At 32.6% G+C, this 144,179-nt stretch overlaps 5 protein-coding genes and 1 long non-coding RNA gene across 17 annotated transcripts in view; 1 reads left to right on the forward strand and 5 right to left on the reverse strand.

The window, feature by feature from the left end:
* The window catches only part of LOC133678521 (histone deacetylase 15), a 10,780-nt gene extending 6,008 nt beyond the window's left edge, over positions 1-4,772 (reverse strand). The window contains exons 1-6 of one of the 9 annotated variants that reach the window (XM_062100839.1): positions 4,690-4,772; positions 3,793-4,049; positions 3,494-3,670; positions 3,255-3,369; positions 1,805-1,881; positions 205-283 (exon numbers count right to left, since the gene is read on the reverse strand). In XM_062100839.1, the coding sequence (XP_061956823.1) occupies positions 205-283; positions 1,805-1,881; positions 3,255-3,369; positions 3,494-3,670; positions 3,793-4,020 (676 nt within the window). In that variant the 5' untranslated portion in view covers positions 4,021-4,049; positions 4,690-4,772. The other 8 variants (XM_062100838.1, XM_062100841.1, XM_062100844.1 and 5 more) reach the window with 8 other exon arrangements.
* Positions 4,773-31,886: 27,114 nt separating this feature from the next.
* LOC133678390 (uncharacterized) lies at positions 31,887-37,062 on the reverse strand. 3 transcript variants are annotated; one of them, XM_062100679.1, is made up of 9 exons: positions 36,813-37,062; positions 36,444-36,617; positions 35,665-36,058; positions 35,272-35,555; positions 35,121-35,189; positions 34,983-35,039; positions 33,564-33,616; positions 33,400-33,475; positions 31,887-33,213 (listed from the first exon to the last, which is right to left on the reverse strand). In XM_062100679.1, exons 1-9 carry the CDS (start codon positions 36,854-36,856, stop codon positions 32,277-32,279), a joined length of 2,088 nt encoding a protein of 695 aa, XP_061956663.1. In that variant the 5' UTR covers positions 36,857-37,062; the 3' UTR covers positions 31,887-32,276. The 3 variants fall into 3 exon arrangements, with proteins under 3 accessions (XP_061956663.1, XP_061956662.1, XP_061956664.1); XM_062100678.1 differs by having other exon boundaries at positions 31,887-33,216; XM_062100680.1 differs by having other exon boundaries at positions 31,887-33,216; positions 36,444-36,622.
* Positions 37,063-41,836: 4,774 nt separating this feature from the next.
* LOC133678840 (GDSL esterase/lipase At1g29660-like) lies at positions 41,837-44,221 on the reverse strand. Its single transcript, XM_062101355.1, has 5 exons — positions 43,722-44,221; positions 43,361-43,485; positions 43,046-43,288; positions 42,685-42,931; positions 41,837-41,913 (listed from the first exon to the last, which is right to left on the reverse strand). The coding sequence occupies exons 1-5, from the start codon at positions 43,969-43,971 to the stop codon at positions 41,837-41,839; spliced, it is 942 nt and encodes a 313-aa protein (XP_061957339.1). The 5' UTR covers positions 43,972-44,221.
* A 13,480-nt stretch (positions 44,222-57,701) lies between these two features.
* Positions 57,702-58,460, reverse strand: LOC133677957 (uncharacterized). Its single transcript, XR_009835869.1, has 2 exons — positions 58,242-58,460; positions 57,702-57,872 (listed from the first exon to the last, which is right to left on the reverse strand). It is a non-coding gene; the product is annotated as an uncharacterized LOC133677957 (long non-coding RNA).
* Positions 58,461-61,394: 2,934 nt separating this feature from the next.
* LOC133678585 (DENN domain and WD repeat-containing protein SCD1-like) lies at positions 61,395-80,873 on the forward strand. Its single transcript, XM_062100953.1, has 31 exons — positions 61,395-61,732; positions 61,823-61,916; positions 62,214-62,415; positions 62,686-62,827; positions 62,955-63,055; positions 64,017-64,080; positions 64,297-64,410; positions 65,961-66,181; positions 67,073-67,127; positions 67,229-67,312; positions 67,447-67,642; positions 67,757-67,883; positions 67,995-68,046; positions 68,135-68,179; positions 68,963-69,038; positions 69,178-69,251; positions 69,332-69,382; positions 69,672-69,829; positions 70,106-70,153; positions 70,677-70,734; positions 70,827-70,910; positions 72,439-72,694; positions 72,805-73,001; positions 73,361-73,425; positions 73,532-73,655; positions 75,988-76,169; positions 76,270-76,341; positions 76,427-76,587; positions 76,784-76,825; positions 77,798-78,006; positions 80,405-80,873. The coding sequence occupies exons 1-31, from the start codon at positions 61,559-61,561 to the stop codon at positions 80,498-80,500; spliced, it is 3,624 nt and encodes a 1,207-aa protein (XP_061956937.1). The 5' UTR covers positions 61,395-61,558; the 3' UTR covers positions 80,501-80,873.
* Positions 80,874-91,868: 10,995 nt separating this feature from the next.
* Positions 91,869-94,087, reverse strand: LOC133678155 (uncharacterized). Of its 2 annotated transcripts, XM_062100378.1 has the most exons (5): positions 93,294-94,087; positions 92,901-93,248; positions 92,647-92,718; positions 92,349-92,561; positions 91,869-92,144 (listed from the first exon to the last, which is right to left on the reverse strand). In XM_062100378.1, the coding sequence occupies exons 1-5, from the start codon at positions 93,886-93,888 to the stop codon at positions 92,059-92,061; spliced, it is 1,314 nt and encodes a 437-aa protein (XP_061956362.1). In that variant the 5' UTR covers positions 93,889-94,087; the 3' UTR covers positions 91,869-92,058. The 2 variants fall into 2 exon arrangements, with proteins under 2 accessions (XP_061956362.1, XP_061956361.1); XM_062100377.1 differs by having other exon boundaries at positions 92,901-94,087.
* Positions 94,088-144,179: the final 50,092 nt, after the last annotated feature.

Below are 144,179 nucleotides of genomic sequence, written 5' to 3' on the forward strand. Positions count from 1 at the left end.
GATTATACAATAAAAGTATAGTGATTATATGGAACAAAGGAAGACAAACAGGAACTAATATTTCATTACTTAAGACTTTTATTGTGTATGATTATTTAGAATTATTTAGGAATACTAGTACTCATTATCTAGCAGTTAAAATAGGAATTTAGCTATTTTAGTTTTATTATCAAGACTATTTATAAGAGGGAAAAACATATGTACCAGCAGTTGCAAGGCTAGCAGCAATAGCTCGAAGGCGATCAGATCGTTCTGGGTGGGGATGTGACTTCATTTGGACCTGCTTTGGACATAGCGATCACCAAGAATAATTAACTAAATTAAGTGATCAGGAAGAAAAGAAATTGCCATCAACTTCCCTTGCAATATCACAGACAGGTAAATGACATATGACCATCCATGAAAAATTACAATGCATCAAAGTCATATTCAAAATCTATGTTTTAAACTGTGAAATTAGATACTATTGCCACTACATAAATTATTTTTGATGTTATATGGCTGGTTCACAATGTCACAACCTTTGGCAAGGGCAGCAATCCAACCAGAAATCACTAGATTTCCATCACTCCCTCAGTGAGAAACAATTTCCATGTCTCTACCATTTACATCTTGCTGAATTGTCCTGTTAGCCAATATATGTTTGAAAGTAATCCACAAATCCATGCCTTAAATTACGCCTAAATGCTTGCAATTGCAGACAAGGATGGCAATTCTTTTTCCCAAGTTTACTCTTGCCAATGGAATCAAATTGAAAATGCAATTTTAATCATCACCAGTAATAAGAGCATTGAGGTCAAGCATTGAGTATTGGTGGAAAGGAGCAGAAGCAAGTATATATGGTATTTCATCCCAAAAACTGTGTATGCGTATAATTTTGTGTTTGCATAGGTTTAAATGCATACAAACTCCTTTACTTTACGATGCCATCAATGAGAGAATTTTAAAGATCTAGTTATCGAACCGTTTTTGAATATTTTGATATTTTCTGTAAAACTATTTGTCTTATTTAGAAATCTAAGCTTATTTAGGAGCTCTATTATTAAGCTTATTTAGGAACTAAAAATTATTAATCAGGTGCTTTCTATTAGCTTTGGTTTCCTTTCCTTATTTGCTTTTATATTTCCTTCTTAGTTTAGGACTATTAGTGATGTTGGTGCCTATAAAAGGAGCACCGTATTCTATGTAACCATAGGACTTCAAATGATGGAGCTATGAGCGCTTTTGTTTAGTTTACAGCTGCAGCCTTGGGTCCGATTTTCCCCTCCTCTTTCCTAAAAGCACTCTTTTCTTCTTCCTTTCTTCCATTTCTTTCTTCCTACAGTAGGGTTACTATTCAAAGGAATAGTAACCATAACAAATCCTCCTAAAAATACACATCCTTAACCAATCCCAATTCCACATGCAAAAACTCCTAACCCTAATTCCCACCTAAAATCCCTAATTCTCCAAACCTAGCTCACCACAAAAGGAATTAATCCAAAGTTTTCTTACATCACTTCGGAAAAGCATACCTTTGCTCCAGTCCTTTCAACTACTCAAATGGCACCATTTTTTAAAGTTCCCATGTAATTATACCTTCGAGAGCCAGAACAAACGAACCATTTTGGGACGCACTATAATCAAGAGAGGGAAAAACATGGAGTGGAATAACTAAATCAATTACAGAAGTGATAATATGGCAAACACAATGGAGTTGACAATAAAAAATAGTGGCAAGGGTATCACTTGGAAACTACCCCCTAACAACCCCCTTTTCCCATACAACTAGGAAGTGAAGAGGGAAAGAATAAAGGCACCATACCTCTGAGTGTAGCAACATCCTCTCATCAAAACCAATTGCTGTCAAACTGTTGGAGGCTGAAAGTTGTGAGTGCATCTCTGCATTGATAAGGGTAAACATTATGGTAGTAGTCACAGATTAACACCAGACAATAAACCCCTCACATAAAAGTTGATATATTAAGCTATTAAATGGAGAACCTTTAAAGGTGAGGATGAAGTCACCAAATTGAAACTTAATGAACCACTTGATGTTTTCATCATTAAGGACATCATTCAAAAGTTAACAGATATTTTATGTTCCTTTAGATCCCCTGAAACTATAGAGGAGTCTGTCCAATATGTATAGTTAATTAGCTGCTACACATTAGGAGATGTGGACCAATCTGTGCAGTTAATAAGCATAAATACTAACAAGGACCACTAACCAGGAAAATAAATAAGAACTATGATAAATCAAATGAATAAATGATTAAAAAAACAAAACAAAGGAACAGCAGACAACAACTTGTCGATTATGACCAACGGTTTACTCCAAGCCTTAACAGATGTTCAGAATCATTCATTCATTCATACTCCAGAAACTAGAGAGAAGTCTATCTAACATTTATAGTTACCTAATAATATAAAACCTGTTTGGAGACCTGGACCAGCTTATAGAATTCCTAATCTTATTCCCATATACTAACAAGTTCCACTAACAGGTAGTGTGTATATATATATATATATAGCAAGTATGATCAATCGAATGCACAAAAAAGTGGAGGAACAATACAATATGATCAATTATTGAAACATGTATCAACAGGCTTAATGGTTCATGGAACTGAATTTGGAGGGAAAAAAAATTCCAGTTTTTAAAGACAACTGTAAGATAGAATTTCCAACTCTGCACCCAAGCTATTCAAGTTTCACGTTATGACCACTTCTATACAAATGAACGAGTAGTATGCATGGTTTTGCATATTAAATAAAGCCCTCCATCAAATTATGATTACAAGTACTTTGATCTACAGGCTGAAAATTCAAACACATTATACCCATGTGGTAACTTTAGTTATCTACCAAGAAAATAGTTTGATAACAGAAGGCAATGAGGTCAATGCTTTACAATCAGTGTTGGTTCAGGTGAACATACTAATTAATAACTACCAGGTGCTGGCTTGCAGTGTACACATGATCAACTTATATGACAACATTTTGAGCAGGAGTAAGTGCCATAATCTCACACAAATTGGTTTATATGGAATATTATAACACATATAAATTCAACAAATTATCTTCTTCCTAAAAACTTTAATCATTTGTCAAGTTTCTACTACTTACCACTATATTCAGTGTGGCTACCAAATGAAATTTAATCATCGTTCATGATTGAAAGAAGAAAATGATGGGGGGAAGAGAAGAGGGGGCGATAAGAAAATATTGGTAGTAGTAGCTGTTAGCTATGAAAAACAGATACATGTAATCACCTTTGTTTTTTCCTTTCATTTCTGACTCAACCTCACTGCAACCTGCGTCTTGTGATGAAGGAGATGCAAAGCACCCCAGCCTCAAAATACCAGAATCTTTATGTTCACCACATAACTGCATAGAATAGATTGTGCAAGTCATCCACACACATACCATATCACATAAATATGTTGATGCGGATATTGATTCTAGTGTCAGCAATGCATAATGCACCACCAAAAGATGACATGAAACATACATCACAGATGACACCATCGCCAAGATTAACCATGGTGCAGTTGACGCAAAACCACTTTATAAGCTCTACATGCTTTTGCACAGGCTCCCAGTCACTGTCGTCTTCATCGTCTTCATCAAAGAAATCTGTGTTGTCATGAATGTCCTGAAATGTCAAGTCTCCCTGTCTAGCCTTTTTCTTCAAAAGAAAAAACAAATCACATTACTACTTTTCAAGTTGACATGTTATTAAAGCTAAAATAACCATCTCATGCACTAATAAATCCCCAATATGTTAAGTCATTAATGGGTTCAGCTTACACATACAAAAACAGGTTCTATGTCACCGTCTAAGTTGCCATCTACATCTCCCGTATTCATCATTAAATCATAATCTTCACCACTTGAACTAGTTCCAGCTCGATTAGAACCCAAGTTTTCATGTTTGCCATTCATACCATTACTGGAAAGACCACGCCTTTCTTTGTGAACACTCTTCTGAGCCTCCCCATTTGCTAAACGACCTGTTTTAATTGTTTCAGAACCCATATTGCCTCCAAGATTCGAATAAATATTTTCTGCATTTTCATCAAAATCAAATTCACAAAGCTAATAGCAAAAACACGACGACTAAGCATCAAAATGTAAAGTGGTTAACTGCAACATGAAAAGGCAACAAGGATTAATTTATATAAATATTTCAGCAACATTACGAAATAAAATAACAATAACTGGTCTTATTTCTTTCCAAATAATTCTAAAATTAAAGAGTAAGATAACCACACACACACACAAAAAATCACCATCATCATCATCTTCAAGCTATAAAAGGCCACCATTCCAACTATAATATGATATGGTTACAGAGGAATGGAAAAAGAAAATTCAAAAACTAAACTTTTATTTATTACTGGGTGTACAAGCTCTAAAATCACGAAAAATACAAATCTAAACTTCGAACCCTAGAATCTCACAGTGGCAGCTTGCCAGATTCTCACCGGTTAAGAATGCGAAAATCGAGAGAGAGAGAGAGAGTTAAATCAATAATGGAGGGGAAAGAAAACCCTAAAAGAATGCAATACTTCTTTAGGGCTAACAATTTAAAGTAGTAGAAGAAGAAGAAGAAGAAGAAGGTATTGATTTAATTAGTCGATTTACCTGAAACTGCAAAAACAACAAAATGAAGAAAGCGAAATCGATTTTGACTTTCACTATTACCTTACTAGTGCTGTTGTTTTTGCTTTGGGAATCACGATCTATTCTTTTTCGTTTCAATTTCAAGTTTCATCTTTGCAAGCGGGTCACCCCATTCGGGTCGGGTCAACTCAATTCGGGCTTTTACTTAATTTTTCTCGTGGCCCATTAGGCTTGATAATATTTTAATTTGACTGTAATTTAATCCTTTAATTTATCACCACAGATTAATTAATCCTTAAAATCAATTAATTTTTTAACTAGTATTGACAATCCTTTTTTTTAATTATATTTCATTCCAAACAATGCTTTCTTTTGTCTTCAATCTTTTCTATTAACAAAAGGTAAGCATTTTGTTTTTGTTATGGAAATGATAAATTGTAGTTTTGGAATATTTCATCTGGGATTTATAATGTGCATATAGAATTGTAAAGATAAATTAATTTAAAATTATAAAATGCAAATATAATATTAAACATTTAAATATAATTTCAAAATTTAATCTATGTATTTTACTCCATTTTTAATTAGAAAATCAAGGTAGTTAGAAAAAAAAATAAACTACTCGCACATAAATATAACTTGATAGTTGTGCTTGCTTATAATCAATTAGATAAATGGTTAGTTATGAATTTAATTGAAGTTTTTGTTCCTTTAGATTTGGTTGTTGATCTTTAATTTTTTTTATTTTGATTTTCAAAGGTTATGATGTTTTTATTATATAATTTTCTTCGGATTGCATGCTATCACATATCAAAAGGTATTGGTGATTATTTCAAGGTTAAATGACAATTCAATTTTATATTATATAATTTTTAATTATGTTAATAAAATTAACATAATAGAGACCAAGAATAAAATTAATAGCCTTTTCCCATGTATATTATTCAAGAAACGTGCAAATTTATACTTTAATTTTTTAATTTTAATCTTTTTATATTTGTTCCCTTATATTTTTTTTGTTTATGTACTAAACTTTATTTTTTATGTTTCAGTCTTTAAATCTTAAAAGAGAAGAGAGAAAGTCATTGAAATTTTTTAAATGAGAGAAAGTTCTTGGGTGCTTATATTTTAGTCTTCAACAATATTAATTTTAGTGTTTATTGATTTGAATTTGAGAGAGAAATTCAGTGAAAGTAGTTTTCAACTTCAATAATATTGGAAAAAAATAAATTAAAACTCAAGAAATATTTTTATTTGATTTTATTTTTGAGATTTTAAGCCAATTAGAATGTGTTTTCTTGTCATTATCAGGGTTATAACGCTTCATTAGATATTATAGGTGAAAAGTGATTGAAATCTGAGTTTTCGGGTTACTTGAACCTTGATGTTTTGGTAACCGAAGATATTTTTGGAGCCCAAAAAACATGGTAGACAAACGAACGATAGTCTGTTCAAATGATCAACTCATCATCCATCAATTTTATAAAAACAATAGTACATACGACTTGTCATTCACCTTTAAAAAAAAAATAAAAAATCAAGCATGGTTAGGTTTTATTGTGGCATAGGAGCACGAGCCCATTCATCCAAGCATGTTTGACTCTTTAATTTTTTTATTTCATTATATTTTTTTCCTTTTACATTTTATACTAAAACAAATCTAATTATATATGAAACTAATATAAGAAATTCTCTAAATATGGATGAAATATCCACTTTTTCTATATTTTAAAATTTAATTTTTTATATTTTTTTAATGCATTCACATCAAAATTATCAATTTATTATTTTTTTAATCAAAACTTACTTTTGAGATTGTGATAAGTTTTTTATCTAAAAAATATTTTTAATAAAAAAATTCAGGAAAAAAAGAATGCATTAATAGGGGGAAAAAGTTTTGATTAAAAGAGAAACTTTTATGCTTTTTTCATATCGTTAAATATTTTTTGATATTGATTTCATATAATTAAATAAAAAAAATTCAAAGAGTGTCTTACATCAAGAGATTAAATATTTTCATATGCATTTATCTCTTAATTTCATGCTTTAGTTTTTAGTTAGTATTAATAAAAAATTTTATGATTTATTAATTAATGCGACTTTTAATTTATTTTTATTAAATATAAGCATCAACTTTTCAATTTTCATTTAAAATTTGTTATCATACCAAAAAATACATTCATAATGCCTGCACATTCTTTTTTTGTATTTGAAATTAACTGAGTATTATATTTGCAACATAGCGTAGGTAGTTAGCTAGTTTAAAACTATGTTAGATAGCCACCAACTCCACATGCATAATGTTGTTTTGTGTTTCGTTTTTGGTCATTAAATAATGATATTTAATTGTATAGTTATTTATTGGAAAAGTAAATATTTAATTTTTTAGTTGCATTAGTCTTTATTTTTTAAGCCAATACTACTTCTAGTTTTTATTTTTTTTCAAATGTCATATAAGTTTCATGACCTTCAGTATTGATAGTTATAAAAAAAAGAGTTAAAAACCCATCTCCAAAATTTTGACACTAAAAAGAGGGTTTGCGAAATTTTTTTTTCATTTTCATGTGTTTGTTTTACATAAAATATTTTAAAAAACCAAGTAAATCTAAAATATTTTACAATTAACCTATAAACTCATTTCATATAAAAAAACATTTTCAATCCATAAAATTCTAGACAATAATTAACCCATTATATCATACAACTATTTTGATAATTAATATCACCATTACTATCATCGCTATAACATACTACTAACCACCCAACATATTTCCACCACCACCACTATCATTTTGTCGTAACCACTACCCCACCACCACCTTATGAGTTCACCACCACCATAAACATCACAACTACAATAATCACTGTCACCACTTCATCACCCTAACACATTATCATTATTTTGCTATTATCACAGTTTCATATCATTATTCATCAAATATCATAAAATTTATTTTATTTGAAATGGTTTGCAAAAAACATTATATGTAAAATAATTTATATTCATAAAATATCTAACAAAACATAAACACTCTCTTAAATTAAAAATCTCATACTCATAAAGTAAATGTAATAAAAAAAGCTAAAATTATCATAATAACTCCATGCTTAAGTATTAGCCATGTGTGTGATCTTGTCAATCACATATGAATTGTAACTTTCTATTATTTAAAAAAGATATAATTTCACCAAGGTAATCACAAAACAATTTTTTCTTTAGCATCAAATATATTTTGCTTGGTGTAACTAATGAAGTTTATGTTAATCTCAAATACTCCGAAGTATAATCTCAATGTTTAAACCACAATTGTTATTCAATCCAACTATATTATTTTTCATAAGTAAAAGTTCATTTTTAGATGCATAAAACTAAGTAGTCATTAATTTATATTAAAAAGAAGTACAAAACTCTTTTTTCTTTTTATTTGTTTACTTTTAAATTTTAAATTTAATAAATTTGCTTATGATGGCTTGACAAATTGCACCATGTGTTAAACCTATGCATTCAAAACCTAAGTTACAATGAATAAAACTTGCAAAAAATCAAACATATTAAAATGGAAGGAAATAAAGATTAAGTGAAAAACAAATGACATTTTCTCTACTATGTTGATTATCAATTATTATAATAATTATTTCTTCTATTAAGGCACTTAATTCCTCTTATATTGTTTTATTTGTACCTCTTTTTCTCTAAACATGCTTTTATTATTATTATTAAAAAAAGGCTCATATGCATATCTGAAATTATTTCTACATGATTACCACTTTAACCATAGATAAAATAAAGGAGCATCGCTTAACCTAGAAGCATGATTACCTCTTATTTTATAATAGAAGAAATGTCATTAGCACTTAACAAGATACCAAAAAAAAGTGAACTTGACTCATCATAAACAAATTGAATTTATGAAATACTAGATATGGTGCAGTTGGGAGAAAATGTTAGGCGACTTTTTTGCACTTTCATCCTTCTTGTTTACTTTGTGTGGTCCCTAATCAACTTTGTTTTGGTGTTCTATGATGTTTTATACTTGCCAATTTGTTAGAAAAATTAAGGGTGTTAAAAAAACTATTTCGTTCCAATATTTGCATTATCTAACTTGATTTAACCCGTCGAAGTTAGATAATGTGAATATTACAAATGATAGTGGGTCAAAAACCCTAAGAAATAGATATTACAGGTCGAGATTTTTAAAACTTGATCAATTCAACTCAACCTATATACCCTATAATAACAAACTTAATTTTTTGTTATATGTTTTTTTTCAATTAATTCTTCTATTTTAGTCAATTGATTCAGTTTATGTATTAAGTCTAATTATTTGTTATAGCTTATAACATGTTTTAGACTAATTTATTGATCACAACTCTTAGTTCTAATTCAACTCAACCCATGAGAACTAATAATATAAACCTAACCCATAGATATCTTTAATATTTATAAAAACTTAGCTCAACTCAATATGTCCAATCTCAATAGAGTTTACAATTTGTAAAATATCAAAAGTTGGGATGAATACAATTATTGATCCAAACTCAATCCAACTATATCCATAAACACCCTTAAAAAACCATCATATACATTAAATTCATGATTAACTAGCACTTATTTATTGGGAAGGATTGTAATTGGTGGACATGATATCTTTTTGGTTTATTGGATAGGTTTGCATGGCTTATGGTTTCTCTTTTTTTTTTAATGGCTATTACTAGGAAAGAGTCTTCATACAACGAAATGATTGATGGAATTCTGTATGGCTTAGTTTAGTTTCTTTTGGTTAATTTTTTTGGTCACTTTTGTTTGATTCCTATGATTTCATTTTGTTTTCATTTGCCACATCTTGTTTTTAACTTAATGGGTTTTGTCCTCTTTTGTTTATATTTTTCTTTGGTTTTATTAGGATTTGTTGGTGTTGTGTTTCTCATTGTTTTATGATATTTTTTTTTGCGTTGAGCCATCCATGCTTTTTTTCATTGACATGTTCTTGCACATCATTTTTTTTTCTTGTTGTTTTTGCTTTAATGATGTTTATTAGTTATGTTTGGTTGTTTATTAGTGTTGTTATAATTGTTGGTTGCTTTTTTTCCCTGCAAGTGCTTTTCTTGATTCTTTTTTACTCTATTTATTTTTGTGGTCCTTTAATATATGACTTTCCTATTCTTATTTGCTTTTATCTTATTGTATTATTATTTTATCTTAGTGCTTAAATGAGACATGCCTTCATTTATATGTTGTGTCTTTCACATCAAATCTTAGGTGGTGTATGTTATTTGTTTCCATTGGTTTTGTTTCTATTTAAGTTAATCATTGTTTGCCATCCATTGTTCATATTTTTTGGTGTTATTGTGGCATTGCGTGGTCATCATTTAAAACACTAGTTTCTTTGGCTTGCATAAGTTAACTTGAGAAGCACTGCTTATAAGGTTTGTGATATGGCCTCTTTTTTAGTTTACTCAAAATGACTTAGTTTCATAAGTTGTTTTTTGTTATCTTGTTATTATCTGGGATGCTAACATTTCTTTTTGATAAGTCATTGAGGCTCTTTTTTTTTTGTAAGATTACTAAATTATTTTCCCTCTTCAATCATGTACGATAAGTTCCAAATATTATAGGTAATGTGCTAAAAGGTATGTGTACATGTGTAATTGCCTTTTACATCCTAGTCTTTTTATTGTGATATATGAATCACTTTCTTCCCTCATTTATTTTATAGATATTATAATTGATGTTGTTGGTTGGTTGATTTTTTTTTATAAAGTAAAATGGTACCTTGTAACTCTATTTTTGTAGTTGACAAGACCTTAGAGCAGAATGGATTGGAATATGCATTTTAGTTGTTATTGTAGAAACCTTCTCTTGCTTTAAGGGCATGCTTAAAGGGTAATGACATGTAAATTACATATTCAAATGCTCAAATATCTTTGTTTTTTTTTTTTTATCTTGGTGTTTTTAGTTGTAATGTGTATTGTGTTAGGTTGTGTTTTTTGTTTCTTAATTAAGGTTTGAACTTAAGTTTAGTTGTGTTTTCATCTTAAAAAAGTTTAAAATTTAAAAGAGGGATTGTTGCTACAAATAGTTAAATTAGGTAAGAGGTGGTTAGGTTAGTTCCTTTAAAGACGTTACCAAGTTTGTCCATTATCCTTTTATGTGAAAATAGGGAATTATATAATAGTTTATCATGCAACTAAATCACCTTGATTTGTCTATCAAAGAAAATCCATATTTATTTATGGTTTTGACCGGTTGCTATTCTATATTTTTTCTTTTCTTGTTGCATCTTTGCGTAATGACTCATTTTATACTATTTTATTATAATTATTTTATTGATTTGTTCAATTGCTCATTCTTTTCTATTTGCATTTGCACTATTGTTTATCTTTTATAATGTTTTTTCCTTAAAAGAAGGATCATCGATCATTCACTGATATATTAAGTTTGTGTCTATAATTTTATGCATAGATACTCGACGTTGTAGACTAACATGTGTCATACCCTTACGGTTTACTATATGTTCATGTTAATGCCTTTGCATTTAAATGAGTTTTGGTATGTTTGAGTCAACCTTAGAAAAAAAAAAAGGTCCAAAGTTAGAGAATAATTTCAACATACACTTTTTCATTTATGTCACCACATCATTTTCATCTTCTCATAATCATTTTTATCTTTATATACTTTAAGGAGTACCTTAAATCAAACTTAATGAACTTATCTTTATATACAATTCTTTCTTAAAAGTTATCAAGGTTATTAAAGTTTATAAGACAAAACATGATCACTTTCCTTCTCAACCAACATGTGAGTTATCATTTCATTTCAAATCATCATTATATGACTACACACATCAATTTCATTACAATTTACAACATTTATTTATATTACAACATATTTACATCTTTTTTTTTTCTTTTTTGGCCAACCACTAATACCTTTAAGCACCGAATTTTTTCATTTAAATTTCAAAAAATTTCTTTACTTTCTAAAGCCATTACATCAATTGACAACCAATTTCCATTTTCCTTAAATTTTATCCAAGAATCCTAAATCCAAATTCGTAAGAATTCAATCAAATTAATGTATTAATCTATAAGAACTTTATGCAAATGTGTTAGAACACCTTACCAAGCAATAATTTAGAGCTCTGACACTCCCTAAATCAAAATCTCCAACCTTTTTGCTTCTTCTTCTCTTTCTAGCCTTTTATTTTCTCTTTTGATCTTTTCTTAAATAAGGGTTTGATGTGTTTTTCTCTCTTACAATACTCTTTTTTTACTCTTAACTTCACTCTTTAGCCTTTAGAGGTGTAAGAATAGAAGAAAAATAAAAAATAGTCATTTTCTCCCTATATAGCCCCCACCAATTTTATAAAGACTGCAGTCAAAATGGTCTGACCATTTTGAGAAATGGTTATATCGGTTCATCAAATCAGTCTAGCCTTTTAATTAATTAATGTACCCTATAAAAAAAAAATTAAAGATACACCATATGAATTGTGGAAATATAGAAGATGTTTCTGTAAATACCTTAAAGTGTGGAGGTGTCTTATAAAGGTGACAGTACCTGATCTTAAAAAAAGTCAAGATATGACCTAAAACTGTAGATTATGTTTATATCAAATATGTTTAATGGTAGTTCATATTAATTTCTTATACACAGGTTAAGTATTAAATATATTCATCATAATACTATATGGAATCAAGGAATGCTACTTTATTTGAAGATGTGTTTTCATTAAAATAAACATAAGAAAATCATTCATTTAAGAAAACAGTTGAAAGCTAGCTTAAGTAATCATTATCAATTGAAAAATGATCAAGTTAAGCCTAACAAAAATAACTAAGATATTCGATCCTGGTTTTTAACATACTTGTTAGAAATGAACCTTAAACCCACTCCAAGGTAATGTTTTATCCCAAAGCTTTTCATTAGAAGGAAACGATCAATAGAGAAATATAACCTATTATAAATAATCATATATGGTAACTAATAGATCTTCCACCTAAAAGCAAATCATTAGGCTATAAATAGATCTTCAAAACAAAAATGAAAGTTGTTGAAACTATTAACAAATACAAAGCAGGAGTTGTTGTTAAAGGATTTAAATAATAAGAATGTATGAACTATTTTAACACATGTTTGCCTATATCAAGAATAACTTTCATGCAACTATTAATAGCCACCACAAATATTAATAAGCTTAAAATAGATTAAATGGATGTAAAATAGCTTTTTTTTAATGGTGATTTACTAGTAATCCAATTATGGATCATTGAAAAATAATAATATACATCTTGGATTATAGATTACTAGTAATCCAAGTAGTAATAAATGGTGATTTACTAGTAATCTAAGTATGGATCAATGAAAAACAATAATAGGATACTCAAATATTTGAGGTATATATTAGATATTTGATATCTAATTACATTATACTGGTTACCTGGTGGTACTAGAAGTGTATAGTGATGTCAATTGAATATTTGATACTAAGATTGAAAATCCACTAGTTGATATGTCTTTATACTTGATGGAGTAGTTGTGTCATGAAAATCCTCTAAACAAATGTGTATCGTAATATTCATGATGAAATCAAAGTTTATTATTGTTAATAAAGCTTGAGAAGAAGGGAATTTCTTAGAGGAAATTCTTTACTGGCCAAAACTAGTGCTAGCAATATATCCATTACGATAGTTAGTCTGTAATTGTAAGGGCACAATATAGTAAATATAATACTAAGTCTACACATATATGTTATAAATATAATACCATTAAACTCATTCTCTTAACTAGTATTATTTTCATTGACTATATAATGTCAAAGAAAAATATTGTGGATTCATTAACTAAAGATTTATTAAGAGAGCTTGTATAATTCATCAAGAGAAATGACTTAAAGCCTTTAAAGATAAAATAATAGAATGATGATAATTATATTTAGCTGACTGAAGATCTCAAAATCTTGTTTCAAATGAGAAACTAAGTCATACAATATTTTTAATAGCACTTGGTATTTCTTGCATATTCCTATGAAAAAAATAAAAAAGGTACTAGTTATAACATGATAAAAGGTGAGCTATGTTCTAATTATTTTCATATCTTGGTATAATAAGTGGAATATAATAGAGTATTTTTAATGAAAGATCACCTATATAAGTGAGAAATATGATTGTTTATTTAAGAATTAAAAAAAAATGAATTCTCTAAAATATTTATAAATTTCATGGTCATAATAAATACAACAGTGAAAACCAAAGGAAATCATTAGCCAGAGAACAATATGAGTATTATTGTCTTAGTAAACATAAAATACATAATAGTTCAAGATATCCGATAGTATTTCACCAAGAACGGTTCAAAACTATAAGCTACCTATCTTGATGTAGTGACCCACTAAATTAGTATCTTGATGTAGTGACCCCCTAAATTAGTATCTTTCTACGAATCTTTGAGTCTTCTATACTATTAAGATAATTTCTATTCATGTGGGGAATTGATGGACGATTTATTTTAAAGACATGGTTATTGAAAGTGAGGTCAACTCACTTTTAGGGTTAAAATTTTATTAGAATTTATTCTCCAACATAAGTTTTTTAGCATGACACATTAACATAATTAAAATAATTTATGGGTAAAGGAGAAATTGATTTAAAAAAATCTTAGTTGACATGTTTTTAAGAAATCCAAAAACCATCTAAAACTCTCCCACATAAAAAAAAAGTACTAGGTGGAAAAGTGGAGAGTTAAAATTAGATCAAAAGAGTTCAGTTCTTATAGAGGAGAGGACCTAAGTAAATTAGGATTTAAGCCTCAACCCAAAAAAGCGCTCGCGTAGCCTGTCCCAGCTCTACTCATACTCAGGCTTAGAGCCCGTTTGGCTAAGTGTTTACGGCTGCGTTTATTATATAACAGTGGCAACACATCGTTTGGTTATAAAATCAGTCGTGATTTTTATGCGTGGGCCCTACCATTATCTGCGTTGAAAACACTATTTTGTTAAAGCTGAAATTGCGTGCTGCTCATTGCATTCCTACCTCTCTCTTTATCTGTTTAATGCGTGGGCCCTACAATTATATCTTCTGACTGACATTCCACATATTTTTGCAGAGCTATATTATTTGTTTTCTTTCCTTTTTATTTATTAATCCTTGCAAATCTTAAATCTCGAACCATTTATATGCTCTAGCTTGCCTTCCCATCTCATTTCTGGATTTTGTTTTCGTCTCCTGTTCAAGGTATTTGATCTCCATCTTTGTTCCCTTCCAGCTCTACTATAATTATATATTATTTTTTGTTTCATGATTTTGGTTTTTAAGTCTTTGGATTTTTATGGCCGAACCAAAAAAGCTAAATGCATTGAATCAGATCTGACCTAGTAAAAAACAAAATTCAATTTTTATTTTTATTTTTAATTGTGTTTTATTCGAAAAACTAGTATTTTCACATAAACAGTAGAGACACTCTCCACTTTTCCGGTCGGATCGGGTCCAGTCCAAAGCTAAATGTATTGAACCGGTCCGACCTAGTAAAAAAAATTCAATTTTTATTTTTTTAATTGTATTTTATTCAAAAAATTAGAAGGAGATCGCTTGATGACGTATAATTTGCAGAATTTGATCGTAATTCCAATTTTGTTCCTGATGATATTTTACCTGATGTTGTTGCGCGCTTAAGAAACCAAGAAAACTATAGTCCTTGTCGGATCAATTTCGCACGTGATGAAATTGTAGATAGTTTAATGGAACAATAAAAAAGAATTTGATATAAGTAATATTTATTTCATGATGTAATAGCAGTACTTAAATCTATAATATTTAAATTAAAAACCAGCAATATTAATATATACATATATTTTAATTATTTTATAACCTTAATTTGAAAAACAATTTTTTAACCAAACACATTAAACTACTTTTTGTTCAACCTCAATTTCAACCACATTTTTAACTAAACATATATAAATACCAAACTAACTTCAACTAAAAATACTTTTTATAAAATAACTTTTTTCAAACCACAATTACAAAAACTATTTTAGCCTTGGACCGAGGCTTAAGTTCATGTCTGAGTTTACTGTAAAATAATTTTTCGATTGCAAAAGATTGTTTTTGCTAACCTCTTCTAGGCTTGGGTTTGGATTTCTAATACTTTGGTCCATAAATAATTTTATCTACCAACCTTTTGGATTTCTAATAATTCTTTTGGGTAACCTAAACAATTTCTAGACAGTTTTTTAAATAAAAAATCATATTTAAAGCCAAAACTATCAGATTCGTTTCTATTTTATGATAAGTAATCAAGGATGATAATAAAGGAAGTTTGTATTATTAATTACCAAAATAAATTCTCTATAAGTTTCGGTTCAAAGATTAAGTATACAAAAAAGGGATGAAGATTTTTCTGTACTATTTTTCAAGATTTTACAACTCTTTCTCATCTTAGTTTTTAGTGTTTTCTCCTCTATTTTTATGCTCCAATTTCTTTTTTATTTTTCCTTCCAGTCTAGAGTTCAGTTTAGTGTTTGTAGAGAGACACTTGTGTCAAAATTCTTTGGTTTATTGATCTTATTTAAAAGTGTATTTAAATAAGGTGATGTTTTTGGAATCTTAGGAGGCTTATTGCATACATTCTATTTGCACCAAGTGAAGAGTAATAATACTTTAAGGACAAAGAAATAATTCTTGACAACAACAAAGGTTGAATATATCTTAATTACTTCAACAAGTACTCTATATTATTTTAGTTTAAATTTAATATACTATACGTATTAGTATGTATGATAGAATTGTGTTTCTATTTTGTAGGCAACTTCATATATATACTTAGTATACATGCTAGAATCTTACATGATATATAGTTTTTATTGCAAGTTTTTCATGATATATATAAAATCACATGTTTAGAAACTAAACTTGTATGAATATCATTCTAATTTTTGAACAACTAATTTATTTAATATACAGTTATAATTGATAAACTAAGCAATTCATGTTAATTAACTTAATTAATCTAATATAACTTTTTGACAACAAATAATTATCTTTGCAAATTTTGTTCTGGATATATCAACTAAGTAAAACTCCTTTTACAACAAACACTTGCAGAAGGTACTTCCCTTCTCTGTTTTTTTATCCAACTAGCACACTTAACACTTTAATAAGGTATTTTCATGTTGCTTACCTCCTAATTCTTTATCCATTACAACCCCATCCAAAAATATTTTTAATCCTTGAAACATAATGATGCTAATTGTATTAATTATATATCTAGCTAGCATATATGTATATTCAAGCCATTTCTTTTTTCGTTTTATTTGCCATAAATTACTGATAAACAACTGAAAGCTAGCTCAAATGTTGCTTATTTTTAATTGATAAACATAGTTTAATTAATTAATTTTGGAATTAATGATGTATCTTTAAAAATAACAAATATGAAATGTCTATTTTAATCAAGTTTTGCACAAAAACTAAAATAGTCATAAATTATAATCGCTAGCACACTACAAAAAGATGTAAGCTAACAAGAGAACTACGTGTCCATAACCAACCACTCGACACTTCACTGTTTTTGTGTGCAGATAATGCAAAACGAGCTTAAAAGATATGAAAGAACCCTATACTCACTCACTCTCTCTTTGCCATTTCTTTAATTTCCCCCTTGAAACTAAAGAGAATATCCATGGTAGTTAATAAGCTAATCATGGTGATGGATAGTACAACTACTATGGAATCCTATTGGAACACCATTCTTGAAGACTATCTTGAAAAGATTATTAGGTTTAACACGTTCCCTCTCTCTTTCTCTCAGTTCTCTTTATTTATTTATAGCTCTTCTACATATAGTTGTTTGTTCTTTATATGTCAAGCTTTTTTGGAGCCTATTAGTGTCATTATTCTTTTGTGATTTGTATGTAATACTTTTTATAAATGATGGTGGGATGAAGTATCTTTTAAAGGACCTACAAAATATTTATAATTTTTTAAAAAAACTAAGAGTGCCAGATTTATTTCATTTTATAACCACACATAAACCGACCATTCAATTTAATATAAATTGTTTTGCATTGGTTTTCTCATTGTTGGCTATTTCTAAAGTTGTTTTTGGAATTTTTAAAGTCTTTTAGTTCAAAATATCAAACGATATGCATTGAATAAGCTTAGTTGTATGTTAGTACACATGGATATTGTCCTAAAATGTTTCTTAATTATATGAAATGTGATGTATAGTGTTTATTTGTTACATGCAATGCTTAGAATAAATAAACTTCGCTTACAAATGCAAAAACAAAAAGGAAATTAAAATGAAATACAAAAGAATGAGGGAAAGAATTTCATATTCAAAGATTTATATCAATACAATTGAAAGCATAGTGTGGTTCTAATTAAATATCTAGTTTTAATAAATTTAGTTAAATTTTTTCTCATAAACATTTAACTCATACATTAAAATTTAACAATTGAATGATAAAATTAAGTGTAAAATGTATATGATAGCTAATGTCATCAACTTGCATATATTATAATTTAAAAGTAATTTTTTTTATCATACTTTTATCGAAAATGTCTATTTTAAAATGGAAACAAACACTACATTATTTTTATCTATAATTGTGTATAGATATCATGAAAACACACCCACTCATGTTATATGTAAAAAAAAAAAACTATTGCTTTGTTCGTCTTTAAATTTTTTTGTATAAATAACTAATTTTTATAATAGAGTTTTATTTCATAATTCAAAAAAAAGTTTTATTATAATTCAAAAAAATAATGAACCTCTAATGACTTTAAAAATCTGAATTTTCTTTATTATTAGCTCACAGACACATACTTTAATCAAACACTTACTTTTATATAAAGTTTATGTAAGACATTTAGTATTGTCTATTACTAATCTCCAAAAATATAAAGGTTATTCTTGATTAAGTTATTACGGTTAACTCTTCACTAACATCATGATACTTGATTTTTTATAATGATACTTGATTTTTTATAAAAACAAGTTTAATATTTAATATTCTCTTCACTTAAACTCTTTTGTTGAACATCATAACTTTAACCTTCTTCTACAAGTAACGAAAGACCTTTATTTTCAATGGACCAGCTCTACTTATATTTCTTTCACATGATCTCTTATGAAATGGAAACAAGTATCAATTTGCTTTGAATGTTCATGATGAACTAGATTTTTAACTAATGCAATTGTTAACTTGTTATCAACATAAATTTTTGCTACTTCCTTCTGCTTTGAATGTTCATGATGAACTAGATTTTTAACTAATGCAATTGCTAACTTGTTATCAACATAAATTTTTGTTGCTTCCTTCTGCTCTTGTTGTAATTCTTAGTTACTTCCTTTTGCTCTTGCTGTAATTCTTTTAGTAATTTCCTTAACCATATTGTATGATATACACAAGATGCAACATCAATATATTATACTTCACAAGTTGATAATGCAATAATAGGTTGCTTCTTAGAAGAACAAGTAAAAATCAATTCTCTCAAATAAAGCACAAAACCAATAGTGCTCTTCTTGTCTTCCAGTCAAGTCATTGTCACAATAACTAGTAAACTTGAAGTTTTGTGAGGATGAATAGAATAAACCATAACTTAAAGATCTTTTGACAAAATACATAATCTTTTTTGTTGCCTTCAAATGTGATTCCTTATATGTTCCATTTACCTACTGACAAAACCAAATCCAAACAAAACATCAGGTCTAATACATGTTAAATATCATAAACACCCTATGATGCTCTTATAACAAGTTGGACTCATCAGTGCTCCATCTCCTTTTTTTGTTAGCTTGATTACACACTCAATTATTGTATCTACATGCTAACATTTTTCTATATCAAATTTCTTTAAGATCTATATAGCACACTTAGCTTGTAAAATAAAAATTTCATTGCTATATTATTTCACTTCAATTCATAAGAAATAGGTTATAAGAGTCTGTCATTTCAAATTTCTTTACCATCGACTACTTGAATGCTTTTATTTATGATGAAACCTCATTTTTAAAAATTAAGTCATCCATTTATAAACAAATAAACATAAAATTGTTTTGAGAATTTCTCTTCACATACAGAGCATGCTCATAAGGGCATATAACAAATTTTGTGTCAAATAATCATCAATTTTGGAATTACAAGCTCTCGGTGCTTGTTTAAGCCCATAAAAAGCTCTTTTTTTTTTTTTTTTATAACCCGCACATTTTTTTTTCTTCTCATTCACTAACAAGTATAGAATTTCATTTTCAAGATTTCATTGAGAAAGGCAAACTTTACATTCATTTAGTACAATCTTTGGTTTTTCTCCGCTACCAAAGATTTCAACAATCTCATGATTTCCACTCTTAAAACTGGAGAAAAACATTTTTATAATCAACTTCATACTATTGCCTTTTACAACCACTTTGGCTTTGTACTTCTCAACTTCTCCTTTTTCATTTCTTTTGGTTTTGAAAATCCATCTGACTTTTATTGCCTTGTGTCCTTCAGGAAATTATGCTAACTGATCATCAATTGTAAATAAACAAAACATGTTAGCATTATCAAGGTTAATTCTTTTGTGCGGCATCATGTATCTCTTGTATGTTTTTTTGTCTTTCTTGGAGCTAAGCTTAAGGATCCAACTGGACAATCAACCTAAGAAGGTGAAGATGGTGCAACCTGGAATTCTTATTCATTCTTTTTTTCTTAGTTTTTTTTCGAATTCAATTGTTATGGTTGATTTTCAATATTCCAGTTTTGTACTTGTTCTTCATTAAACTACATTAAACTACACATCTCTTGACATTACCACCTTCTTAGTGATTAAATTATATATTTATAACCATATGAATTATCATCATACCCCAATAGAAAGCACTTCTGACTTTGGCATTCCAGTAACCATTTTGTTCTCTGGCAGCATTAAACTTACATGATTTAAGTGCCCATATTGAAGATTTCCAAAGAGTTGAAACATTGTTGGCTTTTGCCTTAAACGCTTTGATTGATAAATGTTCAAATTTAGTGGGAAAATTCTATATTTTGATATTTTCACATAAGCAATCATCATTCTTGATTCATCAAATATGCTGAGAATTTTGTTCTTCATTTGTACTGAAAATCCCTTCTCAAAAAATTATCATAAATTCAAACTATTATTGTTTATATATGGTACATAATAGACTTCTGAAATAAACTTTTGCTCACTATTTTTTAGTTCAATAAAAACTTTGCCTTTACCTTTAACAGGTCTATAAGAGAGATAATCAAAAGTGATGTTGCTAGTGTGTTCTTTATCAAGTTTGAAGAACACATTTTTCATTCCACACATGTGATTAGATGCTCTTGTGTCAAGATATCAAGTGTTGGGACCGTTGGAATCAAGTTTTTAGAAGAACAACAATAAGGCTGGTTCTTTAGAATCAGGATCCTTTTTAGAAAAATTAACTCTTTTGTCTTCAGACTTGTTTTGAGAGTAGTCTGCATAGTGACCATACTCCTTACATTTTTAGCTTGGAATGTCTATAGTATTAATCCTCTAGTTTGAATGTCCACTATAATTTCTTCCTCTGCTTCTGCTTGAAAGATTTTGACTCCTTGCTTGATAAATTTCATGACTCCTAAATGATCTTCCTTCTCATCCTATTCTATAGAAAGAAATGCCTCTTTGAAATGATCCCCTGCAAGATTCAGCATTGTTTCTCATATTCAACTTTGTTTGTAAAGCTTGTTCTAGTGAGTGATATCTCTTCTGCTTTTTTTTTTTCTTTAATGTTTTGTTCATGGACTTGAAGAGATCTAATAAGTTTTTTTACTGTCAGTACCTCCGGTTCTTTTGATTCTTCAATTGCTATCATAACATGATTAAATTTTGAATCCAAAAACCTCAAAATCTTCTCCATTACTCGAACATTATCGATGTTTTCTCTATTTATTCTCATATGATGTACTAAAGAAATTACCCTTGTAAACTAATTTGAAATTGTCTCACTGTTTTGTTTTTCAAAAAATCATCTCTTAGGGCTTGTTTTCATACCTTTTATGATCTCTCAACACCACTATATATCTTGTTCAAAATTACCTATGCCTCCTTTGAAGTTTTTGCTGGAGCTATCATTTCATGTGCTGTTTCATAAAAAACAGAGAAGCTGAAAAACAATGAACCTCTTGCACATACACCTCTTTGTTTATTTTAAGAAATCTTATTTTGTGGACATCACTTCGATGAAAAAAAAAAAGAAAGTAAAAAGAAATTGAATTGTTGCTAAAAATTATATTTCATTCAAACGTTTAGATGAAATTAATCTAAGAAGAGTTTTATGTTAATTCACTAATAAGCATGTCCCATTATATTATGAAGGACTAGCTTGTTTTGAAATATTGTTCAATACAACCCCGGATTATTATTATTTTTTATTTTTTATAGATTGAGTAAAACATTAGGCATTATCTTTATATAGAACTCTCAACACAACCCGCAAGTTCGACAAGGGATATGACTACTTTTCTTCAATGGCTGTCGGATCTTAAATTTGATGGCAGTGATCCTGAAACCTCTGGCATTTCAAAAGGCCTCGCTTATGCATTGATGGTACGTATGTCCCTTTGCTATAGTAATGCTTTAATAGAAGGCAAGTACTGTAACAATCAGCTATCCATTCTATTCGTCATCAGATGTTCCAAACGCATCCCAGTGAAGTCCAAGAGCAAAGGCATTGCATTCTTGTGGCTAGCAGTAATCCGTTTAATTTTGTGGATATGCCGTTAACTGGAAATCCAAGACTTGAGATTTCAGTTTTAGGAACAAGAGCAAAGACAACAGATGTTGTGTCAATTGCTAAGTTATATATCCAGGTAATGATAATTAAAAGAGTTGCTTGTTCAATACTAGTGTTGATAGGCCTTCAAATAGTCTCTCTGTTGCTGACATTTTTTTTTCATGCAGTTAATGGTATCTTTATCAGTAATTTCTCCAAGGCAGCTTCCAATACTCAGAAGGATATAAAATGCGGTAAAACTGATAGTTTTCATTCCTCTGAGATAACTTGGATTTTTCTTTTCCTAACCAGAACATAAAATCTTCTTGTTTCGACGCATGTTGTTGCTTGTTGGAGATCAAACTTGTATATTTCACTTAAAATACTGTATAGAAATGGATATGTAAATGTTTCATTTTTCATATTTAACTTTGAAAGAGTTTGCTAATAATCTGACATGTCAGTGATACTTCTCTCTCGGTATCACTACTGATAATGCAAAACCAAGCAAGCTGCTCTTATTGGATCTTAATTAAAACAGATGCTTCTATTCATGGTGCTGACAGTGTACAATATGACTAACAAACTTACAAATAGATATCAATCCATTTGTCTACTTCGATATAAATTTGTTTCTCACAGCTAAATATGGCTATCTATTGACTTCATTAATTTCTTCTCTTTTTTGTCGTGTGAAGGCAAATCTCAATTCCAATGCTATGGATCCCTTCTTCAATAACGTCAAGAATTCAGATTTTCTTGTGCTATTATCAGACAAGTTTTTTCAAGCCTATGTTGCTCTTTGTGGGAATGAAATAACAGATCAAGGCCTGGACCTTTCAGGTTTATTTCACATTATATTTAATTTCATCTGTTTCGCCCTTCTCTCTTTTTTTTTACGTAAGGTTCCCAGCATGTTTAAAGCCAATTTTATCTTCGATTTTTATTTAGCAGATATCTTAAAGTTTAGTTTGTGTAATAAAACTTGATATCAATGCTAATACTTTCCTTTTTGTTTCTCCTTTGACGAATCAGCATTTCCATTTTTAGTTGGCCATGCGCAGATTCTCCTCCTAATTGCATGTCAATTTCTTACTTAATACTATTGATTATCAAGCAACCGTTTCTTTTATTTTAGAAGAAGATATTCTGCTGCTTGAACAAGTGCTATATCGACCTTCGACAAACCAGATCGGTATTTCTGAATTAGGAAGTATCTCTGACGAGGTGATATATACAAGGGATAATACTCAATGAACTAGGTATAATTTTCTCAAGAAATAATATTTAGAAACACTAATGCACCAAGGGCTGTTTTGTCACAAGAAGCACGTCCTTTGATTCCTACGATGGTAAATCCAAGCATCATTGTTAGCCATAAACCTCAAACATTCAATGAAGCGACTTCTGTGGTCAATACTGGAGAGATTTTGCGAGAGGATCCGACAATATTTAGCAAGTATCAAAGAAATCATGAGGCAACTCGACTACCTCTAGTTGATTTAGAACCAAACATGGGAACCCCAACTTACAATTTACAAGATCAAATCAGTGACCTGTTGTTTTTCACTATAAATCCAAATATTGCTAGAACCTTGATGGGTATGGAACCTATTGGAGTTCGTACGGCAGGTAAAAGAAATCAGGGTGCTCTTCAGTGCTTGGTGCCACCAATAGTTTCATTTAACGCCTTTATAGTCCCTTCAATGAGGGTGAAAAACATGTTTGAGAATTCGATTACTTCTACAGCATACAACCCAAATGGGAGCCTTAAGATTCCAATGGGAGTTGATTTCCAAACAATGCATACTGTGAAACAAAGCCCTCGAGGTACTATGTCATTGGCAAGAGATAAACTAAAGGCATTCCAAGGGTCTCCACACCTTGCAAAAAACATAAATACTGGTTTGAGAGCTACAGGATGCAGTGTGTCTGGAAACTTAAATGGGAAGCAGGACTATTCAACATTTCAAAGTCCAACAGGCCTTGATTATCTACTACCTCAAGGAGGGCAAGGATATCTTCCATGGACGAGCACATATGCAACAAGAAGGGGACAAATATAAATGGGATACAAGGAGTAGGTGTGCTCAATCAAGTCCGTCATCTTTAATTAGCTGAAATGCATCCACAGGAAGATGAGGAAATGGAGTCTTACCATAAGTGTTGATGCACTAGATAACAATTTGCATGGACATGACAAATATGTTAAAGCTTGGGAGGTTCGTGTAATCGTTTTAGATGTCACCATTTCCATCATCTTCAATATTTGCACACCATAGTATAGGCAATTTTCAGCTGGTTTCCTCTCCCATGTTAGGCTATTTTAACTTGTGGGTTTGCCTATGCAAGGGAATGGAAACTTGTATATGTTTTTTGGAGTTATCATTCATCACATTATTTACTGTCTTAATCAGATTTGTCATGCGTTCAGGAGCCTATATCTGCATTGATGGGTGGCCACCTCATGACCATCACGAGAGCAATAGTATGCCTAATTTCTTGTCCAATGATGGCATTTAACTTTTTCTTTTGCAGGACGATTATATTGTCCGTTATATATAATTAACTCAAAATAAGAAGAATGTCTATCATCACATAACAAGTTTTTTATTATTTATGTGGTTAGAGCATAAAATTATCTGGGCTGATTAATTATTGCTTTTACCTGAACTTTTATACCTTGTAACAGGCCCTATAGATCAACACCAACATCATATCAGTAAGTCTATGAGATATTTATTCTGAATTACCTTCTTCTATCTTGCAATTTCCAGGTCTTGACCTCTTTTTTTTCCCTTTCTCTTTGATTTATGCTAGACATTTATTGGAATGGATAGTGTAATGAGAAACTTCCAGAGAATCAATGGGAAGCATCAAAGAATTTAGGGAAATTACTAACAAAATAAAATGTTAGAAAAAGAATCTCCTCCTTTTCTTCCTCCTCTCTATGCTCCAAAAACTTTTGGCATTTTAGAACATATCTTCTTATATCGATGCATTGCTCGTAATTGTAAGGATGCCAACCTGAGTTGTCAATTTCCATTCATTCTTCATGTATAAGTAACTTTTGGTATCCCCTTTCTTATTTCATCAGTCCAAAGCTAGATCCAAAGTACTACCTGATATTCGAAGCTGTTAATAATCACTTAATTCTTGAACATTTGAGAACAAGAAAGCTTGTAAGTAGTTGAACATATTTGTTTTGATAGTTTAGTTAGCTCCCACTTCATCGCCATGCCGTTACTTCATGCTTATCGAATTCGTTGCTGATATGAAACTTGGAAATCTCAGTGCTCCAACGTCAGGCTGCATGCCTTCTCATCAAACAATGATTTTTGCTCCTACTAAAAAGGAGTGCTATTTCATTGCTACAGTTTTCCCTGGAGTAAGACTTTTATGTTACATTATACTGTAGTGTTGCATACATAAATACGTGTTTTAGCTTATACTAATGATGTTTAGCTGTGGTGCCAGGATCATCCCATCTACAGGTCCAAAGTACCTAATCTACCGCAGGGTCACCTACCAATAAAAAAAAAAAAAGACAACAGGGGAGGGGGGGGGGGGAATTAAGCAATGAAACTCAGGTGGAAGACTTGAATCACATTCTCAGGTCCTAGAAATTAATTTCAAGAATAACTTCAACATGAGTGAGTGCTCCCGTTTATTTTTCGTTTAATTCTAAAACAAGTGTTTTATGGAGACATCATGCGTCTTTTTTTAATGAGTTGTGTGCACGTCCCATGTCTACTTATGGAGTTACTTTGTTGAAACAAAACTTCTTTTTTTTTTTTTTTTGGTTATTGACGCTGGCTCAGTTATCCTCTCCCTTTCTTTCTCACAGTTGTTGTTTTCAATGTAAAATTCACAATCTTCTAGTATCCGTTTGGAAATGAGGTTTGAATCGCAGTTTTTAAAAACTTTATTTTAATTTTTTATATAAAAAATTAAATTTTTTTATATGTTTTGGATCGTTTTGACATGCTGATCTAAAAAATAATTTTTAAAAAATAAAAAAAACATCATTTTAATACATTTTAACATGAAAAGTTATTTGAAAAGCAAAAGCAACCACACTCTCAAATACACCGACACTAATTTTCTAATGTTCACTCTGTGTCAAGATTGCTTCAAACGTTTTAGTAAAAGCATCAAGTTTGGGGCTTTCAAAACTATATGACTTCAAATATCTTTCTTTATATTTTTGATATCATTACAATTACTTACTATTCTGTAAAATGTACGTAACCTATTATAAAAACTATGCGTTTTCTCTTAATAATCTATTGATATCATGAAATTAAATTATTCACTTGGTCTCATAGTTTATGATGGATTTCTCACTCCACATGAAATGGGACCTTTGAAATTAAAAATAAAAAGAGAAAGAGAATTGGTATCTAGTTTTTGAATGACATTAAAAATTCTAAAATATACATTGATTTCAAAGATTTGAATAATAATTAAGTTAAAGAAAAGATAAAAATCATCCTTATCGCATTCTTTCAAAAGAAATGTTATATTTACTATGTATTTTTCTTCTAAATTTATTTTAAACATGTCATTACTATCCAAATTATTTTTTGAGCTTATACTTTAGTTATTTATCATTAGTAGACGTTTCTCGAATTAGCATCGGACCTTGAATTAGAAGTCTCGCAACTTAGTGATTTTTTTAGTTATTTGTTTATTTATAAATATTTCTTGATCTTTTATTATTATTATTATTATTATTATTATTATTATTATTATTATGATGATGATGATGATGATGATGATGATGAGGAGGAGGAGGAGGAGGAGGAGGAGGAGGAGGAGGAGGAAGAAGAAAAGAATATTATGCTCATCAGAAATTGATCCCTACTAAGAGAACACTTATGGACTTGTTATTAACCTTTTTTTTTATTTAAAACATCACGCAAGATCTACGCTAGTCTCTAAAATTAGGAGATACTTCAACCTAACCGATAAAATCCAAATCAAAACATGATGCTAATTTGACAAAAATGTATTACTCATTATTGAACATGTTTTAAGATTAAAAATATCTTTCTTGATCTACTTTAATCTTTAAAAACTAGGAAACACTTTAACCTAGCTGTTAAAACCTAAGCTTAAATAAAACATGATAATAACTTTGTGAAAACACGTTGATGTTATTTTTTATTTTTTTATTTAAAATAAATATTTATACACACATGCAAACCTGCAAAGAAAAATACAGTTTTACAGAATAAGAATAATATTAATATAAGCAAATAAAAATAAAATAAAAATACAATAATGAATAATGATCATGCATGAATAGCAACATGTTCATTATTTATATTTTTGAATAGAAATCATGCAAAAACCTATTGTAAAAAGAAGAAAAAAGAAGGAAGTACCTTGCTTACCTTAGGGCTGGTTCTAGATTAGAAAGGAGCTATTGTGGCTGTAAAGATGGTGTTGTATTGGCGATGGTATGGTTTTCATGTGGTTTTTTCTCTCTACTTCGAGTTTTTTTCTCTCTTTGGATTTTTACCTTTTTTCTCTTTTAATACTTTTTTCTTTCTTTCTCTCTTCTTCTTCTTCTTCTTTACCTGATGTTACTTCCTAGCTCATAACACTTCCATTTTCAACCAAAAACCTTTTTTTCTTTTTCTTTTTTGGTTTTTAGATTTTATTTTCTCTCTATTTCTCTCATTTTATTTCCTCTCATATTTCTTCTGCCTACTCACTTTTCCTAGATCAAACTCTCTCTCTCTCTCTCTCTCTCTCTCTCTCTCTCTCTCTCTCTCTCTCTCTCTCTCTCTCTCTCTCTATATATATATATATATATATATATATATATATATATATATATATATATATATTCTAAATTGACTCCTTTTGCTTCTTGCTTTGCCCATCAATTTATAGGTAAAGATGACGCTCTTAGAACTTTTCTTAGTGGATTGATCTTGGCCATCGATTCCCTTAGGAAATTATCAACCCTTTATCATGGTTGTACACTTTAATCAAACATGTTTGTGTTGATCTTTTTGCATTATTTTTGCAGTGGCTTTAATGGAGTCGCAATTCAATTTTATTAAATGATGAAAACTAAAAAAAAACTATATTAGTTCGAAGAGATTGACTAAATCAACAACTTGCATTAAAAAAAAGATCTAAAACACCTTAAAATTACAGGATTTATTTTTATTAAGTCCATTTAGTCTATCTTGGCCCAATCCTGTATATGGATTGAATGTGTTTAAGATAAGCCTAATCACCTAAGACACGTGGATTTTGAATTGAGTGATAATATTTTTTTTCTAACATTGATTGGGATAATCCGGGTGGTATTCAATTTAGGCTTTCAACCTTTTTTATTTATTTTGACATAATCAACATTTTTTTTAGCCTTATTATGTCATTAAAAGAACCCCAACCTAAAAAATGATTTAACCCTTATACATTTATGCTATGCATATGGATCTTTAACCCAATGATAAATGATTTCCACTAACCTGCAAAACAAGGTTAGAAATAGTTAGGTTCAATCTCTGAAAAGAGTCCTAAGACCTTCTGTCTAAGGATAATCATCTAGTTCCTCAATTTAATAAAAAATAATGATATAACCATATTACAAAATAATAAATCTATCAATCCATTAGAACCTTATAATATAGTACAATCTAGAAGTTCAAATAAAAAACCATTTCACCTCTAAACATAACTCATACCTAAAGGACTAGCATACTTATCCTAAAAGAATACACACACACACTAATATATTAATAAATTCAATTTTGTTTCCCATGAAATGCAATATTTATACTTAATTTATTTAACCAATAACCATAACATGATTTAACTTTGAAGGACTTAATGGAGAATGTGGAAAGATTTGATTTTTAAGGGAATTACATTAATATGAAGATTGTTAAACATATGACATGAATTTGACAAATCCTTTAGAGTTTATGATTGGTTTTTTTCTTGCAAAACAAAACTTGTGAGTTCATATGCTAATCTATTATTCCTTATGATCATGACATATTTTCCATAAATTAATGCCTTCTTTTTTTTTTCAAAAGAATAATTTATTATACATTGTGATTATTAAGTGTACTTAATATTTGGGTTTAGAGTTCTCTACACTAGTATTGTTCTTATTATTATTTTTTTTATTTGCTTGTTATTGTAGATATAGCTGAATTATATAAAGATTTTATGTTGTGAAATTGTTTCTTTGATATATATATATATATATATATATATATATATATATATATATATATATATATATATATATATATATATAATCAACTTTGCCTGGGTATAACTACATTATTCGACCTAGTATAACACACAAATTTTTCCATGTATAAAAAACATCCTTCACCCCAAATACAAGATAAAACTTTGCTCAAGTACAAAGATATTATTCACCCAGGATATAAGGCATAACTTTATAGGGGTATAAAGACATTCTACAATCCAATTACAAGAAACAACTTTGTTCAGGCATAAATACATTCTCTAAATGACAAGACTCCAAGCAACCAAACAAAAAAAGTACAAGAGCAAGCACGAGCTTAGCTATAGAAAATCATGAATATAAATAGTGGTTGGTCAAGTCTTTTCATTGTTTTATCATAATGGATCTAGGATTTATACCCACAACTTAGGTCTAAAAGCATAAGATATGAGACATAAATCATGCTCAAAGACATATGACATGAGGTATAACTTGAGCTTAAAATTTGATGGGCTAGAGTGCATATCTAGGGTCCCTAAACCTAGATGCAATGCATCTCTTAGTTCTCTCTTGTTACGTTATATAGTTCAATAGAATATTATACCTAGGAAGAATGACATGACTTCCTATAAATTTCAATGAATATGGCATAACTCTCAACTAACCCAACTAGCCTAAAATCCCTAGCAACTATATATTGGGCTTATGGTTTTTTTTTTAGCATACGAGGCCATAAACTTGGGCATATATACCCCAATTTCAAGTGCTTTCATTTACTTTTTGTGCACCTACATGATTATATCATAACTAGGCTCATTTAAGCAACATTGAACTCATTTTAAACTTAAGTACATAACAAAATCTTTCTCCTTGAACAAGACACCACCATTTAGAGCGTGTTTGACATTATGATAATAATTGTTTTTTATAGTGATTTTCTTTGGAAATACATAAAAACAATATATTTTTTAATTCATTTCTAACATTAACACATCAAAACGATTCACAAACATCAAAAAATTTCAAAATAAATTTTTGGCGAACAGCGTTTTGTCCACAATGCCAAACACACTATTAGAAGCTATAAATCCAAATAATTGTTATATACCTATATGTTATTATCCTTTTCCTATTTTTCCCTTATCACCATGAAAGTTGATGTGGTTCATGAATATACATATGAGGGAATGAATAATAAGGTCGGTGTGAACATTACCACTAGACATCCTTGTCTACACATCTTTATTTTCATCATAAACTTTGAACGTAAAATACATCTCAAAAGATTATATCTTTTTATATCTCATTTTATTGATTTAAACATTGAAGAGTCCTAAACAACTCAAGAGACTTGTTTCACATGTATTCGTGAGCTTTTAATCTTATCCTTCTTCTTCAACCATATAACCTAGTTATTTGTCATTGAAAAGTGTGAATCTAGTTTTCAATTGATTTTTTTGAATCCAGCTCCAATAACAAGGTATAATTTTGTCTTTATTGTGTCTAGTCCTTAGTTTCTTAATAGTTTTAATTTGATACCCCAACTTTCAATTAACAAATTTTTAGGGGCTAAATCATTTTAATTGAATTTTTAGGGGTTAAATCATTTTAATTGAGTTTTTGAAGTCATCTTCTCTTAGTTTTAACGTGGTTTCTCCATATACAAGTATGCTTTTAACATACACACACACTATTTTTTATTTAACCCATGATGTAAAGTGTAATTTTTTAAAGTAGAATGACAAAGTGAAAACATAATTAAACTATATGAGGTTTTTTTTGTAATTATTCCAAATAAATAAAAGCATAAATTCTCTTTTTTGAATAATAATTATTGCAACCGGTATTCTTATGATCAGTCTAATAGGAATTTTTTAATAGCTTTTATTTTGAATTGGGTTTATCTATGTAGCAATAAAATGAACCGAATTATAGATATGAAAGCGTAAGAACTCAACTTTATTTTCTTTAAATTAGATTTTTAAAAAAAATATGTACACAAGTATACATCACAATATGTACACAAGTATGAAAAAGTTTTAGGAAGTGTTGGCATATAATATTCATAATATAAAAGATGTGAGTTGAATTTTATAGTATCTTTAAATTGATGCAATTTTTCAAGATCAAGATAATGTCAATTTTTTTTTAATCGGAATAATTGTACCAGGTAAATTAATTGACCTACTAAAAATCCTATAATAAGTATACTGCCAGTATCTTTTTTATCAATATAACTAAAAATCTTGCAATAAATTTATGTGCACTAGAGAAACTTTAATTCAAATAACATAAGAATAAAAATTAACACATTATCATAATTTATTATCAGACAGATTAAAACATGGTTTTTCGCCAACATAAAACAACGCAGCTGTCCACTGCATGGATCGGATCATCCAATGATGGAACATAAGAAGAAAAAAATCTTCAAAACCTATATTATGGAGTTTTAAGGTTACAAACAACATCACTAAAGCATCTGTAAAGCAGCACCACGCTTCTCCTCCGACAAAACTAGCTGGGAAAGTGGTGGACGCATTTATATATATACTGCAGCTCTACCACTAATTACATTGAATTGAAGGATGTCTATTCAAGTAAATCATGTACAACAACAACCTGCTTCTTTAGATACGCACCTCATGCTGCGAAAAAAGGCAGGCAAAGCGCAATATTCACTGTCTATTAAAATTTTGTTTGTCCTTTTCTCTTCAACCGTAAAGATTTCTCATTTCGTAGCTGCTTCTGAGCTGGTTCAACAAGCAGCAAACGTGACATCACATAGGCTAACAGCTCTTCATGGTGGGAGAAGGTGAAATCCAAGTGGGCATATTCAAATTCAGTATATGATACTTCCACACCGGCTTCCTTCATCAACTTGTAATGCTTTCTTACCATTGAAGGCCGAATCACGTTGTCCTTTTTTCCAGCAACCAAATCAACTGGAATATCAATGAACCCATAATTTTCACCCAAGTCCAATGGTTCTGGAAATCCATACGCATCCATGTTGGCAGATGCACTTCCATAATCATACATTCTAAATCTCCTTGCACGTTTCATTTGTGCAAGGTGGTGAGCCACATAAAAGGAAACTCCTGGCATGTCATTCATGTTATAGTGTGGTAACCCTATTACGCCCACCCAATTTGAGCTGTCTCCACCAACAACATAACTCATAAGGGTTTGAACCAGCCCTCCAACTGCTGGGTAGTTATGGAAGTCCCGAGCCAATTTGTTTAGCAACATGCGGAAGAATCTTGTTGGTATGTAAAAGGCAGGAACGAAACATGCTAGAATAGGAGCCAAAGGAAGGAACATATACTCAAAAGCTGTAAAGACTAAGGAGGAATCATGATGGAAGCCAGCAGGTGACATCAAAATCAATCGAGATAGTCTATGGGACTTTTCTTCAATCCGGCTTGTTATAACATACATCAACATGGCAGCTCCTCCCAAGCTATGGGAGATTGCACAAAGTTTATAATGTTGATCATCATTTGTTTCTTCCTCAAGATCAGGCTGGCTAATTTTCAATTCAGCACTTTTAACCTGGTGAATCTTCTCAATCATTGCTGGAATGTCCTCTGTCCCATGCTCATTGATGGAATACCGCCAATACCTGCTTCAAGTTTTTCCATTTTCATTACTACACAGTATAAGCAGGAAAGTGGGAATTGTTGCCTACCTTTTCTTTTAATTTTCATTGATACAGTTTTCTAAATCTTGCAGATTTATTTATCCAAATTAGAAATGAAAAGAAGACATTATTTTGTGATGAAAGTAATAAATGATCAAGTCAACATACTTCTGTGAGGAAATTTCCTTTTCAATATGCTCTCTAGAAACCAAACCACGTAAGTTCCCAAGGAAAACATCATATCCTGTAAAATAAAAAATAACCACTTCTTCAATCATAATGTATCACAGCGACTTCAGACAGTTTCAGGTCAAAAGTTACAACATACATACCTTGATCATATGCTGCGAAAGCTGGACTTCCAACAACCCCATTGGACACCCAACTGCACAACAGAATAAGAAAGTGAACGAACAAAAAAAAAAAATCCAGGGATAATAAAGATGGGAGAGAGAGGGAGAGGGAGAGGGATAGTTCAACCAAGAAAAAATCAGCAATTTGATTAAATGAACGAAGTTCACAAGTTTTGTATACAAGGAAGGTGAAGATAAGTAAAGCATCCACCAATGTATTAGCAAAAGTTGTATATATGAATGACTACCAACTCTCTTCATCTGATTAACCAACTTTGTTAGGCATGTAGCAAAATGTCTCTACTATGCATAACTAAGCAGAATATCAAATTGGACAGACAAAAAGAAAATAATCAATTCCTATTTGGACATCCCTGCTGAGACAAATAGATTTAAATTTGAAGTGGAACATAACACATGCTTGCACCATGCCATACACATCAGGACATCAGAATGGAAATGAATTACAATATGACAATTGCTAGGTGCTAGCTAATTTTTGGGTTCCAGAAGGATGGAACAGGAGAGTATTTAGGGAAAAGAATCTTCCTTCACCTGTTTGAAGCATGTTATGGCTCAGGGGGCAGATTATTGGCACAAGGAAATTTACACTAGATTTGTTAAGCTAATTTAATGTTTTGTTATACAATTTTACATGCTGTTGACTGTAGAAAATTATACTTTTTGTTGAAAGCATCAGAGGATATGTTACTGGTACAAGAGGGAGTCTATTACTAAACAGATGGATTTCTTAAGCTTTGGTTATTTGTTTTACATGTAGCTTGGATATGGGGTACTTGTTTGTGTTGAGACCGTCTTCATTCTGTAAATGCATGGTACTCATTTGGATCCTACACACAGAATTATCTCAATTTATATGTCAAATAAACGTCCAGTGGTATACTAAACCAGAAGAGGCAAGCTGGCAGTCAATTTATATGGCATGCGAATCTTAAGGTGATACAACCTGTACAAAGAAGAATAATGGCAGAACAGCAACATGTACTCAAAATCATAAAGTACCATAAGATCTCTATTTCTTTAGATGCTCAACACATAATTTATCCAGTTCAAGCATAAGTTACACAAAGCAATGAAATATGAACATAATCAAGGGTAAAAATTCTTTCATGATTATTAATCATAGCAACTTGTAAATAGTGTTCTGAAATATTTTTTAAAGAAGCAATTTGGTTTTTTTTTTACTAATAGTTTCTACTTCCACTTCCACCGTGGTATGTATTATTAGTAAACTAATCAAGGTGGTGATTTAGGCATGACCTCCAATTTTTCCAAGCAAATATAGAATAGAAAAGTAATTTGACAACACCCCTCCAAAAAAAAATTCTACAAACCAGACCACTCTTTCCTTGTGTGAATTAAGATTGAATAACTCACCCCATAGATGAATCCAATATCCCATGTTGGAGGTAAACAGCTTTCCGAGAATCACGTCTGCAATGTAAAACTGTAGATCAGGCAGCACGCATTTAAAATACAAAGTAACAGAACAATGTGGAAAAGAAATAACCATACCTAGGAATTCTTTCCAGAAGTAGAACATATCCATCTGAAGTGATCACATGAATAGCTTCATAAGGGTATCTATTAACAGAAAGAAGATAATAAATTTGAAGAAGATGAAAAGCATAGCAATAGGAACACAAGCAACTAAAGTATGCAATACCCAAACTCAGTTATAACATCCTGGCAGGTTCGAGCATCTGTATTCAAAGAGTTGTGCAAAGTAGTTTTCGTCTCTGTAGGAGCTGGATCATCCTCTCCAAGTGTAGCAGCAGGTATAGATGCATCTGAAACACCACCATGGATATCTTCGTTGCCACTTGTCCAAGACAGAAACCATCTACAGATTGCTTTAAGAACTTCTGATGGCGAAAGAAGAAAATGTGCTGCTTTATGAAAAAAATCAAATATAACTTCTATGAAAACCTCGATTGCAAGATGAAGGTCCTGTTAACACATCACAGGGAAAAATGAAGATCATGCACGTTAATGGATACAAAAGGCAGAGAAAACGAAAGAATAAAGGTTAACTGACATGTTAAGTCCACGCAAATACCTCAATGACTCCCCGTCTCCTGTCAGTGGTGCGGTGAATGACATGGTCCCTTAACGAATGAATTTTCTTAACAGTGTGTAATGGTGAATTCTGGTGGCTTCCTCTAGGAGAGGCTGCTGACCTCCTAATGTAAAATAAACGACAGAAACGAATAGGAATTCCCAGCAGAAACCTTAAGGGAAACAGAATCCATGAAAATAAGAAGATGGTCCACCCGGTAGAATGCCCACGATTCCTGCTGAAAGTACTTGCACGCGACATGCGTGAGCATTGAGATGATGGCGTTGGAGGATACATTCCATCACCATCTTCCTCTGTTGATGAATAATCCATGCTTGAAGTATCAGAATCCATGGGTAGCTCATGAATGAATTTGTTGAAAGAGGACACGCCACTACCGTCATCAGAAAGGGGGGAAAAAAGAAAAGAAAAACAGAGTAAGAGGAAGAGGAAGAGATCAACTAAGAATGCAAATGGATATAATTAACAGTGGAGGAGTTGGTTTTATTAAAAGCACGGACTAACTAGGAGGTTCAGCTAAGATGGTAAAAAGGGAACTCCCTCAATCAGTAAACATCAAAGCTAGGACGGGCCTCAAATAAAAGAGGTTATCAGTGTGGATTAACAAGACAGACAGAGTATTGAAACTCGAGACATCTGGGTTGGACAACAGGTTTTATGCACATATGATGTTTAAAAACATCAACAACAACAAGTCATTCACTCAAATGATCAAGAAATATGATAATTAATTCTGCAGAAACAGAGTGAATGCTTACTTCTCCATCCAGCGGGGTAATCGAGGCCCACGAAAAGTAGGCCTGAGCTCCCATCCTTGAAGACCTTCAAGAACATTAGCCTTTGCAGGCAAAATAGTCAACAAAATCGCAGACACTCCATTTATCAACCTCGCAATATTGTTCAACGACTCATACGTCACCGTCTTCACCGACCTGCTCTAAACACCAAATAACTCATCAAAACATAATTAAATTACATGCCCGCTCGCTCACCCACCCAAATTAAAATTGATCGCAGCTGCTCCAATCACAATATGATCAAAACCCACAGAGCTTTCATCTTTCTTCTTAAAAGAAATATATTTTGAGAAATGAAGAAGATTTGAGAGAGAGAGAGAGAAGACTCACTCTTTGGTAACAGCTAGGACGGCGTCAACAAATCTCTGAATCATAACTGCGAAGATTTTGGGAAATTAAATTTTTATTACTGTGTTTGATAGGACTCCAAATCCACCGCGGAAATAACTGCGAATTTCCAATATCTATAGCAAATGCTGCTTTTGTTGGGAACCAATTCTCTCTCTATCTATCGCCTCGCCGATTTATGAGGAAACCCAAACAAAGGAACAACGGCGGTTCTTGCCGTCCTGAGGAAGGCTTTTTATTGGTTAAAAATCAAGGAAAATAAATAGTTTAGATTCTCTTTTTGATTTTTAATTTTTACACGTGGGGAGATGTGAGTGGACAGTCATTTTAGTTGTCGCTTTCCTATGGGACACTTGTGTATATTTTGCTACACGTAAGGGTGAGTCATGATGCTTGGAGTCTTAAACGTGGATATAATTAGGTGCACGTGGTTTGTGGATTAGAATTTATGTGGATCGTTGATGGCATGTCATGTGGGGTTGTATTACAGATGTCCGGCTGCTGATGGAGTTGGGTCAGGGAGCGGTTAGGTATTTAGAAAATCTGAAACATATTTATTGCGTGTAATTTCAGGGCACTCAGAAGTTTGTGTTCCCAAATTCATTGTCACGACATGGTAATACAATAAACTAGTATTTTGAAACCCAATCTGTGTAGTGGATGGTTTGACTCATGTTACTTGAATTTAGATAATTATTATATATATTCTTAGATTTGATAATTATGTCCGATCTAAGTTATTTGAGTTTGGTAAACATGTTATACCCGTATAAAAACACGTATATTTAGCAACAATGCCAGATCCATGTACTCCGCCTAGCAACTAAGTCAGACCTAAGGCAACTAGGTCTAGCGACCATACCAGATTCGTGCTTGAACCTAGCAAACGTATTAGACCTAGGCACCCTAGATCTGGCAAGGCAATAGAAAATCTTAAATGCACATTCAAAGTTTGCTCATCGTGATCAATAAAACTAATTGACTATTACATGTATTAATAAATAAATAAGAAATTATTAATAATAAATAAAGACAAAAAAATTACATAATGGGTAATGTTATTTAGCATATTTATTTAATCACGTGCTAATATTATTTTTGAAAAAAAAAAATACAGTTTGAAGCAAAAAAACTAACTTATTAACATAGTTCATGTGCTTTTTATTTATCCGGCTTTGCATCGTATTGTAGTCTCTTGCATGGTCTAGGTTTTAACTCCAATTATGTTGGAGTTGGCTCAGCGTGGCTCATTTTACCAGGTTAATCCACATACGACTTAGTCATCTTGTTAAAAACTCAATCAGGTTCTACAAATTTTTTTAAGTTTGCCATTGTTCTAACATTTGCCTAACTTAATCAAGTGAAATTGTAAAATAGTTAATCGCCAAAGGATAAAATAAAACAAAAACATAGGGATTGAAACAAAAAGATAATGCCATATTGGATCGATCCTGGTCAACTCGGATTAACCTATTAAATTCACAACTCGGGTCATGACATGAGCACAATGAGCTAACCTGGTATGGTAATTTGTCCCATTCATTTCTCTTCCCATCTTTTCTCCCTAGTTGGGCCTCAATTAGGTTCGAGTTGTATGAAATTTGGGACTAAATTGAAGAATCATCCAAGAATTAGGGACGATAATTAAGAAATTAAGAGTTGTCAAAGAATTAGGCTCCAAATAAACTTTTTTACAACTATATTGATAGTTTTAATGTTACAACTATAATTTGTAGCATAGCTCAATGATAAGATTGATATAAAAATAATTTGGATATAAAATTATTAGTGGTATATATAATATTTATCCTAAAAAACTCAATATCTATATTGTGGAGCAAGAATAAAGGAAAAAAACATGTCCCGAAACTTCCTTCACTCCATTCTTTGCCCTAGGCAAGAAATTTACCCTTTTTTAGTTCAAAAGTAAAAGAAGAAAAGGCAAGGGGTTTACTTAGAATCGTTTGGGTGGGGTTGCAAGATGAATCGGTTGCCTAAAATAAACCTCAAAGAATGGGACTGGCAAGCATGTCAGACTTAAGCGATATGGGCCTGGCGACAACGTAAACCCAAGACATCTGAGTCTTTCAATCACGCCTGACTCGAGCGCTTGGGTCTGGCAACCATGGCAAACCCATGTGTTGGGCTTGACAACTAAGTCAGGCCCATGCGCATGGTTAAGTGCCTGCGCCTAGGGGTGTTCACGGTTCGGTTCGGTTCGGTTTTTATCAAAAAAAGTAACCAAACCGAAATTTTTTTTTTTAAAAAAAAAAACCGAAACCGAACCGAAATCGGTTCAAACCGACCGGTTTCGGTTCGGTTCGGTTCGGTTTTTTAGAGCAAAAACCGGTTCAAACCGGTTTGGCTCGGTTTTTTCGGTTTGGCTCGGTTTTGGCTCGGTTTGGCTCGGTTTTGGCTCGGTTTGGCTCGGTTTTTTCGGTTTGGCTCGGTTTTGGCTCGGTTTTTTCGGTTTGGCTCGGTTTGGCTCGGTTTTTTCCCGGTTTTTTTCGGTTTCGGTTCGGTTCGGTTCGGTTTTTCCGGTTCCAGACTTAAAAAACCGAAACCGAACCGAATCGGTCGGTTTTTTCAAAATTTTAATCGGTTTAATCGGTTTTTTTTCACGGTTCGGTTTTTTCGGTTATTTTTTTTCCGGTTTTCTCGGTTTAATCGGTTTTTCGGTTTTTTTGAACACCCCTACCTGCGCCTGGCAACCATACTAGACCCAGGCGCCTGAGTTTGGTCAGACCTACATGCCTGGGTCTAATAACATATGAAAACGACAAAAACACCCCTACATATAGCCTTGTTTTTGTTGAAACCCAAGGGTAAGCAGTCATGCTAGACCCAAGCGCTTGGGTCTGGCAACCATATGGAAACGACAAAAACACCCTTATATGCAACCTTGTTTTTGTTGAAACCCAAGGGTAATTTTGTATTTGAACTGTTTCAATAAAAGAAAAGGAAGTGATGCCCTTAGAAAAAAGCAATAAAGGATGAAAAGTGGAGAATTACTATAGATGAGAAGATTGCATCAATTGAGAAGAATGACGCATGGAAATTAGTTCTTAAACCAAAAGGAAAAAAGTCAATAGATGTCAAATGGATCTACAAAGAAAAAAAGAATTATAAAGGAGAAGTTGAGAGGTACAGGGCAAGATTAGCGGCACAAGGTTATAGTCAAAAGCAAAGGATTGGATATGATGAAGTTTTTGCTCCAGTTGCTAGATAGGAAACCATTCGATTGAAAGTTGCAACAGCTGCCTAACATAAATGGAAAATCTTCCAAATAGATGTCAAGTTAGCCTTTCTAAATGGCTTTCTTGAAGGAGAGGTCTACATTCAACAACCTATGGGTTATGAAATGAAGGGACATAAAGACAAGGTATTAAAGTTGAACAAAGCCTTGTATGAATTGAAGCAAGCCTCAATAACTTGGTATAGTCATATTAATAGTTACTTCTTGAATAATGGATTTGTAAAATGCCCCCAATGAATATGATATCTATGTAAATATTATAGAGAGTGGTGATATTTTTATTGTATACTTGTATGTGGATGACTTGATTTTTATATGCAATAACCCAAAGATGTTTGGATACTTCAAGTAAGCAATAATCAAGAAGTTTAAGATGATTGATATTAGTCTTATATCCTACTACCAAGGAATTAATATCAAACAAGGAGAAGATGGAATCTTTGTGAGCCAAGAGAAATTCGTAAAAGAGATTCTCAAGAAGTTCAAGGTGGATGATTATGTAAAAGTAAATACTTTAGGTGAGTGTAGAATGAAGTCGTCAAATAATGATGAATGAGAGAAGATAAACTATACAACATTCAAGAGTTTAATTAGGGGTTTGAGATATTTGACTTGCACTCATCCAAATATTCTTTTTGGAATAAGACTTCTGAGTAAGTTCATGAAGACACCAACTATGACACATTTCAAACCTTTGAAGTGAATTCTTTGATTTATCAAAAGTACAATAGATTTTGGCTTATTCTATAGTTACTCTAACAACTTTGATCTTGTAGGTTATAGTGATAGTGATTGGGCTAAAGATATGAATTATAGAAAGAGCACTATAGATCTTGTCTTCTACGTAGAAGACACAACATTCACATGAAGTTCGAAGAAGCAATCTATAATCACATTATCAACTTGTAAAGTTGAATATGTAGCTGCTACAACATATGTTTGTCATTCTATATGGCTAAGAAGATTATTGAAAGAGTTACAAATGCCACAAGAGAAGGTTGTAGAAATTTATGTGGATAACGCATCAGTCATTGCATTAGCAAAGAATCCAGTATTTCATAACAGAAATAAGCACATTGACACAAGATTCTATTACCTACGAGATTACATTACAAACAAGGAAGTTTAAGTCAACTATGTGAAGACTCAAGACCAAGTCACACATGTTTTCACAAAGCCGCTCAAACATGATGTTTTTGTCAAGATGAGAGATATGTTGGAAGTTAAACGAAATCAAGTTTAAGGGGGGATGTTGAAAATAAACTAAATTTCTGGTTTTTCTGAAAAACAGAGGAACAAGTTTACTGGTTGAGAACCAGTCAACCTATTGAATTAAAGGAATTGGTTTACTGGTTAAGTCGACAGAATTACTTTTCCTGTTCAGAATAGGTTTTTTTTTGTTTAGTTTAATTCATTATTTGTTTAAGATTTTAGATTTATAAATAGACTTGTAATCAAAAGCATAAATATAAATGTAGAAGAGAGAAGATAAGTTATATATATAAAAAATACTTAATAAAAGATATATTTCTCTCAAATTTCTTCTTGTTTTCTAGCTTTGCAATTTAATATTGTTGTCCATATTAAACTACTGCAATAATTTTCTTCCAACAAAGTCATCAGCTATAAACTTGCATTGTAGGGCTCCAGCACATACATGAATGATGTGAATTTGACCATTCTATACAATTAGGTATCCATATAAAGAAACAGTGCTGATGCGCAGATCAATAGAATACTGCAGATATCATCAGGTGTCAGCGGTGGCAAAAACCTCGGACAATATCAAATCAAGAAATAGATTTTTGCCATCACGAGTTCGAACAGCTTCAAGAAGATCAAAAACACCTTCAGTAGCACTCTAAATGCTAAAAATTTGCAGGCGAAGTAAGATGAGAAAATAGGTGCTCCATTTCTTGAAGCAACTAAAGCTTTAAATGCAAGTGGCATAAAGAAAACCAGCATATCTTATGCTGAGATAAAAAGGTGCCAAAGCAGTAAACAAGACGTATTCAGCTCATATCCTCTTCAAATGATAGATATTAGCGTGTTCAAAACCTTAGAGTTCTTTACATGATCACTTAAAGTTTTCACTAAATTCAATGAGATGTTAATTAGCTTGATTATAAATTACATTTAGCTATTTATCTATTATCGATAATGTTAAAGAGTTAATGTATGAAATGGAGATATAAGAGATAAAATTTATGACTCCATCGAACAGAATGCTTCCACATCAAATATAGCACCTTTACTTTAGTTTAGTTGGTAGGTATATATTGGATAGATGTCAGTGACATTCCAAAATTTTTACAAGATGTTCTTCAAAGTGAGATATGATGATGTTGCAGAAAGCTTGTTCGAAATTTCTGTAGGGTGAAATAAATCCCAGAACAAGTTAAGAGTTCTAAAAGAACATGGAGTTTCGTTAGGAACGCATTGGCCATGCTCATTTACTTTACAGCAGCCGTTGAGTTCAAAACTGAAACCTGAAACTCGTGAATAGAAATAGGTATGTTATTACTAACGGAACAGAATGAAAGATTTGACAATAAAATTGACATGAAGAGTCGAAGAATGTTGAGTAGTAAGCATTACCTGGAGATGCAATATTTTCTGACCCAAATCCAATTGCATTAAGGTAGATAAATCTTGCATCGGCCAAATCGTTGTTCAATTGATTTACAAGTGATATGAGTAGGCTGTTAAAGTAATTTACTGCATCATTCATGTAGTCAACGCATAAGGAGCCTTTTGTGTCATAGTTAGCAGTAGAATGTGGTGCGCAGCCGATAGGTCCGATTCCATTCAGCGCCACTTTCCTTGCTCCAGAATTGTACAATTTCTGTGAAGACGGAAATAATAATAATAATAATAATAATAATATATTCTCCATTTAGCAAAATATATACGCTTCAAATTCAGAGAACAAATACATGATACTTATTGCTATACTGACCATAATTTGTTGAGAATATTGTTTAATAAGTGCTTCTGCATATTTGTCTGGAGTGTATTGACTGCTTGTATTGTAGTATTGTGGCATGAAATAGTTGTTTAGATAATCGTTACTGCCGATTACGGACCAATAAAAGCACTTGTTTAGGTGGTTGGCTACGGACTCGTTCCCTAACATATCAACTATGCGTGAGACAATACTCTGATGATTTTCCAACTGTCTGCTTAATTCAAGGTTAACACCCTGCAAACATAAATTTTCATGTTTAGATTTAGGACAGACACGTAAAATATAAAAAAAGTAAAACTAATTTACCAATTGCTTCCCGGTTTCTTGTCTGATTCCTGCGGAACCAGATGCGTAATTTACACCTTTGAGAATTTCAGAGCTATTGACAGTCAGAAAGGATGGAATGAAATCGTCAAAGCCAAGAAGTTCACCTGTAAGGAGAAACTGTGCGCTTAGCTTGAATCCTAACTAAAACAACCATAAATAGATAAATCCATAGTAGGAATTAGCTTCCTAGCTAGGTCCTAGCAGAAAGACCCGGACCCGGCCATCACCAGATTTTTTAAAACTTTTAGTCCCAAGATTGTATTTGAGACATAACATGTATGATTTCTAAACCTCTTCTTCTAGGAAACTATATATCAAGAGATGGAGAAGAAGGTCGAACCCATTATATCAGCTATAGTTCGACCATTGGTAAACCTTCCTGTTGGACCACCTGGGAAGTCAATCCCATATGGAGGATAATTGACTTTAGCTATAGTTTCAAGGTTGTTATTATTGCCACTATCCACTAGTGAATCTCCGAAGATGAAATAACAAGGCACTTTTGGTTCTCCATGGACATGATCTTGCTCACAAAATGTAACGATTAACAAAAGAAATATAGATAAATGCAATTTTGTCTTGTACGCCATGATCAACAAACAATTTTTGACAGATAATGGAGAATGGTAAAAAGAAACATAACGCAGGGTTATGCAGATAATCAAGGTGAGCAAATGAAGGCTGAAATCAGAAGAGGATTATATATAAGCTAACATATGAAGAAGTTGATAAGATAGTAAAGCCAAGGAAAAACTATTAACAGGGTGCTAAGGAAGATAAAAATAGAACATTCCCAATGGAATTGGGACATATATATAGTAGTCAAAGAACTCGGGCATCTAAACTTCGTAAGGCAACGAAGATTTTCTGTTCTTTTCCTATTTTATAGCTTTCAACATATGTTTAAACACTCCTTTCCTTTTGATTTGAATTAACGAAGATAAAAATAGAAAAATTCCCACTAGAATTGGGATAGGGTGAATCCCTGTACCAAGAACTCGAGGGAGGGGGGCATTTGAACTTAGTAAGGCAACGAAGAAAACGAAAAATAGCCTTGAAAATGTACTTTTCTTGTATTCTTTTCCTATTTCATATGGTTATTAATCTTTCTTTCAACATATGATTAAACATTCTTTTCCTTTTGATTTGATCCATCCTTACTATATCCTACACAGATACCAGTGAAGAAGTAACTTCCAGCAGTAACTGCAAAATAAGTCCAAGAAGCCATGTGAGACCATTTTCATTTAGACTAATAGGAAGTAATTGTATGACAAAAATGAGTTTGAAGACTGAATTGAAACGAGTGGAGAGAAAGAAGAAGGCAGCAACTGGAATAATATTAAATGTAAAGGATGACCGAGTGCATTTAACCTCTATAAAACATATCATGAGGTGTTCTAGTTATAAAAATAAAAAAATTCTCACTCAAACCAATAAAAAAAAATATAATGAGAAATGTAGTGAATGAAAACGGATATAATCTTAAATGGAGGAAAACTTAAATTTAAAGCAAGCAAATATAGAAAGATCAATGATTCAAGGTAACTTTCTCTACATCGTTTTTTTATTGTGATAGAATGAACATAGGTGCAATCTGAATTACATGAGAATATCAAAATAACATTGCGATTTATAGTTAATTTATTGATACAGTATATTTTTCTGTAATATATCAATCAAACCATTAAACCAATCTAAAATATTATCAAGAAGTTCTAAAATCCTTTTGTCCTTTAAAGTGAAAATTTTATAGCCATATAAGGTGAGGAAAGCTTTCAAATAAAACCAAAAAGTTACTATTCTAAATTCATTATATTTTTTTAGTTGAATTCTTTTTACTATTTAATTTAGAACTCTTTTATTATTTTGTTCAAGTTTGTTTAGTAAGTTTTTCCTAGTATATAATCAACTTGGAAGAGCTATAATATTAAGTTTTGAATAGAAAAAATATTGAGTAATAAATTTTAGAATTAGGGTTTTTTTGGTGTGATAACCCTATTTATTAGAATTTTGTGTTGGTTTTTTCCTCTTGTTTTTCTTATTATTATTATTATTACAAGAGGTGTTGCAGAGATGTGCTCAAATATAAGGGATAATGAGGTTCTTTCTCGGGAAGAGACATTTAGAAACTAGTGATAAAAGGCATGTAAAGACAAATTACAAAATTTACATGTTAATTGAAAGTAATAAACATGCAAAGGTAAGTTGAAGAATAATCTCGTCAATTAGCAGAGATAAAGAAGAGAAATTAAAGGATCGTGAGAAGAATGATCACTTGTGAGAAGAATGATCACTTGTGAGAAGAGTGATCATAAATACATGGCTAGTTTGAGAATACCTTTTCATAAGCATAATTAGAGGAGATAACTTCTTGATCGGGATGAATATGGTGTTAAAACTAAAAAAAAATATGATTCTAGTTTCTTTATGTATTGGAATCAATCATCAAAATTTAATGAGAATGAGGAAGATGATGTTGAAGGAAAAGATTTTGATGCAGAAATCTTGGTATGTGATGACACTAAGTATGCAAAAGATGTCATGTTATGTTAGTTGAGATGAGCTTTAATCTTAATAAAAAAAAACCATCCATAAGAAAGGAACCAAATTAGATATAGCTCTAAAGGTAGTTTTTTATGAAGTATATTGCGGAGGATGCATATCACATATGCTTAAGGAAAACTCTAGAATTTAAAGAGTTAAAGTTGATGTTCTTGGACTTCATATAAAAGTTATGAAATAAATATCTAAAATTTCACCTAGTTGAGAAATTAGGATGCATTTTGTTAGTGATGATATAAAGATACAGGAGAGAGATTGTTTAGTCCTTATAATGTTAAGTTATTAGTTGAGTTAAAGTTTGACTGTTGTAAGAGTTGCTGCATATAGTCCTCAAATTAACTATAAGATTGGTCTCATTGCTTTGAAGGATAAACATGTTGATGACATATATAATATTTATAATGAAAGAAGCTGAGGGAATTTTGATTAGACACGAGATAAGGATATGAACAATTTAAACTTGAGGACAAGTTCTCTCCAACCCAACAAGACTGATATGGAAGATTTTTCCCTAATGCAGATCCTTATAATAATAGGTGTCGCACTCGATATCGCGGTTACCTTTAAAAATTTCTCTTAAAAAAAGAAGAATAAATATTTAGCATCTTGTTCTTAGAGAGGAAAATGTCTAATTTAAGGAGTCACCACCTAGTATTATGGTCACTAAGAACCCTAACTAGTCAATAGAGATTCTATGATACGAGACTTATTACGTGAAAGAAAAGATATTATCACCCCTTATGCGTCCTACTTAAGGTAGGCTGCATTGCTGGTTTTTGTCTTAAATTGCTAAGAGTTTGTTTTATTCTGTTTTTTTTTTTTTTTTATGGTCTGCTTATAATATGCTTAACTCTGGTGTTAATGAATATTCGACTATCAATATTTTTAACTCTGGTGTGTTGGTAAATATTATGTAACCTAAAACATATGGTATTCCTGACCCTAGTATTAGTAAATAAATCAGTAAAATTTAGATTGAAAAAATAGTTTTTATTTATTATTTTTAGAAAAAAAAGACAAACATGTATTGCATATCAGATTCACATTTCACAGTAAAAGTCTACGAACAAATATATAGTAAAGTCAACAAAAATAATGTAAAGGACCCACAAATAAATCCAAAAGGGTCGTCGAATGTTTTCAGAATTTTCTGATATCTAAAAATGCTTGTTTTGCTAGATTTCAAAATAAAAAGAAGTGAAATAAAAGGAAAATGGCATAAGAGTGTGTTTTGCCAAACACACCCTTAGCCCAAAGGAAATTGGGTCGGTTGGGCCTGAGACCTAGACCTAGCCCGGTCTCAATTGTTAGGGCTGGGCTAGGCTGGATCCAGCTGGCCCGGCCACTATTGCAAGTATCCGTGAATAATTCATGCATGCATGCAACAATAACAGGGTAATTAATTTAGCAAACGGGGAATGAAGAACTTGTTTGGCACGGTTGTTGCTGAAGGCAAAGCTGAGGGAGACGGTCGAGCGCTGCTCACAGTTGAAAATCCAACTTGATATTCACGTTGGAGACAGGTTATTGGTGGAAAGGAGAGCTTTTAAATGGGAAACAAAATCCCAAACAAACTCATTCTCTCTGTTTTTTTTTAATTTAAATTTGATTAAAAATCAAATTTGAAAATAGATAATTATCATTATCTTGATGATCTTTTTAAACTAAAGATTAGGAGAGAACAACAAAAACACATTATAGTCCCTAGTTTTCCTATAAGTTGACAAATCACACCTTTAACCGAAATCAATCCCTAATCTTTTAATTTCAAATTTTAAATCCCTTTAAAATTAAATTAAAAGCAAATAGGTCAAAATTGGGTTATAACAATTACTCTCTCTCTACAATACTTATGGTACAAAGGTAATGGGAAATTTATTTTCTTTTGGCTTTGTATAGTAAGTTTTGTAAAGAAAAATATGCATGAAACCTTCCCCCTGTTTTTTTTTTGCAAAACTTCAAAAGTGATCTAATTGTTTCAAGCGATCTGCCTGTTAGTGAAAAATGAGAAGATTTTTTTTTGAAAGTGGTCTAATTGTTCTAGGCGACCTGCCCGTTGGTGAAAAAATATGAAGATTTTTTTAAAATGGTCTAACTGTTCCAAACGACTTAATTGTGGGTGAAAAATACAAAGATTTTTCAGAAGTGGTCAAATTGTTCTAGGCGACCTGCCCGTTAGTGAAAAAAACATGAAGGTTTTTCAACATTGGTCTTATTGTAATGAATGACTTACTCATTGATGAAAGATATGAAGATTTTTTTACAAGTTGGTTTAATTCTCATGGGTGACCTGCCTAAGTAAAAAATTCGAAGGGTCTTGTTGTGATGGGTAACCTTTCTAATTAAAAATTACAAAGATTTTTTGAGTGGCCTAATTCTTATGGCGGCCCACCCTGATAAAAAATTTCTCAAAAGTAAAAAAATTTCAAGAGTATTTTTTTTTTATTTTTTAGCCATTTTGAGGGTGGCCTTTCTTATGATGGATCCCATTGGGGATTTCTCTTATAAACTTTTGCAAAACACATTGTTAAATGTTTTAAAATTAGATAATATGAATGTATCTTTACCTGATTCCAAATATAGACCATCATTTCTTCTCAATCTTCTTTGTTGCTTGATTGGTAAGGTTTGTTATTTCTGATCTCTTGGCTTCTAGCCCACTCGAGTTGGCCTATGTAGTTCTTTTTCCAGTATGTTTGTAATTTTACCTAGCTCAGCCTTTATGGTACCGTCCTAACGTCAACAAAAGAACTACAGTTTTTAATATAGGGAATACGTTTTATGTATAAATTCGTAATCCCTGATACTAAAACAAAACAAAATATTTTTTTTATTTTTTTAAAATATTGACCAAATTCTTGTGACTTCGATAAACAGGTTATTAAAGCCAAAATGCATGCTATGTGTTCATTCAACAAAAGTGAATGTGTTGTTGATTTAGAATTTATATTATTGGATGTTTTGTTTTAAATATTTTAGAATTTATGTAGTTGGATGTTTTGTTTTAAATATTATAGAATTTATGTGGTTTGTGTTTTGGATATTGACTTAAATTTATGTTGTTGGTTTATAATTTAAATTTGGTTTATGTAAGTGTTGCATTGTAATTAGTTATGTGTTTTTTTTATAGGTGTTTTATTTTGGGTTGACCCGGGTCAACCCATCTAACCCGTGAACCGATCACTTAATCGGGTCGATAACCGAGTCGGGTTTCAAAACTATGACTCCAAATAACTTTCTACAGTCAAAATAGCTTCTAAAATCTTGCCAAATTCTTTTATTTTTCTTGGTTCTGGAAACAAGAGCCTCGAATGCTAAACAGAAACAAACAAACAAAAGCTCAAAGTTACCAAATGAACTTTAAGTCAATTTCTTCAATTTGATCGATAAATTAACAAACTATTCATATTGAGATTATATTAAGGAACCTATTTTCATAACCACGCCTTGAAATTAATTATAGTACTTAATGAATGAGGAATATACTTGCTTGTCAACAAGATCAACCTCTGGACGTATGGATGCCTACAAATGCATCGATGGGAATACATTAGGGAAATTAAATTGAGACCCATTATAGCACTGAAAAAATTGAACTTATGCAAACTATTAATTGCTGCATTGAAAAAATATGAAACATTGAATTTAAAATAAAAAGTTAAGGCTTGAAATTTACAAGAAAATTTTGCACTCATGTAGCTCTTTTTATGAATTTTTTTTCAAAGCCCAAGCTAAAATGGTATGTTATTGAAAAAAAAAAAGCTAAAATCCTAATCTACCTTGAATTTGATTGTCTCATGATGAGTTAATTATTTGTCTTTAGGTTTTTTGTGGTTTTCAATAAAGAATGAAGAGAGTTTTTTATTGGGTTTTGGATTATTAAAAAGTTTCTGTAAAAACTGTAATTATCTCATATAATCGTATCAGGACCAATTACTAAAAGTCAAAGTGACTTATTGAGTTTTTTATAATTTATTTTTTTGACCTGGGCTATAGCCCATCTCACCTCCTCAACCCCTCTGCTTTTGCCTGTGAACTTGAAGGATGTAGATTCCACAAAAGCTTGGAACCTATAAAATCAAGCTTAAGTGTAATAGACAAAGATGTTACATCGATCGAAAACTGTAAGGTCAATTTTAGCATTAAGCTTAAGTGTGTTTGGAAGAGAAATTGGTTTTATAAAATCATGGTTTGTTGCAATAAAAAAAATACTTGGTTGGTTAAAACTGTAATTATAATTATATTTGATTAAAAAAATAGTTTATGTGTATTTGGTTAACTAGTTTTTGTAAGTGTTTGTGATAATAAGATTACCAAGAACTAGTTTTGAAACCCGGACCGGCCCGACGGATCGACTCAGGACCCGGCTGACCCGAGCCTGGGACCGGTCCAGGTTTAAGTAAAAACCCTCCTGGGAGTTAACCCGAAGAAACCCGGTCGACACGGCGGGTTGACCTGGAACCCGGGCGACCCGGGCAAACCCGGCTGAGATCCAGCCTCTTGTTTTATATATATACATAGCTGTGAACACTGCATAATTGCAAACAGAGAGAACCTAATTGAAGAAAAGCAATTTCAATCCATAACTCCTGTACCCGTAATACGTCTCCACCTCAAACACGGCGTCCCTTCCGTCAATGGGCTCTACCCTTATCGGCAGCCTCTCGTAGTGATCCCTACTCGTTCCCTCCAATTCATCTAGCCTAGACAACCCCTGCCTCGACATAGCATATCAGAGATTATTTGATTGAGGAAAGGTTAAATGAATCAACTAAGTTTTATAGTTCGATGAGAAAAGAAAGTGTTGTGCCTGTTTCTTTCACATTTACTGCTCTTTTTAAGGCTTGTGGTGCTAAAATGGATGTGGGTTCGGGGCGGCAAATTCATGGGCAAACAATTTTGGTTGGGGGGTTTGGTGAGGATTTGCATGTTGGGAATTCTATGATTGATATGTATATAAAATGTGGGTTTTTAGAGTGTGGGTGAAAAGTGTTTAATGAAATGCCTAATAGGGATGTGATTTCTTGGACGAAGTTGATTTCTACTTATGCGAAGAGTGGGAACATGGAGAGTGCAGAAGAGGAGTTTGATGGGTTATTTGATTTTTAATTTTTTTTGGACTGACTCGAGTCAACTCATCTGAATTTGATTGTCTCATGATGAGTTAATTATTTGTCTTTAGGTTTTTTGTGGTTTTCAATAAAGAATGAAGAGAGTTTTTTATTGGGTTTTGGATTATTAAAAAGTTTCTGTAAAAACTGTAATTATCTCATATAATCGTATCAGGACCAATTACTAAAAGTCAAAGTGACTTATTGAGTTTTTTATAATTTATTTTTTTGACCTGGGCTATAGCCCATCTCACCTCCTCAACCCCTCTGCTTTTGCCTGTGAACTTGAAGGATGTAGATTCCACAAAAGCTTAGAACCTATAAAATCAAGCTTAAGTGTAATAGACAAAGATGTTACATCGATCGAAAACTGTAAGGTCAATTTTAGCATTAAGCTTAAGTGTGTTTGGAAGAGAAATTGGTTTTATAAAATCATGGTTTGTTGCAATAAAAAAAATACTTGGTTGGTTAAAACTGTAATTATAATTATATTTGATTAAAAAAATAGTTTATGTGTATTTGGTTAACTAGTTTTTGTAAGTGTTTGTGATAATAAGATTACCAAGAACTAGTTTTGAAACCCGGACCGGCCCGACGGATCGACTCAGGACCCGGCTGACCCGAGCCTGGGACCGGTCCAGGTTTAAGTAAAAACCCTCCTGGGAGTTAACCCGAAGAAACCCGGTCGACACGGCGGGTTGACCTGGAACCCGGGCGACCCGGGCAAACCCGGCTGAGATCCAGCCTCTTGTTTTATATATATACATAGCTGTGAACACTGCATAATTGCAAACAGAGAGAACCTAATTGAAGAAAAGCAATTTCAATCCATAACTCCTGTACCCGTAATACGTCTCCACCTCAAACACGGCGTCCCTTCCGTCAATGGGCTCTACCCTTATCGGCAGCCTCTCGTAGTGATCCCTACTCGTTCCCTCCAATTCATCTAGCCTAGACAACCCCTGCCTCGACATAGCATATCAGAGATTATTTGATTGAGGAAAGGTTAAATGAATCAACTAAGTTTTATAGTTCGATGAGAAAAGAAAGTGTTGTGCCTGTTTCTTTCACATTTACTGCTCTTTTTAAGGCTTGTGGTGCTAAAATGGATGTGGGTTCGGGGCGGCAAATTCATGGGCAAACAATTTTGGTTGGGGGGTTTGGTGAGGATTTGCATGTTGGGAATTCTATGATTGATATGTATATAAAATGTGGGTTTTTAGAGTGTGGGTGAAAAGTGTTTAATGAAATGCCTAATAGGGATGTGATTTCTTGGACGAAGTTGATTTCTACTTATGCGAAGAGTGGGAACATGGAGAGTGCAGAAGAGGAGTTTGATGGGTTATTTGATTTTTAATTTTTTTTGGACTGACTCGAGTCAACTCATCTGAATTTGATTGTCTCATGATGAGTTAATTATTTGTCTTTAGGTTTTTTGTGGTTTTCAATAAAGAATGAAGAGAGTTTTTTATTGGGTTTTGGATTATTAAAAAGTTTCTGTAAAAACTGTAATTATCTCATATAATCGTATCAGGACCAATTACTAAAAGTCAAAGTGACTTATTGAGTTTTTTATAATTTATTTTTTTGACCTGGGCTATAGCCCATCTCACCTCCTCAACCCCTCTGCTTTTGCCTGTGAACTTGAAGGATGTAGATTCCACAAAAGCTTAGAACCTATAAAATCAAGCTTAAGTGTAATAGACAAAGATGTTACATCGATCGAAAACTGTAAGGTCAATTTTAGCATTAAGCTTAAGTGTGTTTGGAAGAGAAATTGGTTTTATAAAATCATGGTTTGTTGCAATAAAAAAAATACTTGGTTGGTTAAAACTGTAATTATAATTATATTTGATTAAAAAAATAGTTTATGTGTATTTGGTTAACTAGTTTTTGTAAGTGTTTGTGATAATAAGATTACCAAGAACTAGTTTTGAAACCCGGACCGGCCCGACGGATCGACTCAGGACCCGGCTGACCCGAGCCTGGGACCGGTCCAGGTTTAAGTAAAAACCCTCCTGGGAGTTAACCCGAAGAAACCCGGTCGACACGGCGGGTTGACCTGGAACCCGGGCGACCCGGGCAAACCCGGCTGAGATCCAGCCTCTTGTTTTATATATATACATAGCTGTGAACACTGCATAATTGCAAACAGAGAGAACCTAATTGAAGAAAAGCAATTTCAATCCATAACTCCTGTACCCGTAATACGTCTCCACCTCAAACACGGCGTCCCTTCCGTCAATGGGCTCTACCCTTATCGGCAGCCTCTCGTAGTGATCCCTACTCGTTCCCTCCAATTCATCTAGCCTAGACAACCCCTGCCTCGACATAGCATATCAGAGATTATTTGATTGAGGAAAGGTTAAATGAATCAACTAAGTTTTATAGTTCGATGAGAAAAGAAAGTGTTGTGCCTGTTTCTTTCACATTTACTGCTCTTTTTAAGGCTTGTGGTGCTAAAATGGATGTGGGTTCGGGGCGGCAAATTCATGGGCAAACAATTTTGGTTGGGGGGTTTGGTGAGGATTTGCATGTTGGGAATTCTATGATTGATATGTATATAAAATGTGGGTTTTTAGAGTGTGGGTGAAAAGTGTTTAATGAAATGCCTAATAGGGATGTGATTTCTTGGACGAAGTTGATTTCTACTTATGCGAAGAGTGGGAACATGGAGAGTGCAGAAGAGGAGTTTGATGGGTTATTTGATTTTTAATTTTTTTTGGACTGACTCGAGTCAACTCATCTGAATTTGATTGTCTCATGATGAGTTAATTATTTGTCTTTAGGTTTTTTGTGGTTTTCAATAAAGAATGAAGAGAGTTTTTTATTGGGTTTTGGATTATTAAAAAGTTTCTGTAAAAACTGTAATTATCTCATATAATCGTATCAGGACCAATTACTAAAAGTCAAAGTGACTTATTGAGTTTTTTATAATTTATTTTTTTGACCTGGGCTATAGCCCATCTCACCTCCTCAACCCCTCTGCTTTTGCCTGTGAACTTGAAGGATGTAGATTCCACAAAAGCTTAGAACCTATAAAATCAAGCTTAAGTGTAATAGACAAAGATGTTACATCGATCGAAAACTGTAAGGTCAATTTTAGCATTAAGCTTAAGTGTGTTTGGAAGAGAAATTGGTTTTATAAAATCATGGTTTGTTGCAATAAAAAAAATACTTGGTTGGTTAAAACTGTAATTATAATTATATTTGATTAAAAAAATAGTTTATGTGTATTTGGTTAACTAGTTTTTGTAAGTGTTTGTGATAATAAGATTACCAAGAACTAGTTTTGAAACCCGGACCGGCCCGACGGATCGACTCAGGACCCGGCTGACCCGAGCCTGGGACCGGTCCAGGTTTAAGTAAAAACCCTCCTGGGAGTTAACCCGAAGAAACCCGGTCGACACGGCGGGTTGACCTGGAACCCGGGCGACCCGGGCAAACCCGGCTGAGATCCAGCCTCTTGTTTTATATATATACATAGCTGTGAACACTGCATAATTGCAAACAGAGAGAACCTAATTGAAGAAAAGCAATTTCAATCCATAACTCCTGTACCCGTAATACGTCTCCACCTCAAACACGGCGTCCCTTCCGTCAATGGGCTCTACCCTTATCGGCAGCCTCTCGTAGTGATCCCTACTCGTTCCCTCCAATTCATCTAGCCTAGACAACCCCTGCCTCGACATAGCATATCAGAGATTATTTGATTGAGGAAAGGTTAAATGAATCAACTAAGTTTTATAGTTCGATGAGAAAAGAAAGTGTTGTGCCTGTTTCTTTCACATTTACTGCTCTTTTTAAGGCTTGTGGTGCTAAAATGGATGTGGGTTCGGGGCGGCAAATTCATGGGCAAACAATTTTGGTTGGGGGGTTTGGTGAGGATTTGCATGTTGGGAATTCTATGATTGATATGTATATAAAATGTGGGTTTTTAGAGTGTGGGTGAAAAGTGTTTAATGAAATGCCTAATAGGGATGTGATTTCTTGGACGAAGTTGATTTCTACTTATGCGAAGAGTGGGAACATGGAGAGTGCAGAAGAGGAGTTTGATGGGTTATTTGATTTTTAATTTTTTTTGGACTGACTCGAGTCAACTCATCTGAATTTGATTGTCTCATGATGAGTTAATTATTTGTCTTTAGGTTTTTTGTGGTTTTCAATAAAGAATGAAGAGAGTTTTTTATTGGGTTTTGGATTATTAAAAAGTTTCTGTAAAAACTGTAATTATCTCATATAATCGTATCAGGACCAATTACTAAAAGTCAAAGTGACTTATTGAGTTTTTTATAATTTATTTTTTTGACCTGGGCTATAGCCCATCTCACCTCCTCAACCCCTCTGCTTTTGCCTGTGAACTTGAAGGATGTAGATTCCACAAAAGCTTAGAACCTATAAAATCAAGCTTAAGTGTAATAGACAAAGATGTTACATCGATCGAAAACTGTAAGGTCAATTTTAGCATTAAGCTTAAGTGTGTTTGGAAGAGAAATTGGTTTTATAAAATCATGGTTTGTTGCAATAAAAAAAATACTTGGTTGGTTAAAACTGTAATTATAATTATATTTGATTAAAAAAATAGTTTATGTGTATTTGGTTAACTAGTTTTTGTAAGTGTTTGTGATAATAAGATTACCAAGAACTAGTTTTGAAACCCGGACCGGCCCGACGGATCGACTCAGGACCCGGCTGACCCGAGCCTGGGACCGGTCCAGGTTTAAGTAAAAACCCTCCTGGGAGTTAACCCGAAGAAACCCGGTCGACACGGCGGGTTGACCTGGAACCCGGGCGACCCGGGCAAACCCGGCTGAGATCCAGCCTCTTGTTTTATATATATACATAGCTGTGAACACTGCATAATTGCAAACAGAGAGAACCTAATTGAAGAAAAGCAATTTCAATCCATAACTCCTGTACCCGTAATACGTCTCCACCTCAAACACGGCGTCCCTTCCGTCAATGGGCTCTACCCTTATCGGCAGCCTCTCGTAGTGATCCCTACTCGTTCCCTCCAATTCATCTAGCCTAGACAACCCCTGCCTCGACATAGCATATCAGAGATTATTTGATTGAGGAAAGGTTAAATGAATCAACTAAGTTTTATAGTTCGATGAGAAAAGAAAGTGTTGTGCCTGTTTCTTTCACATTTACTGCTCTTTTTAAGGCTTGTGGTGCTAAAATGGATGTGGGTTCGGGGCGGCAAATTCATGGGCAAACAATTTTGGTTGGGGGGTTTGGTGAGGATTTGCATGTTGGGAATTCTATGATTGATATGTATATAAAATGTGGGTTTTTAGAGTGTGGGTGAAAAGTGTTTAATGAAATGCCTAATAGGGATGTGATTTCTTGGACGAAGTTGATTTCTACTTATGCGAAGAGTGGGAACATGGAGAGTGCAGAAGAGGAGTTTGATGGGTTATTTGATTTTTAATTTTTTTTGGACTGACTCGAGTCAACTCATCTGACCCGTGACCTGATCATTAGACCGGATCGATCACTTGGTCGGGTTTCAAAACTATGACCACGAAGGATCTAAGAGTGTGTTTGGTATTGCGGTAGCTGTTGTGGTTGTGGTTTGAAAAAAATTATTTTATAAAAAGTACTTTTAGTTGAGGTTGGTTTGAAAAAATAGGTGTTTGGTTAAAACTGTAGTTGAAATTGAGGTTGAAGAAAAAATAATTTAATGTATTTGATTACGAATGCTTTTGAAATTGAGGTTATAAAATAATTTTAAAATATATATATATATATATATATATATATATAAATATTGATGGTTTTAAATTTAAATAAAGTAGAATTAACTACTTCTATTACATCATGAAATAAATAATACTTGATATAAAATATTTTTTATTATTTCATTAAACTATTTATAATTTCATTATATTCAAAATTCAGCCGATAAGAACTACAGTTTTCATAATTTTGTGAGCGTGTAATAAAATCAGATAAAATATTATCAGGTATAAAATTGATATTACAGTGCGAGTGAATTTTATTTACTCTATACTAGTTTTTCATGAAAAAAAATATTGTTCACATCACAATGCGAGTGAATTTAATTCACTCTAAACTAGTTTTTTTTAAAAAAAAATTGTTAAAAAAATTAACAAACTGGAAAAAAAAAAAAGTGCACGTGAACAGTGCAAAGTGAATTGCACTGTTCACGTGAACAATGCAATTCACTGAATAGTGTGTGTTTCATAGGCTGAAACTCGTAAAAAAGCAGTATATTACTGCTTCTGCAAAATCGTGGTCCTGCCGCATATAAATAACGGGACCCATGTGTTTTAATTGTTTCAGTATTTGTAACCAAACGACCATTTCATGTGTTTTTAAAGAAACGCGAACGCTAACGCGTTGCCAAACGGGTTCTAAGTCTCTCTCTCTCTCTCTCTCTCTCTCTCTCTCTCTCTCTCTCTCTCTATATATATATATATATATATATATATATATATATATATATATATATTCTCAATTTAATACTAAAACAAAAGATTATATCAAGTGGGTCCAAAACGTTTGAGATAGCTTGCAGTTAAGTGCCTTGGTCAATATTTGTTAGCGTCTTACGTCTGATGTGAATGTTTTACGAGATAAATTGGAAAATGATTGGCCAAAAAGGAGTTAAATACTGATAAAAGGATTAAATTGAGAGTTTTATGAAACATTTAGAGCCTATTTGATGGATATTTATATGAATGCTAAAATAAAATGCAAAAACAAAGATTTTCTTACTAAGTTTTGCAGCTTTGAGTATGAACGACGGCAAGAAAATGGCAGCATCTGTTGCCCAATGCCTAATTCATCTAGCACCAGATCAGATAAACAGAAGGCAAAACCATATGCTATTGCTCATGAATTATGACAGATATTTGATGATTAGTAGATTTCTGGCTGGTTTATATCGCAAGTTGAAAGAACATGACAGGTTGCTCACACATGCAAGTGAAGTTCTATTTGAGAAACCCTCCATAAAGAGTGAATTGAAGAAATAAGAAGAAAACAGATCTGCGGGGTGGGTCTGGAACGGTGATTGCTCAACCAGATTCTCCAACCTTTTGCTACCAAAAATTGATGGGTTTGTAGATCTGCAGGGAGAGTGGCGGCTTATGCAAGATTGGAGGAGACAATGCAATAAAAAAAATATATCTGTAGAGATGGATTGCGGTGTTTACATGCTCTCTGGGGAGGCTAGTTTGTCCACCATTTTCAACGATGATAAGCAGCCATGTTTTTACTGCTCTTCTCCCAGCTTTTTCATGTGAAACGCAAGAAAAAGATGCCTCTCATTATCCGCGGCCAAACCTTTGTTTTATTGTGGGTTTCGCAAGCTAAACATGAGATTCCAAACATTTATGTTCAGGAGAAACCACAACTTCACCGCCCTTCCAAACACTTTTTTAAAATGGAGAAATAAACAATAAACAATGTGGTTTATATTAAACAATAAATTATAAACTTCAAATTCAGCAATAAAACATAAATATTTATATTGAATAATAAACTATTAAGTTCAATTAGAGTTAAGCATAATAAGGTTTACATTGAGCACTAAATTGTAACGTAAAGAGGTAATATTAAATTGTACGCCATAAATTAATAAAATAATCGATTGTAAATAAAACATATAAATAAGTAAGTAGATAAAGTTGTCAGAAAAGCGATTAATAAAACTTATAAATAAGAATAAATTATAAAGATGAAAATATTAGACTTATGAAAAGTAAATTACAGGAATTAGAAGATAGACTAGTCATTTAATCCACCTTCGCTGCTAGTCATAATATTTTTTTCAAAAAACAATACTAAATTGCTTGAATGTATTTTTAATATTGAAAATTCAAAGTATAAATTGAAAATTCTATTCAAATATTATTTATATAAATAAACAGGGAAAAATCGTTAACAATAACTAAATGAGAAATTGATAAAATTAAAAAATAAATATAAATTAATATATTTAGCCACACAATGAGACATTCACCTGATTGTATATACTGAACTTGTTTATTGAAATCAATAAAAGATAAGTTCACAACCTTAAAAAACTCATGACATAAAAGATAAATAAAACATATTATGCAAGGCCAAACATAAATAAAACTGATTGAATAAACTCATGCTCTAAAAACATATTATGCAAGGCCAAACATATCAACAATATTATTTAAAAATAAAAATTTTTTATTTTAAAAAATAAACTTCATTTGTATAAAACCCAAAAAAATAATTCTAAATGAATTAGTATAACATCTTGAAAAATCAAACACAAACAAAACAACTCTAAAAAAATTATATTAAAAAATGGCATGCAAAACCCGTAACCTGAATTATAATACTGAGATAAATTTATAGAAAAGAAATTAAAGATAATTACAAAACTAATATTAAAAAAAAATACAAATCGATAAGATTGTATGAAGTCGAATCTCCAATAAATAAAATGTCAAAAGATGAAATCATAAAAAAAAAAATCAATTAGACAAAAAGATCTGACAAATAAGGGTGAAAGAAAACATTAATTAGAAAGCAACTAAAACTTTAATTTGATGTTCACTTCATAGCAAGTCATAATTTTTCTTTTCCAATATTTTAATATTTTTTTTTACAAAATAAAAATTATAAGTTTAAATCAAAAAATTTATTCAAATATCTAATAATCATCTATATAAATAAATAAAAATAATTTATTAACAATGACTAAAAGAGAAACTGAAAAATTTGAGACATAGACTTAAATCAAGATATTTGATTTTCTAAAATAAGACATTTACCAGTTTGTGTTTACTAAATTTATTCATTAAAATTAATAAAAATAATAGAAATAAAAACTCATATAAAACATAATGAATATAATAAAAAAGAAAAAAAAAGTATGCATGGTCGAACATTTAAGAATATTATTTCAAAATAACTATTTTTTATACTAAACAAAACCTACTTGTATGAAATTAAATAAAATAATCATAAAAAATTAAACACAAAATAAAACAATTTTTTTTAAAAAAATCTTTATCCAAAAATAGCTTGCAAAACCCGTGGTTTAGGTAATGAACTTAACCAAAAAACAATTTTTTAAAACAATATAGAATGATAAAATCATAAAATAAAATGAGAAAAAAAAAGAATTCCTAACCATATTAACACTTAAAACTTGTGACCCGTGTTATTAAATTGAAAGCATGACGAATGAAAAAAATCATGAAGCCCAATCCCAAATAAATCAAACATCGAAAGATGTAACGGGGAAAAAAATCAACCACATAAGAAATTTAATTAAAAAATAAGGGTGGAAACTGAAATAAAAAATAAATTTGAGGGCATTTAAAAATTAAATTATAGGGTTAAATCAAAAAGAAAAAAAACAATTAACAAAAGAAAAAGGAGAATTCAAAAGAATGAAGGCTAAATTGCAAAAAAAAAAAGAAGCATAAACTTTAATTGAAGAAAGAAATTGAATATGATAAAACTTTAACAAAATATCTAAAAGTAAAAATGACAAATCAAAAGAATAATGACTGAATTGAAGAAAACAATATATGACAAATTATAATTTAAGAACTGAACTTAAAACATAAAAAACTTTTCTAAAAAAGTCAAGGACAAAAATAAACAATAAAAAAAATTATAAGGACTGGAATTGAAAAACAAAAGGAAAAGAGGACAAACATGTATTTTACCTGAAAAAAAGAGAAATATAGGAAGAAAAAAGAAGAAAGAACCACCGGTCCACCATTGACACGCTCTTCATCAGGAGGAAGAGCATGTGACAGCGCTTCTAATAACACGATGAAAGATTATTTTTGGACAAACATCATCAAAAGAGCACGAACGCCACCAGCACACTAGCGTATGAAAAACACATGCCAACAACTTTTTCAAATTTAATATTAAAAATAAATGTTAATTAGTAAAAAGTCCCCATAACTCTTGAAATAACAAATAATAATATCCATACTCAATCTTTTAATAACCAATAAATCAGCATAAAAAACCCCGTATCCCAAATTTCCAACTTTTCTATTAGAAGGGGTGGAAAGATTAATTTATCGTAGCAATTCACGAGAAACTGTATTAGTAAATTCAGGGAGCATTTTATAGTTTTGTTAAATTACAAAACATAAAGCTTGGGAGAGAAGAAAACTTGTTGATGGGAAACTAGTCAAAGAATGAATTACAATGAGCAAGACTCTCTTGGATACTTACTATAAGGCATATAACAACTTATTTTACAATAATGGAATTAAAATTGTCCTAGAAATAAGTTTCTAACTAGGCAATTAAGGTATTGAATCTTTTATAAAGGCTAAATAAAAAATAAATCTTGCAAACGTGGATGACTTTTATATCTTTTAAGGTAAAGAGGTAAAGCTATAATAAAATTCAAATCGAGGGACTAATTTCTCTCCAAAGAAACAAAAAATGTCAATAGTTTTGTTTTCTTGATGTAATGAAATAATCAGAAGCCAAGCGAAAATTGTGTTGAAGAAAGATGGGAAGGCTGTTCGAGTATTTCGTAGTGTGTGGGTTGGGTCCGGAGATGAGAACGGTGGATAGAAACAAAGGATATCATGGAATGCGAGTGTTTTATCAATCTTCTTTACTCGATCAATATCCTCCTGATAATCACTCTCTTTATCCTCCGCCTCCTCCTCAGCTCCCAATTGTATAATACGTCTTTCCTTTTTCTTTTTTTTTGTGCGTGTGGGTGTGTGTGGATCTGATAATTCTATCTTTAATTTCTGGTGATCGGCAGTGTGTCCTTCCTGCTGGTGTGGAGTTTTACCCCTCGGGATTCGATGCTGATGATTCCTTCACATTTCCAAGAAGTTACCCCATTGTTTTGACCGGTACTTTTTTTTTTTTAAATTACTGCAATTAGATTTTATTTCATTTTTTGGGTAGAGATTTATTGTACCTTGTTATGGAAAATGAAAAGAACGATCTTTTGAAGAAGGGCTGAAGACGGCATGAAACTTTTGAAGCTAAGTAATATATACATATGGTGAAAATATGATTTCTGACAAAGAGCACTGGATATATAGTCTTTTTTTTTTAATTTAGAAAAGTTTAGCGGAGGGTGATGGATACTTTTTTTTTTTTTTAGGATATATAGTCCTTTTCAATGTAATTTTTTTTTTTGGCAGAGGGTGATGGATCAAAAATTTATGTTAGTTGCATTGCCTTCCGGGATCCAGTTAGCGAGGATATTGCTGAAGCTTACCGCATTCCCGCAAACTCATTTGCTGACAAATGCATCTGCCTTGTTTCCCGATCCCCTAGTTTTGGTGTTCTTAGAAATGCACTGGAAGAGTTATTTGCACTTTGCTTTTCCCCTGCTGGAAGTAGGTAAGGTATCTTTTAGTTATGGAAGGTTCTCTGTTATATGGATAGAAAAGGGTGGAAATTGGGATGCGGTTACCAATTTTTTTAAATTTTTTTTGGTAGACATGCGCACATGACCTCCTTTATGTTCTCATAATATGCATAATAGTTATAAGATTTTAGGATTTTATGTTGTGGTTTTGACTGAGTTTATCAGTTCATTTAAAAATGGAATTCTATGGTATCGTTTTGTTTTCATTGCATTTAACGTTCTCAGCTCTATAAAAATTTCAGCAAGCCATTATGGGAAGTTATATCTCACATGATCTCGAATGTCCCTTTGCCTACTCCTGGAAAGGATCGGGTCTTGTTTGCCATTGAGAACTGCCTGCTTTCATTGGAAGCTCCACCAAAAGATGGACTCCCCCATGTTGATGTGTGATTTCCTATCCCTTTTGTTTTGTTGGCTTGATTCTGCCTTTGCTGATTGTATCATGCAGATTAGGGTTTACAAAAACTCACTTTACTACACAGTAAATGACTCTTATTTTTGCTGAATGCAGATGTCATTTCAGCCATTGGTACAGTGTTTGGATGTGGACAACTTACTCAAACTTTTTACTGCCGTGTTACTTGAAAGGAGGATTTTACTTCGTTCCAACAAGTATTTCTCTGAACCTTTGACAGCAAATAATTGTTTAAGAGAAGTAAAGAAATATAATTACCATTGATTTGATTCTCTTTACTAATCTCACTATGTTGAAAGTTTTCAGAAGTTGTATAGGATATGTTTGCATGCTTATTGAAACTTGTGCATTGGGTTTATTGGCCTGTTTCGGCATCATCATTTGTTCAACTTTAGTTTTTTCCTGATTATGTTTTGATAACCGGTGAATTTGTTTCAACGTTGGCATGCTACGTGTACAAGAATGATGTAGTGCTCTCTCTCTGGAAAAAATGGAGTCAATTTAGGCTATTGATAGGTGCTTAATATCTGTTTAATCCACACTAAATGGCAGAGATGCTATGGGTTTGTGAAATGACCAACAAGCCTCCATGGGTTTGTATTATATTAGAGGTGAGCTATATGGTTGGTTTGATTATTATTTCAATTTAACTTGTCTTGTATACAATGGTTTACCACTATGAGGTGATGGCTTGAAAGAGAATTGTTGGGAATGTTAAGAGTAGTCTACATGGGTCCACATATCTTATGGATAATTGGTGTGGTTTCCATTTAGATGTATTTATGCATTCCTTCAGTCAGTAGCTCCTGTTATTTGATAGCCCTTCTTTTCCCATTTTTTTAATCCCGGTATTTGTATACATCAAAGAAAAAGTACATCAGCAATTTAGTAGATCCACTTTTGTAGTTTGCAAGTGGATTGCAATCATCATGATCTGAACTTTCAAGTCAGCCATCTTTCTGAAGATGTAAATCCTTTTCATACTTACCATGCTCTTTACAGGCACTACTAAAATGTTGTCTGCAACCTTACCTAAGCAGCTGATTGTTATGTAATACTTACCTAGAAATCCTTGATTTGTATACCATCCAGCATTATTTCAAATAATGATTGCTATATCATTTGTGTTTTTAATTGTACTCTAATTTTCTGAGGCAGGTATTCACTTTTAACCATAGCATCAGAGGCCATATGTCATTTGATTTATCCCTTTAGGTGGCAGGTGAGTTTTGAATGAATTGGAAGTTCATTGTTCTTTTATCAGACTAGAATAACACATTAGATTTGCCTTCTTTTGCTGGCAACAGTTTTTATCTTTGTAGTTGAAAATTGCAGTTAAAATGTTTTTTATTCACTGGATAAGCTGATGGTATATTCATTCCTTCAATGATTCTCTTATGAGCTCACTTCTAATTATTTCATGTTTGTTGTGCTGAAGCATGTCTACATTCCATTGCTATTTTTCAGTGGAGTAGACTATATTGATGCGCCAACACCATATATGATGGGTCTTCATTCATCTGTTGATACGTCTGACCTTGCAATGGATGGTGTATGTTTTTTTTTTCCCTTAAACTTATTGTGGAGCTCACTTGTTTGCTTTTATAATTATGTTTCTTGCTTAGTATTATTTATCATGCCTTGTTGTTGTTGTTGTTTGTATATTTTATTTTCCTTTAGCATGAAATTTGGCAGCATTTTTTCTGCCAGCTCTTTTGAGTCAGGGACAGCTCAACTGAGTAGAATGCTCTGAAAATGCTATGGTGTGGTTTTTGGTTTTGCTTTCTAGAACGCATAGCATTAACTGGTCCAATTTTTTAATATTCTAGGAAATAGCTATAATATGCCCACTTCAATCAATAGAAATTGATGAGTTTTATTTTGCCATGATACTCCGGTGGCAGATTAAATGGTATTTGTGGCCTTGTTATGCTTGTTTAGCCTCTATCCCATGCCTTTCCTTCCCTATTTCGAAGGAAATAATATCCATGTTAATTTAGCACGGCAAGCCTTGATTTTTCTACGTTGAAGGATTGATATTTCTGTTGGCTGCTAGTTAGTAGCTAGGAAAGAAGAGTGAGTGTGCTGTGAAGGAGCAAGGTGCACACAATACAAAACAATACTAGATCCATTCATCATATGATGTGAATTGAAACTGACTCCTGACATGAATAGAACTATGATTGCCATAGAGTGCAAACTGTGGATGGATTCTCCTGGTACGCAGTGCAAACAGTGTATGGTTAGCATACACTGCATAGATAGAAGCTCAATAGCAGACTATTGGTAGGATCAAATCTGCTGAAAAACATGACGAGTGAGTTTCATAGTACTGAAATATTTGTTGTTGTTGACCAAAGATGTATAATGACATGTCTGGTAGGGGTCACTTTTACAGTCTAAGATTAAAGTATGTAACTTTTTTCGATTGGTAATGTAATAGTGGCGATTCTGTTATGTAATCTTATCTGATTCACATGTATGCTGGGAACTTACACTTCATGAGCTGTTAACTTAAACGACTATAGGAACATCTAAAGCTCATTCTTAGGAAACCGTCTCCCTTGCATCTTCATCTTGGGGTATCTGGTACTTAGGCTTTGAGCTCCTTGATCTCTTATTTTTCCTTTCGATTGGTGTGCATTTTCTCTCTTCTATTAAGGTTCTGTGTAAATTTTGTCAAGTATAGCCATCATTTACATGTGTGGTACTGGGAAAAATTTATATTTATTAAGATATTTCTCATCACTATTACATGGTAGCAGATTGCTGCATGGTCTTTTAGCCCATGACATAACTGAATGGAGGAAGTAGAACTCTGTTGTGAATCCTAACTGGTAGTGGATTTGAGGTTTAGTTTAGCTTTGAGTATTAATGAGTAATCTTTCATTGCTTATATAGACTGGTATTCAATCAATACTCATCTTCTTCCCTTTTTATGTTTTATGTGAGAATTTTATATTTAAGACTGAAATACTTTCAGCTTTATCACTAGATTAATCATTTGCGGCCACATGTATACTGTGCATGTATTTATGTAGTCCACGTCACTTTCTTGAGATTTGGTTTATGATATTCTGTCCCTTTTCTATTGTGTTGCAGGTAGTCGTTGTGGACCTTGAGTATAACCGAATTAGCACCTCAGAAGAAATACCCCCTATTCCAGAGCCAGAATTAAGTTCTTTGCGGGGTGAGATACTGAAGCTATTGTACCCTAATGTCATGGGGATAGATCAGATGAAAGCTGGTTTGGTTAACTCATCTGAGCAATATTTAAAGGGCTGCAACAAGCCTTGGGGAGAAGATCATGACATCCAACTTAGGTGATACTTGGATGCACCGTGAAATCTTTGAAGTACTCATTGATTTCCTTGTTTAAATTAATTTCTTTCACATAAATATTTTCTCAAAGATTCTTCTCACAATATTCTTCATGGAGATGCTGATAGGTTTTGTATTGCGTCTTCATAAAGACCTCTGCATTTCTGTTAGATTTCTATAGTATTTATTATATATTAGAGGAGATGGATGTTATGTGAATTGCTTAACTGAAAATTGAAGAAGCATAAAGACGTGCAATTATTTTGGATATGCCAATCAAATGATGGTTATGCTGGTAGCCAGCAATTAAGTTCTTAGCTCGAATACTTGTTGGTTGTTATTGCACTGCTAATTCTAAGCATGTGATTATAGATAATGTACAGCCTCCAGCTGTCTATTCTTTTTTTATCATTTCCCCTTCTTGGTGGTAAAAGAGAAAATTCTACACTTTTCTGGTTATCCCATGAATTCTGGAACTTTTGAATTTCCGGAGATGTATGTTAAAGAGAAAGACCTTCCAAATGATGCTCTATCCTTACTTGTAGTTATATATTTATCCCATATAATGTTCCCATCTGATTATTATCTTATCAGATAGAATATGTTACCTAGTTATTTCTATCTGATTATGATCTTATCAGATAAATACTGTCCTTGTTATATGTTTTCTGTAACAATGCAGTATAACTTTGTATTTGTCCTGCTATTTCTGATGGTTAATCAGGTGATTGCTGTTTGCTCCTTGTACGAACCTGAAATAAATGCTTATGTTGTATTGTATTGGTGCTAAGTTTTCCATTATACAAAAAATGCAGGATCAATAAAGTCTTACTTGGTCTAAATTATTTTTAGTTATTTTCATTGTAATACTTAGATTTGTGCGTTCTATGCAGGTTAATATTCCTAAAGTTCTTTGCATCCATTTTAGGTGGATACCGGAATTTCCTTGTATGGCGCTCTTTTCTTGTTTTCTCGTTGCATTTAATTAATTTGAAACTTTCCTATAGGGATCTCCTTCAAATTAATTTTATGAAGTTTATTTTTTCCAGGAAAACACTGTGACTCATGCCTTCAACGCCCAAGCATTTTTGAAGAAACGCTCTAGGTCAACCAACCAACCACCGGATCCCATGGTGATGTTATTTTCCACGATCTTTTATCAACTTGATATTTTGAGTGTTAGAAATCCGTTTTTAATTTCTGTACCCATTTTTTCTATTGGTTGATTTGGTTCTCCTTGTACTAATTAGTTTTTTGTTGTTTGTAGATAACACAGTTCTTAGATTCCCATGGTTTCTTGGATTATCTGGAGAGAGGTATTGATTCTGATGGAAACAATAATAATCTTCTTGAGAAGTTACAAGACACAATTGGAAGGGGTCAGAATCCTATTTCAATTCTTTCCACTTCGGTGGTAGAACCTGAGATTATAACCATATCAGATCCAGATGTCGGAATATTGGGTAAATTTGAGGTCTCAATTTTGCTGATTATGTATATTAATCTGTAAAACCGATACAAACATGTCTCAAATGATTTTCTAAAGTTATAAACACCAATGCCCTTGGTTTTTTCAGGATCAGGTGCTAAATATACTTATGACAGGTTTCCTTCAAACATCAGGTCAGAAGAACAAGAGGAGAAGAGGAAACAAATTCTTGCAGCAGCAAGTGGAGCTTTTGAATACATTAAGCATGCTCCTAGGTATCTTTGTGTTTTGCGTCCGCGGGTTTCTACATGGCTTTATTCTAATTTTCGTTGTCTTAGCTTGATTCCTAATTGCTCAGTTCCTAATTTCTCTTATATCCTTACCAGTTCGCCATCTGTGCAAGTGGGCAAGGACTCTCTTAGTCCCATGGAAAGGGCTGTAAGTTCTTTATTCCATGATTTGTGCAGCAGTGGTTCTGTCTTAGAAATTGGAAACTATCTGAATGATGAACATATATGTTTCGCAGGCAGAAAGGGAGCTTATGGTTTTGGACATTAAAGTTAAACTGCAGGTAAAACTTCTTTTCCTTTTAGAATGCTAATGAGTTATCTGGGTATTTCTAGTATTTTACACATTTAGTAGTGCCTGTTATTTATTATGTTGCTGGATTTGATGTTAATGCTGATTTTTTAGAGACTTGTTCTTTCTTGGAGATTCTTATATTTCAAACCATGTATCATGTTATAATCTTAAAATGTAATAACCTTTATTAAATAGATTTAACCTTTAAGCATTCCATTCTTAGATTCAGGGAGAAGGTTTTGTTCCTAACTAGAGTTTCCCTTCTCATTCTTGGTTGGACAAATATAATCAAACAGAATACCAAGCATAGCTCTAGGTGGCATTCTATCATATCAGCCTCTTGAATGCTTGTTTATAATGGTGACAAACTTCACCTGCAAAAATTTCTTTTTCATGGTCTTTATTTTGCTCCTGTATTCATGGGTTTGGGATGGGTGTTGTTACTGTTGTATTCTCTGGATGGAAGACAAAGGTCTTACATGTAATTCATCGTGTTATGCAATTGATTAAGTTCATAGAGGCTAGGAAGTATTATTTAACTTTCCAAAGATGCAACTTTCATTTGTGCAATATTAATATTACCTTCAGAACATGCAACAAAAGGTAATATTTATGTGTGAATCTTTTTCTATTTCTGTGCTTCTGTGATGTAGGAAACAAAATGTAATTTTTTCTTTTTAAGAATTTCAAATTGATTAAAATTGCTCATATTGCTATGGTCTTCTTTCCATAATTACATATTGTTTGAAGTATTATTTTTACTTCTATGCAGGGATTGTGGCTTCGTCTTCTTAAACTGGGAGCTACTGACGACCCACTTTCATCATTTGAATATGGCACTATCCTTGGTATGATTCTACAAGAAGATAAGCCTCTCACTGACACTTTTAGACTGCTATTTTGTGCCTTTCAATTCTCAATTTCATTTGCTTTATAGTTTTGAAGAATACTGCTAACGAATAGGCATTTTGTTTACTGGCTTTGCAGCATTGATTGAGTCTGACGCGGAGGGGATTGGTGGTAGTGGGTTTGTTGAATGTATAAGGGAGCATATACACTCAGTACGTAGGAGGGCATAAACTGATTGAATGTTTTCTGTGTTCACGATTAGGCTAACTTTTGGCTACATACATTATTGCAGGGATGGCATTGTCAATTGACCGATGAACAGTTTATTGCGGTGAAAGAACTGGTATGTAGAAGCTACAACAAGGCTTTCTTTTGCATGAAACAATTCCTATTTGTTGAAATGCTTAGTATATACCTCTGGATTACATTGCAAAATTTTCATTGAATCTGAATTTGACTATGATTTTTGTAATGGATTTGATGATTTAGCTTTTCTTTGTTGGATACCACTTACAACTAAATTGTTGCGTCAGAATCTTAGTTTTTTCTATCCACCCTGGTGGCCCCTTTTACTGTGCGACCTTATGTGTTGAGTTATCTAATTCCCCTAAATTTTATTTGTGTAAATTCAGCTTAAAACAGCAATTAGTCGTGCAACATCCCGGAATGATGTGTCAACCATTAGAGATGCCCTTGAAGTATCTGCTGAGATGTATAAAAAAGATTCTAATAATGTTTCTGACTATGTCCAGCGTCATCTTATTTCTCTGTCTATATGGGAGGAGCTACGGTATGCATATAGTAATTTTCTACTGAATTTCATTTATTTCTCATTGACTTTAATTTTTCAGTCTCTCGTAACTGGCATAAGCATTGCTTTAAACAAGGATTTGTTTTCATTTATCTTTCCCAGAGTCTATTTTGATCTTATCATAACTTCCTACTTTAGTTATTTTGCCTTTAGAGCTTCTTGTGTAATCCTTTTGTGGCATTTCTGTATTGAATTATTAATCTTAGCGAAGAAAAAAAATTGAAATTTTAGATGGTCTGTTTAATTATCTTGCAGGTTTTGGGAGGTGTTCTTTGAGTATCTAATGGAGCATTCTTCAAGCAAGTAAGGCTGCAATTCTGAACTATCTGTAATGCTTAAATCTTAATAGATTCTCATTATTTAACTATTTGCTGCCAAGTTTTTGTTGGTATTATAATAAAAACAACTGACTGCTTGTCAATCCTTCAAATTTGGTTTTTGTCAATAATGCAGCTTCTGCCAGTGGTAAAGTTAATGTTCCGTCTTTTGAGTAATTGATAACAATAACATGCAGAAGTTAACAAGCATAATCCCTTGAGTTATCTGGTGGTTTTGTGAAAAAGCCATGTTAAATTTCAAACAGCATTTATAGATAAAACCATTTTGCATGTTTATATCTGCCATCTGCTCCATCTGCACTCATATAAAGAGAAAAATGGGAATGCAAAACATACAGCTGCTGAGTGCTAGGAGATAGGATGCATGAAATTTAACCCTTCTTTCTGTTCTTTCCCTTCTTTCCTTGACGAAGCATTCTAACCAATTTCATCTTTTAGATATGGCCATAACAAGCTTCTCAGGTGTTATGCTCTTAATTTTACTGCAGGTCAGCCAATTATGCAGCTTTAGTGACAACACAGTTAATTCTGGTGGCTTTACACATGGTGGTCTTCTTTGTCTTTACTTTTTTACTGTCACATCTTTTTCCCTCCTGCAGGCTTCACCTGTTCTGATCATGTTTCATGTCATTGTGAAGGCTGGATTGGGACTTCCTGATACTGATGCTTGGCACATGATTGAAACAATAGCAGAGAAGAACAATATTGGATACAAACAGTTTGTAAGTTAACTCCTGTTTATATACTGCTTGACTAAGGTTTAATTAAGATCCATGGTATTTGCATTGGAACGTCTATTGTGACTGGACCTTTACATGTTTAAGCACAATATACTATTTGATTCAATAATGCGTTTTGGTTCTGATTTACTTAAATGTTCTTGCAACTGAACAACAAATGAATGTGTGATGTGCCATATCCTAAAGAAAAAAGAAAAAATAGAACAGTTTCCAGAAAGGAGTGGGTGTTGAATAAACTATTTGAAACATAAGGATTCTGGAATAAAATGAATTTAGGTTTACTTGAAAGAAAAAAATATGAATCAAGTATGTTGCATCCTAATAATTCTACCTGTAGTTCTTCTAGAGAGAGAGAGAGAGAGAGAGAGAGAGAGAGATGTCACATTAACCATGGTGTCCAAAGTAAACAGAAAGAATTGTCAATGCTTCCCAACTCTTAATGTAGGATTTGATAGCCAAGTAAGGCTGGTAGGGTTTCTCATTTTTCTCTGTTTTCCTAGTTGTATTTAGTAGAGTCAGATATCTAGAAAATATGAACAGAGATAACCACTATTTTAGTAGCTGTCTTTTTCAAAACCTCAATTTGAGTTATCTTACATCATTTTTTTTTCATTTGAGCTGTACATTGAAATAAAAAAAATTAATTCACAAATACCCATGTATTTAAACTATTTCAACACCAGTTATCAGAAGGGTATTTCTGGAAGTCAAATACTTCTTAGCAGGCCTTATGTTGGTTTCCTTGTAAGTGGAATGGTTCTTTGCATTCCAAATGGGAAAAAAAAAGTGTTATCTTTGCTCATTGCTTTAGTGCATTCATTAAACAATGTGAAGTTAGGAATCTGTAAAAGCATGTCACTAGATTTGGAGGACACTTCAATCATGATTGTTTGGTATGTTCAACTTTTATGGGCATGATGATCCTGTACACCTATGCTCTATACTCGTGTGGAAAGTGATACCAGAACTCGTTCATTTATGTTAGAAATGAAAGTTGAGCATTTCATGCATTTTGTGATAGAACTTGTACATAATTACTATTTCATGATTGCTTAACCTTTTTGGACTATTTTGAATGGCCATAGTCAAGTTTAATATTCTTAACATCATAAATTCATATATTTGCACAAAGACTTGTGTCTTTATATCTAGATATTTGGGGATCGTTATCTGAAACTCTGACCATGCCAAATGATAATTCTTATGTTCAATTGTCCATCTTCCATAATTACTATCCATTTTGGAGTTGCTCAATCCTTGGAGACTCGCACTAAATGAGATAATTAAGTATATCTGCATTAAAGAAATCTTTTCTTTTCTTGTCTCTTTCCATTTCAAAATTCTGACTAGTCAACATTTTTCTCATGAAATACAGTGATTTGGGGATGATTTAAATTTGCCTGATTCTTAGTCATGTTGTTGATATCTCATTCCACCTTTCGGTTTTGACTATTTTCTTGCATCTTTTATGGTTTCATGCTACTGAAATTTGCTTTGTTTTTTGGTTCAGATAAAACTGAGAGGATTCTTGTCACATATCCAGCAAATTCGTATCAGTTACTGGGGAATATCTTCTTTAAAGGCCCAATCAATGTTGTGTCATGGATTGTCATCTCCACACCCAAAAGATTCTATGGATGAGAATCAGCAACCTGCAGAAGCTTCTGTTATTGGCAGGAGCTGGGTCCAAAGCATGTTTAGCAGAGATTCATCCAGAGCAAACTCTTTTGGTCAAGTTCGTAAAGGGTCTTCCAATGGCACTTCAGGTTTGTCTTTTCATAGCAATGGTCACTTGTACTCTACCATAATTAGTCTACCATTTATTTATTTTCTTCTGTGATTACAACACTGCTTGTTAAAATTTTTATTTGAGCAGTAAATGAAAATGGAACCCCAAGAAAACAAGATTCGTCTGCTGATGGGCAGAAGAAACTTCAAACCAATGTTCGCATACTTAGAGGCCATAGTGGTGCCGTTACTGCTGTACATTGTGTAACCAGAAGAGAGGTGTGGGATCTGGTTGGTGACCGTGAAGATGCTGGTTTCTTTATCAGTGGAAGCACAGACTGCATGGTAATTTAGCATAACAGATTAATTTCATTTGATGTATAATTATTTTTACACAAGTCATGCCTGGAAGTTAACCACAGAGCCATGTTTTCTGATGCACTCTTCACTTTATGGCTTCAAGCTTCTCTTTCTTTGCTCTAAATAGACAGAATCAAGGCAGGACCTTTCAAACTTCTATGCCACCTTGATTCTGAGACAATCATGCCTTATATTTGATTTGTTAAATTGTCAATCCTGTAATCCAGCATGTGTGTTTTCCCTGTTGACCATAGTCTTTGTGTGGGTTAATTGATGGATGCAACTATGTAACCTTAACAACACTTGTATCATTTGACATTTATTTCGTGTGAATGATCATGCAGGTTAAAATCTGGGATCCTAGCATTCGTGGTTCTGAACTCCGTGCAACTTTGAAAGGGCATACCAGGTGTCTTTACATGTTTTTATTTACTCGTGATGATTTATCTGAGTCAATATGTGCTGATGGCCATGCTTCTATAGTGGTTGTTGACCTTAAAATTTATGAACTGCAGAACTGTTCGTGCTATAAGTTCTGATCGAGGAAAAGTGGTGTCAGGATCTGATGATCAGTCTGTTATTGTATGGGATAAGCAAACATCGCAGCTTCTTGAAGAGCTGAAGGGTCATGATGCCCAGGTTTGCCTTTGCAGGGCATCTATGCTAGGTTATTTAGATTGGGAATAGAACTTATAGCATACACCACTTTTCCTCTGAATCTAAGACATGTTAAAGACCCTAGCTGTAGAGAAATTTAGAGAAAACTCTTTAGTATTTTATTAAAAGCCTGACTAATCTGAATCTGAATCTCAAAATAAGCTAGACATCTTTATTCATATTAGTTCTAGATCTAAAATCCTTATAGGAAAGGATTTCTAAGTAAAACTAAAATCTTTATAGGAAATGATTCCTAGTTAAGACTTACCTAACAAATAGATCCATCTATAGTAAAATACTAATTAATTTAATTTTTTTAAGTTAAATAGTAAAAAGAATTCATATACAACAAGGTAAATAAAGACAATCTCGCACAATAACTTCCCGACCTGATTTGAAGGTGTTCCCGATCTTTGATCATTATGATACTTTTACCCAATAAAAAATATGGAGCTCTATCCAACGGCCGGATTAAAATTTACCAAACCATGTCTTAGATTCCTTTTAAACTTCTCAAAACCTAAAAACCTTAATTATTAATGAATTAATGCAATAAACATCATTAGGCCAAAATTATTAAGAAAGTCCCCACAACCCCTTTACTTTTGAAAGACTAGCCTTCAAATTAACTTTTAGAAATTGAATTCGACCTTTCCACATGAACAAATAGTTTGAATATAGCATTGTAGCCAACATATTCATGAAATAGTATGTCTTTGACATGTGAACTTCAAAATATAATTTATGAGGTGTGCATGCTAAAGAAAAATTCATATTTAATGTTATGCTTTTTGTTCCTATGAAGTCCACTTGTAATTCTTTCACACATTCTTTTACTTCAAACTTAACCTCATCATCATTTATGACTTCTAATACTTCAATCTTTGAATGTAAAAAAACTTCCATATAGTCTTTCATTTTAACTTTAGGAGAATTGTAAAAAATTACCATGTCCTCCATATCCTTGTTTGTAAGATCTTCATTCATGATTGAAAGATCATCATTTGCCACTGTTTTCTCCACCTTAAGGTCAAAAGACTTAAATTGTTTGTTAGCACCCTCTTTGGTCAAGTTATCTTCAACATGATTAGATAACTTTTAAATTGTTTATCACCCATTAGCCGAGTTAGACCTGCTATGACTTGCTCCAAACGATCCATTCTCTGTTCTTAAGCTAGCGCCAAACAATTTAATTTCTACTCCTGAGCCCACACAGTGCCCCAAAGAGCCACCACTCCTACATCACAGACTATCTCCGTCCATCAAAGAGGTCAACCTGCTCTGACACCAATTGACATGGTGTATAACATGGATAGAATCTAGGGTTCTCAAGCGCTAAGGTTACAGACCTAAGTTGTAGAAAAATTTATAAAAAACTCTCTAATATTTTATTGAAAGTCTGAATAATTTGAAAATGAATCTTTAAATAAACTAGATATCCTTATTTATACTAGTTCTAGGCCTAAAATCCTTATACAAAAGAATTCCTAATTAAAATTAACTAATAGAATCCATCCAACGTTAGGATTCCTAACTAGTAAAATATTAATTAAATTAAAAGTCCTAGGCTAAATTGAAAAAAGAACCCCAAATACAATAAGGTAAATAAAGACAATCTTGCACAGTAACTTCCAAGTCTTATTTGAAGGTTTTCCCAATATCCAATCATGATGATACTTTAATTCAATAGGAAATAGGGCGTTTAGAATCTTCTATCAACTCAATCCAACGGTTAGATTAAAAGTTATGACTGATTTATCAAACTGCATTTTGGACTCTTCTTAAACTTCTCAAAATCTAAAAACCTTAACCATTAATGAAATAATGCAATAAACATTATTAGACAAAAAATATTAAAGAAAGTTCCCCACATTAAAAAATTTGTGTTTCGTTTCATTTGTACTTGTTATGCTACTTTCATTACTTAATTAAACAATGTTTTTCTTATTATTGCTTTTCTAGAGAACAAAACCATTACCATTAATGAAATAATGCAATAAACATCATTAGGCCAAAAATATTAAAGAAAGTTCCCCACATCAAAAAATTTGTGTTTCGTTTCTGTTTTACTTGTTATGCTACTTTCTTTACTTAATTAAACAATGATTTTCTTACTATTGCTTTTCTGGAGAACATGTATAACACTTATGCTTTCTCTTGCATACTGCAAGTTTGCAACACAAACAAAAGTTCTTGTTTAAGCAACCTTTCTTTGCTAGTTACGTAAGTAATTAACACATCACTGAGGTGGCGAATGAAAACATATGGAAAAGATATTTGAATTCGAAAATAATCCTTCTATTTATTCTTGTAGGTTAGCTCTGTCCGTATGCTGTCTGGTGAACGTGTCCTTACTGCTGCACATGATGGAACTGTTAAGATGTGGGATGTTCGAACTGATACTTGTGTGGCAACGGTTGGCCGTTGCTCTAGTGCAGTCCTATGCATGGAGTATGATGATTCCACTGGAATTCTTGCTGCTGCTGGTAGAGATGCGTATGTACTTTGAACTTACAAATGCTACAGCATGTTTTTTTGAATCTTTATTCTGTTACTGACTACTGAAAACCAACCTGCTTAACACTTGCATTACTAGGGTTGCAAACATATGGGATATCCGTGCTGGTAGGCAGATGCACAAGCTTTTAGGGCACACAAAATGGATTCGGTGAGCTGAGCAGAGTATTTTTCTTCTGTTTATGATAACTGTTAATTACAGTTGTGAAGGAGCTATTTGTCTGTCCATCATGTAGGTCAATTAGAATGGTTGGAGACACACTGATTACTGGTAGTGATGATTGGACTGCAAGAGTGTGGTCTGTTTCACGAGGAACATGCGATGCTGTTCTAGCCTGCCATGCTGGTCCAATATTATGCGTTGAATATTCCATGTCAGACAGAGGAATAATAACAGGTAAATAATATCTTCTACTTTTTTTTTTGTTCAGATTCAATTGCATTTACCTTGTGCTCCTATGGTATTTCATCATTTATTTGAAGGGCTACGTGATATCTTAATCGAATGAATGTTAAAGATTCATACTGAAATATGTTTCAAGTGCCAACATGAACTGCTAAAGATATGTACTGACTTGAGATATCCTTTTCAGGTTCAACTGATGGACTTCTCCGGTTTTGGGAAAATGAGGAGGGTAAGAGCAGTAATATTTTCTTGCCAAGTTGAACTTCCTATCCTTTTATTTTTGTTTTTTGAGCTGTTCTATGTTTGGCCCTGTTAAGATGTAATTTTTCCAACTTGAGAGTCTCATCTGACTTGCATCAGAGGATATTATATCATGAAGGAGTTGTCCATACATGGGCCAATAACATCTCTCTGTTTCATTTAATTTAGGAAGTAATGCAGTGTTTGTCCACAAAATACCAGTTTCGTGTCTCAGAATTTTTAAGGAACACGTATTTTAATGGATGTAATTGTGGTTATACTATACTTACCAAGCTCTACCAGCTAATAAGCACTTAATGTTTCGTTCATGTTTATTGTTGCATATTGCAAACGATACCATTTTGACTTTCTCTTGTTCTAATTTTCTCCTTTTATTTTTCTATCCCCTTCTATTTGGCATTGACATGTTGTAAGTGCAAGGATGGCATTTACTTAATCCTTAATCTAATAGGATTTTTCTCCATTTCTATTTGTTTTATTTTTTTACATATACTATGTATGTGAATGTCTTTTATGTACTTATATTGAGAGGTCAATTAAAATAATTTGATACCAGTGCAGTCCATATCAATGGTAAAAACATAATGCCTACCCACTTTTGGTTTGTGAATTTTTTTTATGGAATTGCAACATATTTTGCCTGTAGTCTTACCTTGGTAATGGTTGAAAGCCAAGCAACAAAAAAAGCCTTTTCACCACTCTTCCTTTAAAATTTAACAGTTTCTATACTTTGTACAAGGGTATCATTTCTGCATGGCCTGCTTTCAGTGTCTTGCATGATATGTCATATGGCACAAGAAAAAAGTTTGTATTTTCATTTTTCCAATTAAATTTCTCACGTCCCTCCTCTCCATTTACAAATCATTTTTCTGATTAAAATTTTCTTGTCCGTCCTTTCCTTTGAGCACCACTGATATCATTTTTAACATAATGTGTGCAGGAGGCATAAGATGCGTGAAGAATGTTACCATTCATTCAGCTCCTATATTATCCATCAATGCTGGGGAACACTGGTTGGGAATTGGCGCAGCTGACAATTCTATGTCTCTCTTTCACCGGCCTCAAGATAGACTTGGCGGCTTCTCTAGCACAGGATCAAAAATGGCTGGGTGGCATCTTTACAGAACACCACAAAGGACAGTTGCTATGGTATGAATTTTGGTGGTTTTATATAACTGTTCTATGTTCCTAGTTACTACTGCTATTTCTGCTACTCGTGTGTCTGTTCACTGGGTACTTTGGACCTTGTGTAATACAGTAAGAATTTCCCTCTCTCATCGCATAAACCCTCTCAACCCCATTCAAATCTAATATGTCCTCTGGGGTGCCTCCCCACTCTCTCTTTTAACCTTACAAACTCATCCAGTGCCACTCAAAATTTGCTTAGATATGTTGAGAAGGTTTAACAATCTCTTCTGCTGTTTGGTTTGCATCTTCATTCTAGTTTCAAGGAAAATGTCAAATAAGTAAATGTTAAGTGTGGAGTGTTAAATGTTGAGTTCACGGTGATTTAGTGCATTGAATACATTTTGACTCCAAACTCGCTATAATATGGGATTGAGTTTTAGGTTGTTCTGGCACGGTGTTGAAAGTTGGAGATTAAGAGAGTATTTGACAGTGTGGTTGCGGTTGCTTTTCAAATAACTTTTTGTGCTGAAATGCATGCCAATGATTTTTTTTATTTTTAAAAATTATTTTTAACATCAGTACATCAAAACGATCTAAAACATACAAAACATATTAAATTTTAGCAAAAAAAAAAAAAATATTGAATTTTTTGGGAACACGGTACAAATGTATTTTAAGTGTTAAGGATGAGTGGTGTAAAAAAGTGGTTGAAGGGTTGAGTGTAAAGGATGTTGTGGTAGGGGTGTAAAAATTGTGTAATGGTAGGGCCTAACAATTTTTTAAATTTAAATTGAAACCATATATAATTTAAAAATAAGAACTAATGTACTATTGTGGGACCCAGGAAAATAGAAGGAAAGTAAAAGATGGATTTGAGAAATAAAACAGCATTGCACAAACTCCACAATCACACGCCACACAACCCACCATCATTTCCTTACCCACTCTCGCTAGGTAAACACCCAAATCTTTTTTTTAGATTAAAGGCCTTTTTGGTAGTGTGATGAAATGTGGTTGAAATTGTGATTTGTTCTAACCATAGTTTTGAAAGTGTTTAGTTAATCTATACACCACAATTTTGCATTGGTCCCAAAACTCTTTCTTTAAATCTCAGTTATGAAAAAGCTATAATTTGTAGCTTTTTTGAAATCTATATTTTCAAACCGCAACTGCAAAAGCTACCACAATCCCAAACACACTTCGCCCCATAACTTTTACCTTCATCTTAAAAAATTCTCCAAACAAGGATAAAAGGATTAAATGTTAGCCCCGCAACACTTAACCCTCCTTAGCCCAATCCATAGGTAACTTCAGAGATTAGTTTTTATCCTCCGAAGGTTGAAAATGGGAGGTCAGTGTTGGTAAATTTATCTCAGGGTCAATGATTAATTCAGCTATTAAAGTTCTCCATGTCTCAACTGACATGTTAACATTTGCTCACCCATTCCTTTTTTTGGTAGATCCCATTTAATCCGACCAATTGTTTAGGTGATCTTGTTTTTAATGCTCAGGTGGAATTGAATCCTCGACATGTAGAGCCTACTTCCTACTCAGCTGTTGTCTGTTTTCATCTAACATTCCTAGATAATGATCTTGCAAGGGAATTGAATGTTCTATTCCATCTATAAATCTTTCTTCATTCAGCTTTCTCTTGGTGTCGAAGTTTCTATCTCCTGATCAGCCGTTAGAAGATATTGTGTTTACTTGATAGTTGATACCTCCAAGCTTTTTTTTTTACCTGCTTTTTAAGCCAGCAAGTCCTTTGCCTGGTAGGTGTAATCTAGCAATCATTTGCCTTCCCATTTTATCTCATTTGGTCTTGTCTGATGTCATAAGCCTCTATTGATAAACGATCTATCACAACTCCAGAAAGCAGATGTGCTGTTCTGGTTGTTTGTTATGGCATCATCCTATGTGTTTAATTTCTCTCCAGAACTGAATACTCAACCGGAAACACTGGCAGTTGATTATTTTGCTTATTAGTCAATAGGTATGTAACTAATACTATTAGACTAGTTTGATTCTTAAATAGGACCATTTGATGTAAGCTCAAGTCCAGTTAAAGTGCTCTGTCAGTGTCTTACTGCCAGTCGAACCTTTAACTAAATAAGCAAATGGCAGCCTTTCATTCAGTGGAATCACATATGCAATAACAATTGGTTGCAGCCTGCAGTTTGAGGGCATTTTAAGGCTGCAGTTCACATGGTTACTTTACATGTTTTGTTATTTGCTTCATATGCAACCTTGTCTCCCCTTAGATGCATATTTCTTAAATATTGATCAATGTCGAACCTGAATATTTTTTCTGATATATTCGTAGGCATTTGTTTCTGCTGTCCCTTGGAAACAATAATATTGTAGAGGAAAACATGGGTCATCGTTTTACGAGTTTCACCTCTTTTCTGTTTGTGGCATTCAGGTTAGATGTGTGGCTTCTGATCTCGAAAGGAAAAGGATATGCAGTGGTGGTCGTAATGGAGTTCTTAGGTTATGGGAGGCGACCATCAATATTTAATTTGTATCACATTTTTCATCAGAGTTTCAATTGTCAAAGGTTGCGGTGAGAAGTGCTTGCATGTTGATGGCGGCGCTATCCAAATCTGATATCAACCTCGGAGCGTGTAAATTTTCTGAAGCGTTGGAGATGAACCCCCAAATTTTGCATGGGGGCTAATTTTTGCTGTCTTTATTGCATCTTAATAAGCAGTCACATATCTCGGTTTTCTTTCTACGGATATCAGCTTTGTACAAAATATGAGTTGGGCATGTAGAGCTATTTGCCGATGATCAAAACACGACGAAGCTTGCTAGGCCAGACCTCAACGACTTGTATTGGACGATTGGTTTAATATTATGTTTTCAATGTATTTGTTTTCTTGTTGACGTGATCCTTGTGCTTTCCTTTGCCTAATCCCTCTCCGCCACTTCGCGACCGTTGCAAGGTAAAATGGTTTCATTTTCCTTTAGAAGCAGTATTCCGGTGAAGGATATTATGGTTGCCTGTTCGTTTATCATTCTTTTGAGTGATGAAGGAAACAGAAGTGATCATATTTATTCATTAATTCAATCAACCCCACTAAAATGCCCATCTTAGTTTGCCATTCGAGTGCCCCATCGTTCCTTCAAAATCTTTGGTTCATTGTCATAATTAGATTTGGGGTGATAATGGGTTTTCTTCTCACGGCTTCATCCGAGATTTTAATAGTATTTATTGAATTGCATATTTGAGCTGAGATTCTCACCTTAAATGCTTAAATTAGGGATGACAATTAGTATTACTGATTGACTTTCTTTATATTTATATTTTATCTATTATTTTTTTATAAAAAAATTTAGATATTTATACTCAAAGATATTGAGAATATAGGTATTTATCATCTAACTTATTTATTATTCAACATAAAATAATATATATTGGGTTAATTATAGATTAAGTTTCAGATCAGGTTTTATAATATCCATAGATTATATATTACTTATTAGATAAAGTGACTACTAAAAAAAAAAAAAATACACGCCTTCAAGTAGGTTGGGTTGGCATTTATCTATTTGAATTAAGTTATCATTCCTATTTATGATTCTGTAGATGTTATAGATTGTGTATTTAAGTTGTTCATTATGAGAGGATACTAATAGCACACCCTGAGCATATAAAAATGCTATTATATTACAATTCAAAAAAAATCTCATCATATCGTACAAAATAAAGGATGATAAAATATGTTATCATCAATTGCATTAATACTTAAGCTTATATATTAGTAGCTAGTAGCTAATCTGTTCAATAGTTAAGCTGGCTCGTGGCAGGTTGGTATGTATAGGTTAGAATCATGTTATGACCAGGGGTCAGATTCAAACCCTGACATTCACAAAGGTATTAACGCAAACCCTAAAGGAATTTTAATTCAATTCACGAAACCAAAATTTATCTAATTTCAGGCTTTGAATTTATAATTGAACGTGAAATAATAGATAACCTGCTTTAAGATACCAAGACTATAATAACCACCCTCACACAATATCCAAACCTAGAGACGAGCACAAGAAGAGTTTTAAAGTGAGAGGAGTACAGTATATCAATACCAAAACACACAAAAGGTATAACAATTTATCTCTCCCCTAGCTGGCTTCTGCTTGGTCTTAGGATGTTGTGCTGAATATGTAGTTTTTGTTTTTGTTGGCGGGCGGGTTCAGAATGGCCTAGCCTCTCTTTTCTTCTTGATATGCTGTTGTGACTAGATTTTTTGGCGCTGCGTGGCTCTTTTGTTGGTTAACTTTAGCACCTGTTTTACTTATAGGTTCCTTAGTTAACCAATTTTGTTTATATTTTTATGTTAAGGGATCTTGTTTCCCTCTCTAGCTTTGCATTGTAATTTGTATATGTTAGCTTAATTTGCTTTTCTTATGAAGATGTTCTTTTGGGTTTTACATGTTTGTATATGTGATTTGCTGGCTTCCCGACTTGTTTCTTTTTTATCTTTATATATACTTACATTTGATTAAAAAAAAAAAACAATCAATCTCTCCTAAAAGGGTTTAAGAGATTTCTCATCAGTGGTTTATATAGATTACCATTAGAGGTTGGACAATTGTATAACTTGTGGTTTGTGACAACCCAACCTTAAAGCATATATTCAAAGCTGAAAAGAAGTTCAGATTTTCAGGTACTTTTCGCATAAACCCTAAATAACTCTAGATTTGTTTAACGAGATTCTTGGAACTCCCGGAAAAAATTTGAATTTATTATTTTCACTATGTGTGTGTTTCGGAAAACCCAATAATTTTATCTTATGACTAGAAATCAAATTCTAAATAGACATGTTTATAAGTGTCAATGTTTAACCCTAAAGGCCAGGTCCAAAGCATAGTCAATTAAATTCATATTCATATTCAATCTATGAATGAGTTCAAAAAACAAAACATATTCAAAATCATATTTAGAACACTTTTACAATCATGTGCATAATCTCAAAAACCATTTAACACTATTTACAAACCATTTATCATGCCTGATCCACCTAATTTATGAAATAATAAATAATTTAATAAAAAAAACTTATTTAGTGCATAGATATATATTATTTAACTCAAAATAACTAACTAGAGAGATGAACAATTACTTACCTAATATGCAAATATAAGATTATCCTTAGAGACAATTAAGCACTCCTAATAACCTAAAAATAAGAATCACCATAAATTATATGCTCACTAATATCCAATGCAAAACATAAGTTTGTTTTCAATTCCTAATTTAACCAAAACTTAAATATATCACTAGCTTAAATGACTCTAAAATTCCCTCCAAGAATCACCCAACACTAGAACCATGTTATTACAAATCCTTGTTTTACTTATACAATATCTATTTTTAATAATTAAATACCATAATAATTATGTAAAATATATGCAAGTTATGGTAAAAATAATAATAATATTATAGAATCTGATAAGAAAAGGCCAAGAAACATTTTTATTTCAAGTAAAGCAGTATTCTAAGAATAATTAAAATGAAGGTATCAAAAACTATTCACTATGACTATTTTAGAAAATCATTTATCAAGTAAATAGATTAATTTGTATAAAAACCAAGTTCTTTATGAAACACCTTACACATATTCAAATTCTAATAAAAACCAATTAATTTAGTGTATCAAGATGTTTCAAATTGAACTATAAATATTCACTCTCCAAAATAAATTTAAGTTATTAACAACTAAATTTCAATAATTAGAAATATTTTTTCATAAATTCATAAAAAATCTTAAAGAAAATTAAAAACACATTAAACTATTTGGTAACATATTAAACAAAAACAACAAATATTTGAGGCCATGAAACATTCGGGAAAAATTATATTCTCCAATTAATCGAGAGTGAGCTTTAAAAAATTTATATTCGTATAACTTAAAAATTATATATTGAAATGACATGTTTTCAATGATCATAATTCTTGATCTACAATTCCAATTTAGACAAATGACCGATTAAATCAAAGAACTCATGACATACTATAATTATATACTAAATTTCAACTATAACCAGATTCTAGTAGCCTAAATTTACCAACTTATTATTATTTTTTTAATTTCTTAATTTCACTTTTACTTCAAATTAATATACCAAAAACATATAAAATCACTTTCATTGGCTTTCTATCAATCTAAGACTCCATTAATATAACATAAACTCCTTAAAATTGATTAAAAATCAAATATTATAAAAACCTTAATTCTTAAACCTTTCTCAATAATCCTAATATGCATGTAAAATCTCAATTAACATATAAGGATAGAGAACACACTCCATAAAATGATGAAAGAAAATAAAGATTTTGGCCCTATATCAAATTTCATCCTAGATCTTCCTCTCCCTTTCTATGTTGATATAGGTTTTGATTGTCTGATAATGTAAACCCTTGGATAAAATATATGAAATTAATAAGAAAGCTATTATGTTAAATGAGAACATCAAGTATTGGAGTTAGAAAGATGACTTTGGATTTTTTAAAATAAAATATTCATGTGTTAGTTTAGAAAATAAAAGTATGAAAATAGTGGAAAAATAAAAAAAATAAAGAAAAGCAAATAAAAACCAAATGAAAGAGATAAAAGAGAAAATAAATGTTTTGGTATAAGGTTTAATGAAATTCTATGTGGTCAACTTCAACTCGATATTAAAAATGCGTCTGAATTTGAAAAATATGACTTAGTGAACATAAAAAGTATGAAATGTTGTAAAATTAATTATGGTTGAGTGTTAATGAGGTAGTTATGTGGTTGTCATGGAGCCATGTTGGAATAAGATCCAGAATTATTGAATTAGATATACATCTTTGTGTGTGTGTGTGTGTGTGTGATTTATAGGTTGATAAAATTTAGGAATGATCCATTTAAGGGGAACCCTGCTGAAATTTTAGTAAAGTTACTGATAATATTAAAAGATTATAAATATGTCTCCAAATGTTGAAATTGAGTTAAGATGTTTTTAAAAGAATGAACATGATTGTTGAAGTTAACGAATTATTCATAACTGTTGAGAGGATTAAATAGATTGAAGAATCCATTATTAGATCAGAGTATGATTTATGAGTATTATTGGATTATTACATCCGTAGTTAAGTCCACAACACTAGGTGAGCATAAAATGAATTTCAAAACATTGGATATCAAAGATATTAAGCCCTTGATATTAAGGATGAATCAGGGGTTGATATAAAACTACAAATGCATCTCCGACTGTCAAGTTAGAAAAATATAAATTGATTATTTAGAACGTGAATGTGGTTATTGGATAACGAAATTGTGATAATTCCTTAGATTTAATTTAATTTTTAAGGATTTCAAAATAAGAAAATTATTGATATGTTCGATTACTAATGAATTTCTTTTTGGAATTAAATAGTCATTCATTAGTATAATAAAACAAACTATAAAGCTCATAATTAAAGGAATTCGAATTAAAAATGATGAGGATTGTGATAGCATTTCATGAGGGTGAAGGAAGAAAAACCTAACATTTTAAAGAACTATTAAAAGAAATTATGAAGTTGTATGGAAGAAATGTATTTGAGAAATGGTCACAAGGAAGTGATTATTTCTATAGCTGATTTAAGTTTTCGGGCAATGGATATGCATGTTTAAAATTTTATTTTTTGTGTATAAGTTAATAGAGGTTCTAGTAGTGAATTTACAGATACTATTATATGTTATGTGTATTTCTCCTTGAAGATTTTAAATTCTTTTAAAGTGACATCGAGCTAACTAGACTTTCATGTTAAAGGGATTCTTATATTTTCAAATAATTACTTTAAGAACAATTTATATGTATGTAATTTAGTAAGTGTTGTAATTAGAAACGTGTGGAAATGAATTTTTTTTTTTTTATCATTGTAGTAAATGATGAAATTGTTAGATTTTGAGTTTAGATTACCTTTATTATTGTTGTTGTTATTATTGTTGTTGTTGTTAAAATAAATTATCCTTTTTTATTATTATTTAACATACACAATCAATAAACTTAAGTATAAATGGATGAGAAAGTATGGGTTTTACATATAAAATAGAGTGCTAGTTACTCTAGGGTTTTATTTTCTTTTTATTCTTTAAATTATTATGTACTTACTAATATACTCATTAGTACTTATAATACCCTTAATTAATAAAAATGGCATAATAGGAAACCTAATTAATTATATTATTTTATTTATTAATACTATTTTTTTCTGTATGTGTGTATATGTATATATTAGATTATGTGAAATATCTTAATTGCCCCTCAACCATTATCATATATAATTTCTCATCAAAATATAATATTGTCATTTCCTATCCAATTTTTTAGAGTATTACATTCTCTCAACTTTTTAAAATGTTTTGTCCTCGTAAGTTAACATAACCCAAATAATTCAATACCAAAAATTACTATTGCAAAAAAAAATTCACTATAATCTCAAAAATTCACTTATAGCTGGACCAAACATGTTAAGACTTGTTAATACATATAACTTAAAATGAGTTAATTTATCATACCAAAATATTACTTTAAAAAATTCAAAAGTCCAAAAGCACACTTATAAATGATTTATAAATTTCAATAATTTAAACCAATCATTTTAAACACAAACATAAATTGTACACTTATATTCAAAGTCAAATTCAAAATTAAAGGACTACAATTAATCTAACCACGATAAGAGTGGATCATATTTTATCATATGTCTAGAAATCAAATTTTAAATAGACATGTCTATAAGTGTCAATATTTAACCCCCAAAGACCGGGTTCAAAACATAATCACAAATTTATATTCATATTTAATCCACAAATGAGTTTATAAAAACAAAACATATTCAAAATTATATTCAAAACACTTTTGCAATCATAAACATACTCTCACAAAACACTTACCACTATTTATAAATCATTTAACATACTTGATCCACCTAGTTTACAAAACAATAAATATTTTAATTAAAAAAACTCATTTAATGTATAAATATATATTTTCTAACTCAAAATAACTAACCAAAGAGATGATCAATTAGATACTTAATATGCAAGTCCAAGATTAGCCTTAGAGACAATCAAGCACTCCTAACAACCTAATAATAACAATCACTATAAATTATATGCTCATTAATATCTAATGTAATACATGAGCTTGTTTCTAATTTTTAATATAATCCAAACTTAAATATATCACTAGCTTAAATGACTCTAAAATTCCCTCCAAGAATCACCTAACACTAGAAGCATGTTATTACAACCTTGTTTTACTTATAAAATATCTATTTTTAATAATTGAGTACAAAAAATAATTGTGTAAAACATATACAAGTTATGGTAAAAAAAACTAATAACATTACAAAATCTTATCAGAAAAGGCTAAGAAATTTTTTTATTTCAAGTAAATTAGAATTCTAAAAATAATTAAAATGGAGGTGTCAAAAAGTATTAACCGTGACTGTTTTTAGAAAATAATTTATCAAGTAAATAAATAAATTTGTATAAAAATCAAGCTCTTTATTAAACATCTTCCACGTATTGAAGTTCTAAAAGAAAAATTCAATTTATGTTAGTATATTGAAATGTTTCAAATCGAATTATAAGAATGGTTTACTTTTCAAATTTTAGTTATTAACTACTAAATTTCAATAATTAGAAATTTCTTTTCATAAATTTGTAAAATTTCTTAAATAATATTAAAAACACATTACAACTTTTTAGTAACATATTAAACAGAAATAACAAGTTTTTGGGGCCATAAAAACATTTAGGGTGATTTTCACTTTCTAATTAACCAAGAGTGGGTTTCAAAAAATTTATATTCTTACAACCCAAAAATCACATATTCAAGTAACATATTCTAATGATGCACAACTTTAATTTAGAAAAATTACCTATTAAATAGAAAAGCCCATGGCATATTGTAACTAGGCATTAATTTCAACCATAACGCTTATCAGAAAACTAAATTTTGGTGGCCTAGAGTTAGCAACTTATTTTTTTTTCAATTTCTTAATTTCACTTAACCAAAAATATATAAAATCACTTCCCAGATTCTTATCAATCCAAGACTTTATTACTTCTTAAAAATGATTAAAAACCAAATATCATAAAAACCTTAAGTCCTAAACACTTCTCAATTACCATGCTGCAAAAACTTAATTATAAAGTAAGGATAGAGAACAAGCAACTTAAATTGATAAAGAAAACAAATATTTTGTTCCTAGATCAAGATCAAGTCTCCTCTTTGATGTTCCTCTCCATCTATATCAAATCGCCTTTAATTACTCATCAAATGATCATAATGTTGTCATTTTCTATTCAATTTTGAAGGGTATTACAAGTATACCACGCACAAAGTTGTAGTATAGTATATATGGTCTAGTTGAGTTTATGTTTAAAATACAAGGTGCATTCTTCTTTCATCATCGTTAAGAATAAATGTGTGCTATATAAATAAATAAATAAATAAATGTAAGTCAACTCATATTACTTTCTCATATCTCTTGAAACTTCTCTTCCATGATAATCTAGCTATATATCCTGATGTGCAGACATTTTATAAAAACATTATTTAAAATTGAAGGAAGAATCCTGGCATATACCATATATATATAAGATTGTTGAAATGGTCTAGAAAAAGAAGAACATAAACAAGTTTGTGAGTCAAGTTCACCGAGCCATATGCGATCCTAAAACTTTTTCAGCTTGTAGAAACATTCCAAGAGAGATTTAAGAATTAATTTACCTCCATAAACAAACGAAGCTGATGCATATGATCTATGGCAATAAATACAGGCTTTTGATCTATCATCTCCATGAATATACAATCCACTAAACATACGCAAGTTTTGGGTTGTTTATTTTTCTTTAGGCTTGTTTTAAAGTGTGGTTGCGATTGTTTTTTAAAATGTTTTTTATACTAAAATGCATTAAAATAATATATATTTTTTAATTTTTAAAAATTAATTTTAAAATCAGCGTATCAAAACGATTCAAAATATAAAAATATATATTATTTTTTAATAAAAAATTTGAATTTTTTAAAACACCGGTTGTACGCGTTTTCAAAGTTGTCTTTTCCAGCAAAGTTCTAATTAGATTTGACAATCTGGGGACCTTTTTCGGTGTCTCCAACCCATGATAATTATCCTGGACCATTCAAACAAGATCCCGGTGATAACAAGCCTCATACTCCATTATAGTAGTTATACTTGAAGAAGAAGATTGAGAATAAAGTAGGAAACGAAATCCATTGATTCTATAAACAATAACCCACGAAAATCAATTCCAGATTTTTTTGAAGGAGAGAAATCAAGTTTGAAGAAAGAAAAATCAGGTCCAAAGAGAGATTTATGATGTTTGTGTTAAATTATATGTAAGGTTAAATTTGTTTTTTCATCAATAATTAAAAATTATTTTGATCAATGATGTAAACTGTAAATTTTTTTTTTTAAAATAAAATACAATGTAACTAGAAGAGTTTTTCCTGATACTAATAATTAAAAAAAAAAAAACATAGGCCCATTGCAATTTTTCTTTGTTATCTAATACGCCTTTGTATAAAGTCTTATCAGTGTTCTATAATTTTCTTTAAATTTGTTATCATCATCTTAATTCATTGTTTCTTCCCATCAATTGTTTTTTAATTGGGGTCAACAATGCCTATTTCTTGAACAAGTTTTATAAATCAAAATTTTAACTAATTCTTTGACTTGAGATGCTGAAATAAATTAATTAAATAATTCTTAGACATTGCCGAAATATTATCTTCTGACTTGAGATGCTGAGATAAATTAATTAAATAATTCCTAGACATTGCCAAGATATTACTACCATCATTTTTTTGCGTGTGAGTGTTTATTAATCTCATTCTCATGGCAGTGAGGATTTCCAAGAGACTTAATAATATTGTGTTATTTAATGTGGGATTCTAACATCCCTCCCGTGAAGCGTGAATTTATGATTAAGAGAAAGCAAACCTAACTTAGAGAATGAGATTAATAAACACACAAAAAGAAGAAGAAGAAGAAGAAGAAGAAGAGAAAGCAACCTAACTTGGAGAGCTCAAATGAGCCTCAGAGGAAACATATAGACTTAGTCTAGAGCTAGAAAGGTTGAAGGGCCAACCTAATTTAAAGAAAAAAAATTAAAAGATATATTTTTAAAATATAAAAATAAAAAAGGATGGAAGCAGGCATTGGTAGTACATAATATGTATAATTTTTTAAATTAATAATATCCACTTCCCACAAGAAAAAAGAAAAAAAAGAATAAAATGAAAGCTCATATACATGTTTGGTCATTGTCAAGAATTTCTGCGATTTCACCAAATTTCTTCTTCTTTGTTTTTCCTTGGGAGTACATAATAACAGTAAAGAAAACTACAAGAGAAGAACTAAAGCTGATACTATCGGGGTAGTTGAGGTTTCCAGGAGTAATTAAAAGAGATTCCGAACGTGTTACAGTTTGTTGGATCCTCCATGAAGTCAAATATCCAGAGCTCCAAGCCCCATGTTGTCAGCTAATTACTTGAGTTGGAATTCCATTAACATGACTTCTTGGACGGAAGTGCACTGACTGAGGAGCTTGGTAACCATCTTCAAAGGCTTGTGGTGGGGTATTAGGATGAAAATCCTGTGGGATTTGTCCAGGGATTTGCGACGAGTAGTGGTCATCATTTTTTGTTGACTCTGATTCTTACCGATAAAAATAATCAAATTAAAATTTTATAAAATATAAAAAAAAACCAAAACTGGTTTCAACCGACCGGTTTCAGTTCGGTTTGGTTCAATTATTTTATATAAAAAATCAAAACCCAACCAACCGGTTTCGGTTTCGTTTGGTTCAGTTATTTTTTATTAAAAACCAAAAGGCATATTGTTTTTTGAGCCTTTTTTTTAGATTTTTTAATGGGTTTTGGTTTTAGTTTGATTCGGTTGAGGTTTTCTAGTTTTAAATTTATGAAATCGAATCAAACCAAATATTTTTTTTAAAATATTATAATTAGTTTATTGGTTTTTTTTACGTGATTCCATTTTTTTAGTTATTTTATTTATTTAATTAATTTATTGATTTTTTTACTCATTTCTAGCTATGGATGGGTATAGTGCAAACAGATTAGAGCTTTGAGGTGGGAACTCAACGGGCCGAGTTTGATTTGTAAATTGGCCTTGTAGAGGTAACTGTGAGGGATGGTTGGTTTCAACATTCCTCGTTAGCTTGTGGCGGTGTTGGGTGTTGCAAAGATGTTGCTGGTTGTTGTGGTCGTTGTCACTTATACTCGTGTTGTTGTTCTTCTTCTTTGTGTTGTTGTTACTATATTATTTGCTCATGTTATTCTCCTGGTTGGATTAAATTTTTTTGAACATAAACAACTATTTAGACATTCCTCACATGTTTTCTAATAGAAAACAATTAATCATGTGGAGTTAATTTAACTTAACAGGTTTAAAAATAACTCGAATAACCAGTAAAAATCAATTTAACTTAAAAAAATTTCAAGATAATATTTTTTAAGATTGAAAGAATAACATATTGGATTGATCCGGATCAATTCAAGATAACATGTCAAATCCGTCATCCGAGTCATTAGACCTTGATAACCTTATAAAAAACAAATCGAAATAAATTATGAAGCATAATTTCTAATCATTCCAATGTTGAAGGATGAAATTAAAAAAAATAATTAAAAAAAATAATTAAATTCAACATGGATTAATACGCTTAACATGTGATCTAGGTAATGAGATTAAAATAAACTTATCGAAAGCAAATAAAAAAAAAGTAATGTTAAAGGATGAACTCAATATTAAAAGATAAAAATTAAAAAAAAATATAAACAAAACAATTAAATTAACCCACCAAACATGCAACTAGATTAAAAAAAATTACATTAAAAAAAAAAGTTACAACAAGCATGAGTACACTTCTCCAATTAAATTTTCAACATTACATAGAAAACGTGGTTGAGATAAAAAAAAGAAAAAGAAAAAAAGAAGATGGAAAATATAAGAATCGGCAAACGTAAACTACATCCGTGTCCCTTGTGATGAACATTAGCGCATCAAGGCATCATTCTTTGGTTCATTGGAGGCACCATACCAACTTGAGCCTGCATCATATTCTGCCTCGCTAAATTTCCCTGCCATCCTACAGCAACAGTAACAAATCAAAGGATAGTTCTTTGTCATTCAAGATCCTGTTGATTGGAGGAGTGGTTCATAATATGATGGGAAAGAAAACAACTTCAAGGAAATCTAGAATTAATGCGAAGATGTAAGATTTGAGGACTAAGATCCATCAGAATCATATACAAGGAAAAACATATGAAGGGAATAGAATAAAAAGCAATACCAATGGAAGGATCCAGGCCTCTGTTATTAAGCTCTCTATATTCTTGACAAAGAGCACACCATTCAAAAAGGCAGTGAGTGAGCCAGTCCGGTGCTGGGTCCTCGATGAGTCCGTACTTGGCTCTAAGCTTGGAGCGGTAACCGCAAGATACTATGCACGGCATGGCAATGCAGAAGGCCACCGTACCATAGATCATTCCATTTGTCCCGCATGCTACAAAATATTAACATTATTATACTTTTATAATGATCAGTTGGATTTATATATATGTAAAAAGGGTTAAGGTTTCTTTTCTTACTCGTCTGGCCATTGTCAACAATTTCTGCGACCTGACCAAATGTCACGCATGGAAACAAAGCTGTTATGAGAGCTGAAAGGTAGCAGCAAACACATCAGTTCCTTCTGTTGCTCGATTACAAGAGATAGGTGTGGGAAAAAAGGGTGTTGGATCAACCACACTTTACTCCTAACAAAGAAACAAAACAAGAGAAGAGAGCAAAAGAAAAGGGTGCTGAGGAACGGAGGTGTTGATTAAGGGTTTTTATGTGTTACCATTTGTTGGATCATCCATGCAGTCAAATATCCCAGTTGTCCATCCCTGCTGTTGTTGATTCATGACTTGCATTGGGATTCCAGGTGCCGGACTTTTTGGAGGGAATTGAGCTACCTGAGGCTGAGGGGCTTGGTAAGCATTTTGAAAGGCCTGTGGTGGAAATGCCTGGGGCATTTCTTGAGGGCCTTGGTTTGGGAATTGAGGGTTAGTTTGTGGGCTTTGCGGTGGGAACTGAGCTGGCTGATTTGGAAATGTTTGTGGGCTTTGCGGTGGGAACTGAGCAGGCTGATTTGGAAATGTTTGTGGGCCTTGCGGTGGGTATGCTGCAGGCTTCATTGGGTTCTGAGGTGGGTATGGTGCGGGCTGAGTTTGAAACGTTTGTTGGCCCTGAGGTGGGTATGGTGCGGGCTGAGTTTGAAACGTTTGTTGGCCCTGAGGTGGGTATGGTGCGGGCTGAGTTGGATTTGTTTGTGGTCCTTGTGGTGGATATGGTGCAGGCCGAGTGGGACCATTTGAGTACATCGGATTGGTTTGTGGGCCTTGGGGCGGGAACTGTGAGGGCTGGGCTGGTTGGCCCCCATATCCCTGATTAGCTTGTGGCGGGTTGTACTGCTGCTGCTGCTGCTGCTGAGGAGGAGGTGGTGGCGGTGGTTGTTGATCCTGGGGGTTATTTGCGGGTGTGTCCGCGTACTGGGATCCGTAATGATCTCGTTGGCTTGAATCATTATAGTTAGTTGCATATGCATGCGAAGAGAAATCATCTTGAGTTTGTGTAGCTTCTGATGTCTGCTCGCAATGGTGTTCCTGTGGCTGATCAGTTTCATACGAAGAAGAATCTGCTTCAGGACGTCCCATTTGCTCTGCTCTCTTTACTTGCTGAAAAGAAAGGGAGAGGCAGGCAGGAGGGGGGTATGTTGATAATAGCAAGATGGTTAGCAATAGGGAGAGAGCTTTATAAAGGCTACGTACGTGTCCAAGTCTTCGCATACGTACAATTAGAGGGCAACTTGGAAAAAAAGAAAGCTTAACAGTGTAGAAGCAAGCAGGAGCATTTTCGAAAACGACTAATAATAATGAGAGAGTGGCGGAGAGGTGCAAAGCACCAGTTGACCTGCGGAGATTCTGACATTTTGTGGGTGGCGACGACGACTAATAATGAGAGTGCAAAAGGAAGACTTCGAGTGCAGTGACAGAAAACAAATTATTAACAAGTTGTGGATTTTTTGAGAGGGTTTACTTTGACCAGGACAAACTTGTAAGGGTGTTGATTCATGGAAACGCGGCTGCCACCACCGAAACCATGTGCGCGTTACGTGTCTGCTGGGCTGGATGGAAATACCTGGCCGAGACACTATTTAATTAGCACTGTGCTAGCTAATCAATCATTCCCGTTCCTCGGCGTGTGCAGTCTTTTTTTATTTGTTTTTTATTTGAAAATATATTATACTATTTTTTTTTATTTTTTAAAAATTATTTTTAATATTAATATATTAAAATAATTTAAAAATATAAAAAATATTAATTTAAAATAAAAAACAAATAAAAAAACAGATTAATATTACTTTTACATTTAGTGTTTTTATTTCTTGAAACTGTCTTTTAGTCTCTAAGAATAGAGGTAGCATTTTCCAGATTTGTCTTACAGGTTGCAGCAGCAGCATTCGAATGAACTCTCGACCATAACTACTGCATTTTATAAATAGTCGATTAAAATTAAACTCAATCATAGCCATGACATGCACCGCATAAAAATTAATACACACACACACACACATTCAAACTTCGTACCATAAAGAATAAAAGGGTATAATCATGCACTAATCATTTGTAACATAGTAAAGAGAATTAATATGATATTTAAAGGTATATATTTAAGTCAAGTCGCATTTAAAATTATGTAATTTTGAGAACAATTAGTATTTAAAAATAGAACCCTTCACAATACCAATGAACATTTAATACAAGTTCTTAAATAAAATTATCAAAAATTATCTTTTATATATATATATATATATATATATATATATATATATATATATATATCATTCTAATCTTTGTTGTGAGGTAAGTGTAATTAATTTATAAATATCTATTAATTGTATAATATGCAAATTATTTAAGCAAATAGAAAAAAAATATAATATTGCATTTATATTACATCTCATTATTGTTAATTATTGATCAATAATTTGTCAATGTGATCCATTTATTAACCTGCATTGTTCTTTCACTACATAGAGATTTTTTATTTATCAATAGCTTAATAAATCATTCTTTTCCTGACATTTATTTTCTAAAACTCCATCTTTTCAAGTAATACCCAATACCGGGTAATTCCTTTCTTCGCCTTTATCTAGATGTTATTTCTATTTTTATGAATCTAAACTTTTTCCCCATTACCGGGTATTATTTGTATTTTTGAGAATGTAGTTTCATTGTTTAGTACCAGATATTAGTCTCAATATAGGGAAAATTTAATTCCTTTATGTCCATTACCGACATTAGTCTCATCACCAGGAAGTTAATTCCTTCGTCCCTTACTGGGCATTAGTTTCTATAATCGGAAAGCTAATTTCTTCACTCCTTACCGGGCATTAGTTTCCATCACTAAGAAGCTAATTCATTTGCTATAAACCACAAATTTATGTACAATATAAAAAAATATTTCCAACATATTTCTATAATAAACTAAGGAAGATAATGACAAGATGTATAACATCTACCTATTATCATAGCTCGAGTGATACCTCCTTACTGCAACGCAGCTCCCATAGCCTCTCCTATATCAATAGGTATTTCATATTTTTACTCATTGCATGCTCATTCCACAAATACACACACACACATATTCAGATTTCTTCTTATATTCATTATTTGAATAACTTCCCCAACAAAATAACTTTCTTTATGAAAATAGAACTAACCAAATCCAATCAATTTAGGTTATTTAGTCAAGAAAGTGATCGCTCATTTATTTCACAATTATAATTACTAAAATATAGTTTCATTCGTAACTTATCTACTCTGACAATCATACTACATTTAAACCAAAAAAATGGATATTTTATTCAACCTTATCGTACCTAAATTTACTCAATATCATTACTAGGTGAAACTGTCCAGCACGGATTTCAATTCATTAATTCTCAGATTTTTGCCTATATCTAGAGATTTATAACTCAAAATTGCACATTTAGTTTCGTTGTAAAGTTAACAACCTTATCTATAACTTCTATGTAGAAACTAATTTCAAATTTCATTGTTTTCATACCCTAAACTCCATAAAATAGGTGATAAAGTTACCTAATTTTTTTTGTCTATAAATTACAAAACCATCAAAATATTCCATTCATTTTCACATTGCATATATATGTTACAATATCCCAAATTTCAACCTTTTAAGGTTCACCAATAATCTTCAAAACCATGTCATGGAAAAACATATGTATTAACATAATATACAACTATACTATGCTTCATATACCGCAAATCATTATTTTCATTCAAATATTTCTTTTTTGGTCAGCACTATCACTTAATTTCTTATCATAATTTATTCTTAATTTTTTTAATCAACTATCCCTTAAATGAGAAGTCAACGCCACACAATGATCTTTCATCTCTAGTGGCACCAATATTTCTCAATTCTAAATTTCTCACCATTATAGCATTTTAAGCACACTTTGTAATATCACGTAGTTCTTTTAAAAATCATTTCCCTCACACAATCACACACTAATTTATCATAATGTTTCTTAATTAAACATAATTTTATTTCATGCAATTGATCCTTCATTGATTGGCCAATGAGTCTTAAGAGCCACAAGATTTTCGTCATTATTTCTTCTTAATTTAACACCCAATACAATATAATCTAACCTAATTTGATCAATTTATAATCAATTTACATTTTCCCTAAAATTCTACCATAAACCCTGATACAAAATTCATGATTCCTATCTCAAATTGTTATTCGTTTCGAATGAAATTGCTAGATTAAGTTTACAACTTCTTACCGAACATTAATCTACCAGTTGAAATTTTTTGGAACTTCCCCTTAAATACCCTTACTGTCTTGACAGGGGTCTTTAATTCCTCTTGAATTCCATCACTTTTCTCTCTTGTTTGTGTGTTTAAGGTATGATGGTGGGTAATTTTCTCAATTTCTTTTTAATTCCTTAATTTTTCTAGTTTTTTTCTTTAAGGATTTTTTAAGAAATTTTTTTCTCATCTCCTTCTTTTTGTTCCAACTATGCCGGTTAGAGAGAGAGAGAGAGAGAGAAAGAGAGAGAGAGGTTTTTATATGGCTTTTATTTACACTTTAACCCCTCATTTATATAAAATCTTAATTTGCCCCAAAAATTTCTACTTAATTTTTAATTTAACCCATTTTATTTCTAAATTAAAAATTTAATATTTCAAGAAACATGTAGCGAGGAGTTTACATGGTGTATCATTCTTGTACTATGAGGGCATGAACTTTCTTAGCAATTCATTAGTGGCTTCATTGACCATAGTAAAGTTAATGACATCATTTTGTCTTTCTATTTCTATTTTGTAATGGATTGTGCCCTTTTATAATTTTTCTTTAGATTTTATCCTTAAAAACCCATCCATGTCAAGGTTTATACTCTTTCGTTCATTTTTATTATTTATTTTGCGGTTAAGAGGTAATAAGCTAATTGAACCAAAGTTATTACAAGTGTCAATTGGATCAATTATGAGCTCAAAGATTAAGAAGCTTTATAAGATATTTAATGAGCTTATTCTGGATACTTGGAGCAAGTCAAGCTTCCAGAATTCAACAAGAAACGATAAGGCTTTAATTAATGTGGTCCATGTAAGAATTGGACAAGTTTAAGTCGGTTTTGAGCTTTATTTTTTCTAATGCACAGTTTCACACTAATAAGCATAATTTTTAGTCCGACCATTAGATTGAGCTGAAATATTGCCAAAATATTCTAAAGGCCTTGTTTTATACAAGGTTAAAATTTCATAGTGATCAAACATAAAAAAAATATTACACGAGATTTATATTATTTTCCTAGTTGGTTTAGATTTCTTTTTTCTATTTGGAATAATACTCTTTTATTATTTTTCTAGCCTAGTTTAGGGCCTTTTTACCTAGTATAAAAAGGGGTATTTAGCTTATATTTAAGTTTGTTTCATACTAGATTTATTTTAAAATAATATTGTGTGTACGCAAGGTTGCTCATATTTTAGGTTCTTCATTGAACTTTTCTTGAATTTATTAAAGATAAATTATGTTTATGGTGTTCTTCTTGTATTTCTAGTTCCTGACTCCTTATAACCATAAAGTTGGGGGGGGGGGGTTATCCAATAGCTTTGGTGTCTAGGTTCAGGTAATTGTTGTGTCGGGTTATTTATTGTAATTTGATTTTAGCTTTCTTGCGTTGTTTCTTTCTTGCGTGTGAGTTCAAGGGCTCTTATCCTCCAGGTTCGCATCATCATATATCAATCATCAATGTATTTAATCAATAAAAAATAAGTTAATACTTAATAACATGTTCATACATTAATTCAACCTTTCTAAACTTAGCTTTTTTCTACATTGCATTTTTCATGCCATTCACTTGAAGTCTTATATTTATCACAAAGGGTACCTTATAGAGTAATTACACTATCTACTCTAGAGTAGATGTGAGGATCCTAACTTTTAAATCGATTTTTAACCATAACATCGCTCAAAGATTAAATTATAAATCCAAAGAAGTTTTTTTTTTTAAAAAAAACCTTTATCAAAATTCTCGATAGAGTTTTCCCTAAAGCTGTACTATACCAAGTTTTCAACAATGACAAGTCATATTATAATCAACATATCATATATGGTCCAACCATATTGGACCTTACTAGGCTTAAACCCAATCCGATTCGAGATTAAACATTCTTTATTTTTCCAACTAGTCATTCATCATTCATCATCATACACAATTACATCAATCTCCTCTAATTTACAATTGCATACCATAATTGTCATAACCCATATTTTGACCTATTTTTTTAATTTAATTTTTAAATATTAAAAGATTAGAGATTGATTTTGGTTAAAGGTATAATATGTCAACTTGTGGGAAAACCAGAGACTATAATGTGTTTTTATCCTTCTCTCTTAATCTTCAATTTAAAAAGATCTTTAAGATAATGATGGTTCTTCATTTTCAAATTTGATTTTAAATTCTAATCAAATTTAAATTTCAAAAGAAGAATGAGTTTGTTTGGGACTTTATTTCCCATATACGTTGCCACAAAAAAAAGGGTAGACTAGCATTCATCATCTCCTCCTACCAAAACAAACCCAGAAACAACCCTCAACATTCACCCCTGCCAACAACCTGTATTGTGATCGTTTTCCAAGGCTAGCGTCCATCATCTTCTCAGTCGTGGGTAGTAGTGGTTGCATTCCTTAGTCACTTCAACCGTAGGCAGCTTCAACACAGAGAAGGACTTTCCTCAGAACTCAGCTCCAACAACAACTTCTTATCTTCGGTCGAGAACTTAGAGCAACACCAACATCACAAAGCAACAACAGTAGTAGAAGATCATCCCTTAGTAGCGGCTTTGCACCAGCATTGTGGATGAGAGCTACATCAGCAAAGTCTTCAGCAGGCTTATCGTGATCTCTTGTTTCATCCATAAATGATAGCGATAACACTGTGAGCAGCAATAGCAACATCAATATGACAATCATACACTCTCTTAACCTCTATTGAAGCAACATTTAAAAGCTCTCCTTCGCACCACCAACCTTGTCTCCACCATGAACACCAAGTTATATTTTCAACTATGAGCAGCACCTCTTGTAAACTCTGGTCATCAGTAAGAGTTCTTCTTCTCAACTGAACACAAACCTCGAACCGACAACAACAACAACCCTATAAACTCTAGCCAGCAACGAAAGCTTTTCTCCTAAGTCGAACATCAGCCTTTAACCAACAATAGCAGCACCCTATAAATTCCAACAAGAGTTCTTCTCCTCAGCCAAACACCAGCCTCCAATGCCCCCAGTAGAGATACCCTTACACTTGGTAAGTTCTTCTTCCCCCTATTGCATTTTAATTCACCTATTACTGTGTAAGCATGCATGAATTATAATTCATGCATGATTGCTTGTTAATGTACCCAGCCTAGTCTTTGGGTTGTACCATTGACCAGGGCAGGCAAGTTGGATGAAGTGCAACCTATATGACTAGGCTAGATCTAGCCCATTAAAAAAAATGAAAACTATTAAGATCGTGTTGGGCAGCCAGACCAATTTCCTTTAGGTTAAGGGTGTGTTTGGCAAAACACACCTTTATGCCATTTCCCTTTAATTTCACTCTTTTTTATTTTGATATCTAGCCAAACAGACCCTTTTTTTCTCTAAAAAAACCAATAAAAAGATATGTTTTCTTTTCTTTTCAAATTTTATTGATTTGTTCACTAGCATCAGAGACAAGAATACCATATATTTTTTGGTTACTTAATATTTATCAATGCCAAAGTTGGAAGTATTCGTAGTTGAATATTTACTGGCACTAGAGTCAGGAATATTATAAGTAGACCATTAACAATAGAATAAAACAAATCCTTAGCAATTGAATACAAAACCAACAATACAGTCTACCTCAAGTAAGATGGTTAAGGAGTGATATTATCTTTTATTTGGCATAACCAGACTCGTATCATAGAACCTTTATTGACCAGTAAAGGTTCCTCAATGTCTAGTGCGATAGAATGACGACTCTATTAGGGACTTTTGACTAAGCTTTGCTTTTTGTCTTATTTATTATGTTATGCAACCATATTATTCAATAGTTTCACCCACATTTAACTAGTGTTTTGCCTATGTTTTATATATAAAATGCCTTGATATTCTTTGTTTTATGTTTTGAAGGCACTTTTGGATGAAAGATGCAAAAAGGAGTAAATTGGAGATAATTGGCAGATTTGACCTTCAGTCGATGTTTTGTGTAGAGCGTGAGCTCTAGAGGTTGAAATGAAGTGATTCTAGTGGAATTAAAAAGGTAACATCCATACCTTTCTGGACATCTAAGGCAAGAAAATAAAATAAGGAAGAGCATGGAAATCGCAGCCTTCAAAGTCAAATCTCGCAATCTGCCAGTGTTGACCTTCGGCCATTCCAACTTGAATATCTGGAGCTACAGAAGTCCAATTGATGCAAACTCAATTTTTTTGGATTCATGACTCAAAGTTATATAAACGCTCAAAATTGCAGCCAAAAAAGATGTCATATGAGGGAGATATGATTTTTCAAAGATGACATCTGAATTCTGCCAGCAAACAGGTTTCGTGAAGAAACAATTCCAAATTACGTTCCGAAGCATCTAAACCGATATCCAAGTTTTTATTTCAGCAATTTAGCTCCTCTAAGTCAAAGCTTGAAGATTTCATGCAAGGCTATTTCTTTTTTTTTAGGAAAATAGTTATTGAAGTACTTAAATGTAAACAGTCTACTTAATGGAGGACTATTTTGTAAAATAGAGACCTAGGGTTTCCTAGGATATAAAAAGAATGAGAGAAGAGAAGTGGGGCAGCCAGCCAAGGAGAGAAAAACGCCCCCTTCCTCTAAGAAACCCTAAATTATGCATTCTTCCTTCTTTTTGATTAGTTGTTCAACAAAAATGCAAGGCTAAACACTTTTTCTTGGTTACAAGGACACGGAAACCTTCGGATTTCAAGAACTGTGAGATTTATTTTACATTTTCTTTTCAGTTTATATGATGAATATGTTTGTTCTCCTATGCTTATTTTTCCTATGATTGTTTATTTTAATTGCTAGAGCGGACTCTAAGTTATCATTGTAGACAATCTATTGTTAAGTTTGATATCAAAACTGGAGTTGTGGTATATGAACTTGTGAAGCAACTGAGTTTAATAATTGTGAAGGATCTACGTTATTAATCTTAGGGAGAACATTCAATCAAATCAAACATAGACTGCAGACAGTTATGTTTTCTTGATTAATCAACTTATCTAGTTCTTAAGGCTGCCATTGAATTAAATTACTAGTGCGGACACCGTGGTTGTTTGATGGTTAGGGCTAGTTATACGGCGGATCCGTTAACTAACCAATGTTAAGAAGAGATAAATATTCAGAATATAAATTGATGTTTCGTTTCCATGATCAGTTCTGATTTCTGTAGGTGAATGTGTGCTTGTGACCAAGGTTTGTTCTCTTGATAATTTTCTGATTTTATTAAATTTAGTTTGATAGTTTTCTGTTTTCTTTTGCTTTAGCCTAGATAACGTCCAAACCCCCCCAAATTACATATCATCTAGCATAAAAATCTAACTTGAATCTTCCTCGTGGGATCGACCCCTTGCTTGCTCTATACTATCTTGTGTGTTGTGTTTGAAGCTAGGGTAATTAATTTGTACGACCGCGACATCGCAACATTATGCTTGTTTGTTTATTTTCTTGTCTTGACTACTTTAGCACGTATCTCTATTGTCATGTATCACTTTAAAAGCACATATCTTAAAATTTAAGATAAGTGGGGAAGTAATGGTACCCTAATGGCTTGAGCCTGGATAAGATTCGTGAAACCATACAAATCTCGCTTGATTGTTTACTTGAAAGTGGTTGGTATGTCGATCGAATATTATTTAAGGCCTCTATTTTCACACTCCTTGTAAATCTTATATCGATCTTCAAGGACGATCATTAAGCATGCGAGAAACCCTTTGAGACTATATAGTAAGCTACCTTTTGATGCACTTAGCAACTAAAACCTACCTATTAGGTTTTTAAAATCCATGAGAAACGATCGTTTTCGCCCCATGAAGAGCGAGTCCACATTGAATATGCATTTTTATTGTTGATAACATCATCATTTTTGCATAATTGCATGATTTTCATTTAGAAAGTTGAAGTATAGGTTCCCTTATTAAGCCACAATTATAACACTCATTTGAGAAGAAGATAAATGAAAAATGAAGAGAGAGCCCAATTGGAAGCCCAACACCAAAAAGAGTTGGAAAGTCTTAAAAAAAAAGTCGCAAGGCTTACTAGTTTACTTGAACAGGCCTTGGGATCTAAATCTGGAGAAGCAATATTTATAGCTCAACCTCTATAGATGCCTACAGCTCTCTTCAATCCATAGAATCTAGGAGCAAATGAGGTGTCATCTAAATCTCAACAAGCTACGTATTGTCAATTTGCTTAACTAACATATCCCATAAGAATGTCGTTTATCATAGACTTTATAATGAAGGAATCTTAAAAAGATAAAATGGTAAAAGAAGATGATTTAGAGAAATTTCTTGTCCTAAATGAAAAGATAAGGGCAATTGAGAGAACTAACCCGTGTAATCCTATAAAGGCTATTAAGATGTGTTTGGTGCCCAACATGGTTATTCCTAAGAAGTTTAGAGTGCCAGAATTTATTAAACATACTGGAACTTAATGCCCTATAACTCATCTCAAAGCATACCGCAACAAAATCGCTAAAGTGGTTTATGATGAGAAACTGTTAATTCATTTCTTTCAAGACAGCTTGAGGGACGCTGCCCTTACTAGGTATATGTGATTGGACAATACCAAAGTAAAAAGGTTAAAGGATTTAGCTAATGCCTTTATTATGCAATGTAAGTTTAATTTGGACGTGGGCCTTGATAAGTTAAACTTGCAAGCTATAGGAAAGGACAACAAGGAGTCTGTAAGGGAATACGCCTAGAGGTGGCGTAAGGCAGCCACACATGTTAATCCTTATTTGTTGATAAAGAAAGATGATTAGTTTATTTTCCAACACTTTTAAGGCCTTGTACTTTGAATATTTGGTTAGAAGCTCTAAACAACATTTCATTGACCTGATTGTTATAATTGAAAGGATTGAACAAGCCATTTGGTTAGGAAAGATTGCTGACTAGACTGAGGAGAAAGGTTGCACTGGAAAAAAAGAAGAAATTGAGGTTCACAATATTGAAGGTGGTTATAAAGGTAAAAGAACAAAAACATCTACTCCACCTATAGCTAACTTCTCCATGCCAGTTCCTAGAAATCAACTATCTTCAAGATAAAGCTACAGTGTTATTATGTCAAGAATAATCTACATATGACCCCAAATAACTATTGGAAAGAGGCCTCTATTGAGGAGTTCATAAGAGAGGAACAATTGGAAGATTCTAGGAAATTTAAATCAATAGTTGCTAAGTGTTTAGCCCTTTTATGTATTATCTTGCTAGCAATCATGTTGGTATAAGGTCTTTATTGTTGAGCTTCTTTTCTGAAGTTTCAATGAAATAATAAGTTTGTCCTTCAATTGTGTCTCTCCTTTTGATTTATTTTCATAAATCCTAAAAGTGGTTCCCTATTAGAATTCACAAATACACCTTTGCAGTTTTGCATGATTTCATAGACTCAATTTATTTCTTTTACCAAAATCTTTTCTTGTAGTAGAATTTTAAAAACATTGAACTTGCTTCTTTTTTTAGCAATGATTTAATGTTTATTTAAAATAACATTTTGACATTTTATTTGTAGAAATGACAAATGAATCAAGCAACTATTTTATTGAGCTGGTCAAATTCTAAACAAAGTATATGAATAGAAAAATAAACAGTCACCCTCACATCATGACTCTTGAGCTAGGTGTTTTAAATGTATGCATAATGGTATGTAGTGGATTTGTTGTTCATAAACTCGTGAAATGCATCTCTTTGCAAAGTCCAAACCAACAAATTGGATGTGATCAAAGTTTATTGATCTTAACTGCTTGCGCTTGAAATGAGGAAACACCTTCTTTGTTATCCTTTTCAAATTCTAAAATGAATATATCCCTTGTGTTCCCTTCATGAGCCTGAATAAGTTTTCTTTCATTAAAAATCCTAACTAAAACAACATCCCATATTAGGGGCAAGTGAAATTTCAAAGATCAATAATGATGAAAAAATCGTGAGAAAGCCAAAAGGCAAAAGAGCCTAAGAAACTCAAATGTTAAAGGGCATGCCCAAATCAAAAGTGAAAATGACAATCGAGACAAAATAAGGATGCTCGGCCAAAATAATGAAAAAAAAAGCAAATCAAAGAAAAATGTTAAAAGAAAAGGATTCAAAGACATAAAGAGTCAAGTTAATAATAGTGATCCTAAGTCTTTGAAACCTTAAAATACTTTTCGAGCTTTATGAATCCCTTTTTTTCATAGCCAAGAACCACAGCTTATGTTACGTGCCTTTAAAAGTCCTTTCTAATCAAGTAACTTGAAAAGATAAACGACATTCTCAAAATACAAAAATATGTTTTCATAATAATCATGACATCAGGAATAACCTACTCGTTATTATTCATACTGAGAAAATAAGTATTCAAAAAGAGATAAATTTTTCTCAAAAAAAACCTCAAGTTTTTACTCGAGCCTTATGCTTTGAAACCTATAAAAGCAGAAGGTCACCTCATCATATATACCTTCACGAATTATAATCTCGCAGACACAAGAAAAAATCATCCCTTTTCCAAGAAAACAATTACAAGAGAGTTGCGAGATTTCAAAAATAAATTGTTTTAAACTCACATTGAAAAAAATTTTATTTTCAAAATATAAGATCAAGATTTTAACATTCATTCTAGACAAAGATTTCTTCATTAAAACCAAAAAAAAAGAAGAATGAGTGAAGGGTTACTCAAAACCATTATTTATCTGAGTCACTTACAAGGCACACTTAGAGGTAATGGTTATTACAAGAGGGTGATATTGTACTTAGAAGGTGATTTTATCCATTCAAAGTAATAATAAAAACAAAATACTTCTGGCATTGAGACAAGGGGGCAATATTGTGCTTAGAATGAGATTTGATCTTTTTGAGGTAACAATAAAAAAAAGGAACATTTCCTACAACGAGACAAGGGGATATTTTTGTTTATAAAAGACAATTTGAATCTATCAGGATAACAAATGACACTGAATGTTTTTAGTAGTGAGATAAGAAAGTAATTAATGATCATCTCAAATTAATTAATGAGGCAGAGAATTTCCAACGAGTAAATGGGTCATGATGGCACTATAAAAGCTGAGTTGTATAAAATTAATAAATTTATGGAAAAAGGCATATGACCACTTTTGAAAAATCTTTGATTTTTTCAGACAACGAGCAAGTTGCCTGAAACAATTGGACAACTTTCAATAGTTGAAAAAAGGGGCTTTCATGTTTGTTTTTTTCTTTACAAACTTACTACACAAAGCCAAATGAAAATAAATTTTCTAATGTCTTTGCACCGTAAGTATTGTAAGAAGGGGGTAACTATCATAGCTAAAATTTTGACCTATGTTCTTTTAATCTAATTTTTATAGGAGTTAAAAAAAATAGATATTAAAAGATCAGGGATTGATTTTAGTTAAAGGTGTGATTTGTCAACTTGTGGGAAAACTAGAGACTATAATGTGTTTTTGTCATTCTCTCATAATCTTCAGTTTAAAAAGATCATCATGATAATAATATTTATTCATTTTCAAATTTATTTTTAAATTCTAATCAAATTAAAATTTCAAAAGGAGAATGAGTTTGTTTGGGACTTTGTTTCTCATATGTCATGAGACTCCTATATTATAAATACATATCAAAATGCATACAACCTTGGAGGGTAGACAAAAGTAATAACAAAAAAAATCCTAGCAGCCCCTCTACATGCTACATAAGCCAATAAAAAAAGGGTAGACTAGCATTCATCATCTCCTCCCACCAAAACAACCCTCAACATTCACCCCTGCCAGCAAGCTTCACTGTGTTTGTTTTCCAGGGCTAGCAACAATCATCTTCTCAGTCATGGGTAGTTGTGGTTGCATTTCTTAGTCGCTCAAACCGTAAGTAGCTTCAGCATAGAGGACTTTCCTCAAAACTCAGCTCCAGCAACAACTTCTTATCTTTAGTCCAGTACTTAGAGCAACATCACAAAGCAACAACAGAAGTAGAAGATCATCCTTCAGTTGTGGCTTTACACCAACATCGTGAATGAGAGCTTCATCAGCAAAGTCTTCAGTAGACCCATCGTGATCTCCTATTTCAGCCATGAATGGCGACAACAAAACTGTGAGCAATAGTAGCACGATAGTCGTACACTCTCTCAGCCTCACTTGAAGCAACATTTAGAAGCTCTCCTTCTTATTAGCAACCTTGTCTCCATCGTGAACATCAAGTTGGATTTTTAACTATGAGTAACACCTCCTGTAAACTCTAGTCACTAACAATAATTCTTCTCCTTAGTTGAATGCCAACCTTCAACTGACAACAACAACAGCCCTATAAACTCTAGCCAGCAGCAAAAGCTCTTCTCCTTAGTCAAACTCCAGCCTCTAACCAACAATAGCAGCACCCTATAAACTCCAACAAGAGTTCTTCTCCTCAGTAGAACACTAACCTCTAGTGCCCTCAGCAGAGACACCCTTACACTAGGTAAGTCCCCCCCGGTTGCATTTTAATTCACCTATTACTATGCAAGCATGTGTGAATTATATTTCACGCATGCTTGCTTGTTATTGTACCCAGCCTGGTCACTAGGCTAGACAAGTAACCAGGGCGGGCTGGCTGGATCAAGCCTAGCCCAGATGACTGGACTAGATCTAGCCCATAAAAAAAATAAAAACTATTAAGATCGAGTTGGGTTTGGGCCTCAGGCCTGACTAGTCTAATTTTCTTTGGGCTAAGGGCGTGTTTGGTAAAACACACATTTATGCTCTTTCCCTTTAATTTCACTTTTTTTTTTTATTTTGATATCTAGCCAAACAAACAAGCCTTTTTTAGATATAAGAAAATCCTAGAAAAAATCTGGGGATCCTTTTTTATTTATTTATGGGTCTCTCGTACTTTTTTTTATTTACTTTACTATGTATTTATATTGTAGACTTTTACTATGAAATGTGAATCTGATATGCAATACATACCTGTCTTTTTTCTCTCTCTAAAAAAATAATAAAAAGATATATTTAGCTTTCAATTCAAATTTTACTGATTTATTCACTGGTGTCAGAATCAGGAATACCATATTTTTTTTAGTTACTTAATATTTACCAAAGTTAGAGTTGGAAGTATTCGTAATCAAATATTCACATGCACCAAAGTTAGGAATATTATAAGCAAACTATCAAAAAAAGAATAAAATAAACCCTTAACAATTTAAGACAAAACCAACAATGAAACTTATCTTAGGTTGGACGCTTAAGGGGTGATAATATCTTTCCTTTTGCATAACCAGTCCCGTACCATAGAATCCTTGTTGACTAGTAAGGATTTCTAGTGACCATAATACTAGGTGATGATTTTTTAAACTAGATTATTTTTCATTTTAAGAACTAGATGTCAGATATTTGTTCTTTTTCCTAAAAAAATTTAAAAGTCATCGTGATATTGGGTGCAACAATAATAATAACATTGTTGAATAACATGCAAACTTGACTTAAATATATTTCCATCTAATTCAAACTCCAATTAAGCCTTAGTACAATTCCTCAAGTTGTTTTACATGTGTATAAAACATTCATTAAGTTTGCAACAATATGCGTTATAACACAAATTCAATTTCAAAATAAATTTAATAGCCATTATTATACCCCCTAACTACTAGGGTCAACTATTGTTGCCTTGCACATGCCTGAATTGAACATTAAATCAAATATTATACATTACAAGATTATCATCTAACAATTTAGTCAACAAAACTTCTACACACACATATAAGTTATATCATTAAATCTTTTAACATTATCATCTAACAATTTAGTCAACAGAACATTTTTATTAATTTTATAGTCAACCTTCAATGTTCACTCCTTTTAGATGTTTAATCGTCTAATAGACTTGTTCTCTTAATCATTATTTAAAAACTATATTGGGTAAAGTGTAAACCACATTAAATTTAAAGTCACCGAGTCCATTTTATTAATGCCTTTATATCTAATCAAGTGACCAACCATTATTTTACATACAATATATATATATATTAAACAAAATCCAGTAAAGAAAGATCTTCATCTAATATATATGCTTATACAACCATAAATCTGATTTAGATACTAGTCATGAACATGCATAATAACATCCAAAAAATACATAGCCATTACAATCATCATTTGACTTAAGACCATGTATATACATAACATGGTCTCATTGTAAGAGCACTCTTGTCTTTCTAAATTTACTTTTTCTAGCAAAAAAAGCAAAATGATTCTGACCAATACAATCATCACCTAATTAAAATTACGGACCATGCACCTCGCTTGAAACTCTAGCCATTAATACTAGCAAATAGCCCATGACCTCGCTTGAAACTCTAGCCAATAATAGTAGCAAATAGCCCAACACCTTGCTTGAAACTCTAGCTTAACAACAACAACTAACCACATGCACCTCTCTCTCTTCTCTCACTATATATATGTGCGCACATGTATGTGTATGCACGTGCGCGAAACTAAAGCACACTGTCTAAACCCTCTTTCTCTCCATTTAAAACTAAGCCACCATCAAAATTGAAAGGCCTAGCTATAACCACCACCAAACTCACGAACCACCACCATCTTGATCTAATCCAACATTAAACTTTCATTATAGTTATTAGTGTACATGCCTTGTAGCCAATCGATTGGTTATCCATAAAACTGATATTATGTTTAATTTTCCAAAACTCTTAGATGTAGTGGAAAATGTAATTTAATTTTTTTTTAGACTCCTAAGGATCCTATTAGACAATCTATGATCATTTAGGGTTTGAACAAAGATCATTTGAAAATCAAATCTTCTTTTCGAGGTTTGATCAACTTCTTCAAGGTCGGGTTGTCAAAAACCATAAGCCGTGCAAGTATTCAACCTCTAACAATAATCCACATAAACCTCCAATAAAAAAATCTCCTAAACCTTTTTTGAAAAGAGGGATCATTATGCCTTCGGTGATAGATTTTTCTTTTCTCCACTCAGCCTATTATGATAAGATCAAGACTACACCAAAAGATCCATTACAAGTTCCAATTAAACCAATTACAAGATCGAAAGTAAAGAAGCTCAAAAATACATTCAATGAGCTTATTTAGAAAATTTAGGCTAGGATGGATTTCAAGGAGACAACATCAATAAGTAAATATTAGTGTTTAGTTAATTTAATTTATGCATGAGAGGGGTTTGATCCATCTACTTCATGGGATAATTAATTTCAACATGTAGAGGTTTATTTTTCTTAATGTATAATTTTATCAACCCAGTTGGCACCAAAACCTCAAATGACTTGAAACTAAAAAATCCAGTCTTCAAACCTTATCAAATTATACAAACAAGCCAAATACAAATCCAAGTAAACCAAACAAATTTTCTCAGAGTCATCAAAACACACTTACAACACATTGACAGTTCATCCTTAACTGTCCCAGATACACCACAAACAACCAACCCATCTACATCCACAAACCAAGTCAATACCTTACAAAATAGTCTTGATCAATCTTCTGATGAAGATGTCTTTCCAAACCAACCTCTTGAACTAAGCAGACTTACCTGGACAACTCCTAAAACAACCATTGCCCTAGATATTTCCATCCTTTCTAAACCAACTATTCTTAACCAACACAAATTCAATGCCTCCTCTTTCTATGAGTGGAACATAGACGGAATATATGAATACAACATCTTAAACAACCTTCAACAAATGACAATGGCAACCAATGCCTACAAAACCCAAACAGGAACCCTGGATAAAGCCATTGCTGAACTCCTTATTGCTAGTTTTTCTGGCCAGTTGAAAGGATGATGTGATTATCATCTCACTGAAACAGATCACTTACATATCTTAAACTCCTTCCAAATATATAAAGACCAAACACCCATCCTTGACTCATCTAGAAACACTATCCAAGATGCTGTATCAACCATTATTCTTACCATTTCCTTACATTTTATCGGAGACCCTTCCGATTTGAAAGATAAGAATGTTGAACTTCTTTCCAACCTTAGATGTAAGAAGCTCAGCGACTTTCAATGGTATAAAAATACCTTTCTTACCCGTGTAATGCTTAGGGAAGATTCAAACCAACCTTTTTGGAAAGAAAAATTCCTTACAGGCTTGCTTATTCTCTTAAGAGAAAAGGTCAGAAAAAAATCAAAGATACCTTCATAACTAAAACCATACCTTATGACCAGCTTACATACAGTGAACTTGTGAGCTTCACTCAAAAAAAAGGTCTTAAGATCTGCCAGGATCTTAAACTCCAAAAACATCTAAAGTGGAAAATGAAACGTACCAGACAAGAACTTGGTAGTTTCTGTCACCAGTTTGACATTTCCACCAAAACACTCTCCTGTAGTGGAAACTGCTCAAAACTCAAAACCTATTCAAGCCAAAAACCTCCTTATAAATGACAAACCCATAGATACCGAAAACAGTTTCACTCCAAAACAGAACAGACCTATTACAAAAAACCCTACAAGAAATTTACTAAAAGCCATAAGCCTTTCCAGTCAAAACCCAAACCAAAATTTGACCTTAAAAATATTACCTGTTACAAATGCAACCAGAAAGGACATACATCCCGTTTCTGCAAAATCAACACCAAACTCCATGAGCTTCAAATAGATGAAGAAACCATTAACCAAATACAAAACCTATACATTGAAGCCACAGATACAAACCCCTCTCTTTTAGATAATTCTAAAGAGGAATTTCAAATTGATGAAATAGTAGCTTCCAGTGCTACTTCAGATACCTCTACAGACTCCAAACAAGTCAATGTCCTAACCCAAGACCAAGAATTTATCCTTGAGGCCATCAAAAGACTTGATGATTCTCAACTCCAGAAAACCTATTTAGATAAGCTGTTGAAAGATTTTAGCAAACTAGAGCATCTTTCTTTTAACCCTCCAAACCACTCTGTATTACCCTCAACCAGTACCAATACCCATGACCTTACAAAGATCCTTAACAAAAGGAAATCCAAAACCACTGTCACGGTCCCAGAATTACAATCTGAGATCAAAACCCTCAAATCCGAGTTACAATCCCTGAAACAAGCCCAACAGAAAGACTCTGCCATATTACAACATCTTCTTTCCAAAATTGAGAGTCAGTCTGACACTGAATCCGAACCAGATGACCAAACCATTGAACCTCATACATTACCTTATGCACTTACAAACATTATACATATTCTTGATAATTTCTTGAATGTGTTAACCCAAATATCTTCCAAAAAAATACTTGATTAAAATTTCTTTAGTTTTTTCGGACGATTTCAAATTAGACACTATTGTTGACACAAGTGCAGATTTAAACTGTATTAAAGAAGGTGTAGTTCCAAAACAATTTTTACAAAACACCTCCGAAAAACTCTCTGCTGCTAACAATTTAAAATTGCATATTACAGGCAAAACCCAAGCCTCTATTTTCAACAAAGACATTTCTCTTAAAACATTCTTTATTGTCGCGAAAGATATTAATCATACCATTATTCTTGGAACTCCATTTATTGATATGATTACTCCATACAAAGCACATCATGACTGCATTACCTCCAAAATCAATAGCATCAAACTTATTTTTCCATTTCTTGAAAAATCTAAGACTAGGAATTTAAATTTAATCAAAGCGTGCTCCATCCATACATATTATATAAACGCATTAATTCATGGTAAACAATTCCAATTGCATGATTTACAAAACCACGTTTCCTTTTGTCGCATTGAGAAACAATTACAAAATTCTGTTTTAAAAACAAAAATCACTGATTTATAAAATAAGATTGAACAACAAATTTGTTTCAACCTACCCAATGATTTCTGGAAAAGAAAACAACACATTGTTGATCTTTCTTATGAAGATACTTTTTTAAAAAAACATAGACCTACAAAAGCAAGACCTATACAGATGAATGCCGATTTAGAACAGCATTGTAGACTTGAAATTCAGGATCTCGAGTCTAATGGTCTTATCTAAAAGTCCTGATCTCCTTAGTCGTGTGCAGCCTTTTGTGTAAATAAAAACTCTGAGATTGAAAGAGGCACATCAAGACTTGTGATCAATTACAAACCTTTAAATTCTGCTTTGAAATGGATCAGGTATCCAATTCCAAACAAAAAAGATTTACTGTAAAAATTACATTCTACATTTATCTTTTCCAAATTTGATATGAAATCTGGCTTCTGGCAAATCCAGATTGATCCCAAGGATCGATACAAGACTGCATTCACTGTTCCTTTTGGCCAATATGAATGGAATGTCATGCCATTTAGCTTGAAAAATGCACCATCTGAATTCCAACGCATCATGAATGACATTTTCAAAGCACATTCAAAATTCTGTATTGTTTACATTAATGATGTTCTTATATTTTCTCATTCCATAGAACAACATTTCAAACATCTACATATATTTTTTCATACTGCAAAACAAAATGGTTTAGTTGTCTCTAAATCAAAAATTTCTTTATTTCAAACCCGTGTCTGTTTCTTAGGACACTATATCTGCCAAGGAACTGTAACACCCATAGAGAGATCTTTATCTTTTACAAATAAATTCCCTGATAAAATTACTGATAAAATCCAGTTGTAAAGGTTTTTAGGGAGTCTTAATTATGTTTTAGACTATTATCCAAACATTAGTCGTGTAGCCAAACCTTTACATCACAGGTTAAAAACCAACCCAGTTCCTTGGTCAGACCTCCATACCAACCTCGTCAAACAGATCAAGAAGCAAGTCCAAACTATTCCTCTGCTCCATTTAGCTAACCCATTAGCTCCTAAGATTGTCGACATCGATGCCTCAGACCTAGGATATGGTGGGATCTTTAAACAAGTCCAAGATAACAAAGAACAAATCCTCCAGTATACATCAGCCCATTGGAATGATTGCCAGAAAAAGTACTCCACTATAAAAAAGGAGATACTTTCAATTGTTCTTTGTATTAAAAAATTTCAAAGTGATTTATTAAATCAAAAATTTCTTTTACGTGTTGATTGTAAATCTGCAAAAGAAGTTTTACAAAAAGACATCCAAAATCTTGCTTCAAAACAGATTTTTGCCTGATGGCAATCTATTTTGAGCATTTTTTATTTCGACATTGTATATATTAAAGGAGATTCCAATTCCATCCCTGATTTCCTAACCCGTGAATTCCTTCAAAACAGGTCCTGATGCCTCCTAAGATAAAATCCAAAGACAAGGGGAAAGCTCCCCAAACCTAGCCTACAAAACCAGAAAGCCTAAATCCTTCTGCAAAACTCATGTCTCCAGCCATCCTAGCTGCCAAACCTATCAAATCTTGGTATGAGGCAGTCGTTGAAGAAGAAGAAACTACCACAAAATCACAAGTACAAACAGACTCAGTTCAATATTGGGTTGATACTCTCTCCAACTCACCAGAATTACTTCTGGCTTTATAAAAAATCTCCCAACAGTCCTTCAGTGATTATGAGTCACCAACATGTAGTATTTCTAAACCCCTTTCAAAACCATAAGCAGATTTTCCTTCTCAAAAACCCCTGCTTGCTTTACAAACTCCGCAACAAAGCTTTTCCAAATCTAAGTCACAATACATTTTCAAAACTAAATTCAAAAATATTTTAACTATGGAAAAAGGCTTTTATCATGAAAACCTTTCCATTGCAGCGTCAAAACTATTCCCTCCACGTTGGCATTACAAACCCTGGGATTTAACAAAATCTCAATCCTACTATGCCGCCATTCTTGAAATTAGAAACTCTGTCAAATTCAAACATTTCAAAATTCATTCAACCCACTCTGAACCAGCATATTCGACATGCATTATCAACAAATTAATCCACCCTTCAGATTGGGGCCAACCTTTACATAAACCCATCTCCTTACCATCACACCTCCGCCAAAATAACCATAATTATGGTACATATACTTACTAGGATTACCAACAAGCCTGGTTCAATGCATTTTTCCTTTAAAACACAAATCACAGCCACTCTTGGCTTTTTTACTTCCATAATACCATGACCACTACAAACCTCCCCCTCTGGTTGCTCCAATGATGGGACTATTTTGGCTGTCATGTAGACTACCTCAAAGACCATCCTTTGGTTGAAAATGGTTTCCTCCATTTCAAAAATAATTTTCAACCAACTCCTTCTGAACGGAAGTTTTCCTCCCTTCTCATTTTCTGTACAAAGTTTTTTGTTCCCTAGGTATGTTCATGGTTCTATGATTACAATCTTCAAAACGGACATCCAGTTCTTGTTCGTAAATTCAAAATCAAATGGTGGGATTCATTTGCAGCTGAATCCAAAAGTTCCAAATTAGCTGTTACAGAATGGTTACAAAAGAATCAAACAGCTCCCATCATTGATCATCATCCTCAATCCAAATTTCTAGCCTGAAAGGCTCAAACGACAGTCTCCTTGCCTCCACTAGAACTAAGGAAGAATACTTCCAAATCATGCAAAACATTATACAAAGCCAATACCTTAAAACAGTCTTGTCCCAATCCAGCTCATCTGACTCGACATCTTCTACCATTTCCCTTGGAGACAATAATGAAGATGATTGTTTTGGCATTCTGCCACCTATCAAGAGACACTAAAAAAAAGTGTCGGCAGAAACTTACAAAATACTTTTGGCTCAGAAATCATCCACTTACAAAAGGTGTATCCCACAGCCGCAAAAGGCATCGCCCACTTCCAAAAGATGTTTCCCACTACTACAAAAGCAAGGACTCCCCTCTTCTGTAAAAGGGGGCTTCTTTCCATTCCAAGGGCAAATCATAATACAACCATTTATCTAGCTTCTCTACAGACGAATCATTTTCTTCTGTAATTTAACAACGTCGCGTACTATTTTCTTTTGGCCAACAGTATCTTTTATATATATATATATATATATATATACATACATAGAGAGAGAGTTTGAGCTAAAGAGAAAAAAGTAAGGAGGTGAAAGAGAAAGAAATAAAAAAAGTTTTGCATAAGTTATTATTCATAATGCAAAATAACCAAATCTCTTATCATTCTATTATTTTTTATAACAACCTAATTATCAGGACAGCACACCAATCATAATATAGAAAAAACATGGTAATTTTTTTTTTAAAAAAACTGAATTTATGCAAAAGTCCACTAAAAATTCTACTGAAATTTCGGCAAAGTCTCCCTTATACCGAGAAGTCTCAAGTTATCGACAAACAACCTGTTACACTTCTATTAACTATTATCCAATCATGACCTAATCATCCTGGGTCTTAATTCCAACAACCCATATCAATGCAATCACAATCTCTCAAACATTAATATAATAAAAATGAAGTATTAAATTACACTAAATAAGTAAACAAATATACATTTAAAATATAAATACATGAAAATATAATTTACGTTCATACATTTAATTTAAAAGATATTATTATAATTCAAGTCATGACAGCTTTTTAAGATACAAAATTATATTGTCATGAGTGTGACAGACCTAAAACAAATATATCATTGGATAATAAAAATCATGGAAAACAATCTTAACATTAATAATTAAGCAATTTATTCAAGACTAATGTATATTTATATGTTCTTTACAATTCCTCACTTGATCCTTTTAGGATTTCTTTCTCATTAATTCACTAACATTTTTTCATTCCACTCTCAATTTCCAACCAATATCATATATTAATACCGAATGACAAGTCTTTCAAGAAAATATCGATACCAATTTATTAGTATCATTAATTATTTTTCACTAGATAGCTAATCAAATCTTTTTCTTCCTGAAAACTTTAGGATGATAATGTCGATACTAATAAATCTCATTAGTATCATTAGTCTCCCTTATCGGGACCGACTAATCAAGTTTGTCATGAATGTCGATATCAATACAACCCATTGATATTATTAATTATTCCAAACCTGAAATAGTTAATTAAGTCCCAACAGTACTTTGAAATAACCTCGAAAATGCTGATGTCAATAATCCTTGACATCATTAGCCTACATACCAAGAATAGCTAATCAAGTTATATGAAAATACCAATATTGATGTACCCATCAATATCATTAACTATTCCTACCACGAATAGTTAATCAAGTTCAATATCTCTCATGTTCTAGGGTGATCATGTCGATGTTAACAAACTGACACGATCAAAGAGTTAATGTCTTATCCTAACTGCAAGAGTGTCAAAGTAATAAATAACCCGGCAAGACTAGGGTTGAACCATAGGGAGGTGAACTATATAAATTATAAATAATAATAATAATAATAATAACAACAACAACAACAACAATGATGATGATGATGAGGATCGTGATGGTGATGATGAGTTAAAGAGGACTTTGAGATATAAGATAAATGCTTGAAACAATGGCTTTGAAGTTTGTGCATTATTGTTACTACTCTTCCAACTAAAATTTAGGTGATTTCTCCAACCAGGGTTATATGTTTGTGAGTATGGGTTATGATTAGGCCTTCGGAAACCATGGGCTTGTTCATTGAGGCATTCTTTGAAAGAAGGCAAAGTTGGATTGTCATTGGTTGCATGTTCATTCGTTTCACAGATCTGACACACAATGTCTTGAACAGATTTTAATTGACCACTCTTTTTAAATTCAAGTGCCTCTACTTTTCTAGCTAAAGATGCAAATTTGGCTTGGAGGTTATAATCTTCCCTAAGGTTGTACATACCTCCACTAGATGTATGAGGTTGAGTTTTACCTGGTGCCTCATAGGTGCCTGTAGTGTCCTAATTTTGTGCATTTTCAGCTAGCAAGTCTAGGTACTCCATTGCTTCATCAGGATCTTTATTTTCAAAAGTTCCATTGCATATTAATTCCACCATTTGCCTATCTTTAGGTGTTAACCCTTCATAAAAATGTGAAACCAATCTCCATGTTTCAAAACCATGATGAGGGCAATTATTAAGCAAGTCTCGATACCTATCCCAACATTGGTAAAATGTTTCTCCTGGTTTTTGAGTGAAAGTGGTGATTTGTCTTTTGAAAGAGTTTGTTCTATGAGATGGAAAAAACTTCTTTAAAAATTATTGTTGCATTTCATCCCAAGCATGAATAGATCCTGACCTAAGATTTTGTAGCCATGTTTTAGCTTCATCTTTTAATGAAAAAGGAAAAAGATTTAATCTAATGGTATTCATGCTACAATTTAAGTCATTATAGGTGTTACAGACTTCTTCAAATTCTCTCAAATACAAGTATGGATTTTCTAGATCTAAGCCATGAAGAGAAGGTAAAAGTTGAATAATGTCTGGCTTAAAATTAAAGTGAGATGCATTAGGAGGGAAAACTATACATGAGGGTGAACTTGTTCTTGTTGGATTCATGTGGTCTCTTAGTGTTCTAACTCGATTATTCTCATTATGAAATGATTGGTTATCTTCTTCGGCCATGTTTTCTGAAAATGATGAGGATATCCTACAAAGTCTACCACTTAATGTACGTGACCAAACTCTCATGCACGTGTAGGAAGAGAATAAAAGGAAGAAGAAAACAAAAGAAAAGGAAACAAAAGTTAGATACAAGAAAAGTGAAAAGTGAAAATAAAATAAATATTATAATTTATACAAGAATTTACCTCCCCAGCAACGGCGCCAAAAACTTGACACGGTCAAAGAGTTGATGTCTTATCCCAAGTGTAGGAGTGTCAAAGTAATAAATAACCTTGCAAGACCGGGGTCGAACCACAGGGAGGTGAACTATATAAATTATAAATAATAATGATAATAATAATAATAATAAGAACAACAACAACAACAATTATGGTGATGGTGATGGTGATGGTGATGGTGATGGTGATGGTGATGGTGAGTTAAAGAGGACTTTGAGATGTAAGATAAATGTGAAGATTAAACAATGATAAAAAAAAATGTCAAGGTTAATAGTATTAGAGATAAGTAAAGTATAAACTCTTTATAAACTATCAACATGATCATATTAATCATCTTATTTACGTAACACCATACTTATAAATTTTATCATGTATTCATGATGCTAACTTATATTGACAACAAATCAAATTCCTTTCATAACAACGATGTCAGCCGAAGACTATGAAGGATCAAGTATTTGATGTACCAAGTGTTATACAACACAAATTTAGATTAACCATTTAACAAGCAAGGTATTAAGAATTAATAAGATAAAAATGATAAGATATGTTAATAGCAAACTTTCTTGGATATAAACATTAAAGTCCATGTTGAGTTTATATTATACTTATCCTAACACCATTAGTGAAACCTTTTCACCTTGACATAATTAATTTAGCTAGACATTATGAAGAAGAAAAACATAAATAAACAATATCAGAACATAAACATGATATAAGTTAACTAAGTATAGTAAAGGAAATGAAAAGCATGAACAAAAGATTAATGAAAGCAAAACTTAAGCATTACAAAAATATAAAGAGAGAGAGCAAGAACATGATCTTGATCTAAAAACCAAGATTCCTAAATGAATGGAAAATTCCTCCTTTTATAGGCTAAAATTCAGAACTATTCATTTGGTAATTGATTATTGATGTAGTGGCCAACTATTGATTTAGTGGACTTGGTGGACAGCAACACTCAAGCATTTTGGCTAGATGAAATGACATTGCTGCAATCAGAATTTGGCAACGTGTTCCCCATGACCGTTGTTGGCAATCATCTTATCTTTTCACCCATAAACTTTTAGAGCATTTGGATCACTAGAGCTCAAGATATGGCTAAAATACTGAGTAGTGCTGTTTGGACATGGTGGATAGCCCTCAAGCTCTTGTCTAGATGAAATGTCATTGTTACCATCATAATTTGAGAAGGTCTTCTCATGAAAGTTGTTGGAAATTGTCTTTTCCTTCCACCCACCAAATTTCACGTCATTTTGCCTTCTAGAACTCCAGCTATGGGTAAACTTCTGAGCAGTGTTTGGGCTAGATTGCAGGACAGATTCTGACTTCTCTTTTGTGGCCAAACTTTGGATTTGAAAATGGCAGATTTGGGTCTTCCACTATTCATGAACATTGTAGGCCTATTTCTTAGCTTTCTATCCATATAAATCAAACTAAAATCCAAGATCTATAGCTCCAGATATGACCCAATAACCGAATAATGTTCCAATTTGAATTGAATTGGCATCTTCGTTCTAAGCTTAGCCTTTTCTTTGTCCTTTCACTTTCAATAGTTAATCACATCAATCAATCCTTTGAATTGAGAGATATGCCTATATTTAAAATGAGCACTTACCATAAATTAAAGCTATCTTATATTATCAGACTTGTTATTATAAAACATGCTCTAGTTAAGGAGTTATTGATGCTTTAAGTGCAAAATGATGATATAAAACCTTGATAAAAATGCAATTTTAAGTACTAATCACCCCCCCAACCAGCTTATTACTAGTCCCTAGTAATCAAAGCGTTAAAATAGAAAAATAATTTCCAAGTTCCACAAAGCAAGACATTCATCATTTAACTTCCATTAATCTATCCAAGTAAACAAACTATCATTAAATTTATATATATATGCTCAATACCTCTTAAACAAAATATTAATAAACCTTTATATGCTCAAATGTATAAAAACATAAATGATGGGGCTTTTATTGGAAGAAAACAATATTATGTTCTAATGTTTAAGGTTAACTTCCTCGGGTTGCAATTATTATCTTTTTTTTTCTTTGACACACACACACACACAAAACTTAAAACACAATGCATCTTTAACCCATGTAACGAGCTTTAAGCTAATGACTCTCAGACCAATTGATCTTAGGGCATTAGGTGTTGAGACACCCCTTCAAGCTTAGTAACTCAGGTTGCAAATACTGATACGTAGATAGTGCAATGTGTGATTCCCTTAAGCTTTTCTCCTCAACCCATGTAACAAGCGTTGGGCCAATATCTCCCAAGTTAGTTAACTTTAGGGTATTAGGTGTTAAGACATCCCTTCGGGCTTAATTGCTTAGATTAGGGAGGCTACGAAACCAAACTTATCTATATTTTTATTTTTATTATTATTTTGTTTTTTTTGTTTTGTTTTTTTTTAAAAAAAATTATATATTATCCCTTTCCCTTAGTTGTTACCTTTAACAAAAGAACATAAATAATGTGATAATCCAATGTGCGACCCACAATTATATGTTAAAGTGTGTGTGTGAAAATAAAGGTTTAAGAATACTTGTTAAATTAGTATATAAGCAGAATCAATTGATAATAATGCGAGAGTTTGTAAACCTGAATATTTCAAGAAGTATTATGATAGACCTTGTTAAGAATATTTACTAAGATGCATCTCAAGAGTCACTTTAACAAAAGAACTCCTTGACTCTACCATCTTAGTAAAAATGGTTTTGTAAATAGAAAACACAGTTAGTTAATTTTTTTTTAGGTATCAACTACCCTTTCCCCCCAACCAAAACGAGACATTGTCCTCAATGTCCTAAGGTAGAAAGATAGAGTATAGAAGACATCACCTGAAACAACAAACACTGACAAACCTGAAACACACTTAAACAAATATAAGAAATAACAAAACAAAATAATATGTTATTAATAAAACTAAAAGACACAAGGTTTCACAAATGAAGGCTCAAATCCAATCTAAGCTTTTTACAGCTTTCCTTAGTTGACCAATGTATGCGACTCATGGAGGGATCAATGATAGGGATGAAAGATTGTAGTTGGTCAATCAATTGTTCAACAGTAGCAGTAGAGACTATGATTTGTCGTGCCGAGGATGTTAGAAGTTCTTGTTCCACAGCTTGATCAAGAAAAGAGAACAATTTATCATAAAACCATTAACATTTAACAAACCTATAAGTTATGGTGAATGTGAAGTTGGGCCCAAGAGGAAATATGAAAGATCTCTTTCAATGTGCCTAGACCACCTGGTAAGGCAATGAAGGCATCAGCGTGTTTAAACATTGTATTCAGTCGATCAAACATTGTAGAGACCTGTAGTTCCTCTCCAATTATTTTTCCAAGAAGGTCCTTTTTTGCTAAAGCTTTTGGAACGATACCTAAAACTTGACTGCCTCCTAAGAATGCAACTATTGACACACTCCCTATTAACCCAAAGCGGCTTCCTCCATACACTAAATGAATCTTTCTCTCGGCTAGTACTTGACCAAGATGATTTGCTGATTTTAAAAACTCCTTTTCTTTCCCAGGATTGGATCCACCAAAAACACAAAATTTCTTATTTGAGGACTAGAGGAACCTGTCATTTCTACACACTTTGATATTTGTTGAATGTGTGGGTTGAGTAGAAATTAAAGGAAGTAAGAGAAGATTTTATAGATGAGAAATTGAAAATGCAATCATATCATGTATATGTAGGCCAGCTGGAGTCTCTCTCTCTCTCTCTATCTCTTTATTTAAAAAAATGTGTATATACAAGCAGTTGTGATTGTGGCTCACATCTTTCCTAGGTTTTACGTCCAAGAACGGCTTAAACGCCCTCTATAGGTCGGGGATAGGCTTCCCATCCTGTTTTCTTAAAAACTAGCAAATAGGATCTTTTTTAGTCAGATTCCCAAGACTATGTTGAGCATGTTCTTTATGAAATTGTGGCCATAAATCATGAATTGCACGATGCACATCTCCACTAGGGTGCGTCTTAAGAGTCAATAGAAGATTATCCAAAGACTCCTTACTCAGGCCATCCTTAATGAACTGTTTTTTATCTTCATGGTTTACAAATGTCATTCCTAAAGAACGACATTTTGCATTACATGTCCATCTAGCACATCTATGACAAACTTTCAGTCGTTTTGCACAACACTTCTTTGCAAAAGTGCTTTTACCTGTTCCAAGCATGTATAAAATGAAAGAATTGGAGGACTCACCTGATAATTGGACCTTTGCTTCAATTAGCCAGCAAATATCTTCAGGAATTCCATGGTTCATTAACAATCGCAATCTTGCACATCTAGCACGGTAAATTTTTGTAATCGCATTCTGAAGCAGAGCAGGAAAATACTTTTTCAATTTTTCAAGAATGGTGTCCATTTTCAAATGAGAAGAGATGCAAAGAATGGAGAAAGAACAAAGAATTACACAAATATATACACAGATATCAGTTATCATGGGAAACTGAAAAAACCAACTTCAGAGTCACGTAGTACCGTTATCCGCCATTTGACCAGGGTGAGAGAAATTAGCAAAACAAAGGTCACACCAAAAAAAAACACAAAAACAATATGAGAAAAAGAATCAATCTTTATATACAGGAGTACCCAATTCAATAAAGTCATTTTCAATTGAAAAATTGTTAAAGTAAACTTTCAAACGATGTCCATTTACCTTGAAAACATTACCATTCTTTGAATTCTCGATATCACAAGCCCCATATGGATACACATGTTTCACAATAAAAGGACCGCTCCATCTTGATCTTAGTTTTCTAGGAAATAAATGGAGTCGAGAATTATAAAGCAAGACTTTTTGACCAACATTGAATGTTTTTCTCAATATTTTTTGTCATGAAACTCTTTGATTCTTGCTTTATGAATGCTTGAATTTTCATATGCATCATTTCTTATTTCCTCAAGCTCATTTATTTGTAATTTTCGCAACTGACTAGCATCATCAAGGTTTGAATTGAAAGCTTTAATAGCCCAATAAGCTTTATGTTCAAGTTCCACAGGCAAGTGACAAGGTTTTCCATAGACTAGTCTATAAGGTGACATACCTAATGATGTTTTATAAGTAGTTCGATAAGCCCAAAGTGCATCATTAAGTCTTAAAGACCAGTCTTTCCTATTAGGGTTCACTGTTTTCTCCAAGATCTGTTTGATCTCCCTATTAGCAAGTACTACTTGTCCACTTGTCTGAGGGTGATAAGGGGTGGCAACTTTATGTGTGATTCCATATTTCTTTATTAAAGACTCAAATGACTTGTTGCAGAAATGTGTTCCACCATCACTTATCATGGCTCGAGAAATTCCAAATCGACTTAAGATATTTTCTTTCAAAAACTTTATTACTGTTTTGTGATCATTGTTTCGACTTGGAATTGCCTCTATCCATTTTGAAACATAACCTACTGCGACTAATATGTAAAAGAAAACAAATGATGAAATCTATACCCCAATAGTCAAAGATCTCAATGACAAGAATAGGATTTAAAGGCATCATGTGATGTTTTGAAATAGATCCCAACTTTTGATAATTTTCACAAATCTTAAAGAATTCATGTGTGTCCTTGAACATGGTGGGCTAGTAAAATCCACTTTGTAAGATTTTTCTTGATAAAAAATGACCCCCGCATGCCTCAAAATGAAAAAATTTAATGACACTACTTACCTCTTTGTCAGGAATACATCTTCGAAATATTTGATCAAGACAATATTTGAATAAATAAGGGCCATCCCAATAAAAATTCTTCACTTCATTCAAGAACTTTCTTTTATCTTGGGTGCTCCAATAAGCTGGCAAACGTCTTGAAACAAGAAAATTAACAATATTAGCAAACCAAGGCATTGTAGCAATAGAAAGTAAATATTCATCAGGAAAGTAATCATTGATTTGTGTGATGTCAGATGTGGAATCTATTGTCAATCTTGACAAATGATCCGCGACAACATTTTTGGTGTCTTTCTTGTCTTTGATTGTGATATCAAATTCTTAAAGTAACAAAATCTATCGTACCAATCTAGCCTTAGAATCCTTTTTTGAAAGAAGATATTTCAAAGCTGCATGATCACTAAAAACAACAACATGTGAGTCAATAAGATAAGATCTGAAGTTGTCATATGCAAATACTACTGCAAGTAATTCCTTTTCAGTGGTAGTGTAATTCATTTGAGCACTATTTAAATTTTTACTTGCATAGTAAATCACATAGGGTTTCTTATCTTTTCTTTGTCCTAAAACAGCACCTACGACATAATCACTAGCTTCACATATTATTTCAAAAGGTAATGACCAATCAGGAGGTTGAATGACAGGAGCAGAAGTAAGCAAGTTTTTAAGTTTAACAAAGGCTTCTTCATATTGTTCAGACCATTCAAAAATAGTATCCTTTGTTAAAAGGCCACACAATGGCTTGAACCTTCTGTGAAAACCAGCATATCCTAAGAATGATCTAACATTTTTAACAGATTTTGGTGTTGGCAAGTTGGCAATTAAGTTGATTTTAAATCTGTCAACCTCAATTCCTTTCGATGAAACAATGTGACCAAGTACAATATCGTTTGTTACCATAAAATAACATTTTTCCCAATTCAGCACAAGATTCTTCTCTTCACACCTGCTCAAAACCTTTTATAAGTTAGTCAAACAATCATAAATGAATCGCCAAAAATAGAAAAATCATCCATAAAAATTTTAAGAAAACGTTCAACCATATCACTGAATATGCTAAGCATGCATCTTTGAAACGAGGTTGATGCATTACATAATCCAAAAGGCATCCTTCGATATGCAAAAGTACCAAATGAACATGTAAAAATAGTCTTCTCTTGATCTTCCAATGCAATTTCAATTTAATTGTAACCTGAATAGTCATCTAGGAAACAATAAAATTCATGACCTGCAACTCTTTCTAGGATTTGATGCATGAAAGGTAAAGGAAAATGATCTTTTCCAGTCATTGACTAGGATTTGATCCATGAAAGGTAAAGGAAAATGATCTTTTCTAGTCATTGAATTAAGTTTCCTATAGTCAATGCACATGCGCCAACCAGTAATAGTCTTAATTGGAATTAACTCATTTTTCTCATTTGTTATCATAGTGACTTCAGACTTCTTGGGTACAACTTGGGTAGGACTTACCCATATGTTGTCAGAAATAGGATAAATGATTCCATTATCTAGAAGCTTAATGACTTCATTCCTCACTACTTCTTTCATATTAGGATTAAGCCTTCGTTGCATTTCTCTAGAGGGTTTAGTATTTTCCTCCAAATAAATCTTATATGTGCAAATCAAAGGACTAATTCCTTTTATGTCAGCTATGGTCCATTCTAATGCATTTTTGTGCATTTTTAGAGTTTGTAATAACTTACCTTCTTGATGTGCATTAAATTTGAAAGAGATTATTATCGGAAAAGTTTCATTTTCTCCCAAAAATGAGTATTTGAGATTGAATGGTAACGACTTCAAATTAGGTTTTGGTGGTTGAACACTTGAAGATATAGACTCAATTCATCGTGGTGGCAATTCTTCAATTTATGGTCTCCAATTACTTGCCTTTGATTCTTCCTGAAAATAAACCATTTGCAAATTCTCAGATTCATTAAACTCAATTTCACTGGAAATAGTTTCAAATTGATCATAAACTAATTTCTCAATAAAATATACTTCCTGTAAATCATTATCATCTCCAGGTTGCTTGCAAATGTTAAAAACATTCATCTCCAATGTCATGTGTCCAAATTATAACTTCATCAGTCCATTCCTATAATTAATCAATGCATTAGAAGTTGCAAGAAACGAACGTCCTAAAATAACAGGAATTGAATTACATGCTTCAACAGGTTGTGTATCCAAAACAACAAAATCCACAAGATAAATGAATTTATCAACTTGTACTAACACATCTTCAACTATTCCTCTAGGCACTTTTACAGATCTATCGGCAAGTGAAAGAGTTACAGAAGTTGGTTTTAACTCACCTAGATTGAGACTCTGAAAGACTGAATATGGAAGTAAATTCACACTAGCTCTAAGATCAAGTAAAGCTCTTTCAATTTTATGTTCTCCAATAAAGCAAGAAATTATAGGACAACCAGGGTCTTTATATTTCAAAGCATTATTGTTTTGAAGAATGACACTTACTTATTCGGCTAAAAAGGCTTTTTTTTTCACATTCAGTTTTCTCTTCACAGTGCACAGATCTTTTAAAAATTTAGCATAAGAAGGTGCCTGTTTAATAGCATCTAACAAAGGTATATTGATTGTTACCTGTTTGAAAGTTTCAAAGATTTCAGAGTTGTGATTGATTTTCCTTTGTTTGGTCATGGCATGAGGAAATGGAAGTGCTGGCGGGAAATCAATCTTTTCTTTGCAATGTTCAGATTCAACCCCTTTCTTACCCTCGGGGATTAACTCATCATATTTCTCACAAGGTTCAAGAGTGGGTTTTTCAATAACCTTACCACTACGAAGAGTGATGACTAATTTGACTTGATCCATATGTTGGCTTCTAGAACTACTTGCATTTGCATTGTATTGCCCCTTGGGATTTTGTTGTGGTTGAGATTGAAACTTACCTTTCTCTTGAAAACTGAGAGAAGACATGAATTTTGCAAAAGCATCTTTTAGATCTGCAATGGTTTGAGCATTTTGAGTGTTGATTGTCTCCTGCTATTCAATGAATGTATGCAATGTTTCCTCAAGATTTCTTCTTGGAGGTGGAGCATAAGGAGGTGCATATCCATAAGAATTTTAAAAATTATGATATGCTTGAAATGGTGGCTGTGAAGTTCGTGCATTATTGTTACCACTCTTCCAACTGAAATTTAGGTGATTTCTCCAACCAGGGTTATATGTTTGCGAGTATGGGTTATGATTGGGCCTTTGGAAACTATTTAGAGCATGGGCTTGTTCATTGAGGCATTCTTTGAAAGAAGGCAAAGTTGGACCGTCATTGGTTGCATGTTCATTCATTTCACAGATTTGACACACAATGTCTTGAATAGATTTTAATTGACCACTCTTTTTAAATTCAAGTGCCTCGACTTTTCTAGCTAAAGATGCAAATTTGTCTTGGAGGTCATGATCTTCTCTAAGGTTGTACATACCTCCACTAGATGTATGAGGTTGAGTTTTACCTGGTGCCCATAGGTGTCTGTAGTGTCCTAATTTTGTGCATTTTTAGCTAGCAAGTCTAGGTACTCCATTGCTTCATCAGGATCTTTATTTTCAAAAGTTCCATTGCATATCAATTCCACCATTTGCCTATCTATAGGTGTTAACCCTTCATAAAAATATGAAACCAATCTCCATGTTTCAACACCATGATGAGGGCAATTATTAAGCAAGTCTCGATACCTATCCCAACATTGGTAAAATGTTTCTCCTGGTTTTTGAGTGAAAGTGGTGATTTGTCTTTTGAAAGAGTTTGTTCTATGAGATGGAAAAAACTTCTTTAAAAATTATTGTTGCATTTCATCCCAAGCATGAATAGATCCTGACCTAAGATTTTGTAGCCATGTTTTAGCTTTATCTTTTAATGAAAAAGGAAAAAGCTTTAATCTAATGGTATTCATGCTACAATTTAAGTCATTATAGGTGTTACAGACTTCTTCAAATTCTCTCAAATGCAAGTATGGATTTTCTAGATCTAAGCCATGAAAAGAAGGTAAAAGTTGAATAATGTCTGGCTTAAATTTAAAGTGAGATGCATCAGGAGGGAAAACTATACATGAGGGTGCACTTGTTCTTGTTGGATTCATGTGGTTTCTTAGCGTTCTAACTCGATTATTCTCATTATGAAGTGATTGGTTATCTTCTTCGGCCATATTTTCTGAAAATGATGAGGATACCCTACAAAGTCTACCATTTAACGTACATGACCAAACTCGCATGCACCTGTAGAAAGAGAATAAAAGGAAGAAGAAAACAAAACAAAAGGAAACAAAACAAAAGAAACAAAAGTTAGATACAAGAAAAGTGAAAAGTAAAAATAAAATAAATATTATAATTTAGACAAGAATTTACCGCCTCAGCAATGGCGCCAAAAACTTGACACGATCAAAGAGTTGATGTCTTATCCCAAGTGCAGGAGTGTCAAAGTAATAAATAACTTGGCAAGACCAGGGTCGAACCACAGGGAGGTGAACTATATAAATTATAAATAATAATAATAAGAACAACAACAACAACAATGATGGTGATGATGATGATAAGTTAAAGAGGACTTTGAGATGTAAGATAAATGTGAAGATTAAACAATGACAAAAACAAATGTCAAGGTTAATAGTATTAGAGATAAGTAAAGTATAAACTCTTTATAAACTATCAACATGATCATATTAATCATCTTATTTACGTAACACCATACTTATAAATTTTATCAGGTATTCATGATGCTAACTTATATTGACAACAAATCAAATTCCTTTCATAACAACGATGTCAGCCGAAGACTATGAAGGATCAAGTATTTGATGTACCAAGTGTTATACAACACAAATTTAGATTAATCATTTAACAAGCAAGGTATTAAGAATTAATAAGATAAAAATGATAAGACATGTTAATAGCAAACTTTCTTGGATATAAACATTAAAGTCCATGTTGAGTTTATATTATACTTATCCTAACACTATTAGTGAAACCTTTTCATCTTGACATAATTAACTTAGCTAGACATTATGAAGAAGAAAAACATAAATAAACAATATAAGAATATAAACATGATATAAGTTAACTAAGTATAGTAAAGGAAATGAAAAGCATGAACAAGAGATTAATGAAAGCAAAACTTAAGCATTACAAAAATATAGAGCAAGAACATGATCTTGATATGATAACCAAGATTCCTAAATGAATGGAAAATTCCTCCTTTTATAGGCTAAAATTCAGAACTATTCATTTGGTAATTGATTATTGATGTAGTGGCCAACTATTGATTTAGTGGACTTGGTGGACAGCAACACTCAAGCATTTTGGTTGGATGAAATGACATTGCTGCAATCAGAATTTGACAACATGTTCCACATGATAGTTGTTGGCAATCATCTTATCTTTTCACGTATATACTTTCAGAGAATTTGGATCACTAAAGCTCGAGATATGGTTAAAATACTAAGTAGTGCTGCTGGTGGACATGGTGGATAGCCCTCAAGCTCTTGTCTGGATGAAATGTCATTGTTACCATCATAATTTGAGAATGTCTTCTCATGAAAGTTGTTGGAAATTGTCTTTTCCTTCCACCCACCAAATTTCATGTCATTTTGCCTTCTAGAACTCCAGCTATGGGTAAACTTCATAGCAGTGTTTGGGCTAGATTGCATGACAAATTCTGACTTCTCTTTTGTGGCCAAACTTTGGATTTGAAAACGGCAGATTTGGGTCTTCCACTATTCATGAACATTGTAGGCCTATTTCTTAGCTTTCTATCCATATAAATCAAACTAAAATCCAAGATCTACAGCTCCAGATATGACCCAATAACTGAACAGTGTTCCAATTTGAATTGAATCGGCATCTCCGTTCTAAGCTTAGCCTTTTCTTTGTCCTTTCACTTTCAATAGTTAATCACATCAATCAATCCTTTAAATTGTGAGATATGCATGCATTTAAAATAAGCATTTACCATAAATTAAAGCTATCTTATATTATCAGACTTGTTATTATAAAACATACTCTAGTTAAGGAATTATTGATACTTCAAGTGCAAAATGATGATTTAAAACCTTGATAAAAATGCACTTTTAAGTACTAATCACAAACCTTACTAACATAATAACAACAAATGTTGACTTCCCTTCAACAATTCTTCCTTTACATTTGTGTTTCCTATTACATCCTTTAATATTATTGTTTTTAATTTAATCATAACTAATATTATAAATTTCAGTTTCGTACACGGCTTATTTCCTTTGAACACTAAGACACAACACTACACATTTTCTAAAGAGAAAGAAAACAAATTCTTCCCCTAATGCGTCTAAATTTCCCATTTTAGCAACTTGTCGAAACTATCAGCATGGGTTACCACCTAACCTCTTCATATTTTTACCTATAACTGGAGTTCTAGAACTCCAAATTAAGTGAGGTTAATCTCGTTGGAAAGCTAACACCATTGGTTATGACTTCTATGAATAAACCTTTCCTAAATTCTATCATTTTTAGGCTCGAATCCCTTCTGGAATTTAGAGAGATGAATATATCCAGTTTCATCAATGGTTTAAATGAACCTTCAAACATCCTCATTTTCCACTCTTCCTCCAAAACAACCATTTCTACATTATATTTATTGTAACCTTAATAAATATGACCTCCTAAGAATCGTTTAACCTAACTTGCCCTTTTTGTGTAAAATGGTCAAAATCATTTCAAGAAAATATGCACATTATCGGATTCCATATTTATACATTTCGCAACTCCTCCTAAGTCAAGCCATATGATATACATTATAGCCAATAAATTCATTTCCACTTTACATAACACATGCATTTGATTTAGTTCTATAAATGACTTTCGTTAAATTCCATGGTTTCTCATTTAAAATCATTTTTTGTATCCTTGACCCTCACATTAACATTTTATTTTTCCACACAATTCATACCATTCATCTTTTCTTCTTCCATTGTCATTTTAGGCCGAGAGCCCTTAAGGAAAACCATGGTTTTTTCCTTACAAAATTTCCTTACTATCCAATCTCAAAACTCCTCCTTTTTTAACCTTGCCTTGCCAAAACTTGGCCTAAGGGAACCAAGGATCTCCTTCTCCTTCTCATGTAATAATTATCTTACCTAACCATTGCTCACATTATAAACAACACATCATAAGCAATTCTTCTCTTCCAATTCACTCCCCCAATGGCCGGTCACCTTTGCTTCTTTAACCATTGAATTTTCTTTGATATTTATACATACTTTCACATTCAAAACAATCTACAATATCCTAATTAATTCAATTCCACACAATTCTACATTTCCCACAAATTCTACTCAAGAACCCTAACTTAAATTCAAGATTAATACATCAATTCCTAATCGAAATCAAATGGGTTTGCATAATCAAGTTTAGGTCTCCTTACTTGGTGATAAATTGGACTTCAATCCTTAACAAGTCAAAAAATTTTGACTCCTCCTTTTTTACACACCAGTCGGCCCTTTCTTTCTCTTCCCCTCACAATTTCTTCACTTATTTCTGGCTAATTTCCCTTGCCTAATGATGCTTTCCCTACCAATTCATATAAATCTTGTATAAACTTAGCAAGTTTTGGTGTTTCTCTCTTAATGTTTTGGTGGAAAAATAAAAAATTTATCTCCTTCTTTTGCTATCCCTGCAGTCGACCTTGGGGAGAAGGAAATGAGATATTTATTGTAATAACCCTACCCAACCTGCCATATATTGTCCACTTTGAGCCTTACCGCCCTCACAGTTTTGTTTCTGGTGACACGAGCCCACTTCTAAACTCGACGCCCAAAACGCGTACAACTGGTCAGTGACCAGAACTACTCATAAAGTCCTGGCTCTAGACGCTCGCTTACGATGTGGGATATCACAATCCCCCCACCTTAAGATGAGTCATCCTCGGCTTTGATACCAAATGTAATAGCCCGGCCCAATGAAGCAACTAACTTGGTTGTCAAGAGATAGAGCAGAAGAATAGACAAAGAAGAAGAAGGAAGAAGAAGAAGAAGAAGAAGAAGCGGGGAAAAACACAGAGAAGGGGTGAGGGGAGAATTACCGAAAGAAAAGGAATTGGTTCAACATTATTTTTCTGCATCCATCTGTTGTAACAGAATGCTATTATATATATAGAGGAGCCTAACAACCAGCTCGTGATTTCTTCCCTTTCCACGTGACTTATAACAGAATTATAAACTCTATAAAACGCATCGTTTTGGACTTAATGACTTACTCTAAACGCACCGTTCTATCAACTGTTCCCTTAATTTGAATTTCCCCCCGTGTGAACCCATTAGTTAGTTGCCGCCCTGTAACAATTGCCCCTCCTTCAAATGGACCTTGTCCTCAAGGTCGAATTGTGGAAATCGAAGGGCGAGCTCATCAGCAAACTCCCAGGTAGCTTCTGCAGGTGTAAGACCAGCCCAGTGAACGAGGAGTTGGGTGGCGGCTTGTAGATTCTTCTTGACCATCCGGCGATCCAAAATAGCTTGTGGAAGGAGAAGGGGTTCAGAAGGCAGAGCGGGCAAGGTGGGGTGCACCTCCCGATTGCCCACCTTTTTCTTCAACAATGACACATGAAACACAGGGTGGAGGGATGCAGAGATGGGCAACTTCAATTTATAAGCCACGGTACCAATTCTTGCTAAAACTTCATAGGGACCGTAGTATTTTGAAGCTAATTTTTGAGAATGTCTGTGGCTTAGTGATTTTTGTCTGTATGGTTGCAGTTTGAGGTAGACAAAATCGCCAATAGCAAATTGTCTTTCACTTCTGTGTTTGTTTGCAAGTTGAATCATTCTATGTTGTGCATTCTGTAGGTTTTGCTTGACTGCCTGTAGAATTTGTTCCCTTTTGCATAGAAAATTATCCACTGTGTCGACAGAGGAGTCTTTTGGGAAGTAGGGAATGTGTAGAGGGGGAGGGTAACCGTAGAGGATTTCATATGGGGTGGATTTGGTGGTCGTATGGTAGTTGGTATTGTACCACCATTCGGCTAGGGGAAGCCACTGAACCCACCGTGTTGGTGAAGCACCTGTCATGCAACGCATGTAGTTTTCGAGACACTTATTGACCACCTCTGTCTGGCCATCTGATTGGGGGTGGTAGGCTGTTGAATAGCATAGCTTGACGCCTTGTCTAGCAAATAGCTCCTTCCAGAATAGACTAAGGAAGACAGTGTCCCTGTCACTAACAATGGTGGCTGGGAACCCATGCAATTTGTAGACATTGTCTAGAAATACTCGGGCTACAGAACATGTCGTATAGGGGTGTGGAATAGCCATGAAGTGTGCATATTTGCTAAATCTGTCCACAACCACAAAGATGACCTCCCGTCCTTCAGATTTAGGGAGCCCCTCCACGAAATCCATACTAATATCAATGAAAGGAGCTGTAGGTATGGGGAGGGGTTGTAGTAACCCAGGAGTGCGTGTGTTTTCAGATTTGTTTTGTTGGCAAATGGGGCATTCCCTGATGTATTGTCGAACATGCTTTTGCTGGCCCTTCTAGTAAAACCCACTGGCCACCCTTTTTGCTGTAACAGTAGTGCCTGAATGGCCCCCTGTAGCTGAATCATGATATAGAGAAATGATTTGAGTTTGAAGAGGTCCAAGGCGGCCTACCACAAGCTTACCTTTCCTGCATAGAAGCTGGTTGACCCACGAGTAGTGAGGATGAGAGTTCGGCTGCAGGGTTAATTCTTGAATAAGAAGCTATACAGCCTTATCCGTCTGCCAGGATTCCTTGATGGCTGCCAAGAGTGTAGTAGAAAGAGAGGAGACTGTTATTGTACTGAGAGTTCCACAGGTCACCCTTGAGAGGGCATCAGCAACCACATTGTCCTTCCCCTTCTTGAACTCAATAGCATAGTCAAACCCAAGGAGTTTGGCGAGCCACACATGTTGTGATGGGCAAGTCACCTTCTGTTCCAACAGATACTTGAGACTAAGATGATCAGTACGTATAATAAAATGCCTACCCCATAAGTAATGTCGCCATTTAGTAACTGCCAGTAAAATAGCAAGTAGTTCCCTTTCATAGGTGGAAAGTGCCTGTTGTTTAACCCCAAATGATTTACTAATGAATGCGATTGGGTGTCCTGCTTGCATAAGGACTGCCCCCATACCCCTGCTGCTAGCATCTGTCTCGATGATGAACTGTTGAGTCAAGTCTGGCAACGCCAGGACTGGAGGTTGAGTCATCACATGTTTAAGTTGATTGAAGGCTAACGTGGCTTCCTCATTCCATCTGTAAGCATCCTTCTTCAGTAGCTGGGTTAAGGGTTTGCAAATGATACCATAACCTTTAACAAATCTCCTGTAGTATCCAGTTAGACCCAAAAAACCCCTCAGCTGTTTAATGTTGCATGGAAGAGGCCAATTCAAGATAGCCTCGATCTTATGGGGATCAGTTGACACCCCTGCTGCTGAAATGACATGGCCGAGATACTCAACGTGGGGGCTGCAAAAAACACATTTGTTGGCCTTGGCATACAGTAGGTTAGTCTGTAGAATTGTAAAGACAGTCCTGAGATGGCCTATGTGCTCTGTCATGGAGTGACTGTAAATAAGAATGTCATCAAAGAAAACAAGAATAAACTTCCTCAGTTGGTCCCTAAATAAGTCGTTCATTAGACTTTGAAAGGTGGCAGGAGCGTTAGTCAAGCCAAAAGGCATGACCAAGAATTCATAGTGCCCATTGTGCGTCTTAAATGCAGTCTTGTAGATGTCTTCAGGAGCCATACGAATCTGGTGGTAACCAGAGCGGAGATCAATCTTAGAGAAAACTGAGGCACCCACCAATTCTTCTAGGAGTTCATCTATTAAAGGAATAGGGAACTTATCTTTGATTGTGAGCTGGTTTAATGCCCTGTAGTCAATGCATAATCTCCAGGATCCGTCCTTCTTCTTGACTAGGACGACTGGGGAAGAAAAAGGGCTATGGCTATATTGAATGGTTCCTGAACTCAACATTTCTTTAACCATATGTTCTACCACGTCCTTTTGTAGACTGGAGTGTCGATAGGGTCTGAGATTGACTGGATTAGAGCCTTCCTTAAGAGGAATATTGTGATCATGGCTGCGAGGAGGAGGCAAGCCCTTCGGTTCTGCAAACAGATCCTGGTATTCTACCTGCGAGGAGGTGAAAGCTGTATTTTCAGCAAGGCCAGGTTGTAACCCAGTAGATGCAAGAATTCTGCCCTGTTCCTGACTGTCAATAGAGCGTAGGCTGCACAGATTAATTTCAGAAACCAGACTAGCACTACATAACAAACCATTAAGTTGCTTTAGTCTGACAGTTTCCATGGTTACTGGATCATTTCCCTTGATAAAAACCTCTTGACCTTGCCATGTAAACGCCATCCACATTTCTTCATAGTTGCATACGATAGTTTTTAACGTAGCCAGCCATTGAATACCCAATATCATATCACAATTTTTAAGATCCAAGGTAAATACATCAGTCACAAAATCAACTCCCTGGATGGACCATTGGAAGTTGTTACACACAGAAGTGCAAGCCATGATCCCACCATCAGCTACCTGCACTGTTAGAGCTTTAATGTTGGTAAGATTACAATGCAATCTGTCTGCTACGTGATTGCTGATGAAATTGTGTGTACTGCCAGAATCTACCAAGATAACTATAGGCTGTTTTTCGACCCTGCCTGTGACCCGCAATGTGTTAAGGCCAGTTACTCCTTCTAAGGCATTGAGGGATATATGAGGATTATAAGTGTTGGGGTCCAGGTCAGTGGCTCCCTCGTCTTCACTACCCTCCCCACTCTCTTCCATAATACATAGGGAATACAGTTTCTTGTTCTGGCATCTATGCCCCGGTATAAACTTCTCATCACACCAAAAACAAAGGCCCTTAGCCCTTCTCTCATCCAAGTCCCTATTTTTTATGGGTCTAGTGGTTCTTTGGTTAATGTTGGGGTTGTAAGGTGGGGGGTTTGGTAAGAGACCTGCTTGTGGTGGTTTAAGGCTGGTGCTTGGGAATTCGGTGGGAAAGTTTTTGTTGTAGCTGTTGGTAGGGGTGGCAGGTTTGTTTGAGTAAGCAAAGGTGGTTGGGTGATAAGTCTGTTTGTTAGGATTAGAGCCATAACGTCTATGGGTGAGGGTGTTGTCCTATAATCTAGCCAAAGTATATGCTTGCTTCAAGGATTTTGGCTCAAACATCTTGATCATATTTTTAACCTCTACATCCAGCCCTCCTATGAAGAATACCAAAGCATTTTTCTCAGAAATTTCAGATCGATTCCAGAGGATATCAAAATCCTTGATATAGGTTTCTAAGTCATTTTTCTGTTTAAGTTCAATGAGCTCCTCTAAAGGGTTTTTCTCTCCCCCAAACCTGCAGCATAAAGCTTCTACATATTCTGACCAAGATACTACCCGTCCTCCCAAACTTCTCATGTAATTTTGATGCCAGCATAGGGCCATGCCATCTAGGTAATAAGAAGCTAATTTGAGCTTGTCTTGCTCAACAATTTCTTCGACATCAAAATACTGGTTACACTTATAAATCCATTTAAGGACATCCTCTCCCTCAAAAATAGGAAACTCTCGTTTTGGTCCACGTAATTGATATTGAGGAGGAGTACCTTCATTAGTCCAGTGGAAACGAGCAGGGAAATCTCTTGTGGGGGAAAACTGAGGAGCCTTAGGTAAGCTGCACTCCCCTGAGGATAGCTGGGTCTTCTGCAATGCTGTGTCTACCCGAGAAACAAGGGCATCCATAGCCTCTTTAAGTTCTCTGAAGCGTGTATTAGCATCGGCCCTGGTATCATTAAGCTGTTGTTGGATGTGATCATATGCTTGGGGTTGCTCTGGATTGGTGGTTTCATCCACCCTTCTTGCATCTTGGGATCTCGTTTCAGGAGGCATTTTGAGTCTGAAGATGCGGCTCTGATACCACTTGGAGCAACTAACTTGGTTGTCAAGAGATAGAGCAGAAGAATAGACAAAGAAGAAGAAGGAAGAAGAAGAAGAAGAAGAAGAAGAAGCGGGGAAAAACACAGAGAAGGGGTGAGGGGAGAATTACCGAAAGAAAAGGAATTGGTTCAACATTATTTTTCTGCATCCATCTGTTGTAACAGAATGCTATTATATATACAGAGGAGCCTAACAACCAGCTCGTGATTTCTTCCCTTTCCACGTGACTTATAACAGAATTATAAACTCTATAAAACACATCGTTTTGGACTTAATGACTTACTCTAAACGCACCGTTCTATCAACTGTTCCCTTAATTTGAATTTCCCCCCGTGTGAACCCATTAGTTAGTTACCGCCCTGTAACACCCAACCTGCCGTATATTGTTCGCTTTAGGCCTTATTGCCCTCACGGTTTTATTCCTGGTGACGCGAGCCCACGTCTGAGCCTAACGCCCCAAAACACGTACAACAGGTTAACGACCAGCACCCTGGTTATTAAACCTGGCCCGGCCTGGTGATTAGATCGGTGTGGGTTTAATAAAAGATCGGCTAGGGCAACAACCCGGCAAAACTTAGGCGAACCCGGATGAGACTCGATCTTTTTTTTTTTCAAATGTGAGATTTAAAACCCATAAGTATATATACTCTATGTTTCCAAGAAAAAAAAATATGTTTTTTCAATGTGGGATAAAAAACTTTTTAGTTTAAATACTTCAACTTAAAAGGATAACATAATATCTTTTCAATGTGGGATTTGAAGCCTTTTTGTATATATACTCTATGTTCCCAAGAAAAAAGTTATGTTTTTTCTAAGCCCTTTCGTATATATTATCTATGTTCACAAGAAAAAAGTTATGTTTTTCAATGTGAGATTTGGAATCAATTAATATATATACTTTATGTTCCCAAGAAAAAAGTTATGTTTTTTCAATGTAGGATAAAAAAAACATTTTAGTTTAAATACTTCGACTTAAAAGGATAACATAATATCTTTTTAATATGGGATTTGAAACCCTTTCGTATATATTCTCTATGTTCACAAGAAAAAAGTTATGTTTTTTCAATGTGGGATTTGAAACCCATTATTATATATACTCTATGTTCCTAAGAAAAAAGTTATGTTTTTTCAATGTGGGATTTGAAACCCATTATTATATATACTCTATGTTCCTAAGAAAAAAGTTATTTTTTCAATATGGGATAAAAAACTTTTTTTGTTTAAATACTTCAACTTAAAAGCTTAACATAGTATCTTTTTAATGTGGGATAAAAAACTTTTTAAACTTTATTATTTACAATATGTATAACCTATATTTACATGGATTTTTTCTTAATATTTTCATATGAAATATTAAAATATTAAATATTTTTTATAATTTTTCCAGGTTAATCCGAGTTGACCCGAGTTGACCCAGGTTGACCCATGAAACCTGGGACCCGACCCCTTGGTTAGGTCAACCCCCAAGCTGGGTTTAATAACTATGACCAGCACTACTCATAAAACCCTAGCTCTGAACGCTCGCTTCCGATATGGGATATCACATTTATAGTCTCATTTTGTTTAATTACACTTTGACCTCACTACTTAAGTGTTTTATTTTTTACTCCATTCCTTTTTCTCTAACATTTTAAAATATCTTAACCAGGAAATTTATACGAGAAAAATTTGTGATCCTCAATTTATTAAATCTGCACATTAATTATCTCATTTCCTTTTTTTCATCTATATTATTTTTAATTTACGTAAAAGTTAATTCTCAGGGTTTACATTTTTATTCTAAAAGTTTTGCATGGGTTATTATTCATAATGCAAAATAATGAACATATTACTAATCATGGATGGTTACAATTGATATTTATTTGTTTCATGTTAATTTCATCTTCATTTTATAAAAATGTGCCTTTACCTTTTTAAATATGGATATGCATGTAAAAAGTGCTATTCAATCATGCATTTTTATTTTATTTTATTTTTATTTACTCCGTGTTAACGTTATTTTCTTTTTGAAAAATAAAGTCTTCATCTTTTTACATATGCATGTGTGTATAAATAAATATTTCAAAAACAAAATACAAAAAAACATTTACGTGTTTTTGTATGACATTTGGGAACCCTTAGTTTAATATGCCTTATAGCTAATCGATTGATTACATGTGACATATTTTATTTATGTAAATGCATATTTATTATTAATAAAGGCTTAATTTATCTTTAATATTTATATAATATTAGACTAATAAATATAATATTTGATTTATAAATCTAGAGTAAAGATAAAGTCCATGAAATAAAAATGTTATACAAAAAAATATATAAAGTTGTTATAATTATAGGATTCATATTGCATCAAAGCGTTGTTCCTAAAATGTTCCTAATTAATACTCTCTTAAATACTGGACATTTATTAAAACCATAGAGACCGGCACATATTATGTTCTTTCATTTATAAAAGGAAATAGTTGTTCTCAAAAGTTGAGGTATAGGGAATACCTAGAACTAATATGTAAGTGCTTTTCATAAGGCATGAATATTGAACTAACTCGTATGAGAATTCTATATGGAGAGATCACTTATGTCTATGAAAAGGTTCACGTAACGGTTGTGTAAGTGATCTTTAGACTTAAAATCACTATGTTATCTTATATAGAGAATATCATGTTTGATCCTATTACATAATTTCTTAATCGAGGTAACAAATGGGTAGACATTGGATATAATATAAACTATATAAAGATACTTGAGTGATTAAGAGATGATTCATCATCCTAGGTAATTTAGGGGAAAGTCTCATATGTTCTCAAATAGGATTGACTGAGAAATCCTTGGCCAAGGTGAAATGAGATTTGAAAAGAGTTTTAAATCTTATTCAAACGATCAATGACTATTATGTAGAAAACAAACATGATTTAATATGGCAGACATGCTTCATGCTTTAATATTAAATCAGAACATTATTGATAAAATAATATTAATTACACTAAGAAACCAGTCACTGAAAGGTTAATGACTTTTCTAATATTTCATAAATCATGACACGTTACTAGACGATGAACCTGATCTTAAAATATAAATTAATCAATTGTTGAATTGATAATAAATTAATTTATTTAATTCTATTTAATTATAATTATAATTTATATTAAGGTCAACATATAAGGAACCTGGTCACACACATTAAGAACCATTAGTCATAATTTAAACTAGGATTACAACTAAGTATGACATGATTAAAATATATTTTAGAAACTAAGGACTAGAATATAATTAATACAAGGATTATATTTTTAGACTTAGAAAAATCAAGTAAGGACTTGATTGAGTTAATTTCTGAAATTGTCCTAAATTAATATATGGATATTATTCAAGGGAAAAACTGATATTTTGCTAATTTATAGGGTTTTTAAGATTCCTTATAAATAGTAAGTTATGTCTCTTATTGTTGAGTAGTTTTTTAGAAGAAAAAAAATTACTTAAGTCACAGCTAAAAAGCTAGCACTCAAGACATAACAATCCTTCTTTCCTACATAGGGATTTAAGAGATTTCTCACTAGTGGTTCATGTGGATATCCGTTGAAGGCCGGGCAATTAGAAGGCTTGTGGTTTATGATAACCCGGCCTTTAAAGAATTATTCAAAGCCAAAGAAGATCAGATATTCAGGTAATAAATCCCTAAACAACTCTAGATTTATCTAACAGGAACCTAGGGACTCCTGAATAATTTTGTTTTATTGTTTCTGCTGCATGTATGATATTTGGGAACCCAACAGTGGTATCAGAGCCTTCATTAGAGCAATTAAGGTTCACTGTCTCCTAAAGTAAGGTAATATAGACATAAAGGGTTGTGTTTAGAGATACTCCTCTTCTAATCATTCAAACTAGTGAAAAAAAATTATCTATCTTAGGTTTGGCTTCCCCAAAGGGTTTTTTTATCTTTTGAAAAAAAATTCAAAAGGTTTTCCCTTTGTAATCAAATACCTTGTGCATTTAAATTTTATGTATTTTTTATTTATTTAGTTACTGATCAGTGTTTGCAAAGTGTTATCAGATCATCTGTTAACAGGTGGTAAACAGGAAAAAAGACTTTCGAGTGGTATCAGAGAAAATTCACTCTATAGGAGTGAGATCTATTTTTCCTGATTGAATATATCAACACTAAATCACCAACATAATTCAATGGTGAGAACTGTGCCTACTAGAACGTCAGAATAAGAGCCTTTCTTAAATCACTAGATGAGAAAATATGGCACTCAATAAAGCAAGGGTGGATCAAACTTGAAACTCCTTTTGCAAAATGGAACAGGGATGATGCTGCTAATTGTAATTGGAATAATAAAGGCCTCAACATTATATTTATGGTGGTTTATCCTAATGAGTTTAAAAGAATATTTATGTGTGAAAAAGCTAAAGAAGCTTGGGATATTCTTAAAGTTACTCATCAGGGAACTAAATGAGTGAAAAATTACAAATTACAAATGTTAACCTCAGAGTTTGAGGAAATTAAAATGCTGGAAGATGAATCTTTTGATGAGTTTTATGCTAAACTTAATGGCATTGTGAATTCCAGGTTCAATCTAGGAGATAAAGTGGGTGATGCATGAATTGTAAGGAAGATTCTAAAATCTTTACCTGAAAGATTTTGGCTAAAGGTAACAGCCATTGAAGAAAGCAATGTTTTTAACACTATACATGTTGAAGAACTGGTAGGTTCCTTACAAATATATGAATCTATATTGCGTTATAAGAAAAAAAAAAGGTAAGTCCATTGCACTTAAATCTTTTAGGGAAAAACATGACTACTCTTTTAATTGTGATATTAATAATGAAGATATAGCTCGTATAGCTAAGAAATTCAGAAAATTCAAGCTTAAGAAAAAGAAAACTAATAAAGGCAAAAAGGTAAATAATTTTGTCAAAAGAAATGAATCGGAAAATGAATGTAAAATTAAGACTAAATCCAAGGAAAAAGTTAAGTGTTTTGAATGTTCAGGATATGATCACTTGAGAAGTGAATGTCCTAATTTCAAAATAAATAAAGGAAAAGCTTTTAATGTCACCTTAAGTGATGAATCTTACTCTAAAAATTCTAATTCATCATCTGATAATAAATTTGCTTTTGTTGCTTTTTCTGACACTGTTAATGGATCTATTAACATGAAACAAACTATTGAAATATCATGTGATTCTGACACAGATTAGACTGTCAGAAACTATAGTGATTTAGATGTTACTTCTGTTATTGTTGATCATAAACTGAGCTTGTAGGAAGTTTATGAAAACTTGTGTGAAGAAGTAGTTAAAGTCCAAAAATAGTTCAATAAAATAATAGATATGGAGAATGAGAAGAACAATCTAGCAGAAGCCCTTAAGTTGTTAGAAGTAGAGATATTTAGATCTCTCAGGAAAGTAAAAGCACTTGAAAATGAGATTTGAAAAGTCATGAAAAACATTAATGTCCTGAAAGTCATTAATACTGCACTTGAAAAATAGATCAATGTCATGTATGAAAAACTGAATTAGTTAACTAGAAATGATGTATTGAAGCTAGTTTCATATCCTGACAGTCCAACATAATTGGAATCAAATGGATATTCAAGAACAAATTAGATGAGCATGTAACATTTATTAGAAACAAAGCAAGACTGGTGGCACAACGATACTCACAAGTTGAAGGAATTGATTTTGATTAAACATTTGCACCAATAGCTCATTTAGAGTTTATTCGCATACTATTTGCATTTGCTTGTCATCAGAACTTCAAACTATACCAAATATGTGAAACCCGATATAAGATCACAATTTAGATATCACCAAATTATAACATGTATATTCATCATGAAAGAGTAAATAAATTGTTGTGAAAAGATTCAAATACAAAAATGATAGAAAGGCTTGGATTTTATTTAAAAGGAAAGACTAGACAAAGTATAGAGAAGGTTAAGAGGGAGGAGTCAATTTATAAATGCATGAAACTTAAGGGAGCATTGTATGACAAGAGAAAAAAAATGAAACATATATAATAATAATAATAATAATAATAATAATAATAATAATTTCTCATTTTTCCTTCTTCCATGATCGGTTGCATGCATAAAGAGGGAAAGGAAGGAGCTGAAAAATGATGAGAAAACCTTGTCTAAACACATTCTAGAAAGAAGAAAAAATCAACACTTTAATAAACTTAGAAGAGATTTGAAGGAAGAAGTTGAACAATCTCACATGTTTTTCCTTGTGCAATTCACGGATAGATTGTATATATGTATAAAATGAGTAACTTTGGGTATGTTGATGGTTTATTTTGAATTAGTTTCTTCTTAATAATTAGAGATGTATATCCTAACATTTAAAACGACCACATAAAAAGGTTTGGGTGTATGTGGAACTTGAAATATTTATTTTGTTGGCTAAACATAGAAATTAAGTTGAATAAATTTTTTGGAATGAAATTTTAACATGAACTCAAGTATTGATTATGGAATTGAATCTTAACTGGTACAAGAGAAGGTGCCGAGATATTCCAATGTACAGATGCAGATACTCATCAACAAACCACAAGTAGGTGAACTAACCCTTAAGTTACAAGTAATTTCATTTTTTCATTTGAATGGTAGTCAATCTTCGAGTTGTTAAGAATTATAGACAAATTAGGAGATAATAATGAGGAATCTGAGTTGACTAATTTTTGAAATAATAGAAATTAGTGGTGTCGATTCGTTCAACGACTAGGAAATAAAATAGACTAAATTCCAAGAAAGGAATTTAATGGTGTCAATTCGATTGATGAGGAGTATTTTGTTTGACTAATTTTGAAAAGAAATTAGTGGTGTCAAATTATCGACAACTGGGATATTGGTATGACTAATTCAGAAATTAGAATTAGTGGCGTCGATATGTCAACGACTGGAACATTAATGTGACTAATTCGAAAGCTAGAATTAGTGGCATCGATTTGTTGATGACCGGGATATAAGTATGACTAATCCAAATGATGGAATTAATGGCGTCAGATTTCCTGACGATTGGGAATTGAACTTGACTAGACTCCTAGTGGGGTAACTAGAGGCATTAGGAAATTCATGACCAGACATAAAAGGATTGTA

This window comes from Populus nigra, chromosome 18, assembly GCF_951802175.1.
Source record: "Populus nigra chromosome 18, ddPopNigr1.1, whole genome shotgun sequence".
NCBI lineage: Eukaryota > Viridiplantae > Streptophyta > Magnoliopsida > Malpighiales > Salicaceae > Populus > Populus nigra.

Bases quoted from the DNA above. Each gene is read 5' to 3' on its own strand.
- LOC133678585 (XM_062100953.1), top strand. From the start codon at position 61,559: ATGGGAAGGCTGTTCGAGTATTTCGTAGTGTGTGGGTTGGGTCCGGAG. The intron at 62,828-62,954 runs GTGTGATTTCCT...TGCTGAATGCAG, and splicing joins ATGGACTCCCCCATGTTGAT to ATGTCATTTCAGCCATTGGT. The intron at 70,154-70,676 runs GTAAGGCTGCAA...ATTTTACTGCAG, and splicing joins ATGGAGCATTCTTCAAGCAA to GTCAGCCAATTATGCAGCTT.
- LOC133678840 (XM_062101355.1), bottom strand. From the start codon at position 43,971: ATGGCGTACAAGACAAAATTGCATTTATCTATATTTCTTTTGTTAATC. The intron at 42,932-43,045 runs GTCAGTATAGCA...CCGTCTTCACAG, and splicing joins AATATTCTCAACAAATTATG to AAATTGTACAATTCTGGAGC. The intron at 41,914-42,684 runs GTAATGCTTACT...ATCTTCTTGAAG, and splicing joins AGAAAATATTGCATCTCCAG to CTGTTCGAACTCGTGATGGC.
- LOC133678155 (XM_062100377.1), bottom strand. From the start codon at position 93,888: ATGCGAAGACTTGGACACGTACGTAGCCTTTATAAAGCTCTCTCCCTA. The intron at 92,719-92,900 runs GTAACACATAAA...GCTACCTTTCAG, and splicing joins CATGGATGATCCAACAAATG to CTCTCATAACAGCTTTGTTT. The intron at 92,145-92,348 runs GTATTGCTTTTT...CTGTTGCTGTAG, and splicing joins AGGCCTGGATCCTTCCATTG to GATGGCAGGGAAATTTAGCG.
- LOC133678390 (XM_062100678.1), bottom strand. From the start codon at position 36,856: ATGATTCAGAGATTTGTTGACGCCGTCCTAGCTGTTACCAAAGA. The intron at 36,618-36,812 runs GTGAGTCTTCTC...TGTTTAGAGCAG, and splicing joins GTCCTAGCTGTTACCAAAGA to GTCGGTGAAGACGGTGACGT. The intron at 33,476-33,563 runs GTATGTATGTTG...TTTATTTTACAG, and splicing joins TTTCGCAGCATATGATCAAG to GATATGATGTTTTCCTTGGG.